Consider the following 142,295-nt stretch of genomic DNA (forward strand, 5'->3'; position numbering starts at 1 on the left):
AACGGAAAAGTCTCTGCCCCTGGCTGCTGTCTGATGTACCTGTCAGGAGATGGGACAACCAGGAGGCTAGATCTCAGTAAACAGGCAGGTAGATATGGGAGAAGGTGCTCTCTCAGGTAGCCTGGTCCCAAGTTGTTTAGCACCTTATATGTCAATAACATCACCGTGAAGCCGACCTGCGAATGGATTGGCCGCTGGTGCCATTCTCTGAGCCACGATGTACCACGATGTTGGTGGGCTGCTCCGCTCGGCAGCCTAACTGCCGGGTTGTGCAGTACCTGCAGTTTCCGAACCAGTCTCGAGGGAAGCCCCTGACAGAGCATATTGCAGTAATCCAGTCCAATGCATAGCTCTCTATAGCCGGACTCCCCCTCTCCAGGAATGGCTGTCGCTGGAGTGCCAAGGAAAGCTGTTAAAAGGCGGTCCTGGTCCCAAGACCGCCTGAGCCTCCAGCGACAAAGACGGTTTGAGGAGTCCCCCCAAACTGCGGCCCTGACCTTTTGGGGGAGCGCAACCCATCCAGAACACATAGCCCGCCTAATTCACGGACATGTGACCCAGACATCCACATTGTCTCTGCCTTGTCAGGATTTGGCCTCCAGTTATTGGCTCTCATCCAGTCTGCTGCACAGACCTGCTGGGCCACACCTGAGTCAGATCATGCAGATTTTAAACCCATAGATCTCGTTGTTGTTGTTGTTGTTGTTGTTGTTGTGTCTCATTTGCATTGCAAACTGCCATGGGGAAGATATGATGAAAGGCAGTGTAGAAATGCCTGTGCCTCACCAGGCTGCACCACCGGCAGCTATTTCGGCAAGCTGCAGCGCAGGGAAATGAGACGGAAAGCAGGGCCTTTCCACAGCCGCCTGCTTCCCCCCCTCTTCCCTCCCCACCGCTTTTTCCTTTTGTGTCGTGTCTTTTCAGATTGCAGGCCTACGGGAAGCTACTGTCTTGTTTTTACTGACTGCGTGTAAGCCACTCTAGGACGTTTTTGGGTCGAGGGGTGGGATAAAAATGCCACAAATCACTCTCATCTCCTTGCTGCTGACCGGCTTTCCCCGGTGTGTGTGTTTGCTTTGCTGTTTTTACCATCCTTCCTTGTAAAGCTTTCTTGTCGCTTGGCTTAATTGCCTTGGCTTCACGTGCCCAGCTTCAGTGCGTGACCTGACTTCTGTTGTTGCAGGATCTTCGTGGTTTACAGCACCCACAAGACGAAAAACGTGAGATTTTTTGCAACGCCACCTTCCCGTGTTGGTTCTGTTCAGCTGACTGCGGAGCACTCACGCCATAGTTTGTTGTTGGGGTTCTCTGGCTCTGTTTGTTAAAACAAATACAGAAAGGCCACCAACACGGGAGGGACAGGAGGCCTATCGGAGTTTGGGAACAGGTGGGGGCTGTCACGCTTCATGACCATGTTTACCAGCGGAGCTACACCCTTGTGTTGCATGACAATGTAGTGCTATGAATAAAAGCGAAAGCTCGGTAATAAGCCAGCGCTTCCTGGCTCGGTGCGTTCCAAGTATGCTGTCCTGCAACTCCCCTGTTCCCAGGGCTGACCCTGGGAAGGTGGCGTGGCTGTCATCTTCATAGAATCATAGAATCGTAGGGTTGGAAGGGGCCTACAAGGCCATCGAGTCCAACCCTCTGCTCAGTGCAGGAATCCAGGTCAGAGCATCCCTGACAGATGGCTGTCCAGCCTCGTCTTGAAGGCCTCCAGTGTGGGAGAGCCCACCGCCTCCCTGGGTTGGTTCCATTGTCGTGTTGCTCTAACAGTCAGGAAGTTTTTCCTGGTGTTCAGCCGGAATCTGGCTTCCTGGCACTTGAGCCCATGATTCCGTGTCCTGCACTCTGGGATGAGCGAGAAGAGATCCTGGCCTTCTTCTCCGTGACAACCTTTCAAGTCCTTGAAGAGCGCTATCCTGTCTCCCCTCAGTCTTCTCTTCTCAAGGCTAAACATGCCCAGTTCTTGCAGTCTCTCTTCAGAGGGCTTTGTTTCCAGTCCCCTGATCATCTTCGTTGCCCTCCTCTGAACCTCTCCAGCTTGTCTGCATCCTTCTTAAAGTGCGTTGCCCAGAACTGGACACAGTACTCCAGATGAGGCCTAACCAGTGCTGGGTAGAGGGGAACTAGTACTTCCCGGGATTTGGAAGCGATGCTTCTATGAATGCAGCCCAAAAGAGCATTTGCCTTTTTTGCAGCCACATCCCATTGTTGGCTCATACTCAGCTTGTGATCGACAACAATTCCAAGATCCTTCTCGCTTGTAGTGTGGTTGAGCCACGTATCCCCCATCTTGTAACTGTGCATTTGGTTTCTTTTTCCTAGGTGCAGAACTTGGCATTTATCCCTATGAAATGTCATTCTGTTGTTTTCTGCCCAGCGCTCCAGTCTGTCCAGATCACTTTCAATTTTGTTTCTGTCTTCCAAAGTATTAGCTATCCCGCCCAATTTGGTGTGATCTGCAAATTTGATCAGCATTCCCTGCACCTCCTCCTCCAAGTCATTAATACAAATGTTGAAGAGCACTGGGCCCAGGACTGAGCCCTGCGGTACCCCACTCGTGACCTCTCCCCAGTTTGAGAAGGTCCCATTGATAAGCACTCTTTGAGTCCAATTCTGTAGCCAACTGTGGATCCACCGGATCGTTGTTTCATCTCGCCCACTTTCAGCTAGTTTGCTCATCAGGAGATCATGGGGCGCTTTGTCGAAAGCTTTGCTGAAGTCGAGGTATATGATGTCTACAGCATTCCCACGGTCCACAAGGGAGGTGACTTGATCAAAAAATGAGATCGGATTCGTCTGGCAGGACTTGTTTTTGACAAATCCATGTTGGCTTCAAGTAATCACTGCACTGTTTTCAGGGTGCTTCCAGATGCATTGCTTTATCATCTGCTCCAGAATTGTCCCAGGGATTGATGTCAGACTGACTGGTCGGTAGTTCCCAGGTTCCTCTTTTTTGCCCCTTTTGATGATAGGGACAACATTAGCCCTCCTCCAGACATCTGGCACTTCCCCCATCCTCCATGATTTCTCAAAGAGAATAGACAGTGGTTCTGAGAGTTCTTCCGCCAGTTCCTTTATTACTCCAGGATGCAGTTCATCTGTCCCTGGAGATTTGAACTCATTCCAAGTAATTAGGTGTTCCTTGTAGGGATGTCAGAGAATTTCTCCATGAATCTCGGGGAGGCTGAATGCCAGCGCATTCGGGCCCCCGAAATTGGTGGAGAAACGGTCTGCCCCCCGCCCCCCCCCCGGGACGGGACTTACCTTGGGCGAATCCTCCTGGCGGCGGCGGCTCCGGCGGCGGTGCGGCGGCGGTGCGGCGGCGGTCCCCTTATTTTCGCCGTAGTCTACGTAAATGTTTACGTAGACTACACGTGCCAAAATAAGGAACGCAAATGGTGGTGCCCATGGGCGCCACCATTTGCGTACGCACTTTTTTTTCTTTCTTTTTCAAAGTCAGCTGTGATAGGCTATGTAAACATTTATGTAGCCTATCATGGCTGACTGCAGGGACGCAAACGGCGGCAGCTATGGCCGCCGCCATTTGCATCCCGGCAGGAGACGCGGTTTCATAGCCGGAGGGACGGGGCGCCTCCCCCCCGGCCAGAATTTCGGCGGGGAGGGACGGGGCGCCTCCCCCCCGCCCAGAATTTCAGGGGGAGGGACGGAGCGCCTCCCCCCCATTGCGAAGCAAGCGTCGGGATCAGGTAAGGGACTTTCGTCCATCCCTAGTTCCTTGACCATATGCCTATCGATCTCAAGCTGCCATCCTGCCCCTTCAGCCTGTACTTCGCCTTTGCCAGGTGGGTCATAGACCCTCTTTTGGGAGAAGACTGAGCCAAAGTAGGAATTGGGCACCTCTGCCTTTTCTTTGTCATCTGTTATCGGTTTGCCATCCTTATTTAATAGCTGAACAGCCATTTCTTTCCTCTGCCTTTTACTACGCACGTAGCTGAAGAAAGCCTTTTTGTTGCTTTTAGCCTCCCTCGCTAACCTCAGCTCGTTCTCAGCTTTAGCCTTCCTGACGCCATCCCTGCAATTCTGTGCGACCTGCCTGTACTCTTCCTTTGTAGCTTGGCCTTCTTTCCACTTCTTATATGTGTCCTTTTTTGTTTTCAGGTCATCCCTAAGCTTTTTGTGAAGCCACATTGGCTTCTTCTGTTGTCTTCCACCTTTTCTTCTTGTTGGAATGGTTTGTGATTGTGCCTTGAGAATTTCCTTTTTTAAAAGCTCCCACCCATCTCGGACTCCTTTTCTCGTTAGCGTTGCTTGCCATGGGACCTTACTGATCATTGTTCTGAGTTTATTAAAATCAGCTTTCCTAAAATCCAGGGTACGCACTTGACTACACTCGGCTTCTGCTTCCCTTAGAACCAAGAACTCAAGTGCGACATGGTCACTTTCCCCCAGAGTTCCTGTAACTGCTGCTTTATCCACTAAGTCATCTCTGTTGGTTAGGATCAAGTCACGGATAGCCGATCCTCTAGTTCCTTCCTCCACTTTCTGTAGGAGGAAGTTATCCGCCACACAAGTCAGGAATTTCCTGGAGGGGCCATGTTTGGCAGAATTTGTCTCCCAACAAATATCGGGCAAATTGAAGTCCCCCATTACTACTACATCATGCTTCCTTGAAACATTGGCTATTTGCTTTTCGAAAGTTCCATCCTCATCTTCTCCTTGACTGGGTGGCCAATCTTGTTTGGCTGCAGAGGACTGTTCTGTTCTCTTGCCTAGGGATGCTGGAGGAATCTGGTTGGGGTCGGGGTGGAACGCGATGAGCTTTCATGGGCTTGGCACCCAGGTCTTCTGTTCATCTTCTGCTAGCTGGCCATCAGCAAGTTGGGCCATCTAGCGGATTTAATTTGTGCAACTTATGGCCACAATTCGTGTGAATTTGTGTGATCTGTGCAAAGTTGCACAAATTACACCTGCAATTTGCACGAATTATGCAAATTGTGGCCGTAATTGGTTCAGATTACGCAAATTGTGGCTGTGAGTTGTGCAACTTTGCACAGATCACACAAATTCACACGAAGTGTGGCCATTTTTGTGGCTGACGCACACAAAAATATGCAAAAAGTCCCCCATGGCTCAGCTCGCCAATGGACGCTGTGTCGGGCATGCTGCGGGACTCCAGCAAGCCTGAAAAGGGCTTGATTTCCAGGTGACAGAAACCCTCCCTCCTGGCTGCTGTGGCTTGGGATGTCGGAGAAAGAATTAGAGGTTTGCAGACTCTGACACATGCCAACCTGACCAGCACTGCACGGGCTCAACATGCAGATCAGTGCTTATCATGAATGTTCTGCTTCCTGAATGTTCTGAGGCCGTTCTTTCACCTGATAAAGTATCCCAATGCAGGAGAGAGCATGTGTCGAGTTACATATTGATGCAAACGCCTGCGGTTTTGTTTGGATCATTAAAACCAAATGGCAAATTGATGCAGTGCCAGGATGGGTGAACATCTGTGAAACTGACACCGACTTGCAACATGGTCATGGGCCAGCGAGCGTCGCAGACTGGCTATGCAGCTGTCTTTGTGCTAGCCAGTCCTGAGCTTCTGGCCATGAAATTTGGGAAAGTCAGCTTGCGTTGCCCGACAGCGGCTCTTGCTGGTCTCCATTTGGCTCACTCAGTATCTAGGTGGCCATAATGCTCAGGGAATAGCAGCCCCCGACTCACCTTCTCGGAAGCATCCCCGTTCTCATTTCATATCCCCCCTTCTGCCCATTTTACAGCTGGGAGGAGCGGAGCCCAGCTGCTGAGGCCTGGGGCAAGTCATCCAAGGAGATGGTGGATCTGAACCCAGGTCCAGCAGCTCACCGAAAGATCCTGGGCACGTTGTTTTGCTTTCCTCCGTAACAGAGTTTTTATTCTAGCTCCAGATTGCCTCTTCTGACGGTCAGGGATGCCGTCGTTTCTGTGTTGAGCAGGGGAGGAGGAACCTGCATCCCAGCAGCCAAATTTGGCCCTCTGGGGTTCTTCAGAAGGCCACGCCTCCACCCCTGGCCCCACCCCCTTTCTCCCAACCACCAGTCGCTGGGGGGTTTCCCAGCTTTTGCCAGCATGCCTCACTGAAGGCTGGCCCCCATGGCTCCGCGAGGTTCCTCACCCCTGCGGGGAGGGGTCTCTCGAGTTCAGCACAAAACAATGGCGTGTTTCTCCTTACTGCGGCCTCTCTTCCAGCACGGTTCCCTTTCTCTCCGTGGGCTGAAGATATTAACAACTATTAACAACTACTGAAAGACGCTGGCAAGCGAGGCGGAGCTGAGTCATGCCTCTGTTGTGGTTATCTGGGTGTACAGCATTCCAGCCGGGGGAAAGACGTGCCTCAGCACCGTGTGGAGGGTGTGCCGCTCAGTGGGTAGAGCGTCTGCTTTGCCTGCAGAAGGAGCCACATTCAATGGCCGGTGGCATCTCCACTCTAAAAAGGATCAACTAGCATGTGACACTCAAGTCCTGTGATCCAGGAAAGTTGCTGAATGTCAGAAAAGGCCATTCTGGTCTGGGTGGACCCACTAGAAAGCAGCTCCTTCTGTTCCTGTTTAAATCAGCCCTTTGCTTAGAAACCTGAGGACTAGAATATTATTTTGTTTTTTAGGGAGAAAAGCTAAAGCCCAGCGGCGGGACACCTGCTTTGCATGCAGGAGGTCTCATGCAGATGTCTGTGTTCCTATTCAAATCAGGCCTGTATTCAGAGCCGTGAGGACTGGAAACTTGATTTTTTTCCTACAACAAAGGACTGTAGATCAGTTACAGAAGACCTGGTTTGCATGCAGAAGGGTCTGGGTTCAAACTGCAGTTAAAAGAATCAGGTGGCAGGGGACGGGGAAGTCCCCTCCTTGCCTGAGACTCCAGAGAGCAGCGGCCAGTCAAAGAAGGTGATTCTGGGTGTGATGGAAATCAGTCCAAAAACAAACAACTCAAGTCCGCTGGCAACTTGGGCTAGTGTGGACAGGCCAGCTCCACTACATGGATACCGATGAGCTGAGCACAGCTGAGCATGGTGCTGTTGCCTCTCTGCTCTTTTTGAGAGCTTCATAGAAGCCTAGTTTGAAGGGGTCTCAGAGGCCATCTAGTCCAGCTGCTGTTCAATGCAGACCCTGGTGCGCAGGATGTGGCTACAGCCTCTCTGAGAGACGGCTGCCTACTGTCTGCATAAATCCCTCCTGCAAAGGAGAACCCACCACCTCCTCAGGAAGTCGGTTCCAGTGCTGAGCAGCTCTCCCTGTTAGGAAATGTATCCTATGTTTAGCCGAAATCTACTTCCCTGCCATTTCCACCTACTATTTCTAGTTCTGTCGGCCCCATCTTCTGCATTACAGCCTGTCACATACATCAAGGCTGCTAACCTGTCCCCCCCCCCCAATCTTCTCTTCCCCAGGCTAAACATACCCAGCTCTTTCAACCGTTCCTCAGAGGACTGGGTTTCCAGACCCCTCTCCATCCTGGTCACTCTTCTCTGGACATGCTCCAGTTTCTCCTTCTTAAAATGGGCCCCCCAGAACTGGGCACAGGGCTCCAAATGTGGCCCTAGACTGATGCAGAATAGAGCAGAACTATGACTTCCCATGCTCTGTATGCTATGCTTCTGTTAAGACAGCCTAGGATTGCATTCGCCTTTTTAGCAGCTGCATCACACTGCAGGCTCATGTTCAGCTTGTACTCAACTAGGACACCCCTGGGAGTGTTTTGGTGGCTGCTGTGGGAATCAAGGTGGACTACAGGGACCTTTGCTCTGATCCAGTAGTTCCGCCACCAGCGACAATCTACCTCTGAATACCAGCTGCTAGGAGGAACAAGATGGGAGGTGGGTTGTTGCCCCCGTTTCCTATTTTTTGGGCTCTCTGACAACATCTGGTTTGCCACAGTGGGTGACAAGGATGTTGGAATACATGGATGCACTGTAGCCTGAACCAGCAAGTCCCCTGTTACAGTCTCATAAAAGGCGAAATTCACAGAAGACAGGTTGGTGAGCTGCTATTATGAACACACTATCTATTTGGGATCCCATGCATATATTAAAAGGCAGCGGAGGCGGAGAGGTCGATACACAGCTATTCTCCATGATGCCAAAATAGAACCTTCATATTCAGAGGAAGTCTGTCTCTGAATAATCCAAACGACAAGTTAAGAAGTATGCTTCAATTTACACGGATGTGCATATTACACACACATAAACCAAACGCGTTCATGAGGGATCTTTTGGTGTTGAACTCTGGGTGCTCACGAAAGCACGATACTCCCAAAGCTGAGTGAGCCAGGGGCCGCCAACAACATCCTCGAAAGCAAATCTTTTAAAGAATAAAGAAGAATTTAAAGTTCATTAAAATCACACATCAGGGGAATGAGAACCATCTGTCCATCAGGCTGCATTAGGATCATACATGAACACAGAGAACCAGGTCACAAGCATGTACAAATCAGTAGTAAAGCTGGGTGCAACGGGATACATGGAAAATGGGTGTGTGTGTAGCTGATCATGGAGAAGGGGGAAGAAATGGGAGGAGAAAGATGTTTCAGCCTGGGATAAGTTGAATGGGGAGAAACAGACTGTTTTTGGAAAGGTGAGGGCATTTGTGTGTGTGGGGGCGGAGGGCGGTAGAGGAAATGCAGAGGTTGGAGAGGCTGAAAAGAAGGGCCAAGGGTTTTAGAGCTGGGGATAGGGTGAAATATTAGGAAAATGGGAGGAAACAGAATAATTGGGAGTATGGACCAATTAGAAGAAAAATAAAAGTTAATGCAAAGATTTAACTCTCTGAATCAGATGACTTGTGAAGTGATGGGAAGCTCTGTTGAGCTCCTTCTCTGGAAAGGAAGGGGACACAGAGAGAAGGAAGGGGGTTGCTCTTCTGAGCAGCAAATGTAAGGGGTCTTTCTGGGCAGAAAGACTCTCTCTCTCTCTCTCTTTCTCTCAAATCCAGGGATTTGGGTTGCTCTTTTTATGCCTCCTCTTAGGATTTAGCAATTAAGATAAAAAACAAAAGAAGTTCTTGCTTTGGGATTGCTCACAGGATGTTGGGAAATTGATGTTTAGGTGTCAGATGTTGAGAGAAGAAAGAAGACCACGGCTTGCTTTCTCCTCAGTGATGTGAAGCGATCACAGGTCCAGATGAGCAAGATAAATCAGGGGGATCTGGGTGAGGGTCTTAAACAAAGGTGACAAAAGATTTGTGGTGGCACATCTGCTTACATCATATTGGGGGTTTTAGGGTTTCACAGCTTCAAAAGGTATGGACCTGGTTCAGACAACATGACAACCCAGTGTCTGGGTTGAGTATTGGTCAAATATTGGTTGTCATTGAATAGTGGGTTATCGTTGAATCATGGGTTGTTGTGTTGTGTGAACCCAGCTGTACAAACAAACCATGGTTTGTTATCCACAAACAACCCAGAGTTCACAACCTAGCAACCAACCATGGGTTCTGTTCTTGGATTGATCGTGGTTAACAAATCATGCTTTGTTAGCATGGCTACTGTCAGGGTGGAAACTGAGCCGATAGAGCCCCAGAGCAGTTCTGATTCTGAGGAGGATCAGCAATCCATGGGAGAGGAGCTCGCTCATCTCTCACAGGCACAGCAGCTGGCAGAGATTCCTCCTGCCAGCATTCCTGGGATAGATAGTGACCCTGGCAGCGAGAGAGTGCGGGGGGGGGGGCTTGCTAGATGCTAGACGCTCTACGCAGACGCAGGGAGGGATGAGCGATGGAGGGTGCGGAAAGGAGGCGTAGCGCCCGTTTGGCACACAAGCAACAGCCACCTCCCGTGGACCCAAGGGAAAGAGGGAGGATCTCTCCCTAGCCCATAAGTTCAGGGTCTGCAAGTGACTCTCCTTCAAACGGGGACCAACTGCCTACTCGGCGCATAGACTACTCTGCTGTTCCTTGCTTAGTCACTGGTGATTAGCATCTGAAAGAGTCATTAAGTTGTAAAAGGATTAAAGCCTTGAAAAGAATCCTTTCATTTGTGTCTTGATCTATTGGAGTCTACTGAAAGAGGCCGCTAGGGCACTCCCGACAGCTTGATCCCCGTTCCTCTTTTTTTCCCCTCTCTCTCTCTTCTCCTCCTGCCGAATGGAGGGTGCCAGGGACCCGGCGGTGCAAGCTCTGGCGCAAGAGAACCAGATTCTCCGTGATCAAGTAGCTCAACTGACGACTGCCGTACAGAATCTACAAGCTGCGGTTCAACCCCCACCACCTCCGATTCCCCCCCACCGCAAGTGCCCGGTGGCTTTGCCAGAGAAGTTTTCTGGTGAGAAAGGACTTTTTCAGATTTTCTGGGCCCAATCGGAGCTGTACATGCGTCTTCAGCCTGAGGATTTCCTGACGGAACAGGTTCGTGTCATTAACCTACTTTCAGGCGTGGCCGCTAAATGGGCTTCGGGACTCCTTCTCGCTAATGACCCTCTGCTCGGGGACTATCAAGGTTTCATGACAGCGATGGCCAGATTTTTCAGTGACCCCCTGGGCATGCAGACAGCTTCTAGGGAGATTCGCCACCTCAGGAAGGGCAAGGACTCAGTTTCCAGCTATGCGACAACCTTTTGCTTGCTGATGCGGGATTTACAGTGGAATGATGCCGCGCTGGTGGCTCAGTTTTTGGACGGTTTGAATGACGAGATCTTGGACGAGTTGGAGCGCACGCCCAGCCCGCCGACTTTGGAGGACCTCATCCAGACCTGCCTCCGGATAGATAGTCGGCTGGAGGGGCGCCGACAGATCCGGCGGGGCGCCAGGGGCCGAGATTTCCCTCCTCCCATTCCCCCCCATTTCCTGCCCCCTCCCCCACCCCCTGCCCCTGTGGTGGGGGCAGAGGAGACCCCGATGCAGCTGGGAGCTACCCGAGCCCCGCTGCTTTCGGTGTGGAAAACTGGGCCATTTCACCAACACCTGCCACGTTAGATCCGCAGCTCCGCTGCCTCCCCCTCCTCTCCTTCCCCCCCTCCTCCTCCTTATCCCCAGGCCTGACTAGACTGCCCCCCAAGCCTGTTGGGGGCCTCCAGTGTGGGGGTCGGTTCCCCACCAGGTGGGTGCCTTCCGCAACCCCCCCACCCTCCCATCTGCTATTGCCAGTTCACCTACGCTCCTCCCAGTGGGGTGGGGTGGATGCCCTGGCTTTAGTGGACTCTGGAGCTACGACCAGTTTCATGGATGAAACCTTCGCCCTCTTCCACAAGATTCCTACCCTGCCCCTCCCTGCCCCCTTGGCAGTGGAGACCATCGCTGGGCATCCTCTTTCTTCGGGTGCGGTGACCCGGATTACAGCTCCGCTCACTCTGCGCGCCCAGTCCCACGTTGAGCAGATCCAGTTTCACCTGGCCAAGGTTCCCCAATACCCAATCGTGCTGGGTGTTTCCAGGCTCTCTAAGCATAATCCTCAGATTTCTTGGGGGCTTCAGCAAGTGGGATTTGTGTCTCCCTACTGCCGGGAGCATTGCCTCCCGACCCAGGCACCAGTCCCAGCCCAGGCCTTAACCCTTTCCTCTCCCTCCTTGTCTGCTTCTGGCAGTTCTTCAGCTACCGTGATCCTTCCAGAGATGTATGCGGCTTTTCGGGATGTTTTCGACAAGAAGGAGGCTGACCAGCTCCCCCACCCCACCCATTTGACTGTGCCACTAACCTCATTCCGGGGGCGACCATCCCCGCTGGCTGGCTGTATTCGATGTCGGAGCCGGAACTTCAAGCTCTGCGTGAGTTTTTGGACACAAATCTCAAACGTGGCTTCATTTGCCCTTCCTCCTCCCCCGCCTGCGCCCCTACCTTTTTTGTTGCCAAACGATCTGGAGAACTCCGCCCTGTGCACGACTATAGAGCCCTCAATTCAGTCTCCATCCCTGACATACCTGAGATGCTGGAGCGCCTGGGGCGAGCCAAGATTTTCACAAAGTTGGACCGGCGTGGCGCCTACAATCTGATTCACATCCGGGAGGGGGATGAGTGGAAGACCTCTTTTGGCACCCAGTACAGAGCATATGAATACCTAGTGATGCCATTTGGGCTCCCCTGCGCCCCCTCCCCACGTTTTCGCGTTTTATGAATGCCATCTTCCGGGACTATTTGGACACTTTCCTCACTGTGTATCTCGACGATTTACTTATATTTTCTGAGAACCCCCACGCCCATCAGCACCATGTCTCCGCCATCCCCCAGCACCTCCACGAGAACCATCTTTATGCCAAGCTGGAGAAATGTGCGTTTGACCTAACCTCTTTGGACTTCCTTGGCTACATTATCTCAGCTGACGGTATCAGGATGGATCCTGCAAAGGTCCACGCTGTCCTCTCCTGGCAGGCTCCATCCACCAAGAAGGACTTGCAACGTTTTCTGGGCTTTACTAATTTTTACAGAAAGTTCCTGCCCAGCTTTGCTCGGCTGACATCTCCTCTCACAGACGTCCTTAAGGGCAGGAAATCTCCTTTTCATTGGACGGCATCTGCCCAACAGGCTTTCGAGGAACTTAAGAAGCTTTTTAGTTCTGAGCCGATCCTGTTACATCCCGACCCAAGGAAGCCTTTTGTGGTGCAAACTGATGCCTCTGCGGTGGGGGCGGTGCTTTTTCAGCCAGATCGGGTGGGCGGCGGGTTGCAACCCTGCGCCTACCACTCCAGGAAGCTGAACATGTCTGAGAGGAATTATACCATCTGGGAGAAGGAACTCTTGGCCATCAAGTCCGCTTTGGAGACCTGGCGTCATCTGCTGGAGGGGGCACAGCACCCAGTTGATGTTAGAACCGACCACTGCAACCTGGAACATCTTCAGACAGCCCGTGCCTTAAACCAGTGGCAGATTAGGTGGTCGCTTTTTCCCCCCCGGTTCCACCTTAAGAATTGCCATGTGAAGGCCTCCGCCAACCGACAAGCAGATGCTCTTTCTCGTAAGCCGGACCTCCAGTCAGGGGGTGAGGGAAATCCCCCCCCCCGATTCTTCCCCCCCAGAGCCTAGCGGAGGCTGTGGTGTCTCGCTCTTGGGAGGAGCTCCTTCACGATGCACAGGTTCAGGATGCTTTTGCTCTCACAAAAGTGGAGGAATTGGGGCTAGCCTCTGCCCCCCCCACTCTACCCCCTTCTCTTTGCGAGGTGGCCTGCTTTACAATTCCGGCCGGGTCTATGTGCCTTCTAGGCCCCTCCGTGAGAAGGTCCTCCATCAGTGCCACGACTCCCCCACCACTGGGCATTTTGGCTTCCCCAAGACCCTGCATGGAGTGACGCGGGATTTTTGGTGGCCTCGTGTGTGTCGGGACGTCAAGACCTATGTCGCCTGCTGCCCAACCTGCCAGTGGGCGAAGGCCCCCTCAGGCAAGCCCAAAGGCTTGCTTCACCCCCTGCCTACCCACTCAGGACCTTGGAAACTGCTCTCCCTTGACTTCATCACACAGTAAGACCACCATTCTGGTGGTGGTGGATTTGTTTTCTAAGATGGCCCATTTCATCCCCTGCTCTGGGTTGCCCACAGCCAGGGAGATGGTGGAGCTGTTTTTGGCGCATGTTTTCCGGCTCCACGGATGGCCCAAGGGTCTCATTTCAGATAGAGGGGCCCAATTCACTTTGGGCCCATTTCTGGAGGGAGCTACTTGGGCTTCTCCATGTGACCCTCCATCCTTCCTCTGCCCACCATCCACAGGTGGACGGTCAGACCGAGCGCACCAATGCGACTCTGGAGCAATATTTGCACTGTTATGTCAATTACCAGCAAGATGACTGGTTTTCCTTGCTGCCTCTCGCAGAATTTGCTTATAACAATGCCTGCCATGCTTCCACCCACCAAACTCCATTTTTCGCCAATTTTGGTTACCACCCCGAGGCCTTCCCGTCCACCCTAGCTCCCTCTTTGGTGCCCGTGGCCCATGACTTTTTAGTGGAGTTGCGAGCAGTACACCACCCCTTACGGGACTCCCTCGAGCAAGCCAAGACAGCCTACAAGGCCTCTGCGGACTGGCAGCGCCAGCCGGGTCCCTCTCTGCAACTGGGGGACTGGGTTTGGCTGTCCACCCAATACCTCCCCTCTCACTTGCCCACAAGGAAGCTCGCACCTCACCACACGGGGCCTTTCCAGATTATGGCCCAGATTGACCCTGTTGCTTTTCGCCTGGCTCTCCCCCCCTCCATGAAGATCCATCCTGTTTTTCATCGGTCCTTGCTGTCCCCCCTGGTTTCTGGTGACCCTCATTGCTCAGTCGGCTCCCCCCCCCCCGCCGCTGGTGGAGGGGGAGGAGGAGTTTGAGGTCGCAGAGATTCTGGACTCCCACCTTTCTTGCAGCCGCCTGCAATATCTAGTGGACTGGAAGGGGTATGGGCCAGATGAGCAAACTGGGAACCCGTGGAAAATGTGCATGCTTCATTGCTGCTGAGGCGTTTCCACCAGCTGTACCCCCACAAACCCGGGGTCCCAGGGGAAGAGCATGAGGGGGCCCCTCATGGGAGCGGGGATGATGTCAGGGTGGAAACTGAGCCGATAGAGCCCCAGAGCAATTCTGATCCTGAGGAGGATCAGCAATCCGTGGGAAAGGAGCTTGCTCATCTTTCACAGGCACAGCAGCTGGAAGAGATTCCTCCTGCCAGCATTCCTGGATAGGTAGTGACCCTGGCAGTGAGAGAGCGCTGGAGGGGGGCTTGCTGGACGCTCGGCGCAGACGCAGGAAGCGACGACAGATGGAGGGCGCGGAAAGGAGGCATAGCGCCCATTTGGCGTGCAAGCAACAGCCGCCTCCCGTGGACCCAAGGGAAAGAGGGAGGATCTCTCCCTAGCCCGTAAGTTCAGGGTCTGCAAGTGACTCTCCTTCAAACGGGGACCAACTGCCTAACCTGGAGCATAGGCTTCTCTGCTGTTCCTTGCTTAGTCGCTGGTGATTCGCATCTGAAAGAGTCATTAAGTCGTAAAAGGATTAAAGCCTTGAAAAGAATCCTTTCGTCTGTGTCTTGAGTTGGCTATTGGAGTCTACTGAAAGAGGCCGCTAGGGCGCTCCTGACAGCTACATTCACACAACACAACAACCCATGATTCAACAACTACCCATGATTCAATGACATCCCATACTTTGGGCTGTCATGTTCTGTGAATGGCTGCACTGAATACCTAAAACAATTAAACAAAGGGAACTGGGCTAATAATGTTTCCTTCCATCTGGCTTAAAGAGGAGCGTTAGAAATCAGGAGAAAATATTCCTTGATGGGGGCTGCTGTGGTTGTCAAGCTGAGGCAAGATCTGAAATTTGCAAGGGTTACTGCAGGAGTATTAAGGCGGCTCGGACGCAATGGCTGGCCACAAAGTTGTTTGCGAGACATCCCACAGGTCGTTTCATTTGGGACGCACAGGTCCTGAATTGCTTCCTGGAGCTGTTATTTTGTTCTCTGCCAAAGCCAAATGAACCACGATCCTTCTAGATACAGGCCCAGTCGTCCCCAAACAGCAGAACTTGGTGGTGCTTTGTAACAGACAGCAGAGGAGGCCTATCAGTTCTCACCTGGCTTGCTTGTGTGGAATTCCAGGAGGCACTTGGCTGGCCTCTGTTGGTAGGACACAGACTAGATTGAATTTTCACCTGCACCACTTCCTTTGACAGACATCTCTCTCTCTCTCTCTCTCTCTTTCTGACTGTCATTGGGTTAAGAACAGATCCTTGCAGTCTTGATGCACTTACTACCTACCTAAGTACTTATGCAAAGTTTATTGATTTGGGCATCTCACCCACAACCATGCGTAAAAGTGCTGCGGCAGAGCTAAGAGAACTGTTTATCCAGAGGGTGGGGCAAAGTATTAAGAAAGGGGGAAATTTTGGTGGAGCAGGGAGGAAATGTTCTTTCTCCACGGTCCTGGTAAAACCACTTAGTTTGTTCTGCAGGGAGAGGGAGACCAGCTGACCGCTGGCAAATGAGTCAGCAACATTTGCTTTCTCATATGGACTAGAAACCCTGACTGGGAAAGATGTTTGTAGGATAATAAGCCCCGCAGAGATCACAGACTCCTGCTTGAGCCCACGGAGAGCCGTTGCCAATTGGCAGAGCGGTCGGTAACCTGGTGTTTTGGACTACAAGTCCCGTCAGCTCCCACCAGCATGGCCAGTGGTTGGGGATTGTCAGAAGTGTAGTCCAAAGCATCTGGAGGGTGCCAGGTTGCTCGTCCCCTGGAGCATTGCGCTTGATCGAGGGCAGCTTTATTTGGAAAGAACAGGGCTGTGAAAGGCCACCCCGACACCCAGCACAGAAGGACTGAGGGTTTGATTTGCTATCAGGCAACTTCTGATGTTCCCATTTAAACCAGCCCTTTACTGAGAACGATGAGGACTAGAACCTTTATTTTGAGGGGTGAGGCTCTAGGTCAAGGGCCGAGCACCTGTGCTGCATGCAGAAAGCCCCGGGTTTGTTTGTTTGCTTATTTCTTTATTGCATTTCTATGCCACCCGATAGACTCAGCATCCCCTGGGTGGGAACAGATCCCCGATGGAGACCCACTGCCCATCAGTGGAGATGATACTGAGCTGGATAAATAGTCTGCCTCAGTAAAAGGCCGTTTCCTAGGTTCCACCATGCCATCACCTCCCGGGGCACCACAAGCTGCCAGTCCTCATGGAGATTGCGGGGGGGGGGGGCATCCACCTGACTCCCCTGCTTTGTTTGGCACTGTGGGTTGTCTGAGCTTTCCCGATTCTTCCAGCAGGTCGACTGAAACCCCTTCCTTCACCCCCTGCTGTTTGCAAAGAGCAAAAAACAGGCAGCTCGAGGCAGGAGTGGAAAGGGAAAATCCGGATCAGGGCACATGGCTCACCCTTGTCAAGTGCTGACCAAATATATTATGTGACAGACGCACAGCATAACTGGATTTGCCCAGATGCCAAAAAAGTGGATATTCCTTCCTTCAGGGAAGGCCTTGAATGTATGAGTCAGTCACTCCAGGTTTGCTCCAGACTTTGCTTCTTCCTTCCTTGGGGGGCAGAACTGACTTGCACAACCACACCAGCTAACGCACATTTCTAGCAGAGATCCGCGGCTCCTTCTCTTGGCCTCTCTAAAAACACAGATACGTCCAGGGCACTCGCCTTCTCCCAAGACCTTTGTGGACTTTGACTTCTTTGCTGGCTTTTTTCTGGTTTGCAGATAAATGGGGAACTGGAAAACCGGAGCTGAATGTTCAGTGCTGGTCTCGCCTTTCCATATCATTGAAATGTGTAGACTCTAAGCCCCTGGGGGCAGATACCTTATCCTACCGACAACCCTGTGAGGTAGGTTACGTTAAGACCAACCAGCCAAGGCTTTTCCAGTCACCGACATGGCTGAGTGGCGATTGGGACCCAAGTCCCCCAGCCGGATCTGACATTGTAATCTGTCCGCTAAAGTGTATTTGCTCAGCCAAGGTGAGCAGCTGGTTTATCTGTTTCTGTTGCTCCTGTTTCGGTTTTTAAAGTTGTTTCCTATTGTTCATAGCCTCTCTTTTCTCAGGAATTAATTTTACTGCTGTAAAACAGCCTGGGTGGTCATTTCTAATTCTTCTCTATTTTAATTCTTTTCTATTTTCGATTTTGTAAACCACCCTGGAATAAAATTTGAAGGCAGTATGAACATATTATAAAAAAAATCAAAGCAAATATATGAGAACAGGGTTTTTCATTTATTAAGTGTGCAATCCTACGTGTGCTTATTCTGAAGCAGGTTCCAAGTGTTCAGTGGGGTTTACTCTATAGTATGGGTGTTTAGGATGGAGGCCTAACTTTTATGTAGGTCTATATCTCATCCATCTATCTATCTATCTATCTATCTATCTATCTATCTATCTATCGGTCTATCGGTCTGTCTGTCTGTCTGTCTATCTATCTATCTATCTATCTATCTATCTATCTATCTATCATCTATCTATCTATCTATCCTATCTATCGGACGTTCTTAAAGACTGAAAGTTGGGGTATAAATAGAACATAAAGTTATATATCAGGGTGCAGAATCGCAGGGTCAAGTCCAGCACTTTGGAGCTACCCAGATGGCCCCCTTTTCCTGGCCCCACCCGCTTTCCTCCAACCACCGATCAGTTGGTGGTTTCCTGGTGTTTGTCCAGTTTTTCCCCCATTCTAAAGGCTGGAGTGCCTCTCCCAAGGCTGAGATATGGGCTGGAAGAGGTTTTGTCTAAAACATGCTGCTTTTGCTTTGCCACCTTTTGGGTTTGGCCCCGCCCACCAATGGAATGCGGCCCCCAAGAACTTCTCTGAAATTGAATGTGGCCCGTGGCCTGAAAGAGGTTCTCCACCCCTGCTGAGCTACCAGATTTTTGTTAAGCAGGATTTGGCAACCCGAGGTGCAGAGGGAGGGATTAATGTTTATTTGGGGCCCTCCTGAACCCTCTCTGCAGCCCAGACATAGCTGAAGAGGACCATACCAAACGTGGCCGCACGTTTTATATTTTAATTAAGACTCTAGTCCTCATGGCCTATCTATCTAGCTTTTTTTTTTCCTGACCTTTTCCTGCTGCCCTTCCTTGTGTTTGATAGAAACTGGATGAATACGTTGTACTCAGCTGATCTTGGCGTCTTGCACCTGATTAATGAATGGCTGTTTGTGAAATGGGAAATTTTTTTGGCTGGGTACACTTGTTGCAACTGGGGAGTTTTTTAGTTCAGCCAGAGTCTGCGATGACACATTTCTCTTGAGGTTGGGTTTTTGTTTTGTTTTCCGCTTTTGGGTGGGGAAGTTTCTTCAGCTGGCAGGCAGATCAATGAACGCCACCGAGGCATTGCATGAGAAGCATCTTCCGAGCCAAGCTGAGTGAGACCACTAGGCTGCCCACCTTGTAGTGTCTCCTTCGATCGCTGGAGGCTCCCCAGGGTCTCAGTCAGAGAGAAGCCCATTCCTAGCAGTGTTGGGATCTTTCCTTTACCTGGAGATGCAAAGGAATGAACCTGGAGAAGCAAAGCTCTGACACTGGGGCAGTGTGCAACGATTCGCTCATTCTTCGACTGCATCTTCTTCTGGATGCAGGTGGAAGAAGCCAACAGCCTGCCGCAACTGGGCGCCACCCTCCAGATGTGGTGGACTAAAATGCCCATCTTCTCCAGCCATGGCTGGGGATCGTGGGCACTGTGGCCCAACACAGCTGGAGGGGAAGCCCTGTTGGAGAAGATTGCAACGAGCCATACAGGCCCAAAGAAAGTGAGGTCACCCCACAGCTCAGACGTACCAGTGGAGCCGAGCGTAACATCAGTGTTCTGCTTATGAGCCAGTAAGTTTGCACCTGTGGGCATTCATCCCTGCAGGAATGAACAGCATTCTGCAGAGTCTTGTAGGGCTCTGGTGACATGGGCCGGAGGGAGCTGTTCACACGCCAAGCCATGGAAAAACCCTTGGCTGCTGGCTGCTGCATTCTTCCGTCCCTCGGCTACCTGTGCAGAGAAATGCTCCGGATTGTGCAACCAGGAAAGGAAATAATGTCTAGGGTCCAAAATGTTCTCTTTTCCAGAAGCTGAGGCAATTTCCTGCTAGAGAAACCCTGAATCTCTTACCTGCTTCCTGAGCTTTGGCTGGAAGTTGGCACTAAGCCACCACGCACACTCACACACGCACTCTCAAGCCGACAATCGGTGCCGGCAGGCCCTCTTTTGCTTTCAAAAAGATCAACACCCCTGGGGGGGGGGGTGATCACTGGCACCTCCTCTCTTGCCACCCCAGTGCCTGCCTGGGTGCATAAGAAGCCCTGCGAAGCAGCCCAGGTGGCTGAGAAGTCTTTTGCTAGCGCTTTGCAAACAGCTGATCTTTCTCGGGGTGTGCGTGGGTTCGCAGTCAGGGTAATTCTAAACCGCTCCATCACTTCTCCTTTAGTCATTTCTAGCAGAGTCTCTCCTTCTCCATCTGAACTTCATCCTCCTGTCGATTCCTGGAGGGCAAAGACTTTTCTCAACTTTCTTTTGGGGGGAAGTGAGGGTCATCTTTCTCTCCCTTTTGACCACCTTGCTCCTTTCTGACCGCTTTCGGCCAACATCAGTGTGTCTCTGTTCATTGCTTTCTTCCTATTTTTTTTTTTTAAAGTAGACAACACGTTTCAATCTCTAAACCAGAATTGTTGTCATTTTTTTTTTTTAAAGAAGAGACTAGAGCACACACTAAGATCTGACCCGAAAGGTATTTGATGGCAAATTGCATTTGATTCCTGTTTGAATTTGGTCTAGATCTATTGTGGGAATCTTCACTACCTTTTAAATTTTCTTTCAATTGAAATTGCCGAGTAATTTTTGTGGGCTATCTCTAGTGTTGTTTGAATTTTCACCCTTCCATTATCCCTGCTGGGGTTTACTCTCTGCTTTTACCGAACTTGGAACTCCAGTCCGTGAAATAGTTTTCTGCATTGTTTTCTAAGCTCTTCCTTCAGCTTGCTACCGCTGTCATATATTAGTAGCTTTCCTCAGCCCACATTTTGGGGAGCGTTTTCAATTTTGGACACCTCCGCGTTCGGCTTCCCAGCTTGTAAATAGTAATTTACTCTGGGGTTTTGCTCAGTGTGGTCTGTTAGCGAGAATAATCATCATCATCAGTTCATTTTTTCCCCTCCCTGTTTTATGAGGACAGGCTGAGCTAGGTTTAACTGTTGCACTTTTTTTTTCCTGATCCAGGTCTCAGATCTAAACATTTCTCCGGTTCTGTTCTTCTCTCTGTTTTCCCCCCTGAAAATTACGCTTTGAGCTTGCGTGGATCTCTCGGTCCTTTCAGCTTGCTTCGCTCACCAAAGGCTTAACTGCGGGTCTGTTGATTTTGGGAGGTGGCTTACCTGCAAAATGTCCCAGGGAGGTGACTTAGATGTGTTCAAGGCAGAGATGCTAACTTTCAGTTTATGGGATTACGGTGTCTTTGGCCTCATGCTTTTGATCTCCACCACCATTGGCCTTTTCTACGCCCTCTCCAAAGGCGGGCAAAAGACCTCCGAGGACTTCTTCACGGGTGGCCGGCAGATGTCTGCTATTCCCGTGGGCCTCTCTCTCTCCGCCAGTTTCATGTCTGCCATCCAGGTGCTGGGAGTGCCGGCCGAAGCATACCGCTATGGCATGAAATTCTTGTGGATGTGTTTGGGTCAGCTGCTGAACACCCTGCTGACCGTGTACCTCTTCCTCCCGGTCTTTTACCGTCTGGGGCTCACCAGCACTTACGAGGTAAGGGGAAGAAGAATTTGGGGTGCGTGTGTGTGTGTGTGTGTGCCCAGTAAAAGAGATGTCTTTTACTGGGTTCAGATGGAAGTCATTGATATACGCTTGCTTTCCTCATGTCCTTGTGGTGAGGTTAAGAATGGCGACAAGGAATAATTTCAAGAACAAATCGTTTGGCAGCGGGCTAACAACTTCTCCCCCGAGCGTCCCTATTTTTCAGGGCAGGTCCTCAGTTTTGGGTCTCTGCCCTGGTGAAGTACTGTCTGTATTCATCCGTTTAAAAACAAAACACTAGTGTGATCTGTTAGTGTCACCATTCTTTAGGGTTCGGCTCTCTTCCCTGCGGCTCTCTGGACGTCCAATCTCAGCGTGTACGGGAGCAGCATGGATCTAGTCTGTAACGCACATTAGAAACCAAGAGCCGTGGAACTTGGAAGAGTCAGAGCTGGCAGAACCCAGTGGAGGCTGGTGGCTCCGATGTCCCCGGGGCAGTGAATCTGCTCCGGGTTTCACTCAGAACCAGTCAGAACTCTAAAGGATCTATCCAAGGCACTTTGGATAGCTCCTTTAGAGTCCTGACTGGTCCTGAGTGAAGCCTGGAGCGGATTCACTGCCCCAGGGACATCGGAGCCACCAGCCTCCACTTCAAGATACCTTTGGAGGTCATTTAGTCTAACCCCCTTCTCAATGCAGGCTCCGCACTGCAGGGTGCAGCTACAGCATTTCTGACAGACGGCCATACAGCCTCTGCGTAAAGATCTCCAGCAAAGGAGAACCCACCGCCTCCTGCAGCTGTCTGTTCCACCTCCAAATAGCTCTTGTCCCAAGATGTTTTCCTCCTAGTGTTGAGCCGAAATCTGCTTCCCTGCCATTCCCCCCTGGTGCTTTGAGTCCTGCCCTCTTGAGCAACAGAGGACAACCCCGTTCCCTCTTCTGCATGACGGCCTTCCAAATATTTGCAGACCGCCACCAGCGTGTCTCCCCTTAATCTTCTCCAGAATAAATATGCTCAGCTCTTTCTACTGGTCCTCATGGGACGTGGTTTCCAGCATCTTCTGGAAATGCTCTCTTTCAGCCTTCCCCAACCTGCTGCAGACCAGATGCGTGGGACTGCAGTTCCCATCTTCCCCAGCCAGCGTGGCCATTGGGGGTTGGCCACAGTTAGCACATACTGAAAAGTGTATGTTGCATGCTCAAAACAACTAACAACAAACAAGCTGGAAAGGGCGTGAGCCCATTTGACCTTGAGGCTGGGCGATTCTGAAGGGCCCCGTTGCATCGAGATGTGACATGAGCCGCAATGTGGTGAACATACCCCAGAATGCCTCTGTGAGGCCACCTCTCTGACTTTTGCCAGATTTCCCCACCTTTCCCGTAAACTCTTTGGCACTCACCCTTAATTCCCCTAGTTTTTATAATTTTGACACAGCCAGCTGGGCATGTATGTGGTTATAGACGCTCATGTGCATCAGGGTGGCAGAATTTAGCAGGATATAAATGCAGTAATAAATAAATAATAAAAACAATATTTTGAATTTATTTATGTATTATTACAATTAGGCCCTGCCTTTTTTCTTCCTCCAAGGAGCCCAAGGTAGCTTGCACGGTCCCCTTCCTCTCCGTTTTATCCTCACAACAGCCCTGTGAGGTAGGCTAGGCTGAGAGTCAGGGACTGGCCCAAAGTCACCCAGTGAGCTGCATGGCAGAGGGAGGACTCGAACCCAGGTCTCCTGAGTCGCAGTCCAGCACTGTAGCCACCAGACCACACTGGCTCATTTAAAAGGAGTTTAAAATGCAAACTGCACATGCTCAGAGTATTATTATTTTTTAACTAGGGTTGGCTGACAGTTTTGTTGTGGTGGTGCTAAGGTGTCAGGAATGTAGAAGGCGTTTTCAGGCATGGCGTGAAGGGGGAATGGAAGTGACCCCAAGTGCCCTGCAGGGTAGGCCAGGGCGCCCAGAAGTCAAAGGGCTGCCACCACCCCTGAGTACTTCGGTCCTGTTCGAGCCAGGGGGATCTCGGACCTGCAAGTCTGCCTGGGACCCTAATAAGGCAAGGGCTCAAACCGACCCCCACGGCTTTAGATCCCAGACCCAAAATGTTACGTGGTACCCAATTGCTCAGCCGAGAAAGAGGCACTGAACCTAGCACCAGTGATTACCCAGGAGGAAGACACACAGCTCTGGGGGTAGATAAGTAGTTTGTTAAAAGAAGGGGAAGGGAACGGGGAAAAGGGGAAGGAGGTTGCCCAAGAAAGTACAGAGAACCGTTGGTGCAATGCCCCGAGCAAAAGAGTGACGCACTCCCTGATCTATCCTATATGTTACCGAAGTAAGGGTCTCCCGGAAAGGGTCCTGGCACCCATTCGTGACCCCCTGACACATGAGGTTGGAAGACCCCTCCACCGCCCTCCGTCACCCTTTTATCTCCTAGCCCTAGCAATTCTGGGCAGATCTAGGCCGCCAATCCCAGCCAGTGCCCATAGAGTGTCCCCCCACCCCCCCGGGAGTTGCACTGTCTCCCCAAGACCAGCTGCAACCATTCATCCCAGTTAGCGGGGCCCAGTCGTGGCCTCGGGCACGGAGAACTGCCTGAGCTGCCGTGGGATAGCACATTTCCAGGTGGTTGCACCATCCGTGCTAAGTGGGCCCGGCTCTGATGGTCGAGGCAGCCCGACGAGACACCGGCAACTTGTCCACCGCTCTTGACCCATGGACTGGCTTTCGGAGGGGTGGGGACTGGGGAACAGAAATGCCGCTTGTGTGTTTCACAATGGAAGTAATGCACAGGGCCATCTAAATGGAGGCCCGTTAAGTCCAGGTTCCAGCAGGTGCACCACTGAACCCCCTATGTCCCATACCCTGCTGCAGAGATAGGCTGCCTTTTGGGGCCGTGGGCACATCTGGCAATTTGAGAAACGGTCCTGGGCACCATCACAAAATGGCTGCCCTGGAAGGCACGGGAAGCCGCGAAGGACACGTCACCTGACCCAGACTGAGTATAAGGCGGAGGCAGGGCCTGATCTCCAGCACACTCTTTTGAACCCACCGTTTTCAACCCAAACCGGAACCTATTCCACAGCAATGCCAGCTGCTGGTCAGAAAATGTGTTAATTTAGAAAACAAAGCGGAAAGGAGCAGGGCACCTTCGGGGTGCAAAGAAAGGAGTTTGGGGGTGCATTGGTGCCCACGGGTGCCATGTTGCCAACCTCTGTCCTGCTGTGTAGGTTTAAACCTAACTACATGGAACTGAATTAGGGCACACATTAAAACAGAAAGATGTACACCTAAGGTACTGCATTCTGTCCTAGTCTACGATCCGGTTGCCACAGCACTCTGGGCTCGCCATGGGTTGTTTAACCCACAGTGAACCATGGTGCATGCTGAGTGCCATTTTGAATATGCACCCCCTGATCAGGAGGGGTGGCCAGAAGACAGATCTCCTGATGTGTTGGACTTCAACTCCCATCAGTCCCTGCTAGCATGGCCTGTGGTCAGGAATGCTGGGAGTTGAAGCCCTGACCATCTGGAGATTTACTTTCTGCCCAGCCTAGGGTGGCTCTGTGTCAGCGATGCCACAGTCGCAGATCCCTACAAAAACGCATTTTGTTACAAGGTTTGAGCCCAGAACTGCCCCACGTTCAGAGAAGTGTGAAATCCAAAGGGAAACTCCTTTCTGATGTGCACAGGAGCCCCAGAGGTGTGTGGATCACATCAGTTCGCATGAAAATTGAATTTGGCCAAACATCACTAGCTCAGGGCAATCTGGAGGTGAAAGTCAAGCAGAGGTGTGTGTTGTGTGGCTTGGGTGTTGACTGACTTCAGTCTTGGGGGGGTGACTTCTTTCCTCCCCTGCCTTTACAATCCATGTCATGCACCAATGCGTCCTCCTCTCCAGTTCTCCCTGCGTAACAGGAACACCCCTGATTTTATCCCATCCCTGTAAAACCACAATCCTGCTTTTCTCCCTAAAATGTTATGTACCTCAAAAGCTTTTCGTTCTTTCGGGTTGAGCCCCCTCCCCATGTTCTATCTGAGAAACTTAAACCTCACAGGGGGACGGGGGCGCATAAGGCGTTTTGTCACTACTGTGCATGCCCATGAAAGCTGTGGTCGCATGCAGTGCACATGTTGCCGTTTCACCCACTCACTGCCTCCGATGTGAGTCTCTTTTGGACTGCCGATAACAGATCAGAGGATAAAGATGTTTTCCTAGCGTATCTTTAACTGAAAGAACAAATGACCTCTTGGCTTGTTTAAATCGGCGCTGGACCAACAGTTGTAGAACAAACAAATCCACCAGTTTGAGTGGAATATGGGACGGTCACAGCACAGAGCTTTGGCATGATATCGCAAGGGAGGCCTCTGTTCCCGTCTGGGGAATAACTGGATGGCCATGCCAAGGTGCTTCCAATTTTCCAAAACAAGATGTAGAATGTTCTAGGTTTCTTCATCATTGAGGCCAGGGGTCCCAGGTGTTTGTCTCTTGCTTAGCAACGGAAGAAGCATCTTGCTGGGCTGGAACAAAGTCAGTTGAGTCCCGAGTCCTTCGCAGTAATCCCAGCAACGAGGAGGTGAGAGGTCCCGTCCCCCCCGAAATGGGCTTATCGTAAAATAGGAACATAGCAAAGTGTCTTATATCAAGTTTGATTATTAGTCCATCCAGCTCCGTATTACCAGCACTGACTGGCAGCAATAATTCTCCGGGGTTTCAGCCAGGAGTCTTTCCTAGCCCTCCCTGGAGATGCTGCTGGGGATCAAAACTGGGACCTTCTGTGTGCAAAGCAGGAGCTCGACCACTGAGCTATGACCCTTCTTCCCCTGAAAACAAAATAAGGTTCCAAGACCTCATGGTTCCGAAGAAAAGGTTGATATAAATAGGATGCTTCCTTATGCCAAATCAGACCAACTAGCTCCGTGCTGGCAATGCTGACCAGCTGGAGCTCTCCAGGATTTTCCCCAGCCAGGGATTGAACCTGGGATCTTCTGTGGGCAAAGCAGCAGCTGTATCAGACGGCTAGGACCTTTCTCCTGAAGCCCAAGTGAGATTCCAGTCCTCATGGTTCCAAACACAGGGTTGATTGGCTGGATGGCATGATGGCAGTTGCAGTGCAATCACTCTGGGGACCCGATGTTGGGAATGGTGTGGAGTATAGTGGCAAGCATGTTGGGCTTGGGCGAGGTTAGGGTTCGGCCCCATTGATTAATTGATCGGTTGATTACATTTCTGTACCACCCAATAGCCAAAGCGCTCTGGGTGGTTTACAAAGATTAAAAAAACATTTTAAAATACACTCTACAGATTTTAAAAACCAATACCATCAACAATCAGGAACAGACAATTTATTTATTTATTTATTTATTCCATTTCTATGCCGCCCAATAGCCGAAGCTCTCTGGGCGGTTCGCAATGTTGGCGCCAGGTGGGCCTTGTCGGGGAGATCATTCCACAATTTGGGGGCCACCAACGAGAAGGCCCTCTCCCTTTTCACCGTCTTCTGAGCTTGCCTCGGAGACTGGAGGAGGGCCTTAGATGTTGAGCATAGTGTACATGTAGGTTTGTGTCGGGAGAAGCACTCCGCCAGGTATTGTGGTCCCAAGCCATGTAAAGCTTTATAGGTTAAAACCAGCGCCTTGAATTGGGCTCAGAAAGATACAGGCAGCCAGTGCAAGTGGGCCAGAGTCAGACTTAGATGTTTCACCTTTTGAATGCCGTGGAAATGATCTGTTTTCTTGTTACGTCCCCCTTGCCCTACAATGCAAGAACCTGACCAAAGCCTGGCTTCCTTTGCAAGAATCCCCCAAATCCATGGCCACTTGACATTCTACCAGAAATTAGCCAGTGGACTTTCTGGATACCATGATCTGCCTTCTGCCTCAGTGATCACACGCTATCGTGCCCTTATAATGCTGCCATTCCATAGCATTTCCCTGTGCCATTCCTTCCCACACTCCTTTGCAACTCATGGCTTCTCGGCTCAGGTGTTGGCCTTGTCGAGCCAAATTCCCATCACGGCCTTCTTCATGTATCCATTTTCTTCCTCAGTTCCCCCTCTAAAGCTCCCGGATAGGATGACGGTTGTTTTGATTCAAGTGCGAGGGTCAGTGATGAAAGTTGGGTGTGAGATTCTAGCTGTCGGTGCCAAGCTACATCCCTCACGGAGCAAGGCAGACTAGCAATCAAAAGCATCTTTGGCAAACCACAAAATAATGCCCGGGGGGGGGGGCTGAACGCACCTTTAATGGATGCCAAAGGGATGAAGGGTTTGGAGTTCCTAAGTCCCACAGCCTAAGTCTGTCTCCTGATGCTGTCTTCTAATCCATCTAATGATTTGGTAGGGCAAAACAAGCTCATTATCAGCAGGTTCTATACTCCGCAGCGTAATCCCAGTTATCTAGTCCACATGCTTTACTGATTATTAAAGATGAGGTCAGACTACAGGTGACTCATGCCAGATGGCCATTCTGGGCCTTTCTCATCCTGCATGGAGGGCAAAGATTTCAGAGAGGAGATGACACACTGAACCATCCTATGCATTAAATTTCTGAATTGCATCTTAGATTGCAATCCTGTACGCATCTGCTTACTCCCAGGTATGTGTCCATTGGATTGTGGCCCCTTAGGCTGCAATTCTATACCCCAAGGGTGGGGAAACCTGTGCCCCTTCAAATGTTGCCAGACATCAGCTCCCATCAGCCCCAGCTAGCATGGCCAATGGTCAGGGATGGTGGGAGTTGTCGTCCAAAACATTTAGAGAGCAGGTTGAGGAAGACTGCTTGGAAACCCCAAAAGCAGAGTCGGTCAAGTTATTGTTTGGTCACACGTGGCCCTCTCCAGAAGCTACCTGGATAAATCTGAACTACATTGATCCTGGGGAGAGCAAACAGCAAAAGCTCTTGATCCAAGATGCTCTGAGGATGTTGTAAAGGCTCCAAGGAGTTGTAAAGGCTTGAAACTTGGCAACCCGACTATTGGTCGGCCTTCCCTTGATGCAAAAGCGAACCTTGGGTTTTGTCTGCCTGCTGAACCGGGCACCCTGAAGTGCCGCCGAGGGCTCTCCAAGAGGCAAAGTGCCACGGATGGGTTTTGGAGCAGCGTGGGAGAAACAGTCCGAGGACGGCTGGCGGAAGCCAACTTGGGGGCGAGGGCTTGCGCATGCTGGCACCGCAAACAGGTTGCGTGAATGATGCACCTGAGCGACGGAGGTGCTGAAACGATGTGTCCCACGATGCATTCTGAAGAACGTCCTGCACCATCGGCAAAGAGCACCCAGCAAGGTTTTGCAATAAGCCACAACCAGCGCAAAGCCCACCACCAAGTGTGCGCGGTAAGCCGGAGAGGACTTGCATCTGTGTGTTTTGGGGAGGGGGATGTATCTCTGCGCATCCCTCTGTGTTCTCAGTGATACTCACTTCCAGTGTCCCCCCCCCGCCCACTCCACCACATTGAATGCATCGTTCTTCTGAGTCCAGCCTTCAGTCCCTTTAGCCCAACATTGTCTGCTCCACTTGCAGCGTTTCCAGGGTTTCAGGCAGGAGTATTCCCAGCTCTACCCGGAGATGCCATGGATCGAACCTGGGACCTTTGGCATGAAAGCAGGGGCTCCATTAGAGAACATCAGTTATTGGGTGGATTAGAACTGTAATAAATACATAAAAAAAGGAAACCACTGAGCAATAGCCCTTCTTGTAACAGCCCCTGGCTTCAGTCCTTCTTCTAAAAAATAAAGCAAGATTCCAGTCCCCATGGAATAACGGGTGGCTTTAAGTAGGAGCATAGGAAGCTGCCTTATACTGAGCCAGAGCCTTGGTCCATCTAGCCTGGTATTGTCGACACACTGACCAGCAGCCATAGTTCTTCAGGGTTTCTGAGCTGGGTCTCCAAGCCCTACCTGGAGATGCTGCCAGGATTGAACCTGGGACCTTCTGTGTGCAAAGCTGGGGCTCGGCCACTGAACTATGGCCCTTCCCTTAGTAATAAAGTAAGGTTCTAGACCTCATGATTCTGAATCAAGTTCTGATTGAAGTAGGAACATAGGAAGCTGCCTTATACAGAGCCAGGCTGTTGGTCCAGCTACCTCAGCTTTTTCATCACTGAGTGGCAGCAAAAAGACCCCTGTCTGTGGTTTCAGACAGCAGTCTTTTTCCAGTCCTACCTGGAGATGCTGTTGAGGTTCTGCATGCAAAGCAGGGACTATGACACCGAGAGCATCCCTTGTCTTTGCGGCCACTGGCTTAGATGTGGATGTGATGACTTCAGGATGAAGGGGAAGGGGGGTCTGCATGGAGCCAGTAGATGTGGTCCAGCTGGGCTCCTATGATGATATAATGAAAAGGACATAAGACACATTCTGGGGAAAGTTTATCAATGGCTAAGAACACCAGAAGAGCCCAGCTGGATCAGGCCCAGGGTCCACCTAGTCCAGCATTCTGTTCACACAGCAGCCGACCGACCAGCTGCCCACGGGAAGCCCACAAGCAGGACAGGAGTGCACAGCACCCTCCCGCCCACGTTCCCCCTTAGTTTCACTGTGCTGCTATGTTCAGGGGAGGTCTGTTTCCGGGCAGAAGCATAAGTGCTGCCTGTGTGCCTCTGGCTGTCCACTGTGGGAAACAGGATGCAGGGTTGGATGGGCTGTCCTGGATCTCACCCAGCAGGACTCTTCGTATGCTCTCCTGTAATCTCTCCTGAGCCATTGAGGATCAACTCTGCCTCCCTGCATTGTTCTCAGACAACTCTTCTGGTTGTGCAACGCAACCCACGCTTGAGCGTTGTCAAGAGACCGAGTCCAAACACGGGCTTTGGGGTAAATATAGCGAAGCCTTTATGACAGCCTTTATGAAGAGGCGGGGAACACTCGATGTGTGCATCCGTGTGCACATTTCTTCGTGCGGGCGTCTGTGTGCGTACACTGTGGCCATGTTCCTCAGCATGAGAATAAAGTGCACTTTTTAAAAAAGCGGTTGATTGGGTTTCCACCGCTGCATCTCCACACTGGGAAAGGAAGCATAGTGGCAAAGTCTGGAGGCACAAGAGTAAAGTGGTGTGGTGGTAAAATTTGGAGGCACAAGAGTCATGCGCCCAAGGCGCTCATCGTGACATGCCCCCGAGGAAGTTCCAAAAAGTCAGGCACCTCCTGGGATCCATATCAATAAACCAGTTCTAGCAGGGTTTTTTTAATCTCCACCAGGAGCAGGTCTAAAACTAATGCATGAGTGGGGAAACAAACCCGGCCCGCTTGGGGGCTGAATCCAGACCTCTCCACGTCCCTTCCAATGACCCCCTTCCCTGCTGGCCACCAACTGTTGATAGTTTCCCTCCTTTTTGTGCATCCCCCCCCCCTTCTAAAAGGTTGAAATACCTCTCTAAAGGCTTTAGTTAGTGGCAGTGAGACCTTTCCTGCCCCCCAGAAGTTGCTGGGATGCCAAACGACACAGCCCAACACATCTGGAGGGCCAGAGATTGGCAGAGGTTGCCCAAGTCTGAGACTGACTGACTGACTTGTGACATTTCTATACCACTCCATAGCTAAAGATGGTTCACAACCATTCCAGCCATAAAACGCAACACAATAAAATATGATACCAAAGTTTAAAACTACAGTACGAAATAAAAGTGACAACCAAATTAAATCTAGCAGCAGTGCAAAGATTTAAAGTGCAGTAACAGATTTAAAACAGATGTAGGGTGTGATCCTTTAGACGGAAAGAAGTCCTACAACTCCCAGCATGCCGCAGCTGCAGCCAGCTATGCTGGGAGGTGTAGGGCTTTTTTTCTGTCTAAACATGTGTAGGATTGCGCCCTTAAACTCCCTTGGGAAGGGATCATGATGCTGACAAAGAACGGCACTCGTAATGAGCTAACCTAGTAATATTTCTACCAAGCATTCCCCCAGTGGCAAAAAATACAGGATCCATACAACCAAGGACAGGGGCCAGAAGAAATCAGGTCTGTCCCCATTTAGATGGGGGCAGTTGAGCATTTGCTACTTTGGGGACAATAATCTCAGCTTTTGCGCAGTCACGTGGATGTGTGACCCTTTGGTGCTTGTGTTCCTTCCTTCCTTGCTTGCTTGCTTTCAAAAAAGGGCAAGGTTCTTGTTTGGAGACCTCGGGCAATGAGCAAGAGTGTGGAAGAAGCTTGGAGCAAAGTTCTCCTCTTCGCTCTTCTCCGCCTTCGCCCCCCAAATCAACACCAGCACGGCGAGAAGAAAAGATGGGAGATTTAAAGGGGTGGAATGTGAAAAATAAACACGTAGAAATGTGTTTCCTTGGAGGAGGGAGGGCTGCAAGGACAGCTGCTGGGCACAAAGTTTGCTTACTATTTGGGGCCAGGAAATAGGAAACAGCTTGGATGGAAACAAAACTGCGGGGATCTCTTTCGACACCCCACGATCCTCCGTTGATCCAATTAGAATGGCGACCTTAAGGGTGCTGACTTTTGGCCTGGGCCCTGCAGTAGTCTGATGAACGCCCTTTCATTTGCAGCGTCCTGCAGGGGACCTCACTGAGCTCCGAGCCACAAAGCAGGCTTCATTGGCAGATTTCTGTGGATTAAATCTCTGCCAAATGGAGAGAAACAAGCTGGGTTTATGTTTTTTGTTCCATGGCCCACTGGGCATGCGAGTCAACTTCTGCATTTCTATGCCCGCAGTGCTATCCTAAACCTGCTTGCTCAGACGTACATCCTGTTGTTTCTAGTGGGGTTTTCTCCCTAGTAAGTGGCAACACATTTCCTGTGGGGTGGGATCTTTCCACTGGGCCCGCTGCAAGCTCCTGCAACAGCGTGACAGGAATGCGAGGGAGATGCTGGAACATCACGTCTTCCTAGCATTGTGGCTGCCCCGTAACCGAAAGATGAGCACAGAGCCACGTTTTGTTTTGCGTTGGCACAATCCATGCTAGCTGGGGTTGATGGGAGAACATCTCGAGAGTGCCAGCTTGGGTTTAGATCAAAAGGTGGGCTGTAAATCGTTGAACACCAGAAATAATCCGAGTAAGTGCAGCCTCAGAGTGCAGCCCCCGTTTTTCAAAACAATTGTTATTTCATCGCGGGTTTGTGTGATGGAGGCTTAAGAGCTTTGCGGCAGGAGGCTGTTAATGGGCTGTTAATCCGCTGCATCTCCTTCTGGTTTCATGGCACTGAGACCAAGCACTACATGAGGAGTGTTTCCTTTCCTGCGTTTCCACTACATAACTTCTAGGTGGCACTGGGGTGCAGTGGACTAACGTAAGCGCACAAGAAGAAATTGCGCTTTCATTCACTTTCACAATTAAATGCCGCATTTCCCCTGCTCTAAAAAAACCTCACCAAAAGTGCTGGTTAGACACAGAAATGAAACTGGAGGGTCGCAGTATCATCTGAAGAACCTGTAAGCAACCATGAATAGGGAAGGATGAGTACATGTTAAATGCCTCGTGTAGAAAAGCCCTTAAGCAGAGATGGATGAATTCGTCTATGGCCAGTCCTTCTTGTTTCCGTGTGTGTTCACTACTTAATCCATACCATCCCTAATTTGCATGAATTTGCCACTTTTCTTCTTTAAAACAAACAAAATTGCGCAAAAAAAATCATTTAAACACAGTACGTACTATAAAAGTCTTTTCTCAGAAAAATAAAATTAAAAATGCACAAGTTCTTGGGGGCTGCTCTTGGTGGGTGGGGCTGAAGACAAAAATACCGACGTATTTTAGCTTAAAAAAGGCATATCCACCTTTTAGGGGGAAACTGCACAAAAGCTGGGAAGCCACCAAACTGTCGGTAGTCATGGGAAAGGGGTAGTGGCCATGTGAGGAAGGATAAGCATGCAGGAAGAATTCCTGCACCCATCTTGCAATACATCAGGCACATTGAAAAAAATTCTGTGCCAGGAGGGATAGAACTGGGAACTGAAAGCAACCTGCTGATCTTAAAACAAGTGGGATGTGTGATAGGAACTGCACCTGCGAGACAGCGGGGCCTGTGAGGTGAAGGCGCTTTCCAAGATGCCCTCCTGCTCTTTATGCACATTCTTCGCTTCTCTGTTTTTGGACAGAGGCCTGCTGAAGAGCTCCGCTGGAAGGACTTCATGAGTCACCCTGTCGATTTCAGTTCCCTTTCCCAATCTTGTCTTCACAGTATCTGGAGCTGAGGTTCTCCAAGAAAGTCCGTCTGTGTGGGACGATCCAGTACATCATTGCCACGGTAAGTCGTCTGGAATATGCTTTGCCTGCAATGGAAACGAAGCATAGTTTTGGGAACAGATAAAGTTTCCGTATCTGGGACCAGACCCCTGGTCCGTCTAGCCCAGTATTGTTGACACTGACAGGTAGCAGGGCTGACTGGGGTTTTGGAAAGAGAAGGGTCTTTTTACCTGGAGATGTCGGAGATCGAATCTGGGACCTTCTTCATTCAAAGCAGGGTTTCTACCAGTGAGCTATGGCCATTCCCTTAAAATAAAGTAAGATGCCAGTCTTCAAGTTCTGAGTAAAGGGTTGCTTTAAATAGGAGCATAGGCAGTTGCATTATGCCAAGTGGTCCATCTGGCTCCATACTGGCAGCACTGACTGGTAGCATCTTCCAGTGTTTCTGATGGGTTTTTTCCCAGCCCCACTTGGAGATGCCAGGGACTGAAACTGAAACCTTCTGCATGTAATGTAGGTGCTCTAGCACTGAGCTCAAATCCCCTTCTCCTTCTGAGGCTCGAATGCAGATTTCAAAAGAGGTTTAGGCATGTCCAATTCTTCCCACCATCTAGATGCTGTATACTGGAATTGTGATCTATGCACCAGCGTTGATCCTCAACCAAGGTACCCTCTATTTCATTTCATTTCATTTCATTTATTATATTATATTATATTTCTACACTGCCCCATAGCCAAAGCTCTCTGGGAGGTTCACAGAAATTTTAAAAACCCATTAAAATACATCATATAAAATATAAAACCATTCACGCAATGACATAGAACAAATAGCACATGCAACGACATATGTCTAATACAGTTTAAAACTATCAGCCAGGGACAATCAAAGAGATTCATTATGTGCTGCCAAATGCCTGACAGAAGAGGGCAGTTTTACCTGGCGCTGAAAAGATGACAACGTTGGTGCCAGGTGGGCTTCATCGGAGATATCATTCCATAAATGGGGGGTCACCACGGAGAGGGCCCTCTCCCTTGTATGCTTTGTTGTGCAGCCCAATCCTATGCATGTTTACTCAGAAGGAAGTTCTGCAGAGTCCAGTGACGTTTACTCCCTAGTCTGTCTGCTTAGGATCACAGCCTTAGGTTTCCTTTCAAATACCCTCAAATGTGGTGGACGGGCCTTGAAGAGAAGCTCAGCTCATGGGAATTATGCTACAAAACATTTCTTAGCTAAGGATGAGTGATAAATATCGATATATATCTTACCAAAATTTGCAGATTTCTTCATCAACTGGATGGAAGGAATTTGAGATTTAAAAAAAGTCCAGCGTGGGAGAAATCAAAACGGAAGAGATCCATCCGTCCAGCTCCAGAGATTTGAGTTTTAGCCCTTCAAATTCTGGGTTCGAATATTGGTGTATTCAACCTGTTTGTGGTGCAGAATTAGGGCTGCCATCTCTTTATTTGATTATTCCTGTCAAGCATTTTTAACAACCACATGGCATGAAGGTACAACACGGTAGAAACAGCTGTACCTGCTGAATTTGGCTGAGGATTCTGCTCAGTTGTTGTTGTTGTTGTTTGGACAAAACGTACCAAAATCCGCAGTATTTTTTCATCAGTGGGATGGAAATAACATGAGATTTTTTTGAAATTTGAAGGTGGCAAGGAGAAAACGATTAGTCTGTCCCTATTCTTAGCAAGTGGCTGATGTTATGGAAGAGGAATTCACCTACCAGATTTCTGTGTGTCAAGGGTGCATTTTAAGACACCCAGAATAGAAATTGTTCCTGAAAAAATGCTGATTAAATTAGCCAATAAAACTAGACTTTTATAGATGTTTTAAGAGATAGCCGCTGTCTCCTAAACCACCTTCTTTCTCATTTCCCTAGTGACTGGACTGGATATTTGGGCCTCCCTTCTTTCCACTGGTGTCATCTGTACATTTTACACCACCATTGTAAGTATACTTTGGACATTCTCAGAGAGGACATTCTCTCCGTCCAGATGTTAGCCAATGTCCTCTGACATCTTCTTCTCCCTGAACCATTCCATCAGACACCTCATATGAAAGCTTCCAAAGTCCTGACACATACACCCCTCCTGCTATGAAATGATCTTGAAAGTTTGGGGGTATGTGGAAAATGGGCAAAGCATATTCTGTGGAGCTCCTCCTCACGCAGTAACGAGTTTTTAAAACCCATTTAAACATTTGTAGGGTTGACGCCATACACACCTCAGTGGGGAGGGAACTGCATAACCTGGAGATACCACTGAGAAGGACCTGTCCCTCCTGTCAGCCAACTAAACAGATCTTGCAGGCAGGCCTACAAACTGGTCCTCTGAGGTAGTTCTTAATACCTGGGCAGGTTCAAATGTAAGTTGGGATGGGGGAAAATGTGGCCCTCCAAATATTTTACCCAGTGGTGAGTGATGAATTGTAGGCCAAAATATCTGGAGGCCCAAAAGTTTTCCATTCCTGGTGTAGGCAGCCCTTAGAGTAATCTGGTGTCAAGCCATTTAGTAATCTGGCCCCAAATTTTTGCCTCCTCTTCTCCTTGAACTGTATACAACCTCAGTGGGTCATTGTCAGAACTTTGTTACTAAGACTGAGTGCCCGCTTTAGCTTCTGTTCTTTCCTCCTCCTCCCTCCCCGTTGCTTTTCCTTTTGTGTCGTGTCTTTTTAGATTGTAAGCTTGAGGTGAGGGACTGGGCTGAAGAGCAGCGTCGAAAAGCTTCAAATAAATATATAGTTAGACAAAGCGGCTCATTTCCGATGTCTGCTCTGGAGCAATGGCCAGCTTACGCTGCTAAATTACCCTTCTGCCTTTCAGGGCGGGATGAAAGCTGTCATCTGGACGGACGTCTTCCAGGTCTTCGTCATGCTCTCGGGCTTTGTGGCCATCTTGATTCAGGGGACGCTGCTGGTGGGAGGACCGTACGAAGTCCTTGCCATTGCCTACAACAACTCCAGGATCAACTTTGATGAGTAGGTCCTCGACAATGACTGTCAGTGGTGCTGTGCCGAATTTCCGCAAGGTCCCATTTTGGCTGCGGACGTTGCCTTTTGGAGGGTGTAAAAGCATTCGAGAAAAATCCTTGCTTTCCCTCCCCTCTCTAAATGGGTGGGTGGGGGGGTGTCTTTGCCATCACTGTCCCCCACTCTAATCTGCTCCTGAGTTTATTTATTTAAAGCATTTTTATGCCGCTCCTCAGCACCTGCCCACCCAACACACACAAAAGTTTCCCAGAGCGGCTTACAATCAATCAATAAAATAAGATGGTCCCTGCCCCTGCAGGCCTACAATCTTAAAAAGATGCAACACGCAAGGAGAACAGGATTGGGAGGGAAGAGGGAAACATGAAGTAGATTGTTCCCTCTACTTAAGGGGACAATTAAGTAGAGGGAACTCTGTCTCTCCTCTACTTCACTTCCTCTCTCGCTCCTTCCTCTTTCCCACACAGGGCAGTTGAGTTGGGGGAGAGAAAAACATATTGCCCTTGACAAGGTGACTGAACCAATATGCCGCCTCACTGAGAGCACTTTAACACTGAACGCAGGTGCCATTTCTCTGCCCTGCATTACTATCAACTGTGTGTGTGTGTGGGGGGGGGGACACACAACTTTTATTCCTGCAGCCTTCCCCAAAATTTAAACCAGCCCCTTTCCATAATACGGTCTTTCATGTTTGGCCTCCTTCGCCACGGGCGAAGGAGGCTGAGAGTCACATCCCAAAACCAGCATCTTGGATATGTTTTGAAAGTGTATGGGGAAGGGGCAAATCATCTCCCAGTGGAGATCAGACAGGAAAAAGAAGTTTGAAATCGCCGGGCTTGCTCCAATTGGCTTCCCCCCTGGAGTTCCTAGGCTCCACCCTTTGAGTCTGAACCTCATGAGATCTAGCAACCCTAAGGGCGGACAAATAGCTATTGAGATGGCTGTTTCACTTCCTACACTTCTTCCTTCCATCCTCCAGTTTCAACCCAGATCCCCGCAGCCGTTACACTTTCTGGACCTTCATCTGTGGCGGGACACTGCTTTGGCTTTCTATGTACGGTGTGAATCAGGCCCAGGTGCAGCGTTACGTAGCCTGCAAGACGGAGAAAGAAGCAAAAGTGTGAGTCAGGGAGAAGGGAGCCAAGGGGGTGCCTTCCTTAGTGTTGCACTTACAGCTGAGTGCAGTTCGAATCCTTGCAACACCCAACATTTGGTGATTTGATTTGGAGCGATATGCCTGCTGCACATCCAGGGGGATCAATGAAAACAAAAATGAAAGCAAATAAGGGGAAAGTGGGAAAGAAAAATACGTAAAATACAGATGTGGAACATCATTGCTTCTGTCTGTTTGCCAGATTGAGACATTTTAACCATTTCAAGCAGCTTTCCCCAACCTGGTCCGCTCCAAATGTGTAGGACTGCAGCTCCCATCATTCTCAGCCAGCCTGGCCAATGATCGGAATTGCAGTCCAGCACATCTGGAAGGCACCGGTGTCCAAAAAAAGGAAAGGACCAGAAGCCTTGTAGCACTTTCAAGACTTACAAATTTATTATGGCATAGAACCTGCTTGTGGGTTCCTGGTCGACAGCTGGCTGGCCACTGTGCGAACAGAATGCTGGACTAGAGGGACCCGTGGTCCGATCCAGCAGGGCTCTTCTGATGTTCCTAACCAGTTTTGGTTAGCGGAGGGGCTCCACTTCAACAGATGCCACTAGTGCACAAAAGCTTCTGCTACAATAAGACTATTTGTGCTTTTTACGATGCCACAGGACTCATGGCTCCCACTGGTGTGCCAGACGAGCGCCCCCTCCGCCAAGATGCTGTGCTTGTGTTCTGGTTGCCTTGCACCTCCAGCCTTTGAGATAGGGAGTGCCATAAATCAGGGTGCCTTGGTCCAGCGGCAGGAACATACAGCCCAAGGCTCTTTCCTTTTTTGTGTGCGCAGCTCTCGTATCAACTGCAGGCTTTTTTCTGTCTTTTTTCTTTTCTTTTCTTCCGGTATCGGGGTTGTGTCACTGGGATGCCTGCCAAAGACGCTCCACGGTTTTGTGTTCTTTCTCCTTCCACCTGATTCTATAGACTCAAGCTGTGTTTCTCACTGGACTTGATAACCCCCAGGCTGCATCTAGTGTTTTCCTCACAACCCCACCCATGTTCCAGCCCACTAGGGTCACCAAAGACTATCAGAAGCAGACAGAGCTTGCCCAGAGCGTCTGCGCTGTGCTGATTAAAAAAGAAAACGGCAATTTGGCGTTGGAGGCAGGTTCTGGATTGGGAGTTCTGATGCTTGAGTTTGCAAAGTGCGTGCAGTGTGCGTGCATAAGGAAACTTCCTGATATGGAGCCAGGACCTGAGTCCATCTAGCCCAGTATTGCCAACGTTGACCGGCGGCAGCAGCTCTCCAGCGTTTCCGGCAGAATTCTTTCCTTGCCCTACCTGGAGATGCTGCTGGGGATTGAACCTGCGGCCTTTCATATGCAAAGTATGTGCTCTGTAACTGAGCTATGGCCCTTCCCCTAAACATACAGCAAGACCCTAGTCCTCTGTTTCTGAACAAAGGACTGATTTTTAAAGGAACACAGCAAGCTGTCTTACATGGCCTAAGACCACTGGGCCATGTATTTCTGGGGTCTCCAGTGCGGTGCCTGCGGGCAATGATGATTCCACTCATTCTTTTTGATTCAGCTAATTCTTTAGTGCTGCCTTCCCCAAACTAGAGCTCTCCAGATGTCTGAAGTGACAACTCTGGGATTCGTGATCATTGGCTGTGCTGCCCGGGGCAGATGAGACATGACTTCCAAAACATCTGGAGGGCAGGAGGCTGAGGAAGGCTGGTTTAGTAGAAGAATCCCGAGGTTCCTTGACTTTGAACTGCATCTCTGAAATGTTTAATTCCCTGTGCTCATACTTGTCCTTTCCGTTTTGTTCTCTCTGCTTCCTCTCCTCTCCTCCTCTCCTCTCTGTACCTCCCACCACCCCAACGGCAGAGCTCTCCTGGTCAATCAAGTGGGCCTCTTCGTCATAGTCTCCAGCGCGGTGGGCTGTGGCATTGTGATGTTTGCTCTCTACAAGGACTGTGATCCTCTCTTGGCTGGCCACATCTCGGCACCTGACCAGGTATTCACCTGCCACTTATGTCAACCTCAGGTGTGGGAGGGGAGTGTTTGGACAGCCAAAGGAACTACTTAAAATCGGAGAGAACCAAGGGTTAAACAAACAAGGCAAGAGCCAAACAAATAAACAGACAGGAGCCCCTGATTTTATTTAGTATTTATTACATTTCTAATCCGCCCAAGAACTCACGTTCTCTGGGCAGATCAGACAGTTAAAAAACTAAAATGCTGTACAATGGTTACAAACAAAAAATACAATACAAATCTTTAAACGAAGAAAGTGCAATATAATGCCAAACATTAAACACCATGGCAATGGATAAAACAGCGATAATAACTTAGAACTATGTCTCTGAAATGCCTATATTTATTCATTTAATACAGAACAGAACCGGGCAGTGAGGCAAAAAATGTACCATCCTCTGAGTCAAGTTGAAATGTACATTCAGACGAGGAATGTCAGAGAAATCCACAACTGAACCGAATGAGTTCAGATTTTCATGAATCTGACCAGCGGATTCCACAGTGGGCTCAGCTTTCCCTGTCAGGTGGATTCCATGGACTTACGGACCGTTTTTCTAACATTCCCGAATTTTGCACAAATTTACTCATTGAAAATTTGCAAAAAAAGAGGCCAGAAATGCACATTTCTCCATAGGCCAAAGTATGAAAATGCGCATTTGGGGGAATTGGTGTATTTTTACACATGTGAATTTGCACAAATGCACATTTGTCTTCTCAAGGCTAAACATATCCAGCTCTTCCAGTCTCTCTTCATAGGGCTTTGTTTCCAGTCCCCTGATCATCCTCATTGCCCTCCTCTAAACCCTCTCCAGTTTGTCTGCATCCTTCTTAAAGTGTGGTGCCCAGAACTGGAAACAGTACTCAAGACCTAACCAGTGCTGAGTAGAGGGGAATTAGTACTTTTCTGGATTTGGAAGCTGTACTTCTATTAATGCAGCTCAAAATAGCATTTGCCTTTTTTGCAGACATATCACATTGTTGGCTCATGTTCAGCTTGTTATCTACAACAATTCCAAGATCCTTCTTGCTTGTAGTATTGTTGAGCCACGTATCCCCCATCTTGTAACTGTGCCTTTGGTTTCTTTGTCCTAGGTGCAGAACTGGGCATTTATCCCTATTAAATGTCATTCTGTTGTTTTCTGCCCAGCTCTCCAGTCTATCCAGATCACTTTGAATTTTGTTTTTGTCTTAAAAAGTATTAGCTATCCCGCCCCATTTTGTGTCATCTGCAAATGTGATCAGCATTCCCTGCACCTCCTCCTCCAAGTCATTAATAACAATGTTGAAGAGCACTGGGCCCAGCACTGAGCCCTGCGGTACCCAGCTCACTACTACTTTTCAGTTTGAGAAGGTCCCATTGAGAAGCACTCTTTGAGTTCTATTCTGTAGCTACTGGATCGTTGTTTCATCTCGCCCACTTTGAGCTAGTTTGCTAATTAGGATATCATGGGGCACTTTGTCGAAAGCCTTGCTAAAGTCAAGGTATATGATGTCCACAGCATAAAATGAGATCAGATTTATCTGGCAGGATTTGTTCTTGACAAATCCATGTTGGCTTCAAGTAATCACTGCATTGTTTCCAGGGTGCTTACAGACTGATTGCTTTATAATCTGCTCCAGAATTTTCGCAGAGATCGACGTCAGACTGACTGGTCTGTAGTTCCCAGGTTCCTCTTTTTTGCCCCTTTTGACGATAGGGACAACATTAGCCCTCCTCCAGTCATCTGGCACTTCCCCCGTCCTCCATGATTTCTCAAAGAGAATAGACAGCGGTTCTGAGAGTTCTGCTGCCAGTTCCTTTATTACTCTAGGATGCAGCTCATCTGGCCCTGGAGATTTGAACCCATTCCAAGTAATTAGGTGTTCCTTCTTGACCATATGCCTGTTGATCTCAAGCTGCAATCCTGCCCCTTCAGCCTGTACTTCGCCTTTGCCAGGTGGGTCATAGACCCTCTTTCAGGAGAAGACTGAGCCAAAGTAGGAAATGAGCACTTCTGCCTCTTCCTTGTCATCTGTTATCATTTTGCCATCCTCATTGAATAGTTGAACCACCATTTCTTTCCTCTGCCTTTTACTATGCATGTAGCTGAAGAAAGCTTTTTTGTTGCTTTTAGCCTCCCTCGCTAACCTCAGCTCGTTCTCAGCTTTAGCCTTCCTGACGCCATCCCTGCAATTCTGTGCTACCTGCCTGTACTCTTCCTTTGTTGCTTGGCCTTGTTTCCACTTCCTATATGTGTCCTTTTTCGTTTTCAGGTCATCCCTAAGCTTGTTGTGAAGCCACATTGGCTTCTTCTGTTGTCTTCCACCTTTTCTTCTTGTTGGAATTGTTTGTGATTATGCCTTGAGAATTTCCTTTTTTAAAAGCTCCCACCCATCTCGGGCTCCTTTTCTCATTAGCGTCGCTTGCCATGGGACCTTATTGATCATTGCTCTGAGTTTATTAAAATCAGCTTTCCTAAAATCCAGGGTACGCGCTTGACTACACTCGGCTTTTGCTTCCCTTAGAACCAAGAACTCAAGTGCGACATAGTCGCTTTCCCCCAGAGTTCCTGTAACTGCTGCTTTATCCACTAAGTCATCTCTGTTGGTTAGGATCAAGTCAAGGACAGCCGATCCTCTAGTTCCTTCCTCTCCTTTCTGTAGGAGGAAGTTATCCACCACACAAGTCAGGAATTTCCTGGAGGGGCCATGTTTGGCAGAATTTGTCTCCCAACAAATATCGGGCAAATTGAAGTCCCCCATTACTACTACATCATGCTTCCTTGAAACATTGGCTATTTGCTTTTCGAAAGTTTCATCCTCGTCTTCTCCTTGGTTGGGTGGCCGGTAGTAGACTCCGACCACCAGGTTCCTTTTATTCTTTGCTCCATTTATTTTAATCCAGGAAGTATAGCCTGTGGTCCGAGTGGATAATTCAGACATACAGGGGACCATCTGGGTTCCTATTCCTATCATGGCCTAATATAAACTCTCCCTCCTCATCCTTTTCCACCACCACCATGAATTTGTCTGATTTCTGGCCACCCCCGCATCTTGAGGCTGCTGTGCATTGGCTGCCCTGCAACTGGAACATGGGATCTGTGCCGTGCCCTGGGGGCAAGCAGCATTTCAATTGCTGTTTGGATAAACCCCAGTGTCCCAGTGTGGTCCTGCCAACACCTCATTTTGTTCTGTGAAATGAGTGGATCATCCCTGCATGGTTCCTGTCAGGAGCTTGCGAGGAAGATGCCAAAACTCCTATGTAGGAAGCTTGACTTGCCCTTTTTTTCTCTGTAGATATACCCTTTAAAAATCAATTTAAGAAAAGCAAAGGAGCAAAGCTTTCTCTCTGTCTATGCCTGTGAGGAATCGCTGCAGCTTTGCTCTTTTGCTTTACTGAAACTGATTGTTAAAGGGTTAGATAGGAAGGAAGGAGGGAGGGAAGGGAACTTCCTACTTGTGGAATTTCTGCATTTTCTTTACAAGTCTTTAGTCTGAAACGCGTAGAGCAACAATAAAGATTTCTGTTATCACGCAACACCAGAGTCTTTTCCTCCTTTCTGGTTTGCATAATGGAGGTGCTGCTCCCCCCCCCCCCGCCACCACTCCCTTGCACTTCACTCATTTTCACCGTGCAACTGAAAACTAAAACAAACAACCCCAAGCCCCTCAAGGATTTGCACAGACTTTTTGAGAATCCACGCGCCCCTTCCCTGCCAAGTCCTCCACCTCATTTTTCATCTGAAGCGTCATAAGGTAAAATCCAGCCTAAGTCTGACTTATGCCCCATTCATTTCAACGGGTCTGCTTGAACTAGGACTTCTGTGGGGTTTTAGCCACAGAATAATAGAGTCACAGAATCGGAGGCTATCATGCTCGATGCAGGAAAATCAGAGCCAGAACATCCCCAACAGATAGTTGACAGCCTCTGCTCAAAGACTACCAGCAAGGGAGAGGCCCCCACCCCGCAGGTAATTGCTTCCTTTCTCCAGCTGCTCTGACTGTCCAGATGTTTCTCCTAAGGTCGACCAAAATCTACCGTCCAGTAAGTTAAATCCCTTTAGACTCAGTCCTTTGCCCTCTGGAACGGCAGAGAACAATCCTTTGCCCTTATTTACTGAACAGCCCCTACCCACCCACCAGGTTCCCACCATACACAAGTTCTGTCAACCTTTGCACATGGGATTTCTTTCCCATACCCCTTTCCATTTTTGTTGCCCCCCTTTGCACCTGTTGCGATTTGTCTACAGCCTTCTTAGTGGTCCAGTTAGGTAATTGTAGACTCTGGATTTAATGGTCTTATGGGATGCCTGCCTCTGGATTTAATGGTCTTATGGGATGCCTGCCTCTGGATTTAATGGTCTTATGGGATGCCTGCCATAATGTGGTAATGCACCACATTACCATAATGTGGTAATGCACATGCCTGCCATAATGTGGTAATGCACATTTCTTTACTTACTTCAAAATGGGGTACGCCAGCCCTGGCGTTTGGGGCACTCCTCATTCTGCCCAGTGGGGCCTGGGATTTCTGCCTCACGGTCCTGCTCTGTCAGCACCACTAATCCATCATAAAGTGCACCGCCCAGAATCATAGAATCATAGAATAGTAGGGTTGGAAGGGGCCTACAAGGCCATCCAGTCCAACCCCCTGCTCAATGCAAGAATCCAACTCAGAGCATCCCTGACAGATGGCTGTCCAGCTTCATCTTGAAGAAATAGACACAGGACTCCAGACAAGGTCCGATTTAGTGAGGAATAAAGTGGTGGAATTATTAGTGTTTGGCAATGGTGGCTGCTATGCCTGCAGCCTAAGGATCACATTAGCTCTTTTTGCAGCTGTGTCACACGGGTGGCTCATGTTTGGCTTGCAAATCTTGGCCTTTTGCTGAAATGCATCTCTTGTCTTCTTGTCCTTTCCTAGTATATGCCTTATTTGGTCTTGGATATCTTTGAGAAATACCCTGGGGTACCTGGGCTTTTCCTGGCCTGTGCATACAGTGGAACCCTGAGGTGAGTAAAAACCCCTTTGCCATACCTCCCCTGAAGGGACTACCCTTTTTCAGTCTTTGACATGCAACTTGAGTGGAGTTTGGTGGCCTGATCAACAGCGCACCTGGCTTTAGTCAGATTACCCAGTAACACAAAAGCTGCCTTGTTGGATCCACATCAAGCGTCCGTCTAGTCCAGCATGCAGCCTAAGGAAGCCTTGTAGCAACCCCTGGCTGTGAAATATGAGGTGGCAGTAAGTGGATGCCAAAATTCACCCCCAAACCTAGCCCAGACTTTGCACCTTCCGATGTCCAGCCCAGCTAGAGATAAAATGGGGCTTGGTCTCAGCCAAATGCCTGTACGGTTGGACTTGATGTCACAGGAATATTTGCTGCCTTGGACATCGTCAGACCCCCCCTGGGTCCATCTAGCCCAGGATTGTTGACATGGACTGGCAGCAAAGTCTCTCCGAGGTTTCAGGCAAGGATGTTCCCCAGCCCTACCCGGAGATGCTGCCAGGGTTCGAACCTGGGACCTTCTGAGTGCAAAGCAGGGGCTCTCCCACTGAGCTATGGCCCCTCCCCATGGGTTAAAACAACATCAGCTCTGCTGAATGTACAACCTTACGTAAATATTTGCTCTTGCGTCATGTAATTTCAGTTTCAGTTCTGTTTGTCGAAGAGCAAAGTCTTAGCCAGGGCCGTTATCCTCACCCCACCCCACCCGGTAATCTTCAAGCAGCCCTCCTTAGCCCTTGTGTCTTCATGCTGCATTGTGCACATGCTTCTGAATGCAGCCGTCATGGGTGTAAGCAGCCCAGACAATCCACCGGCCCAGCTAAAAGCTGCTGCTGCTATCTCAGAGCTTACTCTAGTGAACTATTTACGGTCCTCTGGCATTGAGACATGACATACTAATGTTGGCACACACTCATCATAAAATAATAATAATAATAATAATAATAGACCCTTAATCCATCTAGCACAGTATTGTCAACCCTGACAGGCAGCAGCAGCTCTCCAGGGTTTCAGGCAGGATTCCTTCTCAGCCCTTCCTGGAGATGCTGCTGGGGACTGAACGTGAGACCTGCATGCAAACTGGACATTGGAGAAATCCATTTGGGGGATACAGTTTGATGAGTTTTCCTAGGTTCAGCCCCCCATGCTTCAGTCCAGTTCCTTCCTGCTACAGTGCCTGACACAGTCTGCAGCAAGTCAGGCCAGCTCACAGATTTTCTGAACATTTTGTGCCTTTTTTTCCCTGCAGGTTCCATTATTAATTAATTAATTAATTAATTAATTACATTTCTATACCGGCCAATAGCTGAAGCTGTCTGGGCGGTTCACAAAAATTCAAACCACAAAGTACAGAATAAAAAACAGTATACAATATAAAAGCTTAAAACTATAGTATAAAAATTCAACCACAATAAAACCTAGCAGCAATGCAGAGATTTAAAATGCAGTTAACAGATTTAAAACAGCAAAGTTAAAAGGGGCTGTTAGTGGGTGGTTTGTCTGCCCGGCTAGGTGATATTCAACCTGTTCTGGAGGGGGCTGCACTCCCCCTAAAGGATCAGGTTCGTAGTTTGGGGGTGCTCTTGGACCCAGAACTGTCACTTGAGGCACAGTGAGCTCAGTGGCACGGAGCACTTTTTATCAGCTTAGGCTGGTATACCAACTACTTATTTATTCATTTATTTATTATTTAATTTATTAATCGCCCATCTGGCTGGTCACCCAGCCACTCTGGGCGATGTACAGCATACAATAAAACAATAAAATTCTATAATAAAAACATTTTCTAAAATACCTTAACCCACCCCAAATACCTGCCTGAACAGCCATGTTTTTAATGCACGGCGGAAGTTCATTAAAGAGGGGGCATGGCGGAGTTCCCTAGGGAGGGAGTTCCACAGAGTGGGGGCCACCACAGAAAAGGCCCTCTCCCTCATCCCCACCAGTCTAGCTGTCCTGGCTGATGGGACAGAGAGAAGGCCATCCGAGGCTGATCTTGTTAAGCGGCCTGTCTGGTGCTGCTGGAGGCGCTCCTTAAGATAGGCTGGGCCGGAACCATATAGGGTTTTAAAGGTCAAAACCAACACCTTGAATTTGGCCCGGAAAACAACTGGTAACCAGTGCAACTCCTTCAGCACTGGAGTGATGTGATCTCGCCGGCGGCTGCCTTTAATCAGGCGAGCCGCCGCGTTCTGTACCAGCTGCAGTTTCCGAACCGTCTTCAAGGGTAACCCCACGTAGAGCGCATTACAGTAGTCTAAACAAGAGGAGACCAGGGCATGTACTACCGATGGGAGCAGATGGTCGGGAAGGTAGGGGCACAGCCGCCGTATCAGATGGAGTTGATACAGCGCTGTCCGGCTCACAGCTGACACCTGAGCCTCCATGGACAGCTGGGAGTCCAAAATGACCCCCAGGCTGCGGACCTGGTCTTTCAAGGGTAGCCGTACCCCATTCAACACCAGGTCAACATCCCCCAGCCTCCTCTTGTCTCCCACCAAAAGTACCTCGGTCTTGTCAGGGTTCAGCTTTAGCCTATTCCTCCCCATCCAGCCACTCACCGTCTCCAGACATTTGGACAGGGATTCGACGGCCAACCTTGGTGAAGATTTGAACGAGAGGTAGAGCTGCGTGTCATCCGCATATTGATGACACTGCACCCCAAACCTCCTGATGATAGCCCCCAGCGGCTTCACATAGATGTTAAATAGCAACGGGGAGAGGATGGAACCCTGTGGCACCCCACAAGTGAGTGGCCACAGGTCCGAAACCTCCTCTCCCAATGCTACCCTCTGGTACCTGCCGGAGAGGAAGGACTACGCCCTTATCTGGCCAGAGAGAGCCTAGCTACAGCTATTCACGCTCCGATAACTTCTCATCTGGATTACTGCAATGCGTTATAGGTGGGGCTGCCTTTCAAAACGGTCCAGAAACTTCAGCTGCTCCAAAATAGGGCAGTGAGATTGTTAACAGGGACTGGCCAGGGAGCTCATGTTACGCCTGTCCTTTTCCAGCTGCATTGGCTGCCAGTCCATTTCCAGGCCCGATTTAAAGTGCTGGTGTTAACATTCAAAGCCCTGAACGGCTTGGGGCCAGGTTACCTGAAGGATCGCCTCCCCCCATATGTGCCTGCCTGGACCTTAAGATCATCCTCAGCGGCCCTCCTCCGTGAGCCCCTGCCAAAGGAAGTGAGGCGGGTGTCTACCAGGAGGAGGGCTTTTTCTGCTGTGGCCCCCTCATCTGTGGAATGAGCTCCCTAGTGAGATTCGCCTGGCACCTACATTGTATTCCTTTCGGCGCCAGCTGAAGACCTTTTTATTTTCCCAGGCATTTTAGCATTTTAGCTTTCTAGACTTTTAGCTTTGCTGTTTAAAGTCTGTATTTTAAATCCCTGCACTGCTGCTAGGTTTTATTCTGGTTGTATTGTTATACTGTGGTTTTAATGTTCTATATGTTTTATATTGTTTTATTGTGTGCTGTTTGGTTTTAATTTTTGTGAACCACCCAGAGACCTTCGGCTATTGGGTGGTATAGAAATGAAATGAATGAATGAATGAATACATAAAATTAAAAGACTAAAATGCTAAAATGCTGGGGAAATAAAAAGATCTTCACCTGACGCTGGAAGGAGTACAACGTAGGTGCCAGGCAAACCTCTCTAGGAAGCTCATTCCACAGCCGGGGTGCCACAGCATAAAAGGCCCTCTTCCTGGTAGCCACATGGAACAATCTACACAGATTGCTCAGAAATTTGTGCAACTTGTGGAACCTGTGAAAAAAGGTGAAAAAACATTCCCGGAGTTCAGGGTAAAACCCGCAACTCAGCTTGCAAATCCAAATTGAGTTGCACACATTGTCAAGTCAAAAAAAGAACTGGACTTCCCAGCGATGGACAGTCCTAATGCAAAGCAGGGGCTCTACCACTGAGCCACGGTCCTTCCCGCAAAGATAAAGTAAGCTTCCAGTCCTCGTGGCTGCCTTTACACTAAAGAAAACTCCCACAGTCCTCCCGTTCTGGAGCCTTTCCACGCTTATCACGGGCTCCCAGGCAGCGACCACGTGATTGCCGAGAGGGGAAACTTTTAATTTTCAGTGTTCCGTAGACCTCAATGAAACAGCACCATCTAGTAGCTGTTTTAATCATGTTACATTCCGAGTTTAAAAAATGGTTCATTAGTTCCGGATCTGTTTGAGACAGAAAAGCCAGGAAATACCTCTGGATGTGCCCTGGAAGTTGACGACGTTACGAAAAGAACTCACAAACTTCCCCGAGTGAGCAATCTCAATCGCAGGATAAAAGCTCCATGTGAAGGAGCCCCATGGCTCTGAAGAAAGGGCTGGTTTAAACAGGAAGAGAGGAAGCTGCCTTATAAAGAGTCTTGGTGCATCTAGCAACAGCTCTCCAAGGTTTCAGACAGGGGTCCATCCCAGCCCTATTAGGACATGATGAAGACTGAACCGGGGACTTTCTGCATGCAGAAAGGGAGTATGCAGGGCCTGCCAGGGCCGCTCCTCACGTCCCTCCCCTCCCGCCCCCAGAATATTTGTGATGTCTGGTCCTTCTTCTCCCCTCACAGCACAGCTTCCACGAGCATCAACGCCATGGCTGCAGTGACTGTGGAGGACTTGATCAAGCCGAACCTGCCAAACCTGTCGCCGCGGAGACTCACCCTCATCTCCAAAGGACTCTGTGAGTGGACAACGGTGGGGGATGACTGAAGCGGCACTTCTGGGAAAGGCTGGAGGTGGGGAGGGTGCCTAGAGGGGGCTAACTCTTGAGCGCCCTTCCCGTGCCCTGCAGGGAGGCCTTTATTTAAGCTGTGAAGGTATCTCCGCAGAGCTGCACACCCAGCGGCCCATGGAACGAACGCCAAAGGCACATCCAGACCATGAGATTGACACCGCGCATGGGTCGCAGAAGTTCCCCAACACCGAGCAAGTGACACCATCAGTGCCGCCCCCCCCCCTTCCATCAACATTCATGGATGAAGGAATGCTGGGAATTCTGGGACTTTTTTCTGGCTGGGGAGTGCTGGTAGTTAAGAACATAAGAAGGGCCCCGCTGGATCAGACCTAGGGTCCATCGAGTCCAGCGTTCTGTTCACACAAGGGCCGACCAGCTGCCCAGGGGACACCCACAGGCAGGACACGGGTGCAGCAGCACCCTCCCACCCATGCTCCCCAGCAACTGGGGTACGCAGACACGCTGCCCCTGAGACTGGAGGTAGCCCAGGGCCGTCAGGGCTGGCAGCCCTCGATCGCCTCCTCTCCAGGAACGTGTCCATTCCCGGAAGTTGTTGGCTCGTCGCCGCTGCACACACGGACGAGCCACTTGCTTTGCTGTCAGCAGAAGCAAAGAGTCTGACGGAGGAAACCGTCTGTTCTTTATGCCCCCAGCGCTGATCTACGGCACCTCGTGCATCACCGTTGCGGCCCTGTCGTCGCTGCTGGGAGGCGGAGTGCTGCAGGTAACGGTCGTCCGTGCAAGGGTGCCACGGCCACCTCTCGCCCAGTTCGTTCTCTTCTTGTGTGGATATATGTCTGAACCAGCTGATTGTTTTTCTTAATGATTCACGCTTGTAATTGTTCTAAGACCTTGTTTGCAGAACAAACATCGCCAACTTGATTAGGGCTTCAGGTTCCCAGGTGTAAATCGTAGCAGTTCCGCATCCAGCTGATAGAGCTGGACCCCGATAACGTCTCTCACCCCAGCTCGCCCCAGGGTGCAGCGCCCTTCAGGGTCAAAGCTCCCCCGCCCCTTCTCATTTCGCACACACCCGCCTTTCACTCTGGCCTTGCGCACGTCCACCTGCTAGGGAGGGGCCGTGGCTCAGTGGGGGAGCCCCCGCTTTGCACGCAGAAGGTTCGATCCCCGGCAGCATCTCCAGGTAAGGCTAGGGGGGGAAATTCTTGCCTGAAACCCTGGAGAGCCGCTGCTGCCAGTCAGTGTCAACAACGCTGGGCTAGATGTACTGATGGTCCAACTCAGTGTAAGGGAGAACTTCACCTGTCCCTGCGTTCAGCATTTCCCATCAACAGACAGCTTGTTTACTGTGGCGACATTATTTCTGGAGTACATTATTATGCCCAGTGGGAGACTTGGGCACCACTCAGCAATATAAATGTCATCATTTGCTCTACATATGTGTTAGGTACAATGCAGTACAGTTGTTTTTTAAGGAAAACCACAATGCAAAGTGAAATGTATTGTCCCTAACCGTCTCCAAGAGCAGTCCCGTGCACAGCGTGTTACAGTAGTCTAAACTGAAAGTCCCCAAGCTATCTTGTAAGGTGTAGCTGGAGAACCAACTGCGCCTTGTTACGACGTAGAAAGTAAATTCTTGTGCTCAGTCCTTTCTTCTCTGTTCTATCAACAAGAATGTCCTCCACCCATGTTTGAAGGAGGAGACATGCACAGAAGACTCTTATCACAGAAGAATCTTAACTTATCAATATCCATTATATCCCAAATGTTAGCAACCAAAGGGGCATATCTGGGAACCTAATTTGTCCTCCTAAATTTTTGCTACTCCTATCTTAGCTGCTGATAATGAATTCCACACTTAAAAGTCACCATCCTATATGTGTACTTCTGTTTTCTACCTCACAACGAACCTGCTGAATCTGTTTTGCTGAAGGTTGGAAATAGTTCTGGGTAACTGCGGGGTTTTATACATTCTCCTGTTTAGGTTCCCGTAATGAGCTCTATGCGGGGCTGGCCTTGAACAGTGTTTGGAAACTGCCGCTGGTGCAAAATGCATCAGCCAAGTTGCTTGCTGGTCTGTGTGCTTTGTACCATGTTACATCAGACCTACGTCGGTTGCACTGGGTTCCAGTTTGATTTTGGGCCTAATTCAAGTGGCTGGTTCCTACCTAGGATGCTCCAAACAGCTTGGGGGCAGGATATCAGAAAGGGTACTTCCTCCTGTGTGAACCTGCCTGCCATTTAAGAACTTCTTCAGACGCTGCTGCCAAGAGAGGCTATGTTGGTGGAAACATGACAAGACCTTTTTGGTAACAGCATCCTGGCTGTGGAATTCCTGTCCAGGGAGGTCAGATTGGACCCATCTTTACTTTGCTTGCGGGGAGGAGGGGAGCTGTAAAAACGTCGGGTATATTTTAGGGATAGTTGTGTTCTGTTCTTGATTTCTGATCTGTTGTTTGTATGGGTCGTTTTAATGTTTATATATCACCTTGGGAGCAAAAAGGGATTCATAAATATTTTAATACAAATGATAAAAATTAATAAATACAGATTCAAAAATGGGGGATCAGCCATTGATTGTTTTTGGTCCCAGCAATCTGAAACCTGCATGGTAGCACCCGCGACCAGCACTGCACCTAATCCAATTAAGGCTGCAAACCTTTAGCCGTTGACTTGGGAGTAGGTCCTATTGACCTCAGTGGGGTTTACATCTGAGTAGACATGTGCAGGATTGCACTGCATGCTGATAATCCTGGAGAGCTCAAAAATATGCTTGCTATTCTGTGGACATTTTGCGATGGTCCTAATTGGGGTATCACCTGGCTGCAGATTTTGGCATTTTCCCAACACGTTTCCTTTTGCTTTTTGTCTTTCTGTCTTTAGGGCTCCTTCACTGTCATGGGGGTTATCAGCGGCCCCCTTCTAGGAGCATTCATCTTAGGGATGTTCGTACCATTTTGCAACACGGTGGTAAGTCATGATGACAGACAGGATACATTTGGGGGGTGCTGATCAATACCGTGGGTTGTCCAGCAAGCAGAGAACAATGTCCAACCCTATAAAGGGGTATTGGAAGGAGAATGCTGTGAGCATGGAAGGGCTGAGAGCCTCTGCCATGGATCAAGTCCTCATGATCAAGCAGCGAGCCTAGGAGAGCCACCCATTCCCGGGAAATCACACATCTGTCCACTGAAGGGAGTTAGTCTGTTCTCTCAGTCCTGTGAGATGCCCTTGCAAATGATTTCCTTCCAGTTTTTGCCCTTCCATTCTCAGGCAGCAAAAAAATGGAGGGAACCCATTTGGTGGGGGTGGCAGTGCGAGCAAATTGGGGCAAAAGGGGGGGTCTTATGGGCAGCAGCACCAGAATTCTCTTGACATCTGAAGGATGCCGTCTTTATTTCCCTTAAGACCCCTTTGTGTTGACACAGAATCATTCCCAGGGCAGCACCCGTGGGGTGGAGTGGTCGGAATGTCGGACTAGAGCTGGGGAGAGCTGGGTTCAAATCCCCACTCAGCCATGAAGCTCAGCTGGGTGACGTTGGGCCAGTCACTGATTTTCAGCCTAATCTGCCTCACAGGGTTGTTGTGTAACAAATCAATATAACTCTTGGGAAATAAAAATGGTGTCTGTCGGCTGTTGGGAGACCTGTGCGGCCTGCCACCACTGCAAAAACATGTCGAGATAGTTTTAAATATGTTCAGTGGTATATAACCCTCTTAAAGAAATAAAAATAAATGCATTAAAGGGGTAGTGGAAAAAGGTACGCAGGAGGTGGTTTTGCCCCCAAACACCCTCCTCATTCCAGCTAAAAGTTATTTGGGGGGAATTTTCAGCGAAGATCTCGTGTAAGCCTCAGTCTCATCTTTGCTTCCAGGGGGTTTTCTCCGGCCTCGGCGTTGGCTTCGCCCTCTCTTTCTGGGTAGCAGTGGGGGGGACTATTTATCCGCCCAGTGCCACCACCATGGGCGTGCTGCCGTCCTACGGAGACTTCTGCCCGCTCTACAACGCCTCCGAGGGGGTGAACAGCACCATTGTGTTTGGGCCGTTGCCCCCACAGAACATCTTGGAACCTTTGAAGAGGTGAGAGGGGGAAAGAAGGCAGAAATGGAGCTTGCTGAGGTTCTCCGAGTTCTGCCTGGAAGCCCTCCTTGTTTCCATTCCCATTTGTGAGCTTTTGTCATTGTTGCGCGAATGGGAAGAGTGCACATTTAAGTTAGGGATGTCCATCACAGGGAAATCCGCTTCTTTTTTTCCTTGACTGAGTTCTGCAGTGTGTACGACTCACTTTGTGTGTGCAAGCTGAGCTGTGAGCTGTTCCCCAGACTTCAGGAACTCCTTTGTGCATTTTTTCTTAAGGTTCTGCAATTTGTGGAAATTTCTGAGCAGCGGGTAAAATCCAACATAAGCCCTACTTACAGTAGAGCTATTGCAGTGAATGGGACTTCAGTTAGTCATGACTAACTGAAGTGCCATTCACTTCAGTGGTTCCACTCTAAGTAGGACTGACATTGGATTTCACCCAATTTGTGCAAATGTGGCCATAATTTGCGCAAATTGCTAAGAAATGTCTGCAAATTGCACAACTTCCCTCCACCCCCCCAATGCGCAAAATTCCTGGATAATCCACAAATTGGCTGAACTTGCTGCACATCAAGTCGAGTGGTACAGTGGGAACCAAAACAAAGTCCCGGGGGAAACCCATTGAACTCCAGCCCTCAAATGCATTTGTCCGGCATCCCTAATTTGAATACACATTTTTTTAAAGTGTGCACCCAAATGCATACTTCTCCCCACTGACCAAAGCATGAAAATGTGCATTTTTCCAAAATGCACATTTTTTAAGTGCACACTTTTCTACAGTGCACACTTTCTGAAGCAGCATCACAAGCTCGGGAACGCAAAATATGCTCATATTCAGGGGTACAAACGTGGCAAGGTCACCGATGAACCGTAACAAAATTCCCATACATCCATCCCTAGTGATGACCAGGGAGATGGATGGGATGTGAGATCGGAAGAAGAAAATAGGCAAAACTTGTTCCATCTGGACTAGGTGAACCAAAAATCAGACCTATTGGGAACCAGCTTCGTGGATGTTCATGCTCTACGATGCAGATTTTGGTGGTCTGATTTTGGAAGCCCCCCAGACACACCCTCTCCCATAGGAACCCTTTGTCAGGTCACTTCCTGCGCATCTCATGACATCATTTCCTTTGCAGGCCGGCCATCGCAGATGACTTCTACGCCATGTCTTACCTTTACTACGGTGCCTTTGGAACCTTATCCACGGTTCTCGTTGGGGCCCTGGCGAGCTGCCTGAAAGGTGACTGGCTGTGTGGAGCTGTTAGGCAATTATCATTTTGCTTTAGTTTTTAAACTCCATTAACACTCGTCCTGTGGGCTCAAAAACATTTGTTAGTACAATATCTTAATGCACTCCAAGGAACTTTTTTTGGTCTAGGCCTTTTTCTTTTAGAGAATGAAGCTTGCTGAAGTGATGGCACTTGAGAAGGGCTGGCCCATAGTTTTGTGGTAGACCAGGGGGTGTTTATTATTATTAATATTATTACATTTATATCCCACCCTTTTTCCTCTTGCAAGGAACCCAAGGTGGGCTTACACGGTCCTCCTTCACTCCATTTTATCCTCACAACAACCCTGAGAGGTAGGTTAGCCTGAGAGTCAGGGACTGGCCCAAAGTTGCCCAGTGAGCTTCATGGCTGAGTGGGGGCTCGAACCCGCATCTCCTGAGTCCCAGTCCAGCACATCACCACACTGGCTCTTGTGTGGAACCTCTTTCAGGCCAAGGGGTGAATTCCATTTCAGAGAAGCCCTGGGCAGAGGGGTCTTGTGATTAGCCCCAAAGTCCAGCCCTTCCTACACCACCGATCCTGGTGGTTGATAAGGACAAGGGCCTTCTCAGCAGTGGCCCCAGTTGTGGAAGGCTCTCCCCACTGAGGTCCAGCTGGCACCAACATAGTTATCTTCTTGTCGCCAGGTTGAGACTTTCCTTGGCTCCCAGGCATTTGTTGTTGTTGTTGTTGTTCAGTCGTTCAGTCGTGTCCGACTCTTCGTGACCCCATGGACCATAGCACGCCAGGCCTTCCTGTCCTCCAGGCATTTGTGGGGCTTCCTAATTTAGTTGTTTTACTGGTTCATGGCACTGAAAATTGTTTTTCGTACTTTTGAAGTTGTTTTAACTTCTTGCATGTGTTAATCCCTCCGGTAAGATGCCTTAGACCTATTTTTTTTTAAGAGAAAGGCATGATGATGCCATTGGCAGTGCAGCTGTCAAAGCCAGAGCAGTATAACCTATTCTGTAACAAGCTGATCAAGGCATGCGCTCCGTGTGGACTTGCTTCCTCACCATTCTGGGTTGTGTGTTTTAAAATTCCAGGGCCGGCTAAAAAGAGCTTGAAGCGTCCAAGCGTGCTGTGGTGGGACATCATGAAGCAGACGTCCTCGGTCTCCCCAGAGGGAGCCAAGAAACCATTCACCAAGGTGCAGAGGAGGGAAATGGGTGTGCGGGCACTGGGATATTTGGGGAGCAGACTGGGGGCAAATGTCATCTAACAATCGTCACGTCTCCTGCCAGGAGTTCCCTACAATATCAGCCTTCGGGTGCTGAGAACCCCAGATCACCTTTCCCCCCAAATGGTGCCCGGCAGATCTTCTGGATTACAACTTGCCCCAGCCCCAGCTGATGTGGCCAGTGGCCATGGAGAATGGGAGTTGTAGCCAAAACCATCTGGATCAGGGATGTTGCCCCCAGACTTGTGGGCCCCACTGGGAGAGAAAAAATGAAGAAAATCAAAATCAAAAGGGCCAGAGCACTCATTAGTGCCACAAGGGTTACATTTAGCTCGAAAACAAGTTATTCGTTGCAATTTTTAAACAAAAAAGTTGGGGTGTGTCAATGGGCAGCGGGGGGGGGGGCCTTCTGGGCCTGATGTTGCCCACCCTCATCCAGTGATGGATGAGCCCTCGATTCGGACTTGAGCTTGGCAAAGCAATATATAATTGGAGAATACCTTGGCTTTCCCCAAGCCCAGCTCTGGAATTTGGAACATCCATCAGCCTCTCAATTAAATCACCGAGAACGTGGCTAAACACCTCCCCTGAACCCCGGGAGCCCATGGGCTCTGTGCTACCATCTCCACCCCCAACGGTGCACAGCTCCTTCCATTGGCTCTATAGCGGGGCAGGACAGAGCGGGATGGCGAGCCCCCGAGGGGGTGAGGCCTGTGGAAAGGGGTGTGACCTGGGGCAGTCTGGAGCTCTGCAGGGCCGGAGCTTCACCACCCTTGTCTTGTAGGGTGAATTTTTCCGCAAGGTCACAAGCTGGGACACTACAGCCTCGGGCTCGTGGCCGTTCTCTTCTTTGGAACCCCATCTGTCGTGCACCAGGGCTCATGTCACGTGGTCCTGGAATCCCAGCATGCACAGCTCTGTCACCCATGGGGGGTGCCAGTGATGGAGTGGGCGCTTATTCCGTCTGCTCTGCTTTTGTCCATACAGGAGTCTCCCACTCTGCAAAAGAAGGCCTTCGGTTCAACTTCCCTGGTTCCTGGGTTCCCAGCTGAGGACAAGGCTCTGTTGACGCAACAGCAGGCGGCCTCATCAAAGGGCTTGGAGGAGTCCGTCTGCGTGTGCGCCGCTTTGGACCACAGCTGTTTCCACCTGCTCAGAGAGACCGACGTATAAGGGTCCCAGCACCTGGCCGCCAGAAACTGCCCAGACCGGCTCTGTCTGGGGGGAGATCGGCTTAAACGGCCTGGGCCTTGATTCATTCAGAGATGGACACACAAGGGGTGTATCTTCATCCAGACCAGGCTGCAAGCTCGGACAAATTGCGGGAGGGGGTTGTTTGTCTGCTACCAAAATGTGGCTAAGCTGCGCCAAGAAACACCCAACAGGCCCGGGCCCTTGGACACTTCCGTTGGTCCCTTTTGAGAGTCCGCCCAGAGGGCCACCCCCCACCCCATGTCACCTGGGGAGGGGTGGGGGAGTTTAAAACCTGCAGGTGGGGAGGAGGAGGAGAAGGAAGGGAAGCTTTGCAAACCAGAAAGAATTGCCCCTTCTTCTTGCCGTCCTCCCACCCAAGACAATTTTCGTCTGCTGGAAAATGATTCATGATGGGGTGGGCTCAGAACCCCTTCCCTCTTTCTGCATCTGTGTCCCACCCTCTTCTGAAAGATGGTGCCAGGCCAGCCCTGGCACTGCACCGTATCTCGGTTGCGTGCTGACTGAGCTGCCATGGTTTCTCCCAGAGGGTGCTGGGAATCGTGGTTTGGCGAGGTGCTGAGGCTCCTCTTCTGTATCTCTAGGCATCGGTCCCCACAGTTTCCTGGGGAGGGGGAACGTCTCTTAGTGATATCGTGCTGTGTGGGTATATAGACCCAGAGAAAATGTCTGCATGCACTGGAGTCGGGTTTCGGTTTTGCTTATTGGGCAGTTGTTGGGAGGAGCAACCAGGCCAGTGCTGGAGCCCTTCCGTTGTGTGCAGAAGGTTCCTGGTTCTGTCCCCTCCATCTCCACTTGAAAGGATCTCGCGGAGCAGGGCTGCAAAACAAATCTTGCTCTCCCCGTCTTTGGAGAGCTTGTCAAGGAAGACAAGCCCGGGCTAGATTTCAGCTAATCTACCAAGGAACTCCCAGCTCTGTGATAGAGAATGCCTTGCCCAGGTTAAGAGCGTAAGAACAGGCAAACTGGATCAGGTCAAAGCCTATCTGTCCAGCATTCTGTTTCCTGGAGTGGCCAACCGGATGTCCCCGTGGGAAGCCCACAGACAGGACATGAGTGTCAGGGTGGACACTGAGCCCATAGGACCTCAGAGCAGTTCTGATTCTGAGGAGGAACAGCCGTCCATGGGAGAGGAGTGCGCTCATCCCTCCCAGGCCCTGCAGCCGGCAGAGATTCCTTCTGCCGGCATTCCAGAGATAGATAGCGCTCCTGGGAGTGAAGGAGTGCAGGAGGAGAGCTGGCTGGATGCTCAACGCAGACGCAAAGAGCGACGAGCTATGGAGGGCACGGAAAGGAGGCGTCGCACCCGTTTGGCGCGCAAGCAACAGTCGCGCCCAGAGGACCCAAGGGAAAAGGGGAGGGACTCTCCCTAGCCCATAAGTTCAGGGTCTGCAAGTGATTCTCATTCAAACGGGAACCAACTGTTTCCAACCTGGGGCATAGGTTACGCTGCTGTTCATAGCTTAGTCTCTGGTGATAGAGTTATTAAGTTGTAAAAGGAATAAAGCCTTGAAAAGAATCCTTTGTCTGTGTCTGGAGCTGGCTACTGGAGTAGACTGAAAGAGGCCGGCTAGGGCCCCCTGACAATGAGTGAGAGAGATAGCATTCTCCGGCTTGTGTCCTCCAGCACACTGCCTTCAATCCTGGCGGTACTAATATCACTATTGACCTCCATGTCTAAATCATCAATCTCCACTTGATCTTGCAGTGCAGAGGTGGGGATGGACAACTGCCATCATCCTCAGCCAGCACGCTTTCTGGGGATTATGGGATACGCAAATCCAACCCATCTGGAGGGTGAAGGCTGATGCAGACCAACAGATAAATCCTATGTATTTCTACACAGAGAAATATGTCCCACTGAGCTTAATGGGGCTTGGTCCCAGGAAAGCACGTGTGCCCAGATTGCAGAATGCTTTTGGTCCCAAACCCCCTCTGATGCTGAGCCCCCTCCTATCGGTGTGTAGATAGAAAGGTCAACAGCTGCTTCTAGATACGGCATTTGGAGAGTGTGGATGCAGTGTGTGGGTTGAAGGGGTGCTTGCGGTTTGAACGCTGCCGTTGCTGCCAAGGAACAGAGTATATGAAGAGCTGCCATTTGGGGAAGTTGGTTCCCAGGTGCTGGACTACATTCAAGACATGAAATATTGTCCAAAGCCAAGCTGGCTGTCTCAGGTTTCAGATGGGGGTCCTTTCCCAGCACTACTTGGAGACACCGGGGATCAAACCGGGGACCTTCTGCATGCCAAGTAGGGGCTCCACTACTGAGCTTTGGTCTTTCCCCTAAAATAAAGTAAGGTTCCAGTCCTTATGGTCCTGAAGAAAGCACTGAAGAAAGGGCCATCTAGCTTGGTTGTACAGTCTAACCTAAAGGTTCTCTCCAGGGTCTCAAACTGGGGTCTTTTTCTAGCCCTACCTGGAGATGCTGCTGGGGATCAAACCTGGAACCTTCTGCATGCAAAGCGGGGGCTCTGCTACTGAGGTGCTTCTCTTAGTAATGTCCATACGTCATGTGAGAGCTCCATGGCCTTTGGCTGGCTACTGCTGGCAACGCTGGATGCCGGGGTGGGTTCTGGCTTGGAAAGATCCATTTGGCTTTCTTTAGCTTTCACCTCTTCTTCTGTCTTTCCTGATGCCATCTACCCTGCTGTCTCCGTTTGCTGAGGGCCTGGAGCCTCCCTGGCGTTTGCGCTCTTTGCTCCAAGTCGGAAATGGCTGCTTTCGAAATACTGTTAATAAAGTTTTTAAGAAGACGTTGACTAACGGACGGCTGCTGTTGTTGCTCTTTGTGCGGTTTGCCACAGTACTCTCGGGATCCCACTGGAAGGATGGGCGGCAAAAGGGGGAATGTCTAAAATTATTTATTATCTTAGTTTCCACAATGACCAAGTGGAGCGGCTGCAGAAGGACAGAGGCTAGGGAAAGGAGCAGCCAAGAGGTGGGCTGGAGGGGGGGGCCCTGACTCAGGGGGCAGCCAAGGGTTCTAAGTTATCCATAGAGCGCAGACTTCCATTTTGTGGGACTCGACTGTATGGACCTGGAGGTTTCTTGTTCTACGGAGCTCTTGGGCACCCTTTGCTATTTAGGGTGGTTAAAACAGAAAGGGATTGTGAAGAGCTTCAAAAGGGTCTCTCCAAACTGGGAGAATGGGCATCTAATTGGAAATGCGGTTCAGTATAAGGAAGTGCAAAGTGATGCGTGTTGGGAGAAAAAAAATCCCACAACTTCATGTATACGCTGATGGAATCTGAGCCATGAGTGACCAGGAAAGGATCTTGGAAATGTGATGGATGGCTCTATGAAAGTGTCAGTCGATCCCGTGAGCAGCGGCTGTGAAAAGGCAACTTCTGTGTTCGCTGGGAGCCTGGGACAGAATCAAGAATAAAACTGCTAATATCACAATACCTTTAAACAAATCTATGGTGCAACCGCACTTGGAATATTGTGTACAGTTCTGATTACCTCAAAGAGGGTTCCGTAGAGCCTGGAAAGCCAGGGACCTCATTGCTGGAGGGAATTTACCCCTCTCACCTCCTCTATCTGTGTCATGGAGCGTTAAGCAATCTCCAATAATATACAGCATAACATTCTATCGGTAAGTTCTTGGGGGCAGAAAAGGGAAACCAAAATGATTAAAGGGCTGGAGCAACTCCCCTATGAGAAAGGCTGCAAGGTTCAGGGCTCTTTAGTGTAGAAAAAGGATGCATAAAGAGTAGGGGACCTGACAGGGGTCTCTAAAATCATGCATGGTGTGGAGAAAGTGGATAGGACAAGGGTAAGGGCCATTGATCTTCTGCCAACCTAGCAGTTCAAAAGCAAGAAATTGCAAGTAGATAAATAGGTACCGCCTCGGCGGGAAAGGTAACAGCGTTCCGTGCACCTCGGTGTTCAGTCATGCCGGCCACATGGCCACGGAAGCGTCTTCGGACAGCGCTGGCTCTTCGGCTTAGAAACGGGGATGAGCACCGCACCCTAGAGCCGGGCACGACTGGTTGGGGACACCTTTACCTTTTTAAGGGCCATTGATCTGGGCTAACGTTGTTGTTGACCTGGACTCCATCTTGGATCAGCATCAAACAGGACTGAGGCCAGAACCTGACAACAAAGGCTCCTGGGCCTGTCTGTCCCACAGAGAAGCAGAGAGGGCGGCAAGCATGTTTTTCCTCTATCGAGCTCCAAAGGGAGCCTGGAGCTGTGAGGGTGAGATTATTTCTCTCCCCTGGGATTGATTGTCAGGATAACCGTCTTCCTTGCTAAATCCCTGTGGTTTTCCACCCAGAACGTGAAGAACAAAGAAATCCAGGGCAAAAGACTCATGTGATGAATACACCCTGAGCCTTCCCAAGTGGGTGGCCGTTTCTCCCTGCTGTCTCAAACCCCGGCTGGAACCTGCGCAGTCCGCTGCCCTTCAGGCTTTGTGCTAAACTCAGTTTCTCACCCAGGAGGGGCAGTCTGTTTTTGACGATTTGGGTGCTGCTGTACTTTGCCAATGCCTTCCCCAGTCGTGACTACCTTTCCCCCAGCAAGCTGGGTCCTCATTTTACCAACCTCAGAAGGATGGAGGGCTGAGTCGACCTGAGCCGGCTACCCGAGACCCGGCTTCCGCTGGGATCGAACTCGGGTCGTGGGGAGAGTTTCGGTTGCAATCCCGCCGCCTAGCGCTCTGCGCCACACGAGGCTCTTCTCTGTCGTGACCTTTATGCAATCGCCCATAAAACACAGGCTAACATTTTATCGGTAAGTTCTTGGGGGTGGAATATGCATTAGTGTGCTTTTCGTTCGGAAACTAATTCCGCCCCCTACGCAAGCACCAGAAAAAGTTCAATCCCTCCACCTTCTGCAGTCCCAGAAATTATCAGTGCTGCATCCCACCCAAACTGAAGCTATTTGCGTTTAAAAAAAAAAAACCTGCAGGTTTAACGCAAAGACATATTTATCATTACATCTGCCAGGGATGCTCTGACTTGGATTCCTGCACTGAGCAGGGGTTGGACCCGATGGCCTTGTAGGCCCCTTCCAACCCGACTAGTCGATGATTCTACACCTAGGTGGGCCAAGACATACCTGGTTTCATGTGCAATCTTCATCAAAATATTCCCATGCCTGCATGCTTAGAAACCCTGTGCTAAGAACAACCCAAAGGATCGTTGAGTTTTGGAGAGCTGTGAAGAGTTTTCCACAGAGATGAATATTATGGGATGAATATTCACAGGATGGTGCCTGGCACGCTTTTGGTGCCTTTCTTGTCATGCTCTCTTTCCTGTGCCTTGGGCCTCACGTTGGGATGGGGAAACACAAAACCGGGTTTCTGACTTAGCGTGATGGACCCCCATGTCCTGTTGATGATGTGGCTGCCACTCCTGGATCGCCCCCCCCAGATCCTTTCAGCACCTATATCAGGTGTAGGCATAAGGTAGTTCGGGATGGATTTGTATACTCTCTCTCTCTCTGCTCCACACTCTGTATTCATTCTTGCAATGTTTTAAATCTTTCATTTGCAAGCAAGGAAGCATTTGTCTTGGGAGAAGGAGAGGATGAACCTGAGGTCTTACAGTGAATTTTCAAGGTCTATAGCCTGCCTTTCAACCTAATGGTTCTCAAGGCAGATTGCAACAGGCTGTAAGACACACACACCAAGTAATTCCTCCAAAGAAACACGCACAAAGACACACAGCACCCTTTCGTCCCCTGGCTGATGGACGAAGCTAGCGGGTGCTAAAGGGCCATCCCACAGATTAATGGAGGACAGGTATCAAGAGGTATGATAGCTAAATGGACTGGCTTCTGAAATACTAACACATCTTGGGAAGAGTGAGTTGGAGAAAACCAGAAATTCTCCTTTCAATAAAGTATTGGAGTTTTCTCCTAAAGGGACTAGCTGTCAGGATTCCTTCTGCCCCTGCTGAACTTCAAAAGCCAAATCGAAACACAGACAAAAGGCTTCAATCCACGGCTTTTTGATCCAATTACTTCATGGGTCATACAGATGCAAATTCTCAGTGACTCACAGTCTGCAAAGGAAATGCCTTCAGGGAGTTCGAAGGAAAGCTACGAAAGTTGCCCACCGTTTGAAGAAAAGGCGGGTTCACTATCCTAACTTAAGGGCTGTGGGGGGAATCTCCCTCTCTCTCGTGAGGTCTCTAAGCACAGCTGTTCACACTGGGCCAATCGGGCAGATCGCCTAAGCTCAGCCCCTGCCATCTCTCTCTTGGTTCTGCGTCTGCACCTGGCGTCTAAGAATTCAGGGTCTCAAGCCCCACCTCTCCCTGTTCGCTATCTCTCACAGGGGTGTGTGAAGAGGGGCCATCTCCCTCCAGCTGGGCTTTTGAAACCTGAAGAATCTGCCTATCCATGTCTGGAAGAGCCTGGGAAACTTCCTCCCCCAAAACCAAAGAGTTTTGTGGTTCTATTTATTTATTTATTTATTTATTATTAAATTTATTAATCGCCCATCTGGCTGGTCACCCAGCCACTCTGGGCGATGTACAACATACAATAAAAACAGTTTAAAACAATAGAATTCTACAATAAAAACATTTTCTAAAATACCCTAACCCACCCCAAATGCCTGCCTGAACAACAGCGTTTTTAATGCACGACGGAAGCTCATTAAAGAGGGGGCATGACGGAGTTCCCTAGGGAGGGAGTTCCACAGAGTGGGGGCCACCACAGAGAAGGCCCTCTCCCTCATCCCCACCAGTCTAGCTCTCCTGGCTGATGGGACAGAGAGAAGGCCATCCGAGGCTGATCTTGTTAAGCGGCCCGTCTGGTGCTGCTGGAGGCGCTCCTTGAGATAGGCTGGGCCGGAACCATATATGGTTTTAAAGGTCAAAACCAACACCTTGAATTTGGCCCGGAAAACAACTGGTAACCAGTGCAACTCCTTCAGCACTGGAGTGATGTGATCTCGCCGGTGGCTGCCTTTAATCAGGCGAGCCGCCGCGTTCTGTACCAGCTGCAGTTTCCGAACCGTCTTCAAGGGTAACCCCACGTAGAGCGCATTACAGTAGCCTAAACGAGAGGAGACCAGGGCATGTACTACCGATGGGAGCAGATGGTCGGGAAGGAAGGGGCGCAGCCGCCGTATCAGATGGAGTTGATACAGCGCTGTCCAGCTCACAGCTGACACCTGAGCCTCCATGGACAGCTGGGAGTCCAAAATGACCCCCAGGCTGCGGACCTGGTCTTTCAAGGGTAGCCGTGCCCCATTCTTCAGAATCTGAACTACTTTGCCACTCCCTGGGCTCAGAGGCAACCCTGACACTACCTCACTCTCAGCCTATAAACATAATTGGCTATTTTGCCTCATTGGCCATTGAAAAGTTTACTTATTCAGGTAGTGAAACAATCTTTTAATGATATCAGTTATTAGAGTTTGTTATTAGAGTGGGTTATGTACCTTAAGAATTGTCTATAGGAGTCCCTGATGAAGACTATGTATAGTCAAAAAGGGAATATCATAGACTGGCATGAGTGATGTGGTGTAGGCTGACCATACGTACTATTTTAAATGGGACAATACCGTTTTTTTTTCATATTTCCCGACCGTCCCGTCATTTTAATATAAATTCAATTTTGTCCCGTTTTTAATTTTTTGTAAAAAACTGAACGCATTTATCATAAGGCTCTATGCTAATCAATGCGTGCAGTAAAACTGCTAGTGTGACGAAAGAGGAAGTTCCATTTCCTTTTCCAGCCAGGGCCAGGCGTCTTGAGCGAGCGACGATCAGATGCCGCCCCCCGGCTTGTCTGCAGTGGCGGGGAACTCAAGAGGCGGCCGCTGAGCCCCATTCAGCGTGTGGGAGCCAGGAGGGGGGGTCCTACAGTTATTTCTACCATCATTCCGCCCATAGAGATTCTTTCCACCCTACATTCGGTTTGATTCGGACTTTTCAGACTCATGTTTCGGTTCAACAGGCTGTGAGCTATTTTTTTATTACAGCGGAACTCTCTGTGGGACATCAGCATATACCAGCTTGTGATAGCAGTCGGGGTGTTCATTCCTTTCTCTTTTTGGGGTGTGTTTATGATTTTGTGCAGTCTGGCCACTGCAGTCCTGCATTACAGTGCTCAGTGTGGCATGCCATACAGATTTATTTACTGCTCCTGTGATATTTTGTACGTATTTTATATACGCTATATATATTATTGTTTTGTTATTTTGTTACCGTCTTACTTTTTCATGAATGCAGAATATTACATAACCCCATCCCGTTTTTGTCATCCCAATATCCCGGTTTTGTCTCAAGGAAATACGGTCATCCAATTGTCATGACATTGTTATGACTGCTTGTGTACCATCAAGTGCTTTATTTAAAAACACTGCACAAAATTATCTTGTTGGTCTACTGAAGTCCCGTCAGGTCTTTGCACCTTGTGTGTTTGTTCTGAGCAGCTAAATGGACCCTCCATGTTCATAAATAGTGTCCCACTGAATACCAGTCATTCAGGAGCAAAGAGACCAGTTGCCTTCATGCCAAGCTTGAGGGGTTACAGGGGGCAGGATGCCAGATTAATTGGACCGTCAGTATTTTCTAGCAGAGTGCTCTCTCTTGGCGTGTGTGTTTGGGTGTGTTTGTAGGGGCAATATAACTATGTAAGAAGTCTTTAGTCTTTCTGTTCCTGTTGCATTAAATCTGTTGTTCAGTCGTTCAGTCGTGTCCGACTCTTCGTGACCCCATGGACCAGAGCACGCCAGGCCTTCCTGTCCTGCGCTCTCTCCCGGAGCGTGCTCAAGTTCATATTCATTGCATTAAATCTGTTACGGTATTTTAAATCTTTGCATTGCTGCTAGGTTTTGTTTTGGTTTTTACTTCTCTTTTATCCTGTAGTTCTAAACTTCTAACCCCTATCTTACGTTGTATTTTATGGTTTTAATTGTTGGGAACCGCCCAGAGAGCTTTGGCTATTGGGCAATATAGAAATGTAATAATAATAATAATAACAACAACGACAACATGCGACGAGTGTTGGGATCTGTCGCTGTGTAAGCAGGTTGGGTTCGATGGGCAGTACTGCATGCTGTTTTTCTACTGTTTTGTTCCGATCCCCACATTGTGTGCCTCTCATTGCAGGCCAGCGCCCAAGAACTACCAGCACATACTTGCCTTGGCTTTTGCCATCAATGAGCTCAATAAGGCTCCAGCGGTCCTAGGTAATGCCACGCTAGGCTTCCGTATCTATGAGGACAGCAATTATGGAAGGGCCGTCTTTATGGCCGGCTTCTCTCTCCTCTCCACGCGTGGGCGATTGGCTCCCCCCTGCAAATGCGACAGGAAGGAGACGCTAACATCCATCATTGGGAGTCTCGCCTCTGAAGTCTTGAGGCAGATGGACTCCACCTTGAGCATCCTCAAGATCCCACAGGTAAGGGAGGCGGACACAGGCCAGGGCCAGGAAGGAAGAGATGTACTGCAGATTTGCAAGTGCTGTTCCCTGAGGGCATGTTTATCTACAGCTAAGAACACAAGGGAGGACCACGCAACGGCCTCTCTAGTCCACCACCCTGAGTCTTGCAGCGGCCCACCAGTTATGCTCCAGTGGGAAACCCACAAGCAGGACAGGCACGCAATACGCTCCTGCTGCCATTGTTGACTGGTATTGAGAGGCAGGCTGCTTCTGACCATGGCGGCGGTGGGTCGCTTTCCTGCCTAGGAACTGTTGATATCAAGCCGAGACAACAGGTCCTCACAGACAGGTCTTCTTGAAACTGCCCCAGCCAGACTCGGCAGTTTTCTCTGCCACCAGTCTGGAACTGGGGGGGGGGGGTGATTTTGTCCCAGCCTTAGCTTACGCATGCCGTAGATGCATGGCTGAGGGATGAGGACAGGTGTAGAGGAGAGGGGATTTCTGGGGTGCTGCAAAGTAGAAAATATTTTGGTGTCTTTCTCTCAGCTGGCCACTGTATGTTGAAAGCACTAGTGTGTTTCAAGGCACGAGTGGGTGGGCAGACTTCAGGCTTGGGGGGTCTATGTTATACTTTACTAGGACCCCTTGAGATCCACCAAATGGAGCCCGGTGAATACACGCTCACAAGTCCTTGCACACAAAAACCCAGTCTTGGTTCCTCTATCCCCAAACATTCTCTTTCCACAACGGGGTGGGGTGGGGGGTATTTTCCATAGAAACATTGTTGCTGTTGTTAGATGATTGGGAATTGGAAACCCTTGCTGATCACCAGGGATCTACCAGTAGTTTCCAATCTACCTTCTGGTCACCCCTGTTGTAAAGAGTGGACAAGGAGCCACAATTGCACTGGTTTCTCTGAGTAGTTAATTCTTTAAAATACAGTATATACGTGGCTAATTTGGGTCCTCCAATTTGCTGGGGGGGGGTCAGTTTGAGCCATCCTCTTTGGCTACTCCATCATATGGCAGCCTTGGCAGGGGCTAGGGGTCCCGGCAGGATATTGTCCCAATGCCCCTAATTCAGCCCTGTGCCATATTTTCATCTCCTCAGTTCTGTCCAGGAGCTTTTTTTGTCCAACCCAATGAATGCAAATTGCAATGATCATCCAGCAAAAACAATGGGAGGTTTTGCCCCACTGGTCATATCTCCCAAATGCAGACAAGTCCTGTGCCCTCTGATCTCTCTGACTCCAGTTTCTCTGAGGTTTTATCAGACTTCTCTCCAGCTGCAAAGCAGACAAGCCTTGACTTCCTGGGCTAACACAAAGGTTCTTGTTACAGACTCAGCTCTTTAGCATGTGTGAGTGGAAGAATTAGATCAGGAGAATGCCCCCCATAGAGAGCGGGACCCCTTCCCGATATCAACCAGCTCTCCACAGTCCCCCACCCCACACATGACAACATTTCAGTCCTCTTGCAGACAATCAAAACAGGATTTATTTATTTTGTTTAGAATGAAGGTAAATGGGAGAAGAAGGAGAGGAAGAATGACTATAAAAGGGATAAAAAATACTACTGTGTCGTCACAGCTTCGAGAAAGCCAGCCTCTCCTGTTGTTACAATATGAGCTCGTGCCCTGTGCTTATATAAAAGATCCAGAAATGAGCCTCCCACCCTACCCACAATGTTATCTACCCACATCTCATGGCTGCGCCATCTCCCAGTGGCCATCCCCCCCAAAATTCATCCTCCTTCTCAGTAAAATACCATTGCCAAGCTAGTTCCTTCATTGCGACAGCCCAGATGGACGGTTCCCCTAGCTTCTGAGCTAGCAAGATCAGGCACAAAAAGGGCATGTGACCTTATTGATTGATTGATTCATTTGATTGATTGATTGATTGATTGATTCGTACCCAGCCGTTCCACCAAGAAAATGGTATGCAAGGTGGCTTACAATCTCCGGAGCTAATTAAAAAAACTTCAGTTTTTAAAAGAAAGTTGATGAAAACAATACTAAAACAAATACTGGAGTGGATGGACCCTTGTTATGGTCCAGCACGGCTCTTCTTACGTTCTTTAAAACACAGTTAAAAACACAGCAGTCACAGAATTAAAACAGCACTCGACCCAACAGATCCACTTACGTGCCAACAGCCTGCTTGAATAAAAACATATTTGCCTGCCAACGGAAGGGCAGCAGAGAGGGAGTAAACCTAGCCTCCCGTGACAGGGAGCTCCACAGGCTGGGAGCAGCCGCCCAGAGGCCCCTCTCTCTTGGGTCACCACCAAATGCACCTCTACTGAAAGAGAGTAGTGTGTCTTTCTGGTAGCGTGCTTCCAAGCCTCCTTGTAGGTAAGGAGGTGGTTTAACCCAGAAATAGGGGGTGCGATGGGAGTACAGCGAGTCTTGAAGGCAAAACAAGAGGCTTGCATCATTTGCATACGTCCACTTTTAAAATAAAGGCCTTCCTTGTTTCAGCTTGGTTATTTATTTATTTATTTATTTATTTATTTATTACATCTCTATCCCGCCGTTTTTCCTCCTTAAGGAACCCAAGGCGGCATACATTCTCCTCCTCCTCTCCGTTTTGTCCTCACAACAACAACCCTGCGAGGTGGGTTGGGCTGAGAGTCTGCGACTGGCCCAAAGTCACCCAGTGAGCTTCCATGGCCCAGTGGGGACCAGAACCTGGGTCTCCTAGCTCCCAGTCCAACGTTCTAGCCGCTCCACCACCTCTACATCTCTCTACATCGTACAGAGAAACACACTGTGCATTCACAAAAAAGGGCCATCTCTGTGCTGGGATGCAGAGATTTGGCATGCACTCCGGGGAGACAGAACTGGCACTGACTTTGCTTTCTTGTCAGCCCCAAATTAAAATATTTCTGTTTGCCCAGGCATTCTAAAATTTAAAGGGTATGTGCCTGTTTGTGTTTTAGCTGAATTTAAATATGTCACAGAAGGGGACAGACTTTTCCCCCTCCCAGCTAAGGATGCAGTAATCCAGGGGTCTCTGTGTGGGGAGATGGCTGTTCTTGAGTCAGACAAGAAGGGGTAGACTCAGGCTCTATAAGCGTCCCGTACGTACCGTTTTAAATGGGACAACACCGTGTTTTTTTTTCATATTTCCCGACCGTCCCGTCGTTTTAATATAAATGTCAATTTTGTCCCGTTTTTAATTTTTTGTAAAAAAAAAAACTGAACGCGTTTATCATAAGGCTCTATGCTAATCAATGCGTGCAGTAAAACTGCTAGTGTGACGAAAGAGGAAGTTCCATTTCCTTCGTCCAGCCAGGGCCAGGCGTCTTGAGCGAGCGACGATCAGACGCCCCCCCCCCGGCTTGTCTGCAGTGGCGGGGAACTCAAGAGGCGGCCGCTGAGCCCCATTCAGCGTGTGGGAGCCAGGAGGGGGGGTCCTGCTGTTATTTCTACCATCATTCCGCCCATAGAGATTCTTTCTCTAATAAAACTTTTGTTACCTGTGGAACTCCCTCCCTAGGGAACTCCGCCATGCCCCCTCTTTAATGAGCTTCCGTCGTGCATTAAAAACGTGGTTGTTCAGGCAGGCATTTGGGGTGGGCTAGGGTATTTAAAAACAAAAATTATGGCAGAATTTTATTGTTTTAAATTGTTTTATGGTGTGTTGTACATCGCCCAGAGTGGCTGGGTGACCAGCCAGATGGGCGATTAATGGATTTAATAATAAATAATAAAATAAATATAGTCTTACTTTTTCATGAATACAGAATATTACATAACCCCGTCCCGTTTTTGTCATCCCAATTTCCCGTTTTTGTCTCAAGGAAATATGGTAAGCCTAGTCTTAGGGTGCTGGATGTCTCCTGAGCCATCTGATGTGTGACCAGTGGTCTGTTGGAATGTATAGGCTGAGCCGCCATCATCTACGATCAACAGGCATATGTGTAAGTGAACGTAAATATTGCACAATACACTCCAGTGACTTCCTTCCAGAGGGAACCAAAACCAGGCAAGGTCTGTGCCCTGGAACATCTCAATGCCTGGATGAACAAGGTGAACACGACAGTATCGACAAAGCACCAGACCTCTCACGGTCATGACCAGTCAACCTGTTTTCGAAGAGCTTTTCTAAATGAGGCTTATTAATCACTGTATCCACTTCCAGTTTCGTCGCAGAATTGAAATCTGAGTTCTTCACAAAAAGCTTTTCCGGTCCTACTTTTATGTTACATTAGTTTTATGCTAACCTCTAGCTGGAGCTGTGCTATAGCGGAACAGCGCAAATACACAAGTGCGAACTGCGCTTCAAGAAATAAGACCCCATTTTCCCCATGCTAGCCCCCCCCCCAAAAAAAAAGTGCTCTGAAAAAACAGAAGCGAAACTGGAGGATCATGACATTATCTAAAGAACCCGTAAACAACTGTAAGGAAGCACGAGAGCACAATAAATGCCTGTGTAGAAAAGCTCTAAGTGTCTCCTTCTTTTCAGATCCTTGCCACTTTGAGGAACATCCGGTTCAACAACAGTGCTGGAGATGAAGTATCTCTTACTGATAACAGGGAGAGATCACCTCACTATGACATCCTGAACTGGATCATCTTCCCAAATGGGACTTCAACTTCTGTTGTGAAAGTTGGAAGGATGGATCTGGGGGCTACCCCCAGGCCAAGACTTCACTGTTGATGCAGATGCCGTTGTATGGGCTACCCAGGTGGGCACAAAGAGGGGATGAGATAATGTTGCATTTCCAGTCCCTTGAGAATGGCCCTTCCTGGATCAGGCAAAAAGCTTATGAAATGTTGATCCTGGAATGATTAATGTCACACTTTATCTGAGTCTCTTTTTTGAGGCTCTGAACAATCTGAAAATGCCTGCAAGAGATTTCAGGTGGATGATTCATTTCCATCAAGAGGGATACCACTTTGAGTCTCGCCCTATTTGTTTAATGTGAGAAAAATATTCAAGTTGTGAAGAAAACCTCAGCAGTTTTTCTTTTCCCTTTTGGAGCATCGCTTTTGCCAGGTGTGTGGAGAGATGTCCTCCAGGGCAGAGCCGAAAAGTTCCAAAAGGGAAGCAGATTTGCTGCTACAAATGCATCCGTTGTCCAGAAGGGACTTTTTCTAACCAGACAGGTAGCTGAAACTTTGAAACCCTTATTTACTTGCAGAACTTGCTGGGAGTGATAAGGGTGCAGGTGAGCATGGGGTGGCGGTGGGGTGTGTGTGTGCATGTGTATAATCATGGACAAAGAGAAGAGTCCACCAATTTTCACAGTGGATCAATTTAAATATAATTATTATTATTATTATTATTATTTTTCAGAAGATATTTTCTAATTAAATGTCTAATGGATTTTCTCCCATAATAGCATTGGCTTGGATTTTCATATGTAACTTTTTCAACAGCATGTTCTGAAATTCAATAGTTCTGGGTTCAGAAATAAAGCTGTTCATTCAGTTTTGATTCAAGGGTCAAACAGCTTTTGAAGGAGAGGCAGTTGGGTGGTCTTTGCAGCAACTGAAGCATGACCTACGGACTAGGGATGGCAGAGAAATCATGGACTTCTAAAGAATCCGGCCCCCTGGAGTCTGTGGCGGAACGGACTGCTCCCCCCCGCACCCCGCAAAGTCCAGTAGGGACAGACCCTACCTGGCACTGGCTGGTCCAGGCCAATCTGCTGCCATCTGCAGCCATCCAGTGCCGGGCTGCAGATGCAAATGGCGTCCGGCGTAACGGACGCCATTTGCGTCCCTGCCCTTTGCCATGATTGGCTACATAAATATTTATGTAGCCTATCATGGCAAAGAGCAGGGACGCAAATGGCATAGCAGACGCCATTTGCGTCCCTGCTCTTTTTGTGACTGGCTACGTAAATATTTACGTAGCTTATCACGGCCAAGGGCAGGGACGCAAATGGCATCCGCTACGCTGGACGCCATTTGCGTGGCAGTGGCCGGAAGTCCGTCTGTGGCCGGGCCCGGCTGGTGGCTCCGCGGACTCACCACAGAGCGGAGCCAGCCGGGAAGGATTCTGGGGGGAGGGACTGATCGCCTCCCCCCCCCCAGCGGATGCCCCGGACCAGACAGGTGAGTGGGGTTCATACACCCCTACTACAGACCCCAAATAAAAGCTGCGTTTTCCCATACAGGGTCTCTTGCAATCTGGGGTCCTTCTTTTTCTGCACCACTTCATGTCTTGACAGTGTAGGGCTCAGGAGACCCCTGCAGATATTGGCTCAATTCTTCCAGTTAATAAGATTCAGTTTTTTCCTTCTTCAACACAGAATGGGGTGGGGATGCAGTGTTTATTGCAAATGTTGAAACTAAGATCACCACTTACAAAAAAAAAGCATAGGGGGATTTATTTTATTTCTTTTGTGCCTCATCAAAGTATGTATAGGCTGCAACTCCAATGCTTAAAGTTTAAAAAAAAAAAGCACCCAACAATATGTTGAATTAGATACACTTCTCCTTGGGTATGCATTAAATAACAAGTAAAACAACAAGTCAACAAGTTTGATACACGTTTGTCATGCTTGATATATTTAAATAGTGTTGTTGTTTTTAATTCCAGATGCAGCTCACTGTGCCAGGTGTCCAGAAGATCAATATCCAAACAAAAAGATCAGTGTGTCTCAAAAAATATCCACTTCCTTTCTTATCATGGGATCTTGGGGTTTGCTTTAGTTTCTTTTGCTCTTTTCCTGACTCTGATCACATCTCTAGTGCTGGCAACCGTCATTAAACACCATGACACTGCAATTGTCAAAGCCAACGATCGAGACCTCACATACGTCCTTCTTCTCTCCCTCCTGCTCTGCTTCCTCTGCTCCTTCCTATTCATTGGCCAACCCACAACCATCACCTGTCTTCTGCAACAAACTGTCAGGAGCGCCCTAGCTGCCTCTTGCAGTCCCCTCCAATAGCCAACTCAGGACACAGACGACGAGGATCCTTTCCAAGGCTTTATTCCTTTATTTATGACTCTTACAGATACTAATCACTAGCGACTAAGCAAGGAACTGCACTGGGGTAGATAGCAGAGTAGCCTAAGCTCCAGGTAAGCTCCCCGTTTGAAGGAGAACCGCGAGAAGACTCTGAACTTATGGGCTATGAAGAGATCCTCCCTCTTTCCCTTGGGTCCTCGGGATGCGGCTGTTATTTGAGAACCAAACGAGCAGAGCACCTCCTTTCGGCGCCCTCCATCTGTCGTCGCTCCCTGCGTCTGCGCCGAGCATCCAGCAAGCCCCCCTCCAGCGCTCTCTCACTGCCAGGGTCACTATCTATCCCAGGAATGCCGGCAGGAGGAATCTCTGCCAGCTGCTGTGCTTGTGAGAGATGAGCGAGCTCCTCTCCCACGGATTGCTCTTCCTCCTCAGAATCAGAACTGCTCTGGGGCTCTATGGGCTCAGTTTCCACCCTGACACAAACTGCTTTTGGTATAATCTTCTCTGTCGCAGTGTCTTCCATTTTGGCAAAAACTGTCATGGTGGTTCTGGCCTTCATGGCCACCAAGCCAGGAGATGTGGCAAGAAAACTCTTGGGAAGACAACTGACAAACTCCATTGTCCTGGCCTGTCCGCTCATCCAAGCTGTTATCTCTACTGTATGGCTGGTAACTTCTCCCCTGTTCCCAAACTTGGACTTTCATTCCCTAGCCAGAGAAATCATAGTGGAATGTGATGAAGGCTCAGTCACCATGTCTTACACTGTCTTGGGTTACATGGGCTTCCTGTCCCTTGCTAGTTTTATGGTGGCTTTCCTAGCTAGGAAACTGCCTGACAGTTTTAGTGAAGCCAAGTTTATCACCTTCAGCATGCTGGTGTTTTGCAGCATTTGGGTCTCCTTTGTGCCCACCTACTTGAGCACTAAGGGGAAGTCCATGGTGGCCGTGGAGGTCTTCTCCATCTTGGCTTCTGGGGCTGTTCTCTTGGGTTGTATCTTTCTCCCCAAATGCTACATTATTCTCCTAAGACCCAATCACAATAATCGAATATGGAAGAAGTATCAGGGAGCCTAACATACTAAACTGTTTCTTGATAGTTCCATTTGTAATGTAATAGGGATCAAACCCCACCACCACCATCCCAAACTGTCATCTTATATGGCTTGCCAGTATAGGGGAACATTTTTATTTTATTAGTCTCCCCCTTGTAATAAAGCAGCGACAGCATGAAGAGTGGAAGGGGAGTGAAGAGTGGCTGGTCAGCGCCCCTCACTCTTTTTGTCTTTCATCCTGGAAATAGCTGAGAAAGTTGTTGTTGTTGTTGATAATAATAATAATAATAATAATAATAATAATAATGATGATGTGCCGTCAATGCACATGGCACGTACTAAATAAAACAATAATACAACAAATCCCTACTAGAAAAGCATATATTCTAATAAAAGCCCAGTATAGAACCAAAAGGAAGGGAAGGCAATGCACCAAACGGGAACGCTACAAAAACAAATGATCACCATTAGCAAGCAATGAATAAAATCTAAGCTAAAGTTCCAAAAGCTTTGGAAAAGAGAAAAGTGTTTAACTGAGATTTAAAAACAGTAATTGAACCAGCCAACTGCAAATACTCTGGAAGAGAATTCCAGGAACATGGAGCGGAAAGAGAGAATGGGAAGTGCCAAGCAAGGGAAGAAGAAACCCTTGGGAAGGTAAGGAACATAGCCTTCGAGGAGCGAAGAATAAGGGCTGAAAGACATGGAGGAGCTAGTCCAGGGCAGGCTTTAAAAGTCAGAAGAAGAAGCTTATAATGCATCCTAGAAGAGAAAGGAAGCCAGTGAAGAGATTTCAGAAGTGGCATAACATGGTCAAAGCTACAGGCCAAGAACGCGATCTTCACAGCAGAAAGTTGAACAGCAACCAAAGAACTAACACGAGATAAAGGAAGACCAGTCAAGAGAAGATTACAATAGTCGAGACGAGAAATGACCAGAGCACGAACAAGAGCCTTAGCAGAAGAGACAGATAAGAAAGGTCGCATCCTGGCAATGTCATAGAGGAAGAAATGACAAGACTTTGCCACGTCTTCGCTACAAGGGTGGTGAAATCTTCCTGCCTCTCCCAGAGGAGGAAAAATGTCTTTAAAATAAAGGGCAACCATTATACTTGAATGGTGCAACTCGAGGGCCTGAGGTAGATTAGCCTCGCCTCTTCGGAGAAGCAGAGTGACCGCTTCTGTCTGAGAGTTGTGGTTGCCTCCTTCGCTTCGCTTCATTTTTTACCTCAAACCTACTAGGCCTCAATGGTGCTTTTACCACTCTCCAAACTTGCACCTCATATAAAGGAAGAGGCTGTAGAGTTCCTTGCAAGGGGCAGATGGTCCAGGACTCTGACCAGGTGTATAACAGGTGGAAATTACATGGGTGCAGCTTTACCATGCATGCAAAGGTGGAAGAAGCACCAGTGGGTATTCTGCCTGCATTTCAGCAGCATCAGTCAGAACTTCAGTTCCCAACTCAAAGGCATGTTGGAAGAAAACCAGGTTTCACCGCTAGAAATTGCCACTCGGGTCTTCCACCATGGAGCTCGAACAGCTGAGTGATGGGCAGAACCTCAGTAAGCTGGGTTTCCCACGCCAGCATTTGAAGGTGGGAACTGCATGTGTTGAAGCTCTGGCTGTCATGCAGCTGACACACAGGCCAAATATGCATAGGTGCTGTTATCGTAGGCTAGGTGAAGCTGCTGTACCTATTTAATTTCTGCCTGTCGTGCAGCTGTGACTGACCAGAGTTCAGCAAAAAAAGAGAAAAGGATAACAGGTTACTTATAACTGCTTTCTAGAGAAAATGGAACAATAGATATGTTTTAGAAGAAGATGCTATGGTTTTATACAGACAAGATGCTGGAAAGCCAGGTGGAGCACATCTTTTTTTCTATTCTTATATGATGTATAGAAGATTTGAAGGCAGTAATCAAATTACTCCAAAACACTGGATGTTTGCAGGGGATCACTTAAATTGTGGTATCTGGCCATATGTTGTCTCCATAGGTAGCCAGCCTCTGGGCAGGTTCTGTCCTACATTTTATGTTACGGAAAGAATGTAGATTTGCAATAATGCTGAATAAATCAATAACTAAATGTGTATATGCTCCCTTTCCTTCTTGGCCCCAAACGTTGCACAGTACTACACATGCCTACTCAGAAGTAACTCCCGTGGGTGCTTAGGATTGCAGCCTCAGCTTATCAAGAAAAAATTGTTGGATTTATTAGAAGGGGAAGGAAAACAAGTTTAAAGAGTCAAGAAGCGGAATTCATTTGAGGTAAATGTCCCCAATGTCACATTTTCTGAATTCTAATAATGTTTCCCCAAAAAAGGTGTAATTGCTTTCTCCTACTCTGTATCCCTTCACCTCCATCCCCCATTTCAAATTATGGTCATTTAGTGTTGCTACCCTTTATTTTTTAAACATTATTTAGAAAGCGGGATTGGATTACATTTGAGTACGAGCACATCTTTTTCTTCTAAAAGAAAAGGGGTTTTTTTGCCATTAAAAATCATGGATTGGAGAACTTTTTAATGTAATTTTAATTCAAAACGCCACCTTACAAAAGAGATTATTGTACGGAAGGAAATGAATCATGTCCAATGCAGTGCTTTCAATTATATCTGCAAAAGAGAAAAAGGATACACATACGCTTTCTCTTTCTTTACTTGATTATTTTGGAAGATATAAATATAGTGACCCCCTTCTCTTCCCCAATGAAACTGGTGTATGTGTGTGTTCGTGTTGCTTATCAAATTCAAAAGTGGTTTCCTTCCTCCCCACCCTCATTAGGCACTTGCGGAGGGGGGGGGAGAGCCACTTTAGCTTCTTCCCTTGGAGTGTGCACTCTTGTGGGACCCCACTGTTAGCAGACTCAAAACAAAACGAAACAAAAGGAGGTAGAAAGGAAACTGAAAAAGCAGCATACCTAGCCATTTCCCCACAACTGCAGCATGCCGAGACCTGTGTCAGGTGCTCAGGCTACAAACACAAAGGACAGAGCACACACGACATTTCAAACTCCTCAGCAGTTTGGAGAGATCCTTCTGGAGCTTTTCGCAGTGCCTTCTTGTTTTAACCACCCTAAATAATTTGGTGTAGGGATGCACGAAACCCCGCTTACCTGGCTCTGCCGGGTTCTGCAGGTGGGAGGAGGCGATCCGTTCCTCCCCCCGGAACCCTGCCCGGCCAGCTCCGCTCTGCGGCCAGGCGGGGCTTCCACCTGCTGCCAGGCTGCTGCGGATGCAAATGGCGTCCTGCGTAGGGGACGCCATTTGCGTCCCTGCTTTAGCCGTGATAGGCTACGTAAAAATATATGAAGCCTATCACGGGCCAGCATAGGGACACAAATGGCGGTCGCTACGACAGCCGCCATTTGCAGCTGCAGCAGCCTGGCAGCACCCGGAGCCGCCGCCGGAGCCGCAGCCAAGTTTCACGGAGCTTTCGCGGGGCGGTGGGGCAGGGGGCTCCATTCCGCCACAGATTGCGGGGGGCCGAATTCACTGGAATTCGGCCCCCCTGGGATCTGTGGCGGAATTCTCTAACGTCCCTAATTTGGTGTCATCCGCAAACTTGGCCACTTCACTGCTCACTCCTAATTCCAGATCATTTATGAACAGGTTGAAAAGCATTGGTCCTAACACAGAACTGTGTGGGACCCCACTATTTACTTCCCTCCATTGGGAGAATTTACCATTTATTCCTGCTCTCTGCGTTCTGTTCTTTAACCAGTTACTGATCCATAAGAGGACCTCTCCTCATATTCCATGACTGCTAGGTTTGCTCAGGAGTCTTTGGTGAGGGACTTTGTCAAAAGCCTTTTGGAAGTCCAAGTAAACAACATCTACTGGATCACTCGTCTACATGTTTACTGACACTTTCAAAGAACTCCAGAACGTTAGTGAGACAGGACTTACCTTTACGGAAGCCATGTTGATTCTTTTTCAGCAGGGCTTGTCCTTCTATATGCTTACTAGTTTTATCTTTAATAATGCCTTCAAACAATTTACCCAGAACAGATGTTAAGTTAATTGGCCTGTAATTTCCCGGATCCCCCCGGATACCTTTTTGAAAATTGGTGTTACATTGGCCATCTTCCTGTCCTCTGGTATAGAGGGTAATCTTAGGGACATGTTGCATATTTTGGGTAGAAGATCAGCAATTTCATATTTGAGTTCTTTGAGAACTCTAGGCTGGGTACCATCTGGGCCCGGTGATTTATTTGCTTTCAATTTATCGATAAGGTGGAGAACTTCATCTTTTCTCACCACTATTTGCCTCAGTTCCTCAGACCCTTTCCTGAAAACATCCGTTCAGGCACAGGAATCTGTCCTGTATCTTCTGCAGTGAAGACGGGTGAAAAGAATTCATTCAGCTTCTCTGCAGTCTCCTTGTCCTCCTTCACTACTCCTTTAACTCCATTGTCATCCAGTGGTCCAACTGCCCCCCAGCTGGTTTTCTGCTTCTGATGTATTTAAAGAATTCTTTACTGTTGGCCTTGATGTTGTTAGCGATATGCTCTTCAAAATGCTTTGTTGCGTCTCTTGTTGTCTGCTTGCATTGCTTTTGGCAAGCTTGTGTTCCCTTTTGTTTTCCTCACTTGGGCAAGACCTCTGTTTTCTGAAGGAAGCTCTCTTTCCTCTGATAGCTCCCTTACCACTGTTGGTCAGCCATGCCAGCGACTTCTTGGACTTGGTGCTGCCTTTCCTCACCTGTGGTATACATTTTAGCCGGGCTTCTATTGTTGTGGTTTTGAGTAATCTCCAAGCATTCTGAAGGATTTAATCCCCTTGGCTCCCCCTTTTAGCTTCCGTTTCACCATTCCCCTCATTTTAGAGAACTTTCCTATTTTGAAGTCAAATGTGACTGTGTTGGACTTCCTGGGCAATTTCCCACTGGAATAGATATTAAATCTGAAAGCACGGTGATCACTGTTTCCAGCTGGTTCAGCAACATTTACATCTGGTACTAGGTCCTGGGTGACACCACTTAGGATTAAATCCAAGGTCGCCTCCCCTCTGGTCGGTTCCATGACCGACTCTTCTAGGGCACAATCGTTTAGGGCATCTAGAAATTTCACCTCCTTCTCGTGGCTGGAACATGCATTTGTCCAGTCAATGTGGGGGTAACCTAAGTCGCCCATTATTACAACACTGCCTTGTTTGGAGGCCTCCCTGATTTCATTTTCCATCTCAAGGTCACTCTGAGCATTCTGGTCTGGGGGACGATAGCACGTTCCTAGCACTAAATGAGCTTCGGAGCCTGGTATGGTCCCCCACAGTGCTTCTGTGGAAGAGCCTACCCCCTCCAGGAGTTCTCGTCCGCTCGACACTGTGCCTCTCTGACGTACAGGGCAACACCTCCCCTGGTGCGCCCTTCCCTGGCCTTCCTGTGGAGTTCATATCCAGAGATGACCGCATCCACTGGTTCTCTCCGCTCCACCAGGCTTCTGCAGTGCCCACTACATCCAGGTTCTCCTTTAAAACCAGGCGCTCCGACTCTCCCATTTTGGCACGGAGGCTTCTAGCATTTGCATAGAAACGCCTCTACACGGTGTCCCTCCCCAGATGCCTCTGGCGTGTGCCTCTTTTGCCATGGGACGTTGGCCCCTTTGATGAGCTCTTATGTTCTGCCATGTGCTCCTGGCCTAACAGTTGTTTTTTGTTTTGTTTTTCTCCTATACAGGGTGTCTTCCAACCCATCTCCCTCTCTCTGCAACACCCCATGTCCTGACAGTTCAGCTTATACTCTGAAAGATAATGTCAGATACACACTTTCTGCTCCTCCAGAGAGGTCTGCAGACACTGGCTTAATTCTTTTAGTTAACAGGATTTCAATTAGTTCTAGATGCAGATTTTGGGAGGGGGGATACACATTGCAAAATAAAATAAAATAAAAATAAATACCCAATCACCAGTGTTTTTTAAAATGGGCGTATTTGGGGTGGGGGGTTCTTTTAGGTTTAATCAACATATTTATAGGCTGCATTTTCAAAGCACACAATCTAAACAATACCCAGAAAAACAAAACAGTGAATTAAATCTTTCTCTGCCCTTGGTATTAAACTGGTCTTTACAAGTTTGGTAGACTTTTTGTCATGTTTGATCTTTTTTTAAATAGTGTTTCTTTATTGCCGATGCAGCTCGTTGTGTCCAGTGCCCACAAGACCAATATGCAAACATCAGCCACAGCTGGTGTATCTTCAAGAATAAAAACTTCCTTTCTTATCAAGAGATTTTGGGATTTGTATTAGCTTCTCTTGCTCTTTTCCTGTCTTGAATTACATTCCTAGTGTTGGCAACCGTCATTAAATACCGCGAAACGCCAATCGTCAAAGCCAACAACCGAGAGCTCACCTATGTCCTCCTCATTTCTCTCCTGCTCTGCTTCCTCTGCTCCTTCCTCTTCATCAGTAAGCCCACAGTGGTCACCTGTCTTTTCCGACAAACTGCTTTTGGCATCACCTTCTCTGCTGCTGTTTCTTCTGTCTTGGCAAAAACTGTCATGGTGGTTCTGGCCTTCATGGCCACCAAGCCAGGAAACGTGGCCAGAAAACTCTTGGGGAGACAACTGACAAACGCCATTGTCCTGGCCTGTCCCCTCATCCAAGCTGTCTGGCTGCTGACCTCTCCCCCGTTCCCAAACTTGGACTTCCACTCCCTGGCCGGAGAGATCGTAGTGGAGTGCAATGAAGGCTCAGCCACCATGTTTTACACTGTCTTGGGATACATGGGTTTCCTGGCCCTTGTCAGCTTCACAGTGGCTTTCCCAGCAAGGAAGTTGCCGGACAGCTTTAATGAAGCCAAGATTATCACCTTCAGCATGCTGGTGATATTCAGTATCTTTCTCCCCAAATGCTACATTATTCTTCTGAGGCCCAATCTCAATTATAAAGATAATCTAATAAGGGAAAGAGATATGGGAACGGAAGTCCTTTGAATATTCCCTGCTAGACTAATTTTCTGTGTAGTATATGCGTTAAGGAGCTATTTGTCCTTTTTCACCCTTTTTTTCAAGGTCATCTATTCAGGGCGGCTGGTAGAATGACTCAGGAGTGAAATGGATGCGATCAGTTCTTGTTATAAAGCAAAAAACATAATATAATATTAGTTGACTCAACTTGAATATTATGAATTTGTAATTCAGTCGGTAGTTTGGTGGAGAATCTCAATAATATACTAAGATATTGTGTTGTCAGCATAACAAAACCAACGCTGTTCACAAAAAACAAAAAAAACAACCTCCAATGATTAAAGAAGCAAAATTAATAAATACTGTATGCCGAAAAAAATCTTAAGATTTTATAGACTTCTTGAGTGGCAACAGCAGGGATGGGTACGTTAGCAAGATTCCTTTTCTGATTGCTTTTAGCTGTCTTGGTACAGTGGGATCTTATCATTTCATCCATGACAGAAAGAGGACCAAAACAACGTGCAGAATTATGTCCTCCAATGGCAGAATAAATATCTCCAATATTCCAAAATGTGTATTACGGTAATGCATTTTCAGGCCAACTCAGAGATCACAAAAATTGTGCAAGCTTTCGAGATTTCCAGATCTCTTCATCAGGGAAGATTTTACAGAAAGCAAGGGTAGGAGGTGGGGGGGGGGGCGCAGTGGAGAGAGAAAAAAAATGCTGACTTGATGCTGAAGTCATGAAGTTTGCATAGCCAGGGTCTTGAGATGAAGTGTGGGCAGAGGTTGCAGGAGGTAGCTCAGTGGTAGAGCCCCTGCTTTGCACTCAGAAGGTCCCAGGTTTGATCCCTGGCAGCATCTCCAGGTAGGGCTGGAAAAATTCCTGCCTGAAACCCTGGAGGCTGCTGCTGCCAGTCAGTGTGGACAGTACTGGACTAGGTGGACAAGACGGCCTGACCTCAGTATAGGGCAGCTTCTGATGTTCCTAAATTAGGATTGCAAAGAGAAAAGTCGCTGGAAAAGACCCTGATGCTGGGAAAGACTGAAGGCAAATGGAGAAGGGGACGGCAGAGGATGAGATGGCTGGATAGCATCACCAATGCAATGAATATGGACTTGAGCACGCTCCGGGAGAGTGTGCAGGACAGGAAGGCCTGGCGTGCTCTGGTCCATGGGGTCACGAAGAGTTGGACACGACTGAACAACAACTGATGGGATGGTTTTGTGTTGCACCTGAGACTGCCCTGAGGATGTCTGGGATGAATAACCCAACAAAAATTGGTTGACCTGGCTCAGTAAAGGTATTACACTAACATGGATTTTGGAATTGTTCCTATGACCAACAGTTAGGCTGCAATCTCTGCATACATATCTGGGAGTAACTCTTATTTAATTCTACGGGGCTTGCTTTTGAGTGCATACATGTACAACATTGCACTATTAAAGGTGCTTGTTGTTCAGTCGTTCAGTCGTGTCCGATTCTTCGTGACCCCATGGACCACAGCACGCCAGGCCTTCCTGTCCTGCGCTCTCTCCCGGAGCGTGCTCAAGTCCATATCCATTGCATCGGTGATGCTATCCAGCCATCTCATCCTCTGCCGTCCCCTTCTCCTTTTGCCTTCAGTCTTTCCCAGCATCAGGGTCTCTTCCAGTCCTATGCATATTTAGATGGAAAAAAGTCCTAGGGCCCCCAGCATGCCCCAGCCAGAAAAAAACTCCTACAACTCCCAGTATTCCCCAGCCAACATGGGGAATTGGGAATTGTAGGACTTTCTTCTGTCTAAGCATGCGTAGGCTTGCACCTCAAGTGTGCTTAGGATCGCAGCCTGGCAGTTGCAATCCTATATATGTCTACTCAAGAATAAGCCCCATTGAGTTCAGTTGCACTTACTCCCAGGTAGGTGTGTATAGGATTAATGGAAGTAAGCTCCATTGAACTCAGTAGTGCTTACTCCTGAGTAGAGATATATAGGCATGTACTGTTCCATTCCCCTTCATGGATCACTGCCTTGTTGTGGCGAAGGGGCTTGCGTAACACAGTGAAGCCATAAGCTATGCCGTGCAGGGCCACCCAAGACGGACAGGTCATGGCAGAGAGTTCTGACAAAATGTGGTCCACTGGAGAAGGAAATGGCAACCCACTCCAGTATTCTTGCCAAGAAAACCCCATGGAACGTATCACAAGGCTAAAAGAGATGACGCCGGAAGATGAGCCCCTCAGGTCGGAAGGTGTCCAATATGCTACTGGGGAAGAGCAGAGGGTATTTCCAAGTAGCGCCAGAAAGAGTGAAGTGGCTGGGCCAAACCCGAAAGGACACTCAGCTGTGGATGTGTCTGGTGGTGAAAAGAAAGTCCGATGCTGTAAAGAACAATATTGTTTAGGAACCTGGAATGTCAGATCAATGAATCAAGGTAAGCTGGAGGTGGTCAAACATGAGATGGCAAGATTGAACCTCGACATCTTGGGAATCAGCGAACTAAAATGGACAGGCATGGGCGAATTTAATTCAGGTGACCATCATATCTACTATTGTGGGCAAGAATCCCTTAGAAGAAATGGAGTAGCACTCATAGTCAACAAAAGGGTGGGAAAAGCAGTACTGGGGTACAATCTCAAAAACGATAGAATGATCTCAGTACGAATCCAAGGCAAACCATTCAACATCACAGTAATTCAAGTCTGTGCCCCAACCACTGAGGCCAAAGAAGCTGAGGTTGATCGGTTCTGTGAAGACCTACAACATCTTCTAGAACTAACACCAAAAAAAGATGTCCTCTTCATCATAGGGGATTGGAATGCTAAAGTAGGAAGTCAAGAAATCACCGGGATAACAGGCAAGCATGGCCTTGGTGTACAAAATGAAGCAGGACAAAGGCTAATAGAGTTTTGCCAAGAGAACACGCTGATCATAGCAAACACTCTTTTCCAACAGCACAAGAGGCGACTCTACACTGGACATCACCAGATGGTCAATATCGAAATCAGATTGATTATGTCCTTTGCAGCCAAAGATGGAGAAGCTCCATACAGTCAGTAAAAACAAGACCTGGAGCTGACTGTGGCTCAGATCATGAGCTTCTTGTTGCAAAATTTCGGCTTAAATTGAAGAACGTAGGGAAAACCACTAAACCGTTCAGGTATGACCTAAATCATATCCCTTATGAATATACAGTGGAGGTGAGGAATAGATTTCAGGGATTATTTATTTATTTATTCAATTTATTAATCGCCCATCTGACTGGTCACCCAGCCACTCTGGGCGATGTACAACCCCCATAAAACAATTTAAAACAATAAAATTTTACCATAAATTTTTTTTAAAAAAATACCCTAACCCACCCCAAATGCCTGCCTGAACAACCACGTTTTTAATGCACGACGGAAGCTCATTAAAGAGGGGGCATGACGGAGTTCCCTAGGGAGGGAGTTCCACAGAGTGGGGGCCACCACAGAGAAGGCCCTCTCCCTCGTCCCCACCAGTCTAGCTGTCCTGGCTGATGGGACAGATAGAAGGCCATCCGAGGCTGATCTTGTTAAGCGGCCTGTCTGGTGTTGCTGGAGGCGCTCCTTAAGATAGGCTGGGCCGGAACCATATAGGGTTTTAAAGGTCAAAACCAACACCTTGAATTTGGCCCGGAAAACAACTGGTAACCAGTGCAACTCCTTCAGCACTGGAGTGATGTGATCTCGCCGGCGGCTGCCTTTAATCAGGCGAGCCGCCGCGTTCTGTACCAGCTGCAGCTTCCGAACCGTCTTCAAGGGTAACCCCATGTAGAGCGCATTACAGTAGTCTAAACGAGAGGAGACCAGGGCATGTACTACCGATGGGAGCAGATGGTCGGGAAGGAAGGGGCGCAGCCGCCGTATCAGATGGAGTTGATACAGCGCTGTCCGGCTCACAGCTGACACCTGAGCCTCCATGGACAGCTGGGAGTCCAAAATGACCCCCAGGCTGCGGACCTGGTCTCTCAAGGGTAGCCGTACCCCATTCAACACCAGGTCAACATCCCCCAGCCTCCTCTTGTCTCCCACCAAAAGTACCTCGGTCTTGTCAGGGTTCAGCTTCAGCTTATTCCTCCCCATCCAGCCACTCACCGTCTCCAGACATTTGGACAGGGATTCTACGGCCAACCTTGGTGAAGATTTGAATGAGAGGTAGAGCTGCGTGTCATCCGCATATTGATGACACTGCACCCCAAACCTCCTGATGATAGCCCCCAGTGGCTTCACATAGATGTTAAATAGACTGTGGCACCCCACAAGTAAGTGGCCACGGGTCCGAAACCTCCTCTCCCAGTGCTACCCTCTGGTACCTGCCAGAGAGGAAGGACCGGAACCACCGCAGTACAGTGTCTCCAATGCCCATCCCCTCCAGGCGGTCCAGGAGGATACCGTGGTCAACGGTATCAAAAGCCGCTGAGAGGTCGAGGAGAACAAGGAAGGAGCATTCACCCCTATCAAGAGCCCTCCTCATATCATCCACCAAGGCGACCAAGGCCGTTTCTGTCCCATGCCGAGGCCTGAAGCCCAACTGAAATGGGTCTAGATAATCAGTTTCTTCCAAGTGTGCCTTCAACTGCACCTCTACCACCCGCTCAATCACCTTGCCCAAAAATGGCAGATTTGAGACTGGGCAAAAGTTGTTCAGAACTTGGGGATCCGAGGAGGGCTTCTTTAAGAGCAGTCTTATCACTGCCTCCTTGAGGGCTGATGGCATCACTCCCTCCTCAAGGGAGGCGTTCACCACCGCCCTGATCCCCTCACCCAGTCTCTCTCTGCAGCTCATAATGAGCCAAGATGGGCAAGGATCAAGTAAGCAGGTGGTCGGCCTTACAGATGAAAGCACCTTGTCCACTTCATCAGGAGGAAGAAGCTGGAACCGATCCCACAAAACCGGTTTGCCACAGGCCGCCTCTTGCTCACTAACTGTATCCACAGTGTGCAGAGTAACACACCTAATCTGATCAATTTTATCTGCAAAGTGCCTTGCCAAAGCCTCACAGGAGGCCTTAGAATGCTCCAGTGGTTCCGGAGCCACAGGACCGACCAGGCTCCGGACCACTTGGAACAGCCTCCTGGGGCAGCACTCTGCAGACGCGATGGAGGCAGCATAATATTCCTTTTTTGCTGCCTTCACCGCCACGTGATAGGCTGAAGATATAGCTCTAGCCCGTGTCTGATTGTCTTTGGAGCGAGACTTCCGCCACCGGCGCTCTAGCCGTCTCACCTCCTGTTTCAGAGCTCGTAACCGCAGATTGAACCATGGTGCAGTCCGAGCCCTGTTCAGGGGGAGAGGGCGTTTCGGAGCCACCTGATCTAATGCCCCCGTAATTGCGGCATTACAGCCACCCACCAGGGTCTCGACCGAGTGGCCGTTGGCATGCCCCAGAGAATCCCCAAGCGCGTTCAGGAATCCATTTGGATCCATAAGACGCCTGGGGCGGACCATTTTAATGGGTCCTCCACCCCTGCGGAGGGGTTGTGGAACCGAGAAGTCCAACATCACCAGATAGTGATCTGACCATGACAAGGGGGTGGTGGATATACCCCCGACTTCCAGATCACTCCCCGCTTCTCCAGAAACAAACACAAGGTCTAGTGCATGACCGGCTACATGGGTGGGCCCAGTTAGAATATGGTGCAGCTCCCAGGAGGCCATGGTCTCCATGAAGTCCCGAGGTGCTCCTGTGAGGATGGCCTCCAAATGTACATTGAAGTCCCCCAACACCAGTAAGTTAGGGGACTGTACACGCACATTAGACCTGATAGACAGAGTGCCTGAGGAACTATGGACGGAGGTCCGTAACATTGTTCAGGAGGCAGCAACGAAATCCATCCCAAAGAAAAAGAAATGCAAGAAAGCCAAGTGGCTGTCTGATGAGGCTTTACAAGTAGCTCACGAAAGAAGGGCAGCGAAAAGCAAGGGAGAAAGGGGAAGATATACCCAACTGAATGCAGAGTTCCAGAGAATAGCAAGGAGAGACAAGAAGGCCTTCTTAAATGAACAATGCAAAGAAATCGAGGAAAACAACAGAATGGGAAAGACTAGAGATCTCTTCAAGAAAATTGGAGATCTCAAGGGAACGTTTTGTGCAAAGACGGGCATGATAAAGGACAAAGAAGGCAGGGACCTAACAGAAGCCGATGAGATTAAGAAGAGGTGGCAAGAATACACAGAAGAACTATACAGGAAAGATCTGAATGTCCCTGATAGCCATGATAGTGCGGTCACTGAACTTGAGCCGGACATCCTACAGAGTGAAGTCAAGTGGGCCTTAGGAAGCATTAGTAACAACAAAGCTAGCGGAGATGACAGTATTCCAGCTGAGCTATTTAAGATCCTAAAAGATGATGCTGTTAAAGTGCTGCATTCAATATGCCAACAAATCTGGAACACTCAACAGTGGCCGCAAGACTGGAAAAGGTCAGTTTACATTCCAATTCCAAAGAAGGGCAACGCCAAAGAGTGTTCAAACTACCGCACAATTGCGCTCATTTCACATGCCAGCAAGGTGATGCTCAAAATCCTGCAAGCTAGGCTTCAGCAGTATGCGAACCGAGAACTACCGGAAGTACAAGCTGGGTTTCGAAGAGGCAGAGGAACTAGAGATCAAATCGCCAACATTCGCTGCATCATGGAGAAAGCAAGAGAATTCCAGAAAAACGTCTATTTCTGCTTCATTGACTACGCTAAAGCCTTTGATTGTGTGGATCACAACAAACTGTGGCAAATTCTTAAAGTGATGGGAGTACCAGACCACCTTACCTGTCTCCTGAGAAACCTGTACGAGGGTCAAGAAGCAACAGTAAGAACCAGACATGGAACAACCGAGTGGTTCAAAATTGGGAAAGGAGTACGACAAGGCTGCATATTGTCACCCTGCTTATTTAACTTATATGCAGAGTACATCATGAGAAATGCCGGGTTGGATGAATCAGAGGTCGGAATTAAGATTGCTGGGAGAATTATCAACAACCTCCGATATGCAGACGATACCACCCTAATGGCAGAAAGCAAAGAGGATCTCAAGAGCCTCTTGTTGAGGGTGAAAGAGGAGAGTGCAAAAGCTGGTTTGAAACTCAACATTACAAAAACGAAGATCATGGCATCTGGCCCCATCACTTCCTGGCATATGGAAGGGGAAGAAATGGAAGCAGTGACAGATTTTATTTTCTTGGGCTCCAAGATCACCACAGACAGTGACTGTAGCCATGAAATTAAAAGACGCTTGCTCCTTGGGAGGAAAGCTATGGCAAACCTAGACAGCACAGTAAGAAGCAGAGACATCACCTTGCCCACAAAGGTCCGTCTAATCAAAGCTATGGTTTTCCCAGTAGTAATGTACGGCTGTGAGAGCTGGACTATAAGGAAGGCTGAGCGCCGAAGAATTGATGCTTTCGAACTGTGGTGCTGGAGAAGACTCTTACGAGTCCCCTGGACTGCAAGGAGGTCAAATCAGTCCATCCTAAAGGAAATCAACCCTGAGTGCGCATTGGAAGGACAGATAATGAAGCTGAAGCTCAAATATTTTGGCCACCTAATGCAAAGAGAAAACTCCCTGGAAAAGACCCTGATGCTGGGAAAGACTGAAGGCAAAAGGAGAAGGGGACGGCAGAGGATGAGATGGCTAGACAGCATCACGGATGCAATGAATATGGACTTGAGCACGCTCCGGGAGAGAGTGCAGGACAGGAAGGCCTGGCGTGCTATGGTCCATGGGGTCACAAAGAGTCGGACACGACTGAACGACTGAACAACAACAACAACTGTTCCATTTGCCACTATTACTTATATGTGTGTTCCAATTTTGCTGCTGGAGCTTAGTAAAGCTGAGCCCCCAAACCCCTCTTGCTTTTGTCCCAGCACCTTTTGGGGGTTCTGAGCCTTAAGGGCCACTATTTTTTTCTGTTTGGTTGCTGTACTTGCTTATTCAAGATTTTTTTAAAAAGATTAATAACACTAATTTTGAAGCCGAAATCGCCATCTTTGTAGCGGTCTCTGCCCTTACAACCTGCGCCGTACGCCTGTGTGCGAGCGAGCAAAGCCGTTACCAAGACGACTGGTCGGCCATCTTGGCAAAGGGCGGCGTGACGCAGACCGCGGCCATATTAACACCGGGCATATTGACATTGAAGGAGCTATGCGCAGGCGTATGAGAGACATCCCGGCGCCGCCATCTTTGCGCAGGGCGCGCCTTACAGGATGCAACCGGCGGCCATCTTCGTAGTGGGCAGACCTTTCCCCCCGTTCTCTGAACGCCCTCCTCGGCCGTGTCGCCGCGGGCGCCATCTTTGCATCGGGCACCCTCATTCAAAACACTGAAACCTTTCTCTGAGAGGGGGACGGCTGCCCCATTTTCCTCTGTCCTCGACCCCCAATCCCTTCTTACTGCCTTGAGGAGGGACAGAGAAAGCAGGGAAGTGGTGGGGAGAACGGAAACGGGGGGCTGCCCTCAACAAAGATGCCGGCCGCCCTCAACAAAGATGGCGGGAAAGGCCTCGCAATGGGGGAAGATGCCTTCCCCCCTCCACGCCCCACGATGGGGACGTGATAAATAGGGGCGGGGGCGTGACGGACAAAGGCTGCGACGCCCGGAGGTGGAGGCGGCAGGTAAGGAAAAGAGGGAGGCGGGTAGGATGGCAGTGGATGCTGTTGCCCCCCCAGGAGGAAGCCGCCCTCACTTGGGGGCGCCGGGGAAGGGGGTGCGCGTGGAGACCCCCGGAGGGGGAGCAGCAGGAGAGCCCCAGTCTTGAAATGCCCTTGTTAGCGCACGAATTTCAATGAAGTGCTAATATTTTTCATTGCAAAAGCCCTTCGCGTGGTCCAGATGTCTCGGACTACAACTCCCAGCATCCCCTAGCCGGCAGCCCCCGGACGCGTCTGGACGGGGCGCCCGGGCGGTGCAGCGGGGAGGCTGCCAGACTTGCCCAGCAAGGCTGATGCTCTGAGTTGGGGCTTCTGCCCAGCCGGCTGGGGATGCTGGGAGTTGTAGTCCGGCACAGCTGGTGGGCGCCAGGGTGGTGGTGGTGGTGGTGGGGGTCTGTTCTCGCTGCTCACGTGACACCCTCCTGCTTCCCAGGCAAGAGCACCCTGAGGGATGCCGAAGAAGTTCCAGGGGGAGAATACCAAGTCGGCGGCCGCCCGGGCGAGGAAGGCGGAGGCCAAGGCGGCGGCTGATGCCAGGCGGCAGAAGGAGCTGGAGGATGCCTTCTGGAAGGACGAGGACAAACACGTCATGAGGAAGGAGCAGCGGAAGGTAGGCAGGGGGTGTTCCCCGCAAAAAGTTTGGGGGCGTTTATTATTATTATTATTTTTTTAAAAAAAATGTGCAAGCTTCTAGACATCACAGTAACAGCAGATTCCGTTAGCGGTGTGGGACGTTTCAGCTGCAGGTTCCTGCAATTCAGCAAGGATTTTACGCGTTCCTCGAACCAAACCAGCCTCCCCGCTCCATGACTCCTGTAGCCACGTTTCCTCTCTGGCCCCACGGCTGCTCTGTGCCGACCCGCCACCTCTGCCTTGCTGGGTGGCCCCCTCCACACCACCTCGTCGGGGGCGAAAGGTACCGAGGAGCGACGGCCCTTCTTTTTTGAGCGCGGGTTTGCACCCGTTGTGTGTCGCGCCCTCCTTAAACGTGCTCGCCCCCACGCAGAGGCGGCTCTGGGCCCCTAGGGACAGCGTTGGGCGAGGGATGCGAATCTGCGTGCGTTGTGGATCGTGTGAAGGCAGCTAGGGCGAACTCCTGAACTGCCTGATCCGAGAAAAGTAGTGCGACCTCGCGAATGTGCGTCTTGCTGAGCGAGCTTCCTTCTGCGTGTCTTGGAGCTCCATCACTTCTTTGGAACCTGGAAAGACAGGAACCATTGTGGGGGGTGTCCCCGTTCCATAGCGCTGTAGCAGAGTCCTTGCATTGCATGAGGAGGCCCTGGGTTCAATCCTCACCATCGCCAGGTACGGCTAGGAAAAATACCCCTGTCTCAAACCCCAGAGAGCCACTGCCTGTCAGTGTTGGCAGCACTAGATGGACCAAGGTTCTGACTCCGTATAATGCACCTTTCTCTGTTCCTGTTTAAATCAGCCCTTTATTCAGAACCCTGAGGACTGCAGTCTTTATTTTTACAGGTAACTCCATAACACAGCAGCAGAGGACCTGCTTTGCATACAGTTGGTTCAGTCTCCCAAGCGGGGCTGAGGAAAAGCCCTGCCTGTGTTACAGGGTTTGGGGGGGGTGGTGGTATTTATTTTATTTATTATTAAATTTATTAACCGCCCATCTGGCTGGTCACCCAGCCACTCTGGGCGATGTACAACATGCCATAAAAGCAGTTCAAAACAATAAAATTCTCCAATAAAAACATTTATTTTTTCTATCACGGGTTGAGGGCCAAAGATGAGGCTGGGGAGCTTTTCTTGCCACAGCCCTGTGAGGTTGCTCAGCGTTACCCCCATTGTCCCCACGTTGCAGATTGGCAGGGTGGGGACGGAGTGCTTTGGTGAAGGCCTCCGAGTGCGTTCATGGTGAGATTTGAACTGTGGACTTCATCGAGGATACGGCTGTGAATGGCTGCTTGTTGTAATGACTTGTAACTGAAAGGAGTGAGGGAGACAGGAGCAGACAAAGAAACATTGGGGTGCGCTCCCGTTGGACGCGCCCACACCCCCTGGAGATAAGAGGGGAAGAGAGGCCCTTCCACCAGCCCTACTGACGGTCTGGATAATTGTTTTCCTCTTCCCTCCCCATTCCTTTTTCCTTGTGTGTCGTGGGGTCTTTTCAGATTGATTTGTTACGTTGTTTTGTTCAGTTGGCGATGTAAATTGGTTGCATTTCATGTCATTAGTATTGCACACCGCCTAGAGTGGCTGGGTAGCCAGCCAGATGGGTGGCTAATAAATTAAGTGCAACCGCCAGGGTCAGGGGCAGCATGGCGCTGAGAACCAGTCTCAGGTGAACCCCAAAAGGGTGAGGGGTTCTTGCCATCATGTCCTGCTTGCGGGCTTCCCATGGAGGCATCTTGATGGCTGCTGTGGCATCCAAATGCTGGACTGGGCACGCCTTTAGTCTGATCCAGCATGGCTGTTCTTCCATTCTTAGTCATCGTCTGCTGTCTCAGCTACTCTTCTACACCCAGTCTCTCAAGTCGCAAGGCCTCAGTCTCCCCCTCCTGCGTCCTCCTGAAGATGGGAGAAGGGAAAAGTTCCGAACTTCTGAACTGCTTGCGTAATTGGGGATATGAAACTTGTGCGGAGGTCATGGCGCTTGTGTTTGTGGGCTCTTTAGCATGCCGCTCTTCCGTCTCTTATTGCAGGATAAATTCCAGAAGGGCTTCGTCTGCTGCAGCAAAAACAACACAAAGCGCCCCAGAGCCTTAAAAACATCTGTACTGTGGCATCCGCTTCTGTCCACTTAGCCAGGTGCATGAAATAGCAGCCAAAAAGCTGGTAGATACCGGAACAGAGCATGGGAGGCTTGTAAACAGAGGAGCCGAAAGCCCTTGTGCTGTCAGGAGTAGCAAAGGGGGTGGGGGGGTGTCCCATTCCTGTGCAAGAGCGCAAATATATGCAGGATTAAATCAGGGCGACCGGTTCCCAACTGCTGAAAAGCCAGTGTCGGGAGAAACCTGTGTATTAACCCCAAATGGAGGACGTGCATGTTTCCTAGTAAGAGAGCCACCCCAGTTGTGATCAAGTCCAACTGCAGTAGTATCACATTTGCGGACGGCTTTAGCTTAGCAGGGTAGTTTGCTCTTTGTATCAAAGTGATGAGTGTTTAACCTCTCAGCTACTGTATGCTCAGAGCCCGGAACACTGAGAAGCCAATTTCTCCTTCTTGCCCCTATCCTGTTTTTTCCACCACTCCTGTTCTGGGCCTAGATATTTGGCTGCTCTGCTCTTTCTTTCTTTCTTTCTTTCTTTCTTTCTTTCTCTGTCTCTGTTTCTGTCTCTTGCTGCTTCCATCTGACTGAGCGGAAGGCCTCTCACGGACTTCAAATAGGGGATGATGCCATGGGAGACCCAGATTCCCTGGAGCTGGTTCCAAAGCATTCAGCAAAACATAGCGTTGAATTCTCTGCCTCTGGACGGCCTGGTGCTGCTTGTTTTAATCTTAATATGACTTGGTTTCTTGGATTCAGAGGTAAAATTAAGCAGGAGACAGATGAAATGGAGAAGGGAGACTTGTTCTCCCTCTCCTGTTGGGGTCACTCTCTCACATCCCACCCCCTTCCTTGTGAGGAAGGTGTTTCAACTCTCCCTCACCCCTGGTCTTTTTCTGGCCTGTTCCCGGCTCTACAGATCTCCTTTCGGAGATGGCCAGACCTATCGGAACCACTTGCCGGCCTTTTCCGTGCGGCACATAACTTTTTCACAGAGCTCTTCAGCAGGCAAAGCACCTGAGCGCCTTTTCTGCATTTGATCCCGGCACAGACAGGTTGGGCTGACAGGTGTGTGTGTGTTTGCCGCAGTCTTCCCTCAAGCTCCATGAGTGTTTGGGCCTTGCTGCCCCCTGCGCCTCGCTTCCTCGGTCTCTTGCCCAATATTCCGAATAGTGCGTGCCCAGAACCTGGGGGCACAGAGGGACCTGTCTTAGTCCCTTCGTGTCTTTTGCCTGCTTCCATTGGCAATGGAGCAGTTCCCCCATCTGGCCAGGCGATGGCGGTAGCAGCTTGATTAGCCAACGGGCCAGTCCCTTTAACCACTGCCTCCGTTCCTGTAGTGCAGCCTTCTCCAACCTCGTGGCCTCGAGAGGTTTTGGACTTGAACTCGCAGCAACCCCAGCCAGCATGGCCAGCGGTCAGGAATGCTGGGAGCTGTTGTCCAAAACATTTCAAGGGTACCAGTTGGGGGTAGGTGCTGTAGTGAGTAGAGTGAATGAATAAACTCTGTAGTCCCGCTGTTGCTGTGTGTGTGGGGGGGCGTTTTCCAGTGTAACATAAACTCGTCCCCCCTGTTGCTTTAGGAAGGACCGTGGTCCATGTAGTTCTGCCTTGCCTGCTGTGTCTGGCAGCGGCTCTTTGGAGTTTCTGCATGCAAAGCATGTGTTCTACCACTGAGCTATGGTCCTAGTGCTAAAAATAAAGCAAGGTTCTAGTCCTCATGGGTCTGAAAAAAAGGGCTGCTTTGAATAGGAACATGGGAAGCTGCTTTATACTGAGTCAGACCCTGGGTCCACCTAGCCCAGTATTGTCAACACTGACTGGCAGCCGCAGGTTTTCCCCAGGTTTTCAGGCAGGATTCTTTCCTAGCCCCACCTGGAGATGCTGCCGGGGATTGAACCTGGCACTGTCCGCATGCAAAGATGGGGCTCTACCACTGAGCCATGGCCCCTTTGCCTGTGAGAAGGAAGGGTCTTGAGGAGACGTCAGAACTGTAGGGGGCTGTCTAATGACAGCTTGGAAGGCTTTCCAGAGGGTGGGTCTTGCGGCACAAAACATTCTACTACAAGCCCTACTCATGCAAACATCCGAAGCATCCGCCACCCTCAGGAGTGCTCCCTCAAAAGATAGTAGAGCTCGGGCAGGGTACCCCTCAGTATCTGGGAAGCCGAGTGGGGGATGCGCCTTGTGGCTGCGTCTTTCAAGGCCTGCTCAAGCAGGGATTCCTTGGGAGTGCGTGATGGACTGGGGCGATAAGAATATTTTGCTTCTCCCTTGTTCCATGTTCAGCCTCCAGCGTCTCACATAGGGCTGAGAAAGACCTGTCGTCTGAAGTGGTTGCCATTCAGGGTAGACAGTCCTAAACTAGATGGACCAAATATCTGATTCTGTTTAAGGCTGCTTCCTATGTTCCTATTTAAACCAGCCCTTTATTCAGAACATTCAGGACTGGGAGCTTGTTTTCATCTTTATAGGAAGGACCGCAGCTCACCTGCTTTGTGCGCAAAGGGTCCCAGGCTGAGTCCCCAATATCTCCAGATTTCCCAGACCGATTTCCCATCCTGATCAAATTTTGCTCCCTCTCCTCCGCCCAAACTCTCTTAGCTCCTCCATCCTTGCACACTGCTGCTAAAATGAGCCACAACTGGGACGTGCAGCGCTGTACCGGAGGCAGGCTGAATTCCACCCTCTGGCCTGTGGGTGCGACAGCGACTTGGCCGTTAGCTCCAGAGCCACCTCTGACGTTGGACAAGAGGCCTAATTAAAGGCGCTTTCGCAGCTCTCCGCCACGTCAGGCCGACGTGGGAGCACCGGCCCTCTCTGTGCGCGAGGCTCAGGTTTCAGGCCGTCTGTCTCTGGGACATGGAGTGCTGGTCTCCTGTTGCAGGGCATCTCCCCTGCTCAAAGCACCTGTGTTAATTTGCTAATGCTTCCTGCTCCAATTACGGCATGAGCCCTTTGACTCTGGGATTTCACAGCGTTGTCTGTCTGTCTGCAGTCTCTTAATTCTCCTTTCCTTCCTTTCTCCCCTCACCCCCTTTGCCACCTTTCTCTCTCTTTCTGTGTGTGCATCCTTCTCTTTTTCTCCCCCGTCACTGTTATTCTTTTCCCAGTTTCTTGTTTTTCCTTCTGCCGTCTGTTTTCTCTCTCTGCATCTTTCCCTCTGTCTAGTTTTCTGTTTTCTGTATTGCTTTCTATCCATCTCATTGAGGCCTTCCCTTGAATTCCTTCTATTTCTTTCTTCCTCCTTTTCCCTCCTGTTTCTGTTTCTCTTCCTCTTTCTCCCCACCCCACATTACGCTGATTGATTTTGTGGCCCCATTTAGGATTAACAGTAGAAAGCTGTTAATGTTGCTAGTGTTAATCTTGTCCTGAATTTCATCGGTAGTCCCAGCGCTGCTGCTCTCTCCCCCCAGTCCCCGGCCGAGGAGGGGGCTTCGTTTGATGCACTCACCCACACTCTTGCCACCGCTCCCATACCATGCTCACAGCCATGCACGGCCCTTGGCAAGCGCCTCCACAGAGGGGATGTTGACCCCTTCGTTTCCCTGCTTCGGTGGGTGGCTTCCGGCACAATTTCCAGCGTTGGGGAGGCCTTTCCGACTTGATGTGCCTGCTCCTGAGGAGTTGTTTTGTTTCGCTCTTCTGCAAAGCAGGCTGCATCCAGACTCTCAGGTTCTCCTCCGTGGCTCCCACCTTTGGCCAGCAGTGTGTTCTTCCCATCGGCTTTGTTGCTCACTCTGTGCTGGCAGTGCCTTCCCTGGAAGAGTCGGACATCATGTACCTCCAAAGAGGCTCCCCGGCGCTACGGAATATGTGACCGAAAGGAGGGTGGTTCGGGGGGTCCCTGTCTGTGTTTTGACACGGCGTTCTTGTCCAGAAGGCTTTCATGGAGGGCTGGGTGAGCAGTTGGCTGACAGAAGTAGGGCCTTTTCAGTGCTGGCACCACATCTTTGGAACAGCCGGCCTGGAATGGACTAGTTGCCCCCCCCCCCCCTGATGTTATTTAGGTGCCGGAGGAAGAATATTTTAATTTCCCTTGGCCTGTTTGGTTTTTCTTTATTCCTGGGGGCAACAAGGGGTGGGTCAGGCTGGGGCCCTCCAGACAGGCCAGGCTACAAATCCCATTATCCCCAGTTACTGCTGACGGGGTGGTGGGGATTGTAGTCCATCCTAACTGGAGGGTGCCGGGTTACAGTGGAATAGGTGTCAGCGCTGCAGACGCTGCCAGTTATTCCAGGAGCATTGGAAGTCGCGTCAAGACCCCCCTGCGACCGTCTAGCCCAGCATTGCCGATGCCGACCGGCAGCAACGGCTCTTCGGGGTTCCAGGCAGGGCTCTTTCCCAATCTGGCCCGGAGCTGCCAGGGGCTGATGCTGAGACCCTCTCTGTGCAGAGCAGGCGCTCTGTCTCAGGGCTATGGCTCTTCCCCGGCAGATGACATAAGGTGTAGCCCTCATGCTTTTGAATAAAGCTCTGATTTAAATAGGAATGTAGACACAGAGTTAGACCACTGCACCATTCAGCACAGTATTGTGATTCAGAGGGGAGGGGTTTCCTATCCTGATCTGTAGGTGGCAGGGTTTGAACCCGGAACCTGCTGCATGTGAAACAGGGGCTCTACCACTGAGCTGCACCCTAGCAGGGGAAATAAAGGAAAAGCAAGCAACAGGGGGAGGGAAATTAAAGTAGTCTTCCTCTGGCACTTGAATAACACCAGTGGCGGTGCCAACCAGTCCTTGATCCAGGTCAGATGTTCCAAAGACATGGCACCACCACTGAAAAGGCCCTGCTACTGGTCCCTGTCTGCCTCGCTTCGGAAGGCGGATGCATCCAGAACAGGGCCCGCACTGATGCTGCAAGATGTATGGGAAATGCATCCTGGGCTGTCAGTTCTCTAACCAGCTGGAAGAGTATGCATGGAGTTTGGGAGTGGTGTATTTAAATCCTAACTCCTCGCCGATACAGTCTCTGGTTTTATTGGTGGCCATTAATGCGTTTCCTAGGCTTATGGATTTGTTAATGGCTATTGATTTTATTGTAATCTGTATAGATTGGGTGTTTCTTGGCGGATTGGGAGGCGGTAATAGTTTTCATTTCACGCCTCTGCGTTCTTGTCAGCTTCCCCTTAGTCAAGTTTGATTAATCGTTTAATCTATCGTTATCTCTCCTTTTGCCACATTGCGTGTATTTATTCATTTGAAGCATTTTAATCTCGCTCCTCAGACAAAAAAAGCCCCCCCCCCCCGAAACTGCTTACGATAATTATTAAAAAAGAAGACGACAATCCTTGCCCTCCCAGGCAGTCTAAAAAGACACAGCACACAAGGAAAAATGGATGGGGAGGGAATAGGAAAATAAGACTGCCTTTTTATGAAGAGTCCTGTTCCATACCTTGAGAGAGTGCAGACCCATTGTTGCAGGGCTGTTGGGGTTTTTTTAAAAAAAATGTTAATTATACTTTCATATGTCAAATTGAATGTCAGCCGTCTTCAGCACAAGAGGCGAATGGATAAAATCAGCATGGTGGTTTCCCTGTTTTATTTATTTGTCATTGTTGTATTTTTGCAGGGCAATCTGTACATCAGTCCTCCCCCAACCCGGCTCCCTCTGGATGTGTTGGACTACAGCTCCCATTGTCCCCAGCCGGCTGGGGACAATGGGAGCTGTAGTCCAACACATCCAGAGGGAGCCGGGTTGGGGGAGGACTGATGCAAAACACTGATGACTCCGACTTGTGCTCTTTTCCCTCCTTCGCTGTAGGAGGAGCGTGAGAAGCGCCGTCTGGAGCAGGTGGAGCGCAAGAAGGAACTCCAGCGCCTCCTGGAAGAGGAAGATGCGAAGCTCAAGGGGAAGCAGCCCAAAGCGCTCACCCCGGGCAAAGTCACCCGTGCCCAGATTGATGAGACGCTCCGGAAAGAGCAGAAGGAGAACGGAGATGCCGGTGAGTGCAAAAAAATAAAAGTTCCTTGCCCATAGCCAGCTGCCATCTCAAGGAGCAGGATAGGGTGGAATTCCTCTTCCTGACATGCTGGCTTTCCAGCTGCAGGGATCTGAATGCTTCTCCATTTAGAAAAGGCCCTTGTGCGGTGCGTGCACTTGTGCCTGCACGTGTCTCTGTGTGTGCCCGTCTCTCTGTGCATGTGTGTCTGTGTGTCTGTCTGTGTGCATGTGTCAGTCTTAGAATCACAGAATCATAGAATAGTAGGGTTGGGAGGGGCCTACAAGGCCATCGAGTCCAACCCCCTGCTCAATGCAGGAATCCAAGTCAGAGCATCCCTGGCAGATGGCTGTCCAGCCTCGTCTTGAAGGCCTCCAGTGTGGGAGAGCCCGCCACCTCCCCAGATAATATGTTCCATTGTCGTATTGCTCTTACAGTCAGGAAGTTTTTCCTGATGTTCAGCCGGAATCTGGCTTCCTGATACTTGAGCCCATGATTCCGTGTCCTGCGCGCTGGGATGATGGAGAAGAGATCCTGGCCTTCCTCTCTGTGACAACCTTTCAAGTCCTTGAGGAGCGCTCTCCTGTCTCCCCTCAGTCTTCTCTTCTCAAGGCTAAACATGCCCAGTTCTTCCAGTTTCTCTTCATAGGGCTTTGTTTCCATTCCCCTGATCATCTTCGTTGCCCTCCTCTGAACCCTCTGCAGCTTGTCTGCATCCTTCTTAAAGTGCGGTGCCCAGAACTGGACACAGTACTCCAGAGGAGGCCTAACCAGTGCTGAGTAGAGGGGGACTAGGACTTCCCGGGATTTGGAAGCGATGCTTCTATGAATGCAGCCCAAAAGAGCATTGGCCTTTTTTGCAGCCACATCACATTGTTGGCTCATATTCAGCTTGTGATCGACAACAATTCCAAGATCCTTCTCGCTTGTCGAGTTGTTGAGGCATGTCTCCCCCATCTTGTAACTGTGCCTTTGGTTTCTTTTTCCTAGGTGCAGAACTTGGCATTTATCCCTATTCAATGTCATTCTGTTGTTTTCTGCCCAGCGCTCCAGTCTGTCCAGATCACTTGGAATTTTGTTTCTGTCTTCCAAAGTATTAGCTATCCCGCCCAATTTTGTGTCATCTGCAAATGTGATCAGCATTCCCTGCACCTCCTCCTCCAAGTCATTAATAACAGTGTTGAAGAGCACTGGGCCCAGGACTGAGCCCTGCGGTACCCCACTCATTCCCTCTCCCCAGTTTGCGAAGGTCCCATTGATCCCTCTTTGAGTCCGATTCTGTAGCCAACTTTGGATCTACCGGATCGTTGTTTCATCTAGCCCACTTCGAGCTAGTTTGCTCATCAGGAGATCATGGGGCGCTTTGTCGAAAGCTTTGCTGAAGTCGAGGTATATAATGTCTACAGCATTCCCACAGTCCACAAGGGAGGTGACCTGATCAAAAAATGAGATCAGATTTGTCTGGCAGGACTCGTTTTTGACAAATCCATGTTGGCTTCGAGTAATCACGGCATTGTTGTCAAGGTGCTTCCAGATGGATTGCTTTATGATCTGCTCCAGAATTTTCCCAGGGATTGATGTCAGACTGACTGGTCTGTAGTTCCCAGGTTCCTCCTTTTTGCCCTTTCTGAAGATAGGGACAACGTTAGCCCTCCTCCAGTCATCTGGCACTTCCCCCGTCCTCCATGATTTCTCAAAGGGAATAGACAGCGGTTCTGAGAGTTCTTCTGCCAGGTCCTTTATGACTCTAGGATGCAGTTCATCTGGCCCTGGAGATTTGAACTCATTCCAAGTAATGAGGTGTTCCTTGACCATATGCCTGTCGATCTCAAGCTGCAATCCTGCCCCTTCAGCCTGCACTTCGCCTTTGCCAGGGGGGTCACAGACCCTCTTTAGGGAGAAGACTGAGCCAAAGTAGGAACTGAGCACCTCGGCCTTTTCTTTGTCCTCTGTTATCGTCTGTCTGAGTACACCTGTGTGCATGCGCATCTCTGTGTGTGTGTGTGTGTCTGTGTGTATATCTCTGGAAGGGGGGGTGAAGTTCTATGGAGGGAGGGGTTCCCAAGCCGAGCGCGAATCTCCCTTTGCTGCCATCCAACAACTAGTTGGGCTCCTCTCTCTTTCTCTCCCCCCCCCCCCCCCGGTGGCCCTCCCTGGCTCGGGGTGGACTCACGCTGTCCCTCCCCCTTTTCCAGTGGAGAAGCAGAAGAGTCACCTTGACCTGCCCTTGGAAGAAAACATCAACCGCCGAGTCGTGGAGGAAGGGGCTGTCGAGGCCCGCACCATCGAAGATGCCATCGCAGTGCTCAGGTGAGCCGATAGAGGCTGGCTGGGGAGGGGGCATGTGCATGCTTGAGAATTCCCCCCGCGTAGAGCCGATCAGCAGAGGAACTCTGGGCTGGGCTTCTGCGGTGGGGTTTGCCTGGACCGTACATCTCTGCCTCCGCAGGCGTAGGAGTGGAGCAGGCGCCGCAACCTCCTGTGCTAAAAATGGAAAAGAAATGCCGGCGAGATTTCAGACCTCGTGGCTGTGCGGGGACGGGGGGGATAAACTAGGAATCAGACTGCGCATGTATTGCTTTGAGCAGCGGGGAGTTTAAAATAGATCTGAATCTCTTCTGAGAGCCCAAGCTCATCCCGTCCAGATGTGTCAGGGGCAACTCCCCAAATGGTGGGAGTTTCCCCCAACACATCTGGACGGCACCAGCTTTGGGGAGACGGTGCAGGCCTCTTCCTTCTCTCCTTGCTTCTCCTCCCAGAAAGCGTTCTGGTTCCCAGGGCTGCTGCTACATATTCCAGAAGAGGGTGCAGCTCATCATCCCCCGCCCCAGGTTACATGATGTGGGCTCTGTTCCCACAGGGGGGAAGACCCAGAGCTCAGTGGCTGGACACACCTCTGCTTTGCATACTGAAAGTCCCCTGTTCAATCCCTGGCACCTCCAGGTCGGGGCTGGGAAAGATCCATGTCTGGAAACCCTGGGAAGCCACTGCCAGTCAGCGTACGATCCTGAGCTATGTGGGCCTGGATCTCAGCTGAGCTGGGAACTCGCAGCTTCGGGGATGGTCAGCCTCGTCACCTTAACATCCGTGGTGGAGGCGGACGCTCTCTTTGAATCAGAGGGCGAGCAAACCAGTGTTTCTCTAACCTACTCCCTGATTCCCAAAAGCGATGCTTCTAATTTGTTCTGCTTAAATATGGCTGTTGATTCGAATACAGAACCTTCAATTCTCTGTGTTAAAGCTCCACCAGGCCCGGAGGGTCAATGGCTTGGAGAGAACGCAGAATGGGTTTTTTTATGCCAGGGTGGGAAATCTCGGGCCCGGAGGCCAAAACTGGTGCTCTTGGAGTCCCAGCCCAGCCCTCTAAGTTGTGTCAGATTGCCACAACCCCTGGCCCCCGTCCTTCCCCCCCAGTCACCAGTAATTAATTAATTAATTGGTTCATCTTTAATCTGCCCAATAAACAGTGTTCTTTGGGTGGGTTACAAACAGTTAAAAGGCTAAAATCCCATACCAACAGTTAAAAGTATAAAAGACAATAAATCTAACATAAAAATATGAAACCACAAACAACACAGGACTCTATAACCACATTCCATGGTTTCCCAGTCTTTGTGCATTTTCCTCTTCATTTTATAAGGTCAAAATGCTAAGGCTTTTCCTCAGACTGTGGGAAAGAGACTAAATATGATTTGTTATGGTGAGGAATTATAAAGAAAAACTCCAGGCAGCCTGTGGACTCCACCTGTATCTTGGTTTGCAAGGTAAAGGGGAAAAATATACATATATATTAAGTGTACTACCCAGCGTCAATAATTAGATTTCAATCTGATGTGTTTCTTTTTATTTAATGTTTTGTTTGTTTATTTTTTCTTTCTGTTGGTTTGTTTAATTTTGTTTTGGAGAATTAATAATTTTTTTTAAAAAAAGAAAAGAAACCAATGCTCCGGCTTAGTGACTGGTGGTAAGAGCGTCAAGCTGCAACAGGCTGGTATTTTTTGTATTTTGGGCCCCGCTTCCTTGGCATTCCGCTCCACCCACTGGAATGCGGCCCCCGAGACTTTCTTTGAAGCGGAATTTGGCCCCTGGGCTGAAAGCATTTCCCTGCACCTGTGTCACGCTTCCTCAAGCTCTGGTCCGGGTTTCAGCAAGCCGGCAGAGCTTTGGCTGGGGTTGTGGGTCCCCGATGGGACTGGGCACCTGGTCTAATCTCTCCTCGCCTGGTTTTTCCTCCAGCGTCGCCGATGACCTGGACCGGCACCCGGAGCGCCGGATGAAGGCGGCTTTCACGGCCTTCGAAGAGGTCAACCTGCCCCGGCTGAAGCACGAGAACCCCAACATGCGCCTCTCCCAGCTCAAGCAGCTCCTGAAGAAGGAGTGGATGAAGTCCCCCGAGAACCCCATGAACCAGAGGCACGTGGCCTACAACAGCCAGAAATGAGACTGGGGAGGTGGGCTGGGAGAGACCCTTCCTGCCTCTCTTTCCCCGCTGTCAGCTTCCACACTTGGGGAACGGCCGGTGCCAGTCCGGCGGCCTCCCGCCGTGCTCTCGCTAAGGAGAAAAGTGTGCAGATAATTCCCTCTCCTTTCTCCTCCTCTCCTTTTCTTTGCTGGCTCCCCCCCCACCCACCTTTGGACCCCCCCCCCTTCCATCTTGATCTTCTAGGGGTTCAACACAAAAAGACACGCGTCGGGTAGAAAGCTTGGCTACGACTCTTTCCTTTCTCCTTAGCCACAGTAGCTTTCTGTGTCCAGGGAACCCAGATGTTCCTTCCTGCAAAATACAGCTCCCCACACACAGAAACCTTTTCGTGTCAGGGAGGTGAGTTCAAGCGCAGCCTTCTCCCTGACATGCTTGCTTTCTCCTTGCATGGAAGAGGAGGGAGATCTGGTGTGGAGGAGCATTCAGTCATGTCAGCCTCTACCTGCAGTTATGGGCCCCAGTACAAGCCGGCCCTCTCCATTAGAACGGGGCCAAGGGCTCTCTCTGTCGCAGGGACTCACCGCCCCCTGCTCAGTCAGTCATTTGTTGTCATTCAGCCTGTGGTGCTTGTGCGAAGAAGCCTGTGCTTGCATGGGAAGAGCTGGCTTCTCGCGCAGCTCGTTCAACAGTCCTCCGCCGCCCCCGTACAACCTTCTCACAGTCCTGCCACAGGGAGGAACTTGGCGCCCAGCATAGGACAGCCCCTGTATCCCTCTGGAATTCTTTGCCTCCTGAAAGGATGCACGTAACATTGCTAAAAGGGAGCCGCTCTCAGGCTTGGGCTGAAAGCCTGGCACTCCCTTCAAAAAAAACCTTGAGTGTGGGCCGCTCGCACTTGCCCTCTGGCCTCTCGCACTTACTTTTCTGCTCTGCCCTCCTCGTTGATCTTAGGTTGCGCACCCCTGCTCCTGTTCCCCCGGCTTTCCATTGCCTGGCATCCCAGCAGTTCCTCAAGCGGTTGTTCTTCCTGCCTTCATCTCAGCCTCTTGGGCAGCAGTGGGAGGCAACCAAAGATGGAGTAGCCAGGTGGCCCTGCCACGGGTTGCCCCCCGTCTGCCCATGGAGCTTGCTGGCCTTAGCAGGCCCTTGTCCGCATCAACCGGAGAGGCCGGTTCCCCTTCCGTGTGCCTCACATTCCCTTTGCAAAGGCCAAGGTGACGTCACCCTCATCTCCAAGCATCGATCTGGTGGATGCTTTTCTTAGTTTGCTCTCCTTGCTGCAGCAATGACACGGCTAGATCAGGGCATACTTCTCACTGCCCTTAGGGGATGTGAGGTGGTGATGCTTCCCCACAGCTTGTCCAAAGCCCACTGACAGGGCTGGGCTGGGGTTCCATCGCTCTGATTCTTCTCCTTTACGGTACCAGCCCCAAGGTGGCATTTCTTCCTGGCCGTGTCCCACATACTGCAAACAACTATGCCAGGCTCTCAGTTTGGACTTCAGCACCCTTTGCCAGCGCTTGGCTGACGGTGGTGCGATTCTGGCAAGCTGGAGTCGAACGCTTCCCTCTCTCATCAGTTCTCCTTCGGTCCGGCACATTTTTGAGTGGAAAGTCCACCTTCGGGGGTTTCCTCTCCAGCCATAAGTCAAGAGGCATCTGTGTCTTGCTGTTTTTTGGCTTGTCGACTGAAGGCAACACATGCCCAAATAGGGCAGGAGGGGGAGCTTTGCGCAAGATTCCTTCTCTTCCAAACGCACCACCATCCCTTCCCCTTGAACAGGACCTGGCCTGCAACCCTGGTGTAGCTTCAGCAGCTGCCCACCTCTTGGCCAGTTCCTTCCTGTAGGCCCCTCAGCCAGTTCCCCTTGCTCCTTTCCACAGCGCCAGCTGCCTCTCCGCCTGGCGAACACAGCAACCGCAGACCCCCTTCCCAGAGAATATGCCGGGCTCGCTGGGGTCTTCCTCCACGTGCTGGCATTTGTTGACAAACCTTCAGTTTCAGGCCTGGCTCGCGAGACTTTTGCATTCTTGGCGTGGGGCTGGCATGTGTCTGACGATTCAGCAATGAAGTGCAGAGATTCAAAGGCTCTGGTTCTTGAAATCTCTGGGGGTTAAGAGAGAAATGGGGGGGGGAACCTGTATTGCTCCATTTATACAGCCACTATCCCGCCCAGCGTGCTGGAACAAAATTGGAAGCCCCTTCCATTCTTGCAGGGTTCCCCCTGCCCACCCCCATCAAGTTCAGAAGAAGGTCACGCACTCTCCGTGCCGTGCTGCAGTTAAGCTGGCGAAGGCGCAGTGTGGCCAAGTCATGAGCTGACAAGCTGATTATAAGGTTTGTTTCTGTGCTGAAGGCTGGGCTGTTGGTTGGAGTTTGGATCGTGACCTGTGGGGTGTTGGAACAGCAAGTTAGAACAACAATTGTCTTGTATAAGCTGGGCTTCCAGTTTGGTGTCTTCTCTTTCTCCCTCTCTCCCTCTTTTTAAATTCAGCATTTAAAAAAATATATGAACACGCATATCTCGATCCATCTTGTAAACTCCCCCACCCAAGGGAATAAAAGTCTTTAAATTGTGCCATTGGCATCTCTGTTTTCTGTGACTTTTTCTGCAAGTGTGCAAAGCTTTTTTGAATAGGTGTCCCGAAGAATGCGAGCACAAAATGATCTGTGAGCCCCTCTCCTGGAAGAACACCTCACCTCATTGTATTGTGGCCTAACAAACACCTTGCGCCCTCTGTCTGTCCGCCTCTCTCTGTGCATGGCCATGAGCTCAGTTGAAAACCAGCTCTGCGAGTTGCAGCAAAATTGGTGTGCAGCACCAATTGGCGTCTGTATGTGATGTGGTGGACCCACCGCCAAACATGTCCACACACCAATCTCTAGAGCAGTTTTACTGTGTTTTTTTTTAAAGGTGGTGCCTCTTAAAACACACATGAGCACATCCGAGCAAATTCATGCTAAACTGAGCAAACACACTTAATTTTGAGTTTTATTTTAAAAATGGGATAGCCAGCTTAAAGGGAAGGGAGTGGGGCAGGTCTGGCAACTGAGCCGGCGTTGGGATCTGTGGCATGGACATCTTCAACACACTGAGCCTCTGGTTTTAAAGCAGGGATGGGGAACCCCTTTTAGATCAAGGGCTGGAGAAGCTCGGCGCGGGGGGGCACACTCCAGTGGTGGGTGGAGCTCAAAATGCCAGCATATTTTAATTTAAAGTTCTTCCTGCCCATAGGAGAGGCATGTTAGCCTTTTAGAATAGGGGGAAAGCTGCACAAAAGCTGAGATACTACCGAAGGATCGGTAGTTGGGGGGAAGGGGAGGGGGTTAGGCCATTGGGGGATTCCAGAGGCCTGGATTTGGCTCTGATCCCTGAGGTTCTGCACCCCTGTTGTACAGTCTGTAGCCTGAGGAATGAGCTAGATACGATGCCAGTCTGGCCGGGATCTTTTGAAGTATATAGCAAGTAAGGGGGAGGGGTCTGGACTGGGACCCCAGTGGAGCGATGGGACGGATTCGCGCGCACACGCTTGTACAGCCCTGGTCTGAACTGGGTCTCCCAAGCCTGCTGTTTATAAGAAGCCTGTCGGCCAGTTGCGTGATCGCTGTTGCATCTGGTTTGGCCTTTGGCACCCGTTAATAAAGAAGCGAGAGAGCATTGCCCAGAGGAGAAGGAAGAGGGAGCAGCGCCTCCCCCAGGCTGCTTCTCCTCCCCAACTTCCATTTGCCGTAGTTGGCCTCCCACCAAAGTAGCTGCTTTGCAAGCAAGCTGCCCTGCTTTGCAAACCCCCCGGGCAGTGCTGCGTTGCCAGCTGCAGTTAAGGCTGCATTCCTGAGCTGGGCTGGTCTCTCTCGCGCACATATGTGCGTCCCCATATTTTATGGGCCCCGGCGGAGAGGAAGGCACTCTTCACTGACCGAGAACTATCGAGGCTGCTGACAGGCCCGTAGCCGCAGAGAACACCTTTCCGGAAGTCCGACTCTCTGGCAAGTTTCCCCAGTGTGCCTGGGAGCAGAGCCGCTTGGTGAAGGGGGCAGCTTGGACTGGCCGTTTTGCTAAGAGGGAGCCGCCAGCCTGCTTCTGCATTCTCGCGTGTCCAGAGCTGTGGCTTCAAAGGGGGCTTGCACCATCCGCTTGCCATGCTAGCTTTGCCGAGCCTCCAGGCTTGGGGGCATGCTACCTCTTGGCAGTGGATGCTGAGGTCTGGGGGCAAGCAACTGGGTCACTGGGTTTCATGCCGTGTTTGTGGGGGCATCTGGTTGGCCGTTGTGAGGAGCAGGATACCGTCTTTGGCCACGTGTCGCCCGTATGCCTTCCACAGCAGTGAGGACTAGAACCTTGTTCTCTTTTTTAAAAAGATGAACACCGAAGCTCTCCAAAATCTGGGTCCCCCGTTTCCTGGCTTTCCAGCGCTGCCGTACAATCGTGGGTGTGGGTGACAGCCCCAGGCAGTGTTCTCAGCTCCTAATGCCATGCCTGTCTTTTGTGACAATGAGGACTAGAAACTGACTTCCGTTCCAATGCGAAGCTGTGTTTCTTAGGATGGAATTCAGCGCTTCATCACCTATGCGCCCAGCTTTATTGTGGGTTGGGCAGCTGTTATTTTCTCTCTGCAGTTACTGGGCCTCTTGCTTCCCCCCCACGGTTTTGCATCTCCACTCTCAATGAGATTGAGAATCCACAGCTGGGCACTGGTGGGGAAGAAGCCTATTTATATACACATGTGGCGCTCTGCCATCCTGCTGCAGCCTGTGTTTAATGGAGCTGCGGCAACGCCTCCCGTAGAAATCTGAGCCTTTTGAGTGGGGACCTTCAGTTCTGGGAGCTTTTTCTTCCCAGCACCCAAGAGCTTTTGGTGGGCCACCTTTTCTTCCAAAAGAGAAGCCAGAGAGGAACAGCCCCTCCAGCGTTGGGTCTCGAGATCTTGAGCTGTGGTCCGACACACCTGAAGGGTGCCAGGTTGGGAAAAGCCGATATAAACAAGTTGTAGATGGGGCAGATCCATGATCTGTGTTCACTTTTGATGATCACTTTTCTGGCCAGGTGAAGTCATGCAAATTCTAGTCCTGCTTTAAGCCTTAATAGCTAACCGCTAATGGATGGCAGACAAACAGATGCTCTCGGCAGGGTTCGCACAACCTGAGAACTGACACTCAAACCTTGCGTATGGATTGAGCGCGGGTTGTTGTTGAACCCTGAGTTGTCGGGTTGTCTGAACCCAGCTGTGCTAACAAACCATGGTTTGTTAACCACAAACAACCCATGAAGAGAACCCATGGTTTGATGTTGGGTTGTGAACTGTGGATTCGTTGTGGTTAACCAGACCATGGTTTGTTTATAACATCCCTGACAGGCAGCTGCCCAGTCTCTGCTTGGATACCTCCGGTGACAGAGATTCCACCTTCTCCCTAGGCAGTCGGATCCATGGCCTTAGGACGTTTCTCCTAAATCTGCCTTCCTGTAACTTCAGCCCGTTATTTCGTGCCCTGCTCTCTTGGGTGATCGAGAAAAGGTTGCAGCCCTCTCCTGTGTGACGACAACCCATTACGGGCTTGGAGAGTGCTCTCATCTGCCCCAGTTGGGGCGACTAGTAACCAAGAGCCGCCCCCCACCCACACCCAGAAACACTGAGCACCATTTCGTTGGTGGAAAGGTGGGGTATAAATCCAGCAAATAAAGTCACCACCTACAAAGCCATCCGCACCCCCCTTGACAGCGGTTTCAGCGGGCAGATTTAATTTCCTGCTTTTTTTTCTTTTCTGAGAGCGGGGGCAGCAGAAAGAGGGGGAGGGATCAGGAGCTCAGCGCTGGGGACTGCTCCCCCCCAGCCCCAAAAGAGCTCTGCTGGGGGGCAGTGTTTGAAGCAGCTCTTGTAGCTGGCCTGGCCACAGTTAGAAGGCTGGACTGGATGGACCCGCCATGGTCCGTTCTAGCTAGGCTCTCATGTTTGCATCCAGACATGATAGTTAGAGGCAGTTTGCCTTTGAGCATCACTGCAGGGAGTGCGGTGTGTGTGTGTGTGGGGGGGTCTGTTTCCTTCATGCCCTGCCTGCTGGCTTTCTGGCTGGTTGTCTGGCTGTCCCCTGTTGGAAACAGGATAGAGGGCTCGATGGAACCCATTCAGTCTGATCCAGCAGGGCTGCTGCTGTTAAACACTTGAGGATCAAAAACGCACGCCTTGGTAGTCCCTGGATTATTACCTTGTGAGATTGTCCCCATCCTGCTTTGAGAAGGGAGGGAGCTTTGCTAGCACGGGTGAGAAGGGAAAGGCGGCTCTCCCTCACTGAGCGTGTGACCTTGGGCCCACTGCATCTTCCCCCCCTCGCATCTTTCTCTTCTGTTCTCTTCACTCCCCCAGTGCCTCCGGCATTCATCCCCCTTGCCTGGCCAGCATCCAGCCGAGAGTGTCTTCCACCATCTCTCCCTCCCTGTAACTTTGCCAGCGCTCGGTCTCAAGAGAGTCCTACGGACGGGCGATGGCGTCATGGCGTAGGAGCCGCCTCCTTTTCTTTTAATCTGGCGGCTGAGGATGTGTGTTAAGACTGGGAGCTAAGAACATCAGAAGAGCCCTGCTGGATTGGGCTGAGTTGGGTCTGTTCAGCCCACTATCCTGGTTCCAACAGAGGACAGCCAGATGTCCCAAAGGGGATGCTGTCCACCCAGTGGCAGATACCTGGATTGCCCTCAACTGGAGCTATAGCTCCATGGTAGAGCTACACATTAGCCAGGCAGGGGGGCTCCATCACACCCAGCCAACCCAGCTAAGAAGGGGTCAAGGATGCTGCGGGTCCTTCACCATCTGGAGGACCCCAACTTCCCCACCTCTGCTTTGCATATGCAAAAGGTGTGACGTTCAATTCCAGCTTCTCCAAGTACGGTTTGGAAAATCTCTGGTCCGAAACCACGGAAAGCTGCTTGCCAGTCGGTGGAGAACAGTGGGGCAGAACCTCTTCCAGCCAGAGGGCTGTGTTCCATTTCAGTGGAGCTCTTGGGAGCCACATTCCAGGGGTGGGCAGGGCCAAAGGCCAAAAGGCAGGGGCCAAAATTATCAGCATATTTTAGCCTGAAGCTCTAACTGTAATAACTATGCCTTAGGAGAGGCATTTCAACCTGTTAGAATAGGAGGGAAAACGCACAGAAGCCAGGAAACCACAAAACAGTTGGAGGTTGGGGAAAAGGGGGTGAGGCTATCTGGAAAACCCATAATGGCCAGGTTGGGACCTGTGGAATTTCTGCAGCCCTTGTGTAGACAGTCCTGGGCAGATGGGCCAGCAGTCTGACTGGGTAGAATGCAGCTTCCTATTAAAATCTTTCCTTCAGAATCATGAGGACTGGAATCTTTCTTAATCTTGAGGTTACTGGAAGTGAACACTTGGGTGATGGTTGTGAACCACCCAGACGGCTTTTGGCTACTGGACCGGACAGAAATGTAATAAATCAATACATTAGGTGGTGGTGAGGAAACCAGGAGTGTTTTTTTCCAGGGAAAGGACCGGTGAGCTCGATACGGACCACAGATTTGTGGGGTTTGCAAACCCGACTGCAGGAATAATACGCTTTGGCCGCACATGGATGATTTCCCTCCAAGGCGATGTGGTGCAAAGGGGTTGGTGAGCCACTCGGGAGTGGCGTGTCATGTCTGTTCGCGTAAGCGTAGCATGTACGCACAGCACACACAAATGGTGGCAGATTTCAGAACGCTCAGAATTCGGCTGTCGGTCTAGCGAAATCCAAAACCGGGAAGAAACATGTTGCAACAGGAGAGAGGAGATTGGAGGTGGCTTGGAAAGACTGAATGCTTTGTTGGTTGTATCGTCACTGTTTTTAATGGGTTTTAATATATTGGCTGAATATAGAAATGCACATCTTGCGGATGCCGAAATATTGCTCTCTCCCCGCACGGCTGCCCTTCTTTCCAGGTCTGCACCGGTCCATCCTTCACATCTCGGTGCGCAGCTCTGTTGCTGCGCTCCCACGGAATCCAGCGAGCCTTTCAAGCCACAGTGGTGACCTTCGGCGACGGGGAGACCCCATTACGGAGTCCCCGCACGTGCGCCCGGCTATTCATAGCGCTCCTTGGATCCACCTGCACTTTCTCCAGATGCCCTGCGGCGCCTCCTTCCTTTGCTCCCTCCCCGGCCTGCCTGCTGCACTCATCTGTGCGGAGCAGTGCGGGGGCGGCAAAGCAGGGGAAGCCCTCTCACTCTCCCCCCTTCCCGCCCAGTCCCTTGTGTTTCTCCCCCAGCTCCTGCGCACTGTCAAATCTACCATAAAAAGATAATGTCCTATTCTTTGTTCTATACAGGTGCGTATGTGCGCACGCCTAGGGGAGTCGTGAAGGGTTCTCCATCCCCAGAGCGAATGCAGATTATTTCTGGAGAAGGGGATTCCCTCCTCCCTCTGCGGATTCGGGGGAAAGCCGGCAGGCATCGCGGATGAATTATTGATGGCTGCAGCTGGGTGCTGCTTCTTTTTTTAAAAATGTATCATCAGAGGGTCCATGCCTGCCTCGTTGCCATGGCAACGGGGCATCTCTCTGCAGAGGATGCGTGGGCTGGGGAAAGACGCGGGGGGGGGGAGGGAAGAGGGGGAGGGGGGAATCCGTGTTAGGAAGGCGAGTCACGAGGGCTGCCTACAAGGAATCCTCGTCTGAGCTGGGCTTTCCCCGGAACGTTGTGGGGCTCTTGGTGGCACATTCCTGAAATGCGCAAAGATGAGGCGGAGGCTGGGGTGTGGGGAGAGAAAAACCTGGGAAGGGGGTGAAAGAGAGACAAACATATTCCCACCCTTCTCCTCTTCACTGTATCCCCCCCCCCCCCACACACACACTCACACTCACACATTGCCCTCCCACGCCTCAGACATCGCAAAGAGTCCCGGGTCCCCTTTCAAAGGCTTCGCCGTTTTGATGGCGGCTTTTTCATCTTTTATCGAGTGCATGAAGGAAGGAAGCAGCAAGGGGTGTTTTGGGGAGGGCCGCAGCCTCGACGGCACTGCGGCCATGAAATCCAGCGGTGTTCCCGCCCCAGGTCCCCTGCTTGCATCTGCCTGCCACTGGTGCGAGCTGCGCATGGCGCATGCCTGCGCCACTGACTTAAAATGGGTCCTCACGCTGCTTGCCGTCCCTCCAAGGAGCTTTGGGGGTTACACCTTCTCAGGGAATGCAAACGTTGGGGAATGGTTCGAGGCGTCTCTGGAGAGAATTCTCTGCACCCTCCCCAACATCTACAATTCATGTTGGGGTGGGGGTGGGGGGGTGGAGAAGCCGGCGCAACACAAGCACATGGGAGACCGACTGCAACTCAGGGAGGATGATACCGATGCGTGAGGTAGCGTCGTGATGCTCAGGAGCAAAAATCAACACCTCTGCTCTCTTCTCTACGCTTCACCGGTGGGCCTACAGCTTAGCGACGGAACCTCTGCTTTGCCTGCAGGAGGTCCCAGGTTCGATCCGGTAGCATCTCCAGGTAGGGCTGTGAAGTCCTGGAGAGCCACTGCCCTTCAGTGTAGACAAGACGGAGACAGACGGAGCCAGGGGAGAAGGCAGTTTCCTATGATCCCATTTAAATCAGGCGTTTACTCCAAACCATGAGGGCTGGAAACGTACTTTTTTTTTTTTAATGAACGGCAGTAGCTCCACAGGCAAGGGCATGCACTGCATGTGAAAGGGCCCAGGTTAACTGTCTTGCACCTCCCGCTTGAAGGATGGCAGACCAAGGGAAGGCCTGCTTTGCACAAGCCCTTGGAGAGGGACGCTGCCGGACGGAGGCCGCACTCTTGGGTGCCGATGGTTCGATGGTCTGGCTAGGCACAAGGCAGCTGGAGGGAGGTCCAGCCAGGCGTTGCGTGACGAACCCCTCGGCGCAGATCCCCAACACTGCCCGCTGAAACAGGGGTGGGGAACCCTCGGGTTCCTGATCCGGCCCTCTGAGTTTTCCCAGATGGCCACGCCCCCTCCCCATGGCCCCGCCTCCTCCCCATGGCCCCGCCTCCCTTCTCTCAACCGCTGATTGATTGATGGTTTCCCAGGCGTTTGCTTCCCCCCAGCCCCATTCTGCAAGGTTGAGATGCTTCTCCTACGGCGTCGTTAGGAGAAACATCTATCTAAGGTAGGAGCCCTAAGCTAAAATTTGCTGGCGTTTTGGCCCCGCCCCTTTTGACTTCAGCCCTGCCCACCCCCGGAATGCGGCCCCTGAGAGTTCCTCCGGAAGGGAATTCGGCCCTGGAGCGGAGAGAGGCTCCACACCCCTGAGTTAAAGGGCTCGTCGGGTAGCGAGGGTCGGAGAAGCGAGCCTGTCTCTGCCTGAGTCCCTGGGACGCCTCTGTCGGTCAGAGGCAGGTAATGCGGGGCTGCACAGACCCAGGGTTTGCGTCGGCGGAGGGCGGCTTCTGAATGGGCAGTTGCCAGCAAGGGGTGCCCGGCAGCCCAGCCGCACTGCCCCTCTGGAACCCAAGCAGACCCCGGGCAACGGCTCGGAGCCTGTTGCTGCAGCTCAGCTGCGCACAGCAACGTCCCTGTGTTTGGCTGCGGAGATGGACAATGCTGCGGCCAGCGGGGCCAGTCGGAGGTCCAAGGGGGGCCAGGAAGGGCTCCCCAAAGAAAATGTGCATTCTGTAGGTGTCTGGCATGGAGGACGCAGCCGGACTCTCCCTCCCCGCTCCTCCCCCCCCCCCTCCGCAGCTGCTGTCGTTCCGCTCCAGGTATCTCAAATAGCTTGTGTCAAAGAGGGTAATTTCTTTGGAGGAGAGAAATACGGAGCCACCACGGTGCATATGGAGGGGGAAAGTCTGTGTGGCTGTCAGACCCCAAAGGCACTGCAGAGGGGACAGGGTGAGGCAGGGCTGGCTTTGGTGTGTGGAGATCCATTCCTCACCTCCCTCCAGATCCCTGCTCTCACCTCTGCAGAAACACCTGGAAAAGCACCACCACCTGAGGCTGTGATTGATTGCACAAAATCTATGGCTACCACGTCTTCTGGGTCCTGCTTCTGGCTGTAAGATGCAGGATAGCCCTGCAGACGTTTTGGCCAGCCACTCCCAACATCCCTCACCCTTGGTTATGCTGGCTGGGGCAGATGGGAGGGCGGGGGGGGGGTCTGTCTAGTCTGCAGGGCCCATCCAGTACTACTAGGAAGCAAGAAAGACCTTGTTAGAGAGTCTCTGTACAACACAAGCCCTGCTCTATGTCAAGGGGGCTTACTCCCATGGGAAGCGCATGCGCAGGGCTGCAGCCGTCGGAGTGCAACCCTACAGGTACTTAGCTGGGAGTAAACTCCCATGGGTCACAGTGGAGTTTTCGGCCAAGTGTCCGCGCATAAGATTGCACTGTAAGGGTGCACTTGAGAGAGAGAAAGTCAAGCTCACTGATCCCCCCCCCCTTTTAAATGAACAGGGCAAATGCTTTAGGGGCAAGTGATTAGTTGTCATTGATTTCATTCAGCCATTCATTTTGCCCCTTGTGCCTGGAACTTTCTCCAAATGCCCCATAGATCACCCACTCCGTTAGGGCAGAGTCATTTTCCTCCCTTGCTTCCCCTTACTCTTGGAGCCCCTCTCCCCAAACACACCATGCTGCCCCTCTCTTTCCCGTCAAATGCCTTCTCAACCCCCACTTTCTCTCCAAGGGTTTTGGCTCAACCCTTCAAACTTTGCCCTGTATGAGAACTGTGCCTAAGTACGTGTAACTGCGTGTTGTTGACCCTTTCCTCCCCTTCTTTCCTTCGATTGTTGATCCTCGGAGCGAGGCCTCCGCGCTTGTTGACGGGCTCTACAAAACCATTCTCTTGAGTCAGAGAATAGAGGGAAGTTTGGCACGTTGGTCTGTTTTGTCTGACTCCAAGGGACTTCCGTGTGTTGACAGCGTTGTCCTTTTAAGTTCGGAACATTTTATCCCCATTGATCAGAATGAATGTTCCTTATCCCAACACACGCATATGCCTTGGAGCCCTCCATAAAGCGCCCGGAAATATATTTTCTGACCTTTGGTTCTCGGCATTGCGGGCCATTAGAAGGGGCGTTCCACGGAGCGGTGCCTGCTCCCAGATCGCAAAGCCAGTTTGGGGTTCTTCTGCGGTTTGCAGTTTCTTCTCCAAGGGGAGCCATTACTTAGGTGTGGGGAGGGGAGGTGTCATGGGGACATCCCACCCCAAACAAATCCCTCGCCCAGGACTGAAGCCATCCCTGTTTCAGGGCTTTCGAAAGTGGCGGCCACCAGATCTCTCGAATGAGCAGCGGCTGCAAAGCCATCAAGCAAATGATCCCAGGATGAGAGTATCCTTAGCCAAAAGGAGAAGAGAGGCTGCACATGAATATGGGGGCTGATGCGTCTCAAACGGGTAGAGCTTTCCCTTTTTTAATGCAGAATTTGCCTGCCGAGGCGTGGCATAGGTTGGAATTTAAAAAGCAAAACCACCCACCCATAGCAGTTGCAGAACAATGCTTTATTAGGAGACATTAAAAAGCAAGCAAGCAGCATGCAAGCTTTCGGGTCCATCAGCAGTCTTCTTCGGGGATTCAGTGTGAAGGACAAAAAAAAGACAAAGATGTTGGTCTGCACTTCATAGTAGTCTCAGGTCTGCATAATGCAGCCTTTCCCAACCTGGTGCCTTCCAGATGTGTTGGACTACAAGCCCCAATGTCCCCACACCATCTTTAAGTCTGTTACAAGCTTTGCATTGCATAGAATGTTTACCATCACCACCAGTTTTGGCTTTTTGTTTTTGCCAAAGGTTCAGGGTGATGAACAATTCTGGGGAACTTGAAAGCTTGCTCATTACTTGCGCCCCTTTGGCTTAGTATTAATTAGTATTAGTATTCAGAACAAAGATGGCTACTTGCAATCACTGAGAATCGTTATCTGTTTAAATAGCTGGGAAGATATATTTGAAGCTGTTTTCTACTGAGTCAGGCATTCTACCTCCGAGCTACGTCCCTTCCCCTGCAAATATATTAAGGTTCTAGTCTTCATGGGTCCGAAGAAAGGACTCACTGAAATAGGAATATAGGAAGAGGCCTTCTGCCAAGCTGGCCCACTGGTCCATCCAGCCCAGAATTGTCTCCCAAGAGCAGTTGTGGGTCTCCAACACTACGGACAAGGAGAGAGGTCTGTTGCATCCTCTGAATGAAGATGCTGGGGGTTAAATCGGGGACTTAAACATTAGCTGTGTTTCCCCTCTAAGCCCCCTGCCCTTTCTAGGTGAGACACAGGTGAAGTTCTCGCCCAGGTTTGCCTCCTCTGATTGGCAGAGATCTCAAGGAGAGAGAAAGAGAGAGAGAGACAGTCCTTTTCTGAGCTCTAGCTAGCGGCTGGGGCTGGTTGAGATTCTTTTACCTGGGGCGCTCTGAGTACAAAGGAGGTGCTCTAACGCTGGTGTAAGACCAGAGGTGCAGTGGAACCAGGGCTCGCAGGGACGCAGCACTAGGACCTCTTTATTAGCAGGGAGACGTATGTCATCTGCCCCCCCCACCCCCACCAAAAAAATCCCTTCCCAGCTCCCTGTAAGATGAGCTGCTGTTGTGGGGGGGGGGGGGATGAATTTTCCCAGCAACAATTTATTGTTCCTGTTGTCATGCAAAGGAGACTGGGGAGGCTTAAATGAGCAATTCAGACTCATCTGCTTTGCAGAAGACCTGTTCCTGGTGGAGAGGAGAACAGCTAGAACCAGTTTGTTGATGTGGATCAACTCCACTGCCTGCATTTTTGGATTCTCCATAGGGGCGTGGCTGTGAGGGCTGTCAGGATGAGCACTTGCCCCCCCCCAAAAAAAATTTACCACTCCATCACTTTGTAAGACCACACTGGGGACAGTGTTCCACAGCCAGGGGGCCACTACAGACAAGGCCCTCTGAACCACCTTGAAGGAGGCACTTGGAGGAGGGTCTCTGATGTTGATCGTAGCATCCAGGTAGGTTCATACCGCTATTGTGCTCATGTCCTGCTTCTGGGCTTCCCATTGGGGCAGGTGGTTGGCCACTGTGTGAGCAGAATGCTGGACTAGGTAGGCCTTCGGTCTGCTCTAATACGGCTCGTTTATCTTTTATCCCGTTCCTGCAGCAGCACAAGATTTGCCCATGCGCTTCGATGAGGCACAATTCTAGCCATGCATTGGTGGAGCTGATGTGGTTCCTTCCCAGACTGGTGTCTGTTTGCTTGCGCCTCCCCCACCCCTCACCTCGGATGTCCATCTTTGAGGGCAGAAAGGAGAAATTTCCCCGGCCCCACTTCTCCCATGAGAGGGTTGGGTCCAAAAGCCTTTGGCCCAAATCTTGTGCACAGCTCTGTGCTGCTCGGAGGAATGCCCTGGGCAATGCTGCTTTTATTTTTGGCCCTGCTGGCCCTGACCTTCCTCAAAACCCAGACTTGGAGCCCTCTGCTGGGTAGGTTCCCGTAAGAAAAAAAAGCATGCAAGCAAGAAGAAAGAAAGGTCTGGTTTCTCCCCAGAGACACCCGCCTCCTAATAGAGGTGGTTTCCCTTTCGTGCTCCATCATCTAGGGATCCCACTTCTGCCAGGGAACTGCGCTGTTTCAGTTGCGATCGAGGGAGAGGGAGGGAAGCACGAACTGGCTGCTTTTGTCCTTCGCTTGCAGGAAACAGCAAAGGAAAGGCAAGCCGGGGCGGTGACACACAGGAGCGACATTGTCTGGGTATTTATAGGAGGGCTCTTTGGACCCGAGCAGAGAGAGAGGAGGGGGTGTCTCGGGGATCAGGCAGTGGCAGGAGGCGGCAGGTGTGTCTTCGCTGGTCCTTCATGCCAAAGGGACGAGAGGAGAGAGAGATGGAGAATGTTCTTCCTGCCACAGGTAAGGTCTTGCTTGTCTCAGCTTCCCCCAACCTGTGGGGATCGCACACTCAGGGCGACAGGAGCAGCTTGGAGGGGGCTACCTTGACTTTCCAAAGAGTCCAGAAGTTCCTGCTTAGGAATGTCAGAAGCTGTGTTATTCTGAACCCAAACCAGCTACCCCAGCACTGCCGACGCTGACTGGCAGCTGCGGCTCTCCGGGGTTTTAGACAGGGCTTTTTCCCAGCCCTACCTGGAGATGCGGAGGATTGAACCTGGGACCTTTGATGCACTCTGCCACGGAGCTGTGATCCTTCCCCTGAAAATACAGAGAAAATTCTGGTCCTTATGGTTCTGAATAAGGGGTTGATTTAAACTGGAGCGTGGGAAGCATCACCAGGTCAGACTGTCATTCCATGTTGGCTCAGAGTTGTCAACACTGACTGGCAGCAGCAATCCAGGGTTTTAGACAGGGCCCTTTCCCAGCCATACTTGGAGATATTGGGGTCTTGAACTCAGGACCTGCTGCCTGCAAAGCCGTTCCCCAGAAAATTCAAGGGCACCCAGGCTGGGAAAATACCGGCACTCCCAAACTCCGGCCAAGGCTCATGTTTTGTGCCAAGGGGCTGGACATGTGTGCTTGGAATGAGGCAGGGTGCACCGTGTGCCAATGTGCTCATGTCATGTATTTGTGTATGAGTGGATTTGGAGCAGATACCTTTTTTTGTTTGTTTTATTTTTAGCTTTCTGGCTATCCAAGTTGCGTGTCTAGGCTGCTGTTACAGTTTGCAGTGACTGCTGTGGCGAAAGGCATCAGGAGGGGAGGATGGGGTTCGTGGTACGGTGGCTGCAGTGGCAATGAGGATATTTCCTTGGGGACCAGGAGTGGGGTCCTGCAGAAGAGTTGACACCAGTAGCTCCAGCCACTGCAATCCTGCCCCGATCTTCCCTGGTTCTAGGGCACCAGCTTGTGGCTGTTTCTCATCTGTGTTGCCTCCCTCTTTTTCCCCACCTTCAGATGACAGCAACATTTAGGCCAAGCTGCTGGTATCCCTTAAGACAGCCTCTGGATGTGAGGGACTAAAACTCCCATCATTCTCAGCCATTGGCCCCACTGGCTGGGGATGCTGGGAATTTATTTCTATTTATTTTAAGTGTCTGTACCCTGCTGCTCAGCCACACACACACACAGGCTCCCAGAGCGGCTTATACATAATCAGCCAAAGAAGACAGAACCTACCCGCAGGCTTACAATCTAAAGAAAGTCCTGACACATGAGGGAAAAGGAATGGGGAGGGAAGAGGGGGAAAATGTAGCCTTAGCGGCGCTGGTAGGATGGCCATGTGTCTCAGTGGGAAAGGCTGCATTAAGGTTCCCTTTCCCCTTGCATCAAGCCCTACGGCAGAAGTGGGGAGAAGGGCATTTTCGTGTGCCACTGGAGAAGTATTTTGCCCATTTCTGGCGATTGGCTCGGCACCTGCTGGTTGCTCAGGTCCTTGAGAAAGAAGCCAGGCTTGGCAGGTCTTTGATTTGATCCAGCAGGTCCCTTTTGGTCCTTAGCTGGGTGTATCAGCACCTGTTTAGCCATGACAGTTAAGTGGAACTTCCCCAGACAAGTGCAGTTTATCTTCTGCATTTATTTAGTTATTTTGCGAATTGATACCCCCAGCACCTTTGAGAAAAATGCTCTCACAAGGCGGCTTTGCCAGTATGACAACATGTACAGTTAAAAGCAGTGTAGCGAAAAGGTTCCATAAAACCCAATCGGCACAAACAGATGTCAAAAAAGAAAATCTGAACATCCGGAGTTGGTCCCATTTGAGGGCTTCTCATTAGGGGCATTTGGCTCTCCAGTGTTTGGACTAGACAGCCCCCCCCCCCCCGTCTGATCTAGCATGGCTCTTATGTTCCGGAAAAGGGTTCCCTAATTTCATGGTGGGCAGGTCTGTTGGCAGCAATAAAAATCAAACCCCCCAAGTCAGAGGCAGCGTACCGGATAAAGAGGCACCTCAAATGACCAGTTGCTGTTGCATCCTATTTCTAAGCCTCCTGTTGAGGCATTGGGACCCCACTGGGCTGGAGAGATCTTTCTGTTTCCGCAGCGCCTTCCCTTCTCTCCTGGAGTACCCGTTATGTGATCAGGACGGGTTTTATTTTACTTATTGTTTACCATTGGCATTTCTGTACCGCCTTATCTGCTGAAAAGCCATCCAGCAGGTGTATAACCATGTCAAATGACCAAACCTTGAAACGATCAAAACAAGAACACTGAAAACATTGATGCTGCACATTTTGGAAAAGCTGAATTGAAAAAGATGTATCTTCTCAGCCTTTCTAAAAGGCAAGGGGCCAATTGTTCTGGAGGAATTCTGTCCCGCAGTTTGGAGGCAATAGAGGAGAAAACCCTTTCATGCCTGCCCAACAAACAGGCCTCAGGGGGTAGCTGTGCCCTCAAAAGGGCCCCTCCTGCAGATTTTAATAACCGGACAGTTCATAGTGAGACAGGTGGTCCCTTGGCTAGCCACCTCTGAACCTGTGTAGGGCTTTCAAGGTTAAAAGCGACAACTTGAATTGAGCTAGAGAGCAACGGGCAACCCACTGCAAGTCTTCAGGACAGGTGTAATGCAGTCCCACACCCCGCACTGGTCAGCAGTCGAACGGCTGCATTTTGCACTCATAATCACACCAATGACTATGGGGGCCTCATTCTGCCCTCTTGCTTTGGGAAGTGTAAGGCTGCAGCCATACATAGAAGCAGAGGTCGGCTGATTCTTGCCCTGTGGTGCTCGGCCCCCCTCTGCCTTCACTCTTAAAATGATACCCATCCCACCATAGACAGTGATGGCTGTCTGTCTTCTTCATGAAAAAAAATTGTCTCTTTTTTAAGACACACAGACCACCGTTCGTGTGAAGATGTGGCCATACAGCATCCGATTTAAAAACAACACGAGATGACCACACATTGTTTTTCAACTGGGAAACGGCACTGGAGAGGGGTGAGGGTGGTTCATGATGCCACATAGGGGCCCCAGTGGGTCCTCTGTGATGTCGCAGGCATCCAGCCCACGGCGCACGTTTGTGCCACATCTGCTTGCAGCTGGCCATGGAACCAACTCCCCACTAGCTGGATCCTTGAGAGAAAGTCATATGTGTGCCAGCATGGCGAGTTCCACTTTCTGATGCCGAGTGGCTCCTGTTTTTTGTTTGTGGAAGACAGTTGTCAGCCTGGCCTTGGCACGGCTGCAACTGGCCTTCTTTGGAGGGGTGGGGCAGGACAACACATTTCCAGGCGGGGCATCGAAGAAGGGAGTGGAAAGATCTGTTGCCCTCTTGCCATGATCCTTGTGTATTTCAAGGCCTAAGAATAGTTAGCATTCTTGTAATGTGCAAGTTGATTAAGTGGATTGTTTCCAAATGCAGAGCCATGTATGTTGATCAAATGGATTATTTTAAAGTGCCAGAACCCTTTCACCTCCTTTACAATGAACACCACCATGCAATAAATAATAAAACTGGCATGTTACCTCTTATGATCTTTCAGAGCTCTGCAACTCACACAATTACTAAAGGGGAATATGCCCCCCAACTCTGGCAGGACAGCGTATGTGTGATAAGAATGATAGCAATTTTGAAAAAGTGATCCTAAGCCAGGGAGGTGGGGCAGCGGCGGCGTTTTGGTTGGGGAGCAGATCAGGTGGGTAGAGTTTGAAACGCCTCTGCTCCACCCGCCTTGCATAGAATTCATCAGCCAATACTAGTCCTAAAAACACTCAAATTTCTTAAATGGGAGCTGTGATGGCGCACATTTTAAACCATGTTTTGTTTCATAATCTTATAACTGTTTTGTACAAGTTGGATTTCTGGGGCATGTTTCTTCCTGTCCCTCTCCTGTAACCCGATGAGAGAGGAAGGAGTACTTGCCAACCGCCCTCACTACACAGCGCGGTTCTGTCCCCCACTGAATTGGACTAGCTTGCCAAGAGTGCAAAGAACAGGAAAACCATGCAACTGACCAGCAAACGAATTAGTAACCTGGGACACTTGCATCACACGCTCACCCCTTATCTTCTGCCCTGCCCCTCTCGGATGCTTCATTGCCCCAAGAAATGACCCCCGTGCATCTCTCTGCCCCTTCGCTGCTCCAAGGAGGTTTGGAAATCAAACACCCCAGGGAGTATCTGGTATTTAAAAGGGGATAAATGTGATAGTGGAGTCTGAGAAATGACTGGCTTTGGGGGAAGGAGTTAGAATTCGAGTCTTGTCAAGAACATGAGCAAACGCCGGCACCTCTTGGAAATGGCCGATTAAGGGCAGGTGTGTTTTCTGATCTCTGCCTGAAATACGGATGATGACAGAGAGGCCACTTTTGGTTCTGTCATTCAGTACTGGCTGTCTCTGCTGAGCTTGGCACACCTTGAAACCTCTCTGGAAGCCCCAGCTTCACTGAGGCTGTGTGCTCCAATGCTCATGGCAGAACTCCTGCACTGCAGAAGGAGTCAGGTTCAAGTGTAAAGCGAGGCACGTTGGGGCAAAAAATCCCAACTTCAAGTATAGCCTGTCGGGATCTGAGGTAGCAGTGACCGATGAAGAAAGATCTTGGGGCTGTGGTGGACAGCTCGAGGAAGATGTCAGCCCAGTGTGCGGCCGCTGTAAAAAAGGCAAACTCCGTGTTAGGCATAATTAGAAAAGGAATTGAGAATAAAACTGCCAACAGCCTACTGCCCCTATTCAAATCTATGGTGCGACCACACTTGGAATACTGTGTACAGTTCTGGTCACCACACCTCAAAAAATATATTGTAGAGCTGGAAAAGGGCAACTGAAATGATCAAGGGGCTGGAGCATCTCCCCTGTGAGAGAAGGTTGCAACAGCTGGGATTGTTGAGCTTGGAAAAAAGGAGGGTGAGGGGAGACATGAGAGGGGTGTACAAAACTGTGCCTAGTGTGGAGAATGTGGAGAGGGAGACATTTTTCTCCCACTCTCAAAATGCTAGAACCTGGGTTCATCCCATGAAGCGGATTGTGGGAGATTCAGGACGGATAAAAGGAAGGACCTCTTCACACAGTGCAGAGTAAAACTATGGAATTCGCTACCACAGGAAGTAGCGACGGCCGCCAGTTTGGAGGGCTTTAAACAGGGGTTGGACAAGTTCCTGGAGGAAAAGGCTATCAAGTGGCTACTAGCCTTGATGGCTCTGTGCTACCTCCAGTACCCGAGGCAGTGAGCCTCTGTACACCAGTTGCTGGGGAATATGGATGGGAGGGTGCTGTTGTACCCATGTCCTGCTTGTGGGTTCATGGTAGACAGCTGGTTGGCCACTGTGTGAACAGAATGCTGGACTAGATGGACCCTGGATCTGATCCAGCAGGGCTCTTCTTATGTTCTTAATCCCTGGTATTTCAAGGTTGGGACAGGAAAGACCCCTGTCTGAGACCCAGGAGGAGAGCCATTGCTGCCTGTCAGTGTTGACAAAGCTGAAGTAGATAGACGAATGGTCTGACTAAATCCGCCCTTTATTCAGAGCCATGAGGACTAGAATCTTACCTTCACCAGTGGTAGAACACAGGCTTTGCATGTAGAAGTCTCGTGTTCAAACCTGGCATCTCCCAGTAGGGCTTGGAATGCCGCCTGCCTGAAACCCCGGAGAGCCACAGTCAGTCAGTGTAGGCAAAGTTCTGAGACTTGAGTCAGGATAAGGTCGTTTGCTATTAGTGGTAAGGCGAAGGGCACTCTGTACATGTCCAAGGGCTTCTGTTCTCCCGCCAGCTTAAGTGGGCAGCGGGAATCACAGCTAATGCTTAGGGTTGAAATGAGCCCCGGTATGAAAGAACAGGTTCTGGGGCCCAGCTCCTGGCGGGGTTTCTAGTCTGATCCTCTGTGGAAAACAGATCTGCATTCATACTGCCTTTTCTTTTCCAGAAAGCAATGCATGAAAAGTTGCTGCTGCTGCTGCTGTAGGGAGGGCTGGGTGTATTTTGGGCGCTGTGTTTGTTTCCAAAGGGATGGTTTCCAGCAGGGCAACAGGGCACCTCCTCCCCAGTTTCCTCTCTGGAGTGGTTTATTAATAGCGTGCCTATTTGTTTGGAAATGAATGGCTGGCAGATGGTTTGGACTGGAGCCACGCAGGCCTTGATCTGTCCTCTTGGGAGCTGGCTAGCAGGGAAACTCCCAGTCAGGGTGACTCCAGGTTTGAGGGGGGCAGCGCCCTTGTGCCCACTGGAGGAACCATCTTTGTTGGTGGGCCCTGCTGACGTATATGAGCAGTGCCAGGTGGCTGGTTCCAGCTGCCGTTCCTATTTCCCACCGTGCCTGCACGCAGAACAAGAGACATAGCTAGGGGCAATCTACATGACAATTTTAAACTGGTTTCAAACCTGCTTTTAGTGATTACGGCTACCAGATACAGGGATTCTGGGAATTGTAGCTCTAGGAAGAGGGGCTGCTTGGGCAGGGGACAGGGGTCTCTAGCGAAGAATTCTCAGTACCCTCATGAAGGTGCAGGATCCCTTTAAATGAACTGGTTTGAAACCAGTTTAAAATTGTCATGCAGATTGACTCTACACACACACACACACACACCAGCTCAGGGGCTGAACAGGGGGAATAGCTCATCCCATGCTCTCCCAAGCCAGAGTTCAGTCACTTCCCTCTCTTAGATTCATGTGAGGTTGTGTAATGCTCACTGTCAGCAGAAGGTAAGATCCGGAGCAGGGTCTGTGAGGTCGGACCTTGAGGTATGGAGTGCTGCAGGCTCCTGCTTCTTCCCACCGCCACCGTTGCCTGGTGCTAGACCATCAACCCGGCCTCCATTAGTACCACCCCCATCTCTGCTCAGAGACTGCCAATCCAGCTTTGGAGAAGTGAAGCCTCTGATGTGTGTCTGTGTGTTTGGATGTGTGCGCACAGGGCATCTCGTCTTCAGCACACGTGCACCTGACTGCATGCGCACGGTGAGCGCTCAGCCGCCACACAGAGTGCTGCCTGTTTTTTCCGCACCCCACAGCTGCTGAGGGGTATTTCGAACTCTTGGTAACCCCTTGTAGGATAGCTATGTTTTTCCAAAGTGTATCTTTCACCTACCCTTCCCCAACCTGGTGCGCTCGAGACATGTTGAACTACAGCTTCCAGTATCCCCAGCCAGTGTGGTTTCATAGAATCATAGAAGAGCAGGGTTGGAAGGGGCCTATAAGATCATCGAATTTAACCCAAAGACTCGTTATCCTCTTGGCTTTCAAATCTGGGCTGTAAAATGCATGCAGCAGTGAGCATTGAGACGCCAGCATTTTTGACCTTGTAGCAGTCCTGGCGTATTAGGGATTCCTTGTCAGTAATGCATGTTTTTAAAGGTCATGTGGTTGTCGATATGCATAATTTCTATTGCTCAGTGTATTTTATATTGTCTTGTCTGGATTTTAGTTCTGGTTTGTGTTTAATTTCATTGTCTTCTAAGTTTTCTGTGTTTTCCAGCATTGTCCTTCCTTCTTTTGCATGTTTAGCTCCCAAAGAAGGTGCTTTTACTCCAAGACATGGAGAGATACATTAAAGGTTTCTAGTATTACTCAGCACTGAAGCATCTCCTTTCTGGTTTGCCTGTTGGAGGGGCTGGGCTTGCTTGCTTTCTTTCTTTCTTTCTTTCTTTCTTTCTTTCTTTCTTCCCACTTCAGCACTGAGTAACAGTGGAACGGTGGGAGGCAGAAAGCTGCTGCATACTGGCAATGGATCTGTCAAGTTTGGTTTCTCATTTTTCCAGCCTCACTGTTGCATCCCATTTCAAAGCCTGTTTGCACTGCCTCCTCCCCCTAATGCATGCATTTCTTTATGCACGCTTCCTGATGCAGGGGTGCAGAACCTGAAACACAGCCCTCGGTGGTTTCCTGGATGGCCACACCCTCTTTACCCAACCAATGATCACTTGGTGGTTTCCCGGCTTTTGCACAGTTTCCCCCCTTCTAAAAGGTTGAAATGCCTCTCCTAAGGCTTAGTTACAGGCAGCTTGAAGCTACAATATCCTGATATTTTTGGTATTTTGGTCCTGCCTCTGTTTGCACTTGGCCCATCACTAGAATTATGGCCCCTGAGAGCTTCTCTGAAATGGAATTCAGCCCTCTGGCTAAAAGAGGTTCTGCTCCTCTGTCTAATGCATGCATTTTTGTATGCCATTTTCCTAAGATGCGTGTTTTGGGGCAAGCCATTTCCCTTAATGGCATGTGTTCTTGTACATGATTTTCAGCAGTGTGTGCATTTGGGGGCACACTTTTTCCCACCGGATGCATTTTCGGTTTGGAAAACTGCATCGCAAAATCTGCAAAAGGATGACTATGTTTCGATTCTTGTAGAATTTTGGAAAATGCGAATTAGGTAGCTTTCTGTTAAAATGTGAACTGAACCCATTTTCCACCCCATCTCTGTCCATCTAACCCAGTATTTGCACCCTATTGACTGGCAGGGGGCTACCTAGGGCAGGGGCAGGCAGACTTCAGGCTTGTGGGATCCGCTTCTTTGCTGTTTTTACTAGGACCCTGAAGTCCACTGATCAGAGCCGACTAATGGGGCGGGGTACAGGGGAGTCTACACCTAAAGAGCCCATGCGCTGTGTATATAACTACAAACCGTGGAGGTGTGAATCCGACGTCAGTGAGGCTTTGCACCTTGGAGAGCTCCTTTAGAGTTCTGACTGGTTCTGACTGAAACCCGGAGCAGATTCACCCTCCCCGCTGACATCGGAGCCGCCGGTCTCCGTTGACTAAAATCTGCATCTGAGTTACAAGCAAATAAAGTGGGTGCAAAAAACAGATCAAAGGTCACCCGTTTTACAGGTGTGGAACACCGAGGCCAAGAAACAAGCAATATGCTCAAGCCCTCTGCTATTGCAAAGACAATTATTTTTCAGTTTTATGGCTCTTGTTATACTGTTGGGAGTCGGAAACGCTTGCTCATCTTCCACAGATCACCCACAGATCTATGAGTAGATCCCATTCAACCTTCTGTCCACCACTGGTCTAGATAGAGAGGAGTTGTTTTCACATCATCGGCTGCCTCCCGATGCATTTAACGTGGGATGGGACCAGCTACCTTCTTTCTGCATGCAAAGCAGGAGTTTTTCTGCTAAGCTCTGGTCTTTCTCTCCTGCTCATTGGTGGCAAAGCATATGATCTGTGTGCAGAGGTTGAGGCAGGGGTCCCCAGTGCAGCACCCATGGGTGTCTCCAATGGCACCCATGAAGGGGTCCCCAATGTGGTGCCCATAGGCACCCACAAACCTTTATTTACTTATGTTTATCTTTTCTCTTTTTTCATATACATACATGGATTTGTATATATCCATAGCGATTAATACCTATGAAATATATACAACTTCCTAGCAATTATACATCAGCTTCAACAGAGGTGGACCAGATATCCAAATAAGTATCCATCTGCAGGTGGCATCTATATGCCACCCTTTCAGATATTGAAAGTGTTGTAAGGTCCTCATTTTGTATTATAGGAGGTGAGTGTTTATTCTTCCAGTGTTGTAATATCACTCTTTTAGCTGTCAAAAGGGTGCAGAGAATCCATTTAGGCTATTTGTTAATTTCCATGCAACAGATAAATACATTAAATAGAGTGTACATCAGTGAATACTGAAGACTGTTCTAGTACACAATTTATCCATACAATAATAATATACTTATTTATCAATAATAATAATAATAATAACTCCTCCCCCAAAGAAGCAACTACTGGATATTGCCAAAACATACGTTTAAAAGAAGCATTGGCTGTATTGCACCACCGGCAATTAGTCAAATTAGACCAACCCTTATTAAAGAGGCATTGCTGCATCCAACAGACATGAAACAAACATTTTTGCTGAATAATACGTAGCCTGAGATCCATAGACACGACAGGGGTTGCCAAAGCAGCTATCCACAGATTAGGCATTTTGTGGTGGTGCCCAGAGCAGTTTCTCGAATTCCCAAATGTGCCCAGGGGACCAAAAAGGTTGGGGACCCCTAGGCTAAGGCAACCATCCTCAGAACATAAGAAGCAGCCTGCTGGATTAGACCACAGGCCAACCTAGCCTGGAATCCAGTTTCTACATAGTGTCCAGGCTGATGTTCCAAATGGGAAGTCTGCAAGCCAGACATGAAAGTAGCAATTCCTTCCTGATATTCCCCTCCTGATATTCCATGGCAGGCCCGCCTTTGAACATGGAGGCTGCGTCTCTATGATTTCATTTTCATAGTTCCACCCTGTCTTTTCTATAAAATAAAGTTGTAAAGAGCTCAAGGGAGCTGAGCCTTTTTCTCCCCCTCCTCCTCCAGTGAAACTATCTCATTTCTTTTTCAAACAGCTGAAGATTAGTGAACTCACCACCATCTTGGGGCTCCGTGTCATTCAAACCAATTGAAAGCAGGGGCGCAAAACATCTTCCAGGCTGAGGGCCAAATTCCTGAGAAGCTCTCGAGGGCTGCATTCCAGTGGTGGGCAAGGCAAAAGGCAAAAAACGCCAGCCTCTTTCAGCTTAAAGCTCTGGTGGCCAATAACTCGGCCTTTGAAGAGGCATTTCTACCTTTCAGCATGGGGGGAAAACGGCACAAAGGTCAGGAAATCACCAAATGATCAGTGGCTCGGGGAGAAGGCGGGTGGCCAACAGAAGAGCCCCAGAGTGCCAGTTTGGGACTTCAGATGGGCCTGGATTTGGCCCCTGAGATTCTGCACCTGTAATGTAAAGCAAAACAAATCAACAACGACAACAAAGAACAAGCTGTGCTCCATTTCTGTACAAGTAGAAAATGGGCACCACGGAAAATGGAGTTCAATGAACACCGTTTCCCCCCCTAAGGTGCTATGGGTGTGCAAGTGAGTTTTAAGTTTTAAGTTTTTCTTTAATGAGTTTCCATCGTGCATTAAAAACATGGTTGTTCAGGCAGGCATTTGGGGTGGGTATTTAAAAAAAAAAAATTATGGTAAAATTTTATTGTTTTAAACTGTTTTATGGTGGGTTGTACATCGCCCAGAGTGGCTGGGTGACCAGCCAGATGGGCGATTAATAAATTTAATTAATAAATAAATAAATTAAGGAGTGTTTTTACGTAGGGTGGTATCCAAAAACACTATAGACATGCACGCGCCCCTGTAGCTCCAACTGCCATGGTCCACTTTATCAGTTCAGGACTCTATTACCTCATTCATGTGCAGAGCAGGGCTGTACAGATATTTACTGTGAACTGCTGAGGGGTTTTATTGTATTCAGCGGCAAATGAATGAATAAATACAGATGCTGGTCATAGTTGGCCGCTGTTGTACGCTATGAACTGGTGTCTGTGTGGGTATTTCACATACACACGTCTTCCTCTTTGATATTTTCTGTCTGATCTGGTAGTTCCTGGATGAGATGAACAGACTCACTATCTTACCTTATATGTATGTATGTATGTATGTATGTATAATTCAAAGTCGGGAGTTAGTTGGCCCTTCCTTTTTGTCTGCCTTCCTGTTGACTGATTCTCATGAAACACACTTCATTGGAAAGCTCTTGACAGGCAGATTCCATGAATAACAACAGTTTTCACTGTAATTCAAAGTTCGGAGTTTATTTATGTCCATAAAGCTTTAAAAAAAAAATTAGAATTAGGCTATCTTCTGTAACAATGCACTATAAAGTTTTACTTGTAATATAAAATTTCTAGTATGATTAAACAAACATAATTAATTGCAAACTGGAGCAAAATGAAATATGAACACAAAAAAGTCTCTGTACACCTTTATAAATGGAGGTGCAGGCCAAAATACAATGATATGCTGGAAACATGCGGCCTGTAAACCATGAAGGGATTAAGAGACACCTACAGTTAAAAGCAACCCAGTCAACGTTTAGTTATTGCTCAGAAAGGATGTCTCTAGCTGTTACGTTTAACAAAATAACATTTAAAAGTCTCTGTTCCCCTTTATGAACAGAGGTGCATGCCAAAGTACAATGATATGCCGGTAACATATGGCCTGCAAACAAATCACGAAAGGATCTAGGTTGCCATGAGTCATGTGTGCTCATTGGAGAGCCTCAAGATTCAAGTAGTCAATGGACCAGAAAAAGGATATTACAGTGTCCACCCTGGAGTTTGCACCAAGAACATTGTATTTAAGGAAGTTTTGTAAAGATACAGGAATTAACGCTTCAAATGTCCCAATAAACGCAGTTAATTAAGTTGAACCTTTTGTTAGATCTGATTTTTCTCCGCGAACTGTGTTCGTAGGTAACCAACTGGTGTGGAATTAATTCCTACTTAGCCAGCCAAACTCGAGCGAGATTCCTTCTCTGCCATGTTCCTATTTAAAGCCTGACCTTTCTGCGCATACCCTGGAGGGTGTGGCTGCAGACAGTGCGGGGTCTCCCTCACACAGCAAATTTCACCCTGGGGTGTGTGTGGCTGTGAATGGGCAGCAAGAGAGGGGTTCGAAGTCTTGCAGGAGCAAACTCCATCCCAGCCGAGCGACGTGTATATCTGATTGAGGCTTAATTTGAACTGGGCTTCGTAGGTCAGGAACATGTTTTATATGTCCGACTTCCATCCTCAAACCGGGTTAGAAATTCAAAGAGAGGCTGCGTGGTGTAGTGGTTCGAGTGCCCAACGAGCGCTGGGGAAGAGGCGGGTTGACATCAGCCACGAAGCTTGCTCAGCGACCTAATCTGCCTCACAAGGTTGTTCTGAGGGTGGGGAAACCATGTCTGGTGTTTGGAGTTCTCTGGCAGAAGGGTGGGTTAGAAGAATAGGGAAGGAGATGGTCTCTGAGCATGTGCCAAGCACCTTTACGGCAACCAGCTCCCACGGAGATGGATTTGGTGCCATTTTCCATAGCGTGCCGTTCACTGCTCTTTCCACCCCATTTCATTTTATGTTCCTGACGAGGAACCAAAAAGAGAAGGTGATCTTGCTGTCACCGTGCACTGATATTAGGGCAGTGGCCGGGGGGGGGGGGATGTCCATGTAATGGGCACATTGATCACACACCACACAAAAACAGTCCTGTAAGGATCATATCAAAATAGCTGCTATTATTATTGGTTTGAGTAGTAATAATGTATACTTTAAATGATTGGCTGATAACCTATGATAGGGGAATTTATGTTCTTTTCTAGTCGATCTTTATAACCAAACGAAATAAACTTCTGGCTTTTGAACTGTCAGGAGACCACATGGTTTGCAAAGCAAAAGCGCGGAGGACCCCGAGCTGGCGAGTGTTTGTCACTGACGTACAGTCAGGCATGGAAAACGACACTGGGTGTTACTGCAAGCCTTTGCCTGTTTTTCTTCCGACAAATGTCAGGGTCTGTGTCAAATGCACAAAGCCCCTCACCGAATTGCATTTCACTCCCCTGGGGGAGTGGGCATAAATTCTCCCCACGCAGCGATACGTTTATCAGCGTTCCTGACGGAGTGAAAGATTTAAAGCGCCTCCTTTTGTCTTGACATCAATATAAGCTATTAGGGAGACAACCGCTAAGTGCTGGTTAATGAAATATTTACTCCCGAACTCCACCACGAGGAGGGAGTGGTCGAGGGTGAGGCAAGCAGTAGCCTTACCACAGATCTCGTTTGGGACGCACAGGCCACGGCACCAAGGAGGCCACACCCAATGGAGGGTTGCCCTTGGCCATGGGCAAGTCGAAAGCCTCTTTCTGAAGTCAGACAGTGGTCCATCTGGGTGGAACATAGAAGAAATCTCATGCGCCCTGAGTGTGGCAGCGGTAGCAGGTGAGACCTCCTTCCGTAGCCTCTGAACGTTGTGAAGATAAGGAGAGCACTGCTGAATCAGGCCGAGATTCTTGTCCCCCCAGCGGCCTGTTTCTGAGGGAGGACAGCCAGATGCCTATGGGAAGTCCACAAAAGTAGGGTATGAAGCGAACGGTCGACCCCTGCTGTTTGTCCCAGTGCTGGGCCCAGGTTTTCAGGGCCCTTGGGCATGATGCCCTCCATGGGCCCCCTCCCTCAGTGAGTCACCTCAGACTGCTCCCTTCACACCGTGCTTTTGCATCTGGCTGTCCACTGTTGGAAACAGGCTGCTGGGAGCTCTTGCCCACAGGCCCTTCAAAACCTAGACCTGGTACTGGAACAAGGGCATTCTTGACGTCCTGGTATATTTGACGGTGGTGAAACCATTGGTGATCAATTGATCTGATTTGATCACCGCCGTGGCCATACCTCTGTTCTAGCTGAGGCTGCACAGCCTGTCTCCCAGTCCTGGCAAAGGGAGAGGACTCCTGACACGCTTAACCCTTTCTGTTCCCCAGGGACAAGCAGAATCATCAGCCTAATAAGGGAGTAATTTATCCAGGGCTGTGGCAGAAGGGAGAGCGAGAAGCAGCCCATGAAATATTCAGGCGCCTGTCCTCATAAAAATAAATTAAGGAAAAGTAATTAAGCATCATAATCACACAGAGAGAAAACGAGAAAGCAAGGTGAGGGATGGGCTTTGGAAGGAAGATTGGGGTGGGGGCAGCAGGAGCTGATCATCCGACTTGCCACTGTTAGCAGTGGGCCTTGCTTTGGATCATGTAATTTTGCTCGAGATTAATTAAGCCAGAATGACTAACGCTCCAAATAAAGCCAGATTATGATCTCCGTTTAAGGATTCACCTAAAGGCAGCAGTGCAGGAGAGTGAGACCCACATATGGGGTTATTAGGAAAGGGCTTGAAAATAAACTGCCAGCATTAGAATGCATTTATATAAATTGCTGCCTTTGGAACTGGGTGGGCTGGTTCAGTTGCCACATCTAAAAAAAAAGAGGACACTGTAGAGCTCACAGAGATGCGTGTCTAGGAACTGCGCACCTAGAATGCACGCTTTAGGAAAAATGCCCACACAAAAAGTAGAGATTTTGGTTCAGGTTTTAAAATAAGCACTGAGAGCTCGTACAGAGACAGGAGCCAATGATGTTGATCTTAATAATCCCAGAATCTTGGCAAGAGCTAAACTGGCAGGTCCTTCGTTCCCGACAGGTGAGCCCATTAGAGGTCACCTTGTCCAGGGTCACAGCAAGCCGGGAGCCTTCTCATGTCCTGTTTGTGTGCTTCTCACATCTGGGTGGCCACTGTAGGAAACGAGGCACAGGACCCGATATGGGACTAACTTTGGTCTGAACCAAACAGGTCTCATGTGTGTTCTGAGTACAAAGCTGTGTGTGGCAACAGAATTGCCCTTTCTAGTTTAGGGAAGAACACCCTACAGAACAATTTGTGATACTGACATACCTTCTGGGACCGACAGGTGAGGGATGCTTGTGAAACAAATACTTTGAAATGTACCCAGCTTCCAAACAAGATGTCAGCAGTGAATCTCCGAACTCATCATTTGGATGCTGAATGTGACCTCCTGCCTCAAAATCGGAAATCTGATTTCTTTACATGGATGGGCATCTCAGTTGCTTTGATTTGTCGGGTGTGCGTGTGGAGGGGAGCATTGGGGATGAAATCCAGCACTTGGACATCTGTCACGCTGGTCTAATACCAGTTGCCATTGCATGTCAGCAGTTGCATGTTGAAATCCAATATGGCTGAGTGGTAAAGACGGGTTATCAACTGTTGGAGGCAGTATTCCGTAAGCGGTTGGAGAATATCTGGTCTGTGTTTGCCAGCAGAAAGAGATGAATTTCGAGGATGACCATGGGGAGAACCTCTGAATTGGTTTCAGTTGTTGCAGTCTTTGGTTTGCAGTCTCATTACAAGCAAAGGTAGGAATGAATCCGTTCTTTTGTCTGCCTCAGTTTCCCTCAAAGTGCTGCCTTCCTTCCTTCTGCCTCAGTTTCCCAGAAAAACTGAGAAACTGAAACTCAGTTTCCATCCAAACTGAAACTCAGTTTCCATCCAAACTGAAAACTGTTTCCATCCAAACTGAAACTGAAACTCAGTTTCCATCCAAAACTGTTGGATGGAAAAACAGTTTCCATCCAAAACTCAGTTTCCATCCAAAACTGTTTCCATCCAAACTGAAACTGAAACTCAGTTTCCATCCAAACTGAAACTCAGTTTCCATCCATCCATCCATCCATCTATCTATCTATCTATCTATCTATCTATCTATCTATCTATCTATCTAATCATCTGTAGTGGTTGGTAGGTAAATCAACATTTATCTTGGGCTCTACGTTTCTGCCAAACAGAAATCTTCCCCTGGTACTACCTTGATGTGATAATAAAGTGCTTAAAGTATTGTTGGGGGAGGATAAGGGGGCTTTAATGAAATTCACGAGGGTCCTCCCTTCAACTCCTTCCAAATTTAGCCAAATCGCACCTCCTTTAGCCGTCTTTGTTTTCTTTGTTTTCATGTGAAAGGCCTTTTATTGATTTACTTTGCTGAAAAATTATTAATTGCCTGAGTTAGTGAGTGCTCAAAGCAAGAGTCTGTCCAGATGTGTGTCCAAGAGCTTCAAAGTCAAAGCAATACCACTGCGTTGCTTGCAAGTTACAATGCTTTGAGCAAGTGTGTGCATGGGGGGCAGGGATGTTCAAGGACCTTTCAAAGGTACAACTTGGAAGACGATTGCCTTGAAGGGATTGTCTCTCCCCCACCCCATAAGACTGATAAGGGCTGAGTGTCCTGTTGTTTGCCCTTAAGGGGTGTACACATAAGAACATGAGAACATGAGAACATGAGAACATAAGAACACGAGAACATCAGAAGAGCCCTGCTGGATCAGACAAGCATCTGTCCACACAGTGGCCCACCAGCTGCCCACGGGAAACCCACAAGCAGGGCACGAGTGCAACAGCACCCTCCCACCCATGTTCCCCAGCAACTGGTGTACGTAGGCACACTGCCTCTGGGCCTTAAAATGAGACTTGTTCTCTCTGGCTTTTGACGGAAAAGGTTTTACGGGATTGGTTGCTGCTGAATACTTGATCTTATGTTTTTTATTTAGTTTTAAACGGTTTATTCTAAAAATGGTGTAAATGTCAGGTGTTTTTATTGCTTTATAAAGCACTGCATTTTTTTTTTTGATATTGTGAGCCAGCTTGGGCAGGCTACAGGCTTGTAAGGTGGTGACAAAAGATATTAAATAACTTTGAAAAACGTTACTCTACAAAGTGTTGGAAATAGCGACGCCCCTTAATCAATTGCAGTGTGTAAAAACAGGAAAGAGGGTTGTGGCGTCTTGTAGGCGAGACAGGCAGAACTGCTTTCAACCCAAGGGCTGAATTCCATTTTGGAAAAGCGTTCAGGGTCACATTTCAGGGGTGGGTGGGGCCAAAGGCAAAAGGGGCAGGGCCAAAGATGAACAGGGCAGGGCCAAAACACAAAGGATTCCAGAATATTTTTGCTTAAAGATTATTACTTCCAGTAACTCAGCCTTCGGAGCAACATTTCAGACTCGTTGAATGGCCGGGGGTGGTGGGGGGCTGCACAAAAACCAGAAACAATTGGTGGGCCTGGGGAAGAAAGTGGGCAGTAGTGCAGAGGCATCAGGGTGCACACGGATGCAGCACAGGTGCTTTTTTTTATTAGCAGGGATGCTGATGTCATCTGCCCCCACCCCGGACTTTCCTGTTCCCTCTGAGCTCAGCTGCAATGCTCACAATACCTGTTGATGGAGGGTGGGGCAGAATGCATTTTCCCAGCAACAATATATTGCTCCTTGTTGCAAATTGCAATGCAAAGTATTTTGGGCTGGCTTCCTCTCATTCTGTGCAATCAAGACACATTTGCAAGGGTAAAATCCAATGTAAGTCCTACTTAGAGCAGACCCATTGAAATGAGTGGGATTTAGTTAGCCTTATTTATTTATTTATTTATTTTTATTACATTCTATACCACCCCATAGCCAAAGCTCTCTGGGCGGTTAACAAAAGTTAAAACATAAAATCCAATATACAAAATTTAAAAGCCATTTACATAAAAGCATATGGGCAAGATATACAAACAATATATAACTAAAAACAACTTTAAACTAAAAACAATTTAACAAAATGTTTAAAATTTAACAAAAGTGCTCGTCAACATTTTCATTAATGACTCGGAGGAGGAGGTGCAGGGAATGCTGATCAAATTTGCAGATGACACAAAATTGGGCGGGATAGCTAATACTTGGGAAGACAGAAACAAAATTCAAAGTGATCTGGATAGACTGGAGCGCTGGGCAGAAAACAACAGAATGACATTTCATAGGGAGAAATGCCAAGTTCTGCACCTAGGAAAAAGAAACGAAATGCACCGTTACAAGATGGGGGATACGTGGCTCAACCACACTACAAGCGAGAAGGATCTTGGAATTGTTTTTGATCACAAGCTGAATATGAGCCAACAATGTGATGTGGCTGCAAAAAAGGCAAATGCTCTTTTGGGCTGCATTCATAGAAGCATCGCTTCCAAATCCCGGGAAGTACTAGTTCCCCTCTACTCAGCACTGGTTAGGCCTCATCTGGAGTACTGTGTCCAGTTCTGGGCACCACACTTGAAGAAGGATGCAGACAAGCTGGGGAGGGTTCAGAGGAGGGCAAGGAAGATGATCAGGGGACTGGAAACAAAGCCCTATGAGGAGAGACTAAAAGAACTGGGCATGTTTAGCCTTGAGAAGAGAAGTCTGAGGGGAGATATGATGGCGTTCTTCAAGTACTTGGAAGGTTGTCACAGAGAGGAAGGCCAGGATCTTTTCTCGATCATCCCAGAGCGCTGGACACGGAATAATGGGCTCAAGTTCCAGGAGGCCAGATTCCGGCTGAACATCAGGAAAAACTTCCTGACTGTAAGAGCAATACGACAATGGAACCAATTACCTGGGGAGGTGGTGGGTTCTCCCACACTGGAGGCCTTCAAGACGAGGCTGCACAGCCATTTGTCAGGGATGCTCTGACTTGGATTCCTGCATTGAGCAGGGGGTTGGACTGGATGGCCTTGTAGGCCCCTTCCAACCCTACTATTCCATGATTCTATGATTCTATAAAAGGTAAAAATCCAGCAATGAAACAACACAGCTTAACAACAGTGTACAAGAGTCAGCAGAAAGAACCAGAGTTCTCAAAAGGGAAAGCCTGCCGGAATAACAGAGCCTTTAATGCCTGCTTAAAAACCTTCAACGAGGTCAGCCGGCGCATTTCAACTGGCATAGTCATGACTGACTTAAGTCTCATTCATTTCAATGGGTCTACTCTAAGTAGGACTTATGTTGAATTTCACCCCAGAACTGCTAGGACTGGTTTGTTGACGCAGATCAAGGAAAGGGGGGTCGTATTTGCCCCACAGGCCAGAGTTTCTGCACTCCTGCTGCACTCACCTAGCACATGAATCCTGGCCTACGTTTTTGTGTGCTGGTCCCATGAGAACATCTGCTGGAATATGTGTGTTGGTCTATCCGACGCCACAACAGCCTTCAGTGTGTATGTTGCAACAGATGTAACACAGCTGCTCCTCTGGAAATGGCATCCTGTAGATGGATTTTCTTTTCCTTGCTTCCCCTTCACAGGTGTTTAGCCCATGGCATCCGGAATCCCAGGAAACCAGCCTGATTGCTTGGCCTCTTTCTCTCTCCAAGCCCAGATCCAGACTTCATGACACACGAAGGGGCTGTGCTAGTCACGTGTGATTGGAATCGAGCAGGTAAGGCTGATGGCACGTTATCCCATCCCCTGGGATAACGTACAGATACTCTGCGTTGCACAGTTGCCCCTAAAACTGTTGAACTGGATGTGACAAATTCAAGGGGTATTAAGTCGAAAACAAAGTTCTGCTTACAGCAGAGGTGGGGAACCGCAGGCCCAGGGGCCAAATCTGAACCTCTGAAGTTCCCCAGATGGCCACGCCTCCTTCTCCTGGCTCCACCCTCTTTCCCCCAGCCACCAATCACTTGGTGATTCCTGGCTTTTGTGCAGGCCCCCCCCCCTCTAAAAGGTTGAAATGCCTCTCTGAAGGCTTTTTTACTGACAGGAAGAGCTTTCAGCTACAATATGCTGATATTTGGGTAGTGCAGCCCCACTCCTTTGGGCCTCAGCCCTGCCCACCACTGGAATGCGGCCCCCGAGAGCTTCTCTGAAATGGAATCTGGTTCTTGGGCTGAAAGAGGTTCAACACACCTGGCTAATAGGATGAATTTTGGCATGGACTTCACTGTTATCAATTTTCCCCATCCTTTTTGACGATGTGCACATGCACGTAGATTTAAAAAACCTCTAGCACTGCAAAAGTAATGTGGGGTGCGATTGGATGAACAATTACACTGAGATTCTTTGGCGGCTGTGTGTTTTGCTAATGCTCCTTGGCTTTGGCCAAATGCCATATGAGAAGAATCATGGCGCAGACCATCATACAGTTGCATCAAGGTTGCTTTTGGGGGGTGTCATGTTTCATCAATGAGCAACCACATAGCATTCGCTGAGCTGAAGGAGCCCAATGCTGTCTGTGGCGAAAGGTGCCTGCGTTCCTGTGTTGTCTGTGCAGCGTTTGCAAACAAGAAACAGTATGATGGAGGATTCTCTATCATGAAAAATGGACTGTTCTCTAAGCCCAGCATGAAACCTTACCTGGAGTAACCCATGCAAAAGTGTGCAGACGGTGTGCAGAACAGACTGTTTCATTTGCTACACGCACAGACCTACCTCTCCCAGTAGAAAATAATTCCATCTCCCTCTCACACACACATGTCTGCAAAGACCTTTGGCCATCGAGGAAATATCTCCAGATGTCAAGTTTTTAACCTGAGCAACAGGCCTGGCTTGAAAGTTTGTGTTTGGCTGGTGGTGGTGATGGAAGGCAGTGAAAAGCTGGAGCAGATTCAGGAGGGGCTTGAATGCCCATGGTGCCTGCCCTGCCATAAAGCAGCCAACCAATTCCTGCACCGGAAGAAGCTGGAGACAGTCAACTGTGTAGGAGTTCTGCAAATGGGTCATGTATTTGCATAAATCATTTGGGTGATCCTGAGGAGGGGCAAGCGAACATAAGAAGAGCCATGCTGGATCAGAGCAATGTCCGTCTAGTCCAGCATTCTGGAGAGGGACTGAGAAATCCTGCTCTGCTCCCCATTCCTTGCCAATGCTTAAGATTTCACCCTCTTTTGAGCCAATCTGGGCAGCTGTCTTAAGGACTAGAACCTTTCTACTTGAAAGTAAAAATGAACTGTTCTCTAAGCCCAGCATGAAATTCTCTCTCTCTCTCTCTCTCTCTCTCACTCACTCACTCTGCATGTGTGCCCCCTACATTTCAAAGCCCTATGAGGTGAGGAGAGACTGAAAGAACTGGGCATGTTTAGCCTTGAGAAGAGAAGACTGAGGGGAGACATGGTAGCGTTCTTCAAGTACTTCAAAGGTGGTCTCAGAGAAGAAGGCCGGGATCTCTTCTCCATCATCCCAGAATGCAGGACACAGAATAATGGGCTCCAGTGACAGGAAGCCAGATTCCGGCTGAACATCAGGAGAAACCTCCTGACTGTTAGAGCAATCCGACAATGGAAGCCATGACCTAGGGGGGTGGGTGGGCTCTCCCACACTGGAGGCCTTCAAGATGAGGCTGGAGACCCACCTGTCAGGGATGCTCTGACTTGGATTCCTGCACTGAGCAGGGGGCTGGACTTGATGGCCTTGTTGGCCCCTTCCAACCCCACCATTCTATGATTCTATGATTCTATTTCTAGTCTATTGGCTTAAAGAGCCCTGTGGCTGCAATCTTATATGCACTTGCTTGGGAGAAGGCCCCATTAAATACACTTCAAAGAAGCAGTGCATAGGTTGGGGCTGCAGAAGGGTTGAACTTTGCCTCTGCCATTTACTCACTGGGTGACCGCTGCCATCTACCCACTTGGCCTCAGCACCCCCTTCCTCCCACCTGCAACATAATACTGTCCAACTTCGCCAGGGTGTTGTCGAGGTTGCTGAGAGCACCACCTAGGAAAAGCACTTTGCACGTGGAAATGTGAGCATGTGTGCAAATGCTTCTGGTTCATAAGTGCAACATCTTCAGCTTGAGGGAAGGGATCTTTTAAGCCCCCTGCGGGGAGTTCACTCTGGCAGGTTAGGGTCAGACTGCTTTTGAATATGGAAATGCCATGTTGCCATCATGTCTGCCTGCATCACTTTCTCTCCTCCACCACCTTGTGGTACCACCACATCCAAGAAATGTCTCAAGCTGGCCCAAAAAGCAGAGGGGCTGGCTGGACCAGAAGCTTTTCTCTCTGATGTGCTACTTTATTTCTTTTATGTGGGGAGGTGTTTTTTAAAAAAATGCAGTCCTCGACAGGCAGCCTTGAGTGGTACAGCCCATCTTGGGACTCTACCACCCTGCTTATGCATAGACCAGGCCTTACAAAAGCTGGGAAAAGTTGGCTACTTGTTTTATCCTGTCTCCCACGAATGTCTGTTCCATGACAAAGATATCTGGGATGACCACACGTGAAGTGGCAAGCGTCACCTTCGGCAGGATGCACAAGACAAGACAATTCCCAGTCCAGGTGGTTATTTGAAGACTTCTGTGGGGCTCTTAAGAGAGCACACTTTGAATTCCTAAAGGGCTGTCCCATAGAAGAGGGCAAAAAACAGTCCTCTGCTGCCCTTAGATTAGATCTAAGGGGTGAAGTTAGAGGGCAGATTTTGGTCAAACTTTAGGAGAAATCTCTTGACAATCAGAGCAGTTTGACAAGGGGGCCAATGACATAGGCAGGGGTGCAAAACCTCAGGCCTGGGGTCCCAGTCCAGTTCTCTGGGGTTCCCTCTGCTGTCAGTCAGTGTTGATAATAATGAGTTAGATGGACCAAGGATCTGACTTGTTATAAGCTAGGGGTACATGCCAGATATTTTGGACTGCAACTCCCATCAGCCCCAGTCATTGGCCATGTTGGCTGGGGCTGGCAGGAGTTATAGTCCAAATCATATGGAGGGAATTTATACCCTTCAGGTACAAATATTTTACCAGGAGTGCCTATAGATCAGGAGGAGGCACCTTGAGCCTACAACTCCCACAATCCTTGACCATTATCCATGCTGGCCTGGGCCTATGGGCATTGTAGTCCAAAGAATCACCAGGCTGCCTAACCCCATGACAGATCATTTGCAGAGCAGACACTGATAAATATGAAGGAACACTGCAGATGTGATTTCTGGTTAAAAAGACCTTGGCTTGCAGTCCTAAACAGCCAGAATATACCTGATGGTTTAGGTGGGAAGGGCTGTAGCTCAGGGGGCCTGGGGAAGGTCCAAGGTTCGATTTCTGCTTTCTCCAGGTAGGGCTAGAAAAACTCCTGCCTGAAACCCTGGAGAGCCGCTGCTGCCAGTCTGTGGTGACAATACTGGCCTAGATGGACCAAAGGTTTGAAGAGGTCAAAAGCAGCCTCCCATGTTCCTATTTAAGACCAGCCCTTGATTCAGAGCCATGAGGACTAGAATCTCGCTTTATTATTAAGAGAAGGGCCATAGCTCAGTGGCAGACCACGTTTTGCTTGCAGAAAGTCACAGGTTCAATCCCCGACAGCATCCCCAGGTAGAGCTGGGAAAGAAATCCTGCCTGGAACCCTAGAGCGCCTCTGCTGCCACTCAGTGTTGGCAATACTGGGCTGGATGGACCCGATCCAGACGCAGAAAAAGGCAGCTTCCAGAGCTTCTCCTATGCGGGTGGGCCCCGCTCATCCTCCGCAGGAGGCGAAGGCGTCTCGAAGGACGGCCCTGGGATAATCCAGCCCCGAACCAGGACGTTGCCAGCTCATCATCATCTGTCCGCACTTTCTGCCTGGCTGAAACAGGGCGGGACCTTTGGCAGAGGCTGAGCAGGCGTGCTGCCTCCCGAGGAGAAGAGTGGGGGATCCGGGGTGCGCCTGAGCCGTGCGTTGAGCGTGATTCCAGAAGTAATTGCCCCAGAGTACAAGCCTGTGTCTGTGCACCTTCAACTGCCTGGCGCTCTCCAGATGTGTCGGACTTGTTGTTCAGCCGTTCAGTCGTGTCCGGCTCTTCGTGGCCCCGTGGACCAGAGCACGCCAGGCCTTCCTGTCCTGCGCTCTCTCCCGGAGCGTGCTCAAGTCATAGAATCATAGAATCACAGAATAGTAGGGTTGGAAGGGGCCTACAAGGCCATCGAGTCCAACCCCCTGCTCAGTGCAGGAATCCAGGTCAGAGCATCCCTGACAGATGGCTGTCCAGCCTCGTCTTGAAGGCCTCCAGTGTGGGAGAGCCCACCGCCTCCCCAGGTAATCGGTTCCATTGTCGTATTGCTCTTACAGTCAGGAAGATTTTCCTGATGTTCAGCCGGAATCTGGCTTCCTGTAACTTGAGCCCATGATTCCGTGTCCTGCACTCTGGGATGATCGAGAAGAGATCCTGGCCTCCTTCTCTGTGACAACCTTTCAAGGACTTGAAGAGCGCTCTCCTATCTCCCCTCAGTCTTCTCTTCTCAAGGCTAAACATGCCCAGTTCTTTCAATCTCCCTTCATAGGGCCTTGTTTCCAGTCCCCTGATCATCTTCGTTGCCCTCCTCCGAACCCTCCCCAGCTTGTCTGCATCCTTCTTCAAGTGCGGTCCCCGGTACTGGACACAGTCCTCCAGAGGAGGCCTCACCAGTGCTGAGCAGAGGGGAACTAGCACTTCCCGGGACGTGGAAGCGACGCTTCTATGAATGCAGCCCCAAATCGCATTGGCCTTTTTTGCAGCCGCATCCCATGGCTGGCTCATATGCAGCTTGCGACCGACAGCACTTCCACGTCCGTATCCATCGTGTCGGACTACAACCCCCATAACCTGCGCGGAGCTCTGTTGGCTGGGCGATTGTGGGAGTCGCGCTCCGGCACAGCTG

At 49.7% G+C, this 142,295-nt stretch overlaps 2 protein-coding genes across 2 annotated transcripts; both read left to right on the top strand.

Annotated features, from left to right (window-relative positions):
• Positions 1-19,541: 19,541 nt before the first annotated feature.
• Positions 19,542-59,568, top strand: LOC146333913 (sodium/iodide cotransporter-like). The gene is made up of 15 exons (XM_084825245.1): positions 19,542-21,117; positions 33,230-33,295; positions 33,849-33,900; positions 35,127-35,194; positions 36,069-36,223; positions 37,212-37,352; positions 39,221-39,350; positions 44,274-44,362; positions 48,936-49,048; positions 49,756-49,826; positions 51,947-52,033; positions 52,939-53,144; positions 54,284-54,387; positions 55,462-55,565; positions 56,583-59,568. The coding sequence occupies exons 1-15, from the start codon at positions 20,746-20,748 to the stop codon at positions 56,766-56,768; spliced, it is 1,944 nt and encodes a 647-aa protein (XP_084681371.1). The 5' UTR covers positions 19,542-20,745; the 3' UTR covers positions 56,769-59,568.
• Positions 59,569-89,611: 30,043 nt separating this feature from the next.
• LOC146333914 (coiled-coil domain-containing protein 124-like) lies at positions 89,612-105,352 on the top strand. The gene is made up of 5 exons (XM_084825266.1): positions 89,612-89,648; positions 90,118-90,294; positions 98,174-98,354; positions 100,547-100,661; positions 102,588-105,352. Exons 2-5 carry the CDS (start codon positions 90,136-90,138, stop codon positions 102,790-102,792), a joined length of 660 nt encoding a protein of 219 aa, XP_084681392.1. The 5' UTR covers positions 89,612-89,648; positions 90,118-90,135; the 3' UTR covers positions 102,793-105,352.
• Positions 105,353-142,295: the final 36,943 nt, after the last annotated feature.

This window comes from Heloderma suspectum, chromosome W (genome assembly GCF_057233095.1).
Source record: "Heloderma suspectum isolate Gila_16-S chromosome W, 16-S_ref, whole genome shotgun sequence".
Lineage (NCBI taxonomy): Eukaryota > Metazoa > Chordata > Lepidosauria > Squamata > Helodermatidae > Heloderma > Heloderma suspectum.

Bases quoted from the DNA above. Each gene is read 5' to 3' on its own strand.
- LOC146333913 (XM_084825245.1), top strand. From the start codon at position 20,746: ATGTCCCAGGGAGGTGACTTAGATGTGTTCAAGGCAGAGATGCTAACT. The intron at 21,118-33,229 runs GTAAGGGGAAGA...TTGTCTTCACAG, and splicing joins GGCTCACCAGCACTTACGAG to TATCTGGAGCTGAGGTTCTC. The intron at 35,195-36,068 runs GTAAGTATACTT...TCTGCCTTTCAG, and splicing joins GTACATTTTACACCACCATT to GGCGGGATGAAAGCTGTCAT.
- LOC146333914 (XM_084825266.1), top strand. From the start codon at position 90,136: ATGCCGAAGAAGTTCCAGGGGGAGAATACCAAGTCGGCGGCCGCCCGG. The intron at 90,295-98,173 runs GTAGGCAGGGGG...CCTTCGCTGTAG, and splicing joins TGAGGAAGGAGCAGCGGAAG to GAGGAGCGTGAGAAGCGCCG. The intron at 100,662-102,587 runs GTGAGCCGATAG...TTTTTCCTCCAG, and splicing joins GATGCCATCGCAGTGCTCAG to CGTCGCCGATGACCTGGACC.